We start from the raw sequence: 123,765 nt of genomic DNA, 5'->3' as shown, positions 1-123,765 counted from the left end.
ACCGGTTTTGCGGATGTTCTCAACAACTTCAAACACCCTCCTTCCCCAACGGTTCCTCTCCCAGAGCCGCAACAGTGTTCGTAAACATTGCCTTTACTCGCTGTCACTCTCGGTTTGCCCTAGTTTGCCCTTGATGATGTGATTGCATAGATAAATCTGATTAGCTAAGTCGGGTTGTGAAGTCATCACATTCAGTACGTGATCCCTGACTAGACGGTAGGATCAGCCTTGTGAATACTTTAGAAAGGAGAACTAAGCAGGTCCGAATTCCGGAAGGGGGTCGTGCCGAAGCACCACTGTAAATTGTTTTATTGAGAGGAAGGGAAGGGAGAAAGGTAAACTTGGGATAGTCTTGTGTCTCAAACTAACCTACCGCATAGGATTGTTGTAAGGCTAACGTTAGGGGCTCATTTACACCGCTCTAAACTCCTTGGAAAGGGGGCAAGGTATAAAAATCCGGAATGGCTTTTTGTTAACCACGAAGCACATAGAGACGATCAATGATTTGCTTATTCGTGCAAACCACACGTCATATGATTTGTTAGAGAGCCAGTGCGGTTACAGAGTCATGCTAGGAACTGGGAGACCCAGATTCAAATCCCCACTGTGCCAGGGAAGCATGCTAGGTGACCTTGGGCCAGTCACATACCCTCTGCCTAACCTCCTTCACAGGGTTGCCGTGAGGATAAAATGAAGGTGAGTAGAACTATGTAAGTTGCTTCGGATGCCCACTGGGGAGTCAGGTAGAGTATAAAGGAAGTAAATACATTTTCCTTTGATGATTATGTTAAATCTGGGCATTATGTGTAGGGTTGCCATCCTCCAGGTGGTGGCTGGAGATCTCCCACTATTACAACTGATCTCCAGCCGACAGAAGCCAGTCCCCCTGGAGAAAATGGCTGCTTTGGCAATTGGACTCTATGGCATTGGAGTCCCTCCCTTCCCCAAACCTCGCCCTCCTCAGGCTCCATCCCCCAAATCTCCAGATATTTCCCAACCTGGAGCTGGCGACCCTAATTATGTGGGGTGCCTCAGAGACTCTTTGTGTAAGGTCCCATAGTGACTCTGAGCTAGGGATGCCAGTCTCCAGGTGGGACCTGGGGATCCCCTGGAATTACAGCTAATCTCCATACTATGGCGATCAGTTTCCCTGGAGAAAATGGATGCTTTGGAGCAGAGGCGGATCTACTGTGAAACTAATGAAGCTTAAGCTTCAGGGCCCCTAATCCCAGAGGGGCCCCCTGAAGCAACTTTTTTTAATGAGTGAATTGCTCAACAAAATCGATGGCATTTTTTAGTGATAGAATCGTAAGCCAATGGGTTGAAGTACGTAATATTGACTTTAGAATATGCTCTAATACCCATTTCATATGGCTTCAAAATGTCCCTGTCATTGGTCACATTTCAAAAGTTTCTTGGCGGCTTGCAGCGCTCGAACCCCCAGCTGTAAGGGCTCACTGAGATCGCCAGGATCTATCCACAGCCTACATTTGGGCAGCTGGATCCTCAGATCCTTCGTTGGTGCATGGCTTAATAGTTCTGTAGTTTTCAAGGACTCCACCCCACCACCCTGTTCTCCAGTATTTTGGCCTCAAGGTCCTTGCAAGGGCAGCAAGGCCCTTTGGACCATGTTGGATGTTGCCCTATTGTTGCTGGTTGCGAAGGGGCCCCCACAACAGTCTGAGCTTCAGGGCCCCAAAAATGTAGGTCCGCCACTGCTTTGGAGAGTGGACTCTATGGTATCGTACCCTGCTGAGGTCCCTGTGTTCCCCAAGCTTTCCCCCCAAACCTCCAAGAAATTCCTAACCTGGATCTGGCAACCCTACCCCCCCCCATATCCCATGGTGGCCAGGGGGCACCTGGCAATCCTACTCTGGCCAGCCTTGGCCGGGGCAAGGAATTCCTCAGACTGCGTGTGTCCTCTCCTTCAGATGTCTATGGAGCTTATTTTCTTTCACATGATCGGCTGATGAATTATCACATGCACTCCCATGCAAATCAGACCTCAGTTTCACAACGTGATCTCTAGAAGAATGAACTGCATTTACCGCTCGCCCCCCTTTCATTTCATCTGGGGCTACCTGGTATCAGGCACCATAATCTCCTTCAGAAGCGGTTGTTGGATTAGGGGAGCTCAGGTCGTCCTCTGTCTCAACGGCTCAGCTCTCGTAACTTTTAGCAGCTGCCTGGCACACCAAAATGTAACGTTTGAAGTGTTGTTTTGGGTGTGTGTGTGTGGCATGGAAATGAATGACTGGCAAAAAGATTTACTGACTTAATTGCTGCATGTCAGGCTTGTGTTAAAAAGTACAAAAGAAAACCGAGGACCAAAGCGAAATCACATTTGTGTTGCCAATACACAAACAAATACACAATCGATGAGATGGATGTCCCCGTGTGCTGAGAATGGCCACTTAACGAGACGCCAGATAATTACTTGTCTTACATCTTCTCCCATTTGTGCGAGAAACTTCCAGGCATAAGAGCATTCCATCATAAAATGGAAGTGGCTGTGGGAAACAGCTGTATCCCTACAGAAATGCAGTGCTGTGTAGTGGTTAGAGGATCGGACAAGGATCTGGAAGACTCAGGTTCGAATCCTCTTCTGCCTTGGAAACTCACTGGGTGATCTTGGGCCAGTCGCAGAGGCTCAGCCTACCTGACAGGGTTGTTGTGAGGATAAAATTGAGATCAGGAGAACAGTGAAAGCCTTTTTGACCACAACTTGGGAGAAACGTTGGGTATAGATGAAGGAAATAAATACATAAATGGAATATGCATAAGATGACAGGGAATCCAGTGATAGGCACCTAAAGGAGGCTCATGTCTTCACAGAAGTAGGTTGGAACCCCATTTGTTTCTGGGGACCATTAATAGTGCTATAAGTCCATGTAGACACTAGGAAGAATTTTCTAACCGTTAGAGCAGTTCCTCAGTGGAACAGGCTTCCTCGGGAGGTGGTAAGCTCTCCTTCCCTGGAGGTTTTTAAAAAGAGGTTAGATGGCCATCTGTCAGGATTGCTGATTCTATGACCTTAAGCAGTTCATGAGAGGGAGGGCATCTTGGCCATCTTCTGGGCATGGATTAGGGGTCACTGGATGTGTGGGGGCGGAGGTAGTTGTGAAATTCCTGCATTGTGCAGGGGGTAGGACTAGATGACCCTGGTGGTCCCTTCCAACTCTATGATTCTATGAAGTCTCTAAATTGATTGGGGCCAGAGTACTTGAAGCGCCACATGTTCCAACCCTTCTGAGAGCCTCTTCTCAAGCCCTGCCCTCTGCGCCCCACACTTGCAGAGGTGAACTAGATGGCAACCAGCAACAGGGCTTCTTCAGTGGTGGCACCTTGCCTGTGAAATGCCCTCCCTGTGAGTCTCACCTGGAACCTACCTGTCTTTATTGGCAAAAGACCAGAAGCTTCTTTTTACCCAGGCCTTTAACTAGGGGGTGGTGATATTTCTGGCTGTTTAATAATCTACTTCTGGTTGGAGTCCATTTTAATGGCTTGTTTTGTTTTTACACGGATTAGTTATGAGGATTTTATCTGTAAGACGCCTGAACCAGTACTCAGCAGAGGTGGTATAAAAATCTCCTAAATAAGTAAACGATTGACATTCGCAGTATTCTCAACCCCAGCCTGGTGTAGTGGTTAGGAGTGGTGGACTCTAATCTGGAGAACTGGGTTGATTTCCCCACTTCTACACATGAAGCCTGCTGGGTGACCTTGGGCTAGTCACAGTTCTCTCAGAACTCTCTCAGCCCCACTTACCTCACAAGGGGTCTATTGTGGAGAGAGGAAGGGAAGGCGATTGTAAGCCGCTTGGAGACTCCTTAAAAATAGAGGAAATCGGGGTATAAAAACAACTCTTCTTCTGCTATTGCTAAGCTCAGAACTCAAGAGTTAATTTGCTTATTTCCCTCCCTGGGCAAAGCTGACTGTCTCATCTTTCAGTTGTGAATGTTTTCCCACTGCTGTGGAGGGGCTGTGGCTCAGTGGTCAAATGTACATTTTGCAAGCAGGGGGTCACAGGTTTGAGCCTTGGTGTCTCCAGTGGAAGTAAGACTATGACACAGGCACTTCAGTATCACTGGTGGTTTTATTTGATTTAGATATTTTAAACCCATTTTTCTCCTCAATGGGGACCCTACACAACTTAACAGCTGTGATTTCCCCTCCTCCGTTTTTTTCTCACAGCTCGGCGATGTTCGATTAGGCTGAGAGAGAGAATGATTTTGGCCCAAGATCACCTAGCGAACTTCTATGGCAGACACTCTGTCTCCCAGATCCTAGTCTGACACTAACTACCACACCATGCTGTCTCTTTTTTTGTTTGAGATCCTGGAGAGCTATTGCCAATCAGATAGACTTCCATAAGGAAGATAGACCAATGTTCTGACAGTACAAGCAGCTTTGTATCTTTCTCCTCAAAAAAACTAAAAGTGGGCCATTAAGCATGTGCTCTCCACTGAGTTCCCCCAATCTCCCTTTTCGGATTTTGGGGAAATGAGTTTTCCCTCGGTGTTCCTCATTTTAAAATAAACAAATAAATAAAGTGCTCCTTAGGAAATACTGTTGTTCTGGAAAGGATTAGATTTGCTGGATTTTCTTCTTCTTTTGTCAGCATGAAATCCTTTATTTTTGCACGCTAGCAAAGGTGCTTATTAAGCAGGCAATGGAATGGAGGGGGGCGGGAGGGTACCATGCAGTCAAATCCCAAACTAAGTGGTTCTGCACTTCAGGACAATAGAAGTTGTCAACGTATCTGAAGCAAATGCCCTGGGAGAAAAGAGCAGACATGCAAATGAGCTAAAATTTCAGGAGTGCTTCTCCCATAAAGCCTTCCTTTCAAAAGAGTACTTTCCAGGAAGTTGATCCATACTTGTATAATTTCAAGATGTTCAGAGTGGAAAATGAAGATGAGAAAAGGAGTTGCTTAAAGAGAGTCTTTTGATATCTTTGCCAGAACTAAGTGTCTGTTTCATTTTAAGCAGAAACCCTGTTTTAAAGCTCATGATTAAATGCTAGAATTATAGGAAACAATGAGGGGGGGAAGCCCAAACTGAACAAAACCAGTCAATATCTTAGAACATGTGCAAAAATGCCTTTTCTGGAGCAGTTGTTTGCTCCCTCCGCATGTAGCCAAGTTCACATGTACTTTCAAGCTTGTGTCTATCCACAGGTTTGAGTGAACCCAAATATGATTGCCTGGGGGGGGGGGTACAGATGGTTGGGTTGCCAGCTTCCAGGTGGTGGCTGGAGATCTCCTGCTATTACAACTGATCTCCAGGCGACAGAGATCAGTTCCCCTGGAGAAAATGGCCACTTTGGCAATTGGACTCTATGGCATTGACATCCAAACCCTGCCTTTCTCAGGCTCCGCCCCCAAAATCTCCAAGTATTTCCCAACCTAGAGATTGGGAGTCTTGTGCCACCTTAAAGAACAATACAGCCATTCCTCCACATGAGCAGCGGACTCTAATCTGGTGAACAGGGTTGGCTTCCCCACTCCTCCATATGAAGCCTGCTGGGTGACCTTGGGCTAGTCACAGCTTCTTAGAGCTCTCTCAGTCCCACCTACCTCACAAGGTGTCTGTTGTGGGGAGAGGAAGGGAAGGAGATTGTAAGCGAGTTTGATTCTCCTTAAAAGGTAGAGACAAAATCAGTGGATCTTCCATAGTCAGGGGAAGTGTACCTTGCTGTCTCACTGGAGATGCCGGGGATTGAACCTGGGACCTTCTGCATGCCAAGCAGATGCTCCGCCGCTGAGCCACAGCAAACCCCACCCTCCTCAAGCCCCACCCCCACCCCAAATCTCCAGGTATCTCCCAACCCGGAGCTGGCAACCCTAACTATTTTTTTCCCGCCTGCGCACGTATTCCGTGAGTTACGGTCGGGCCGTAACTGAGCCACAGCAAAAAAAAAAAAACCCTCCTCAAGCCCCCCCTCCCAAATCTCCAGGTATCTCCCGACCCAGAGCTGGCAACCCTAACTATTCTTTTTCCTCCTGCGCACGTATTCCACGAGTTACGGTCGGGCCGTAACTGAGCCACAGCAAACCCCACCCTCCTCAAACCCCCCCCCAAAAAAAATCTCCAGGTATCTCCCGACCCGGAGCTGGCAACCCTCACCTCTATTTTTTTCCCGCCTGCGCACATATTCCGTGAGTTACAATCGGGCCGTAACAGAGCCACAGCAAACCCCACCCTCCCCAAATCTCCAGGTATCTCCCGACCCGGAGCTGGCAACCCCAGCCTCTATTTTTCCCCCCTCCTGCGCACGTATTCCGTGGGTTACGGCGGGGCCGGCGGTAGGACCCGCGCCCCCTTCTCCTGCCGGCGGCCGCAGCCAGTGCGCAGCATCCCGGGCAGCAGCAGCAGCAGCAGCAGCAGCAGCAGCAGCAGCATCCCTGCCTCCCTCCCTGCCCGCCCGCCGGAGAGAGACGCGCATTCAACAGGAGGCAGCGGCGGCGTGCGGAAGGGAAGCGCCTCCGGTCCGCCTCTGCCGCCCAGCCCAGCGCAGCGCAGCCCAGCCCGGCCATGGCCAAGGAAGGCGCCGAGAAAGCCGACGAGACCGAGCAGATGATCGAGAAGGAGGCGGCCGAAGGCGGCGGCGGCGGCCGACCCGCGGCCGAGGACGCCAAGGAGATGCGCGCCGTGGTGCTGGCCGCCTTCGGCGGGCTGAACAAGCTGCGGGTGGCCAAGAAAGCCATGCCCGAGCCGCAGGAAGGGGAGCTCAAGATCCGAGTCAAAGCCTGGTCCAGTATCGCTCGCTCGCTTTTTTCCCCCCAACCCCCCCTCCAATTTCTCTCCCCCCCCCCAAGAGCATCTTCGTCCACCCCCTGCCTTCCTCTCCACCCTTCCTTGGGTAGCATTAGCGAGGCTTTTTTAAAAATCATGTTTAGTGTGGCTTTTTTTTTATCATGTTAGCATCTAAGTTAAGTAAGCTGCCATAGGAAGAATATTTAAGGGTGTCCAGTATCACTCGCTCCCTTTTTTTTCAACCCCCCTCCAGTTTCTCTCCCCCCAAGAGCATCTTCGTCCACCCTTCCCTGGGTAGCATTAGCGAGGCTTTTTTAAAAATCATGTTTAGTGTGGCTTTTTTTTATCATGTTAGCATCTAAGTTAAGTAAGCTGCCATAGGAAGAATATTTAAGGGTGTCCAGTATCGCTCGCTTGCTTTTTTCAACCTCCCCCACCCCTGTCCAGTTTTTCTCCCCCCACCTCCCCCAAGGGGCATCTTCTTCCACCCCCTGCCTTCCTCTCCACCCTTCCCTGGGTAGCATTAGCGTGGCTTTTTAAAATCATGTTTTATCATTAGTGTGGCTTTTTTATCATGTTAGTGTCTAAGTTAAGTTAGCTGCCATAGAAAGAATATTTTAGGGGAACTATAACGCTTAAATCGGCAATAATACATCTATACGTGACGGTCTGTAACATTTTAAAACGTTTATTCATGTAATTCTGGATGTTGTGGGTTATATATTTTGTATGGTTTTCATCTGAGCATTGTTAAGGTCTGTGACTGAAACATTAATAAAATTGACTTGAGGGCTAACATCCTTAAGCCCTTGGGAGAGGAGAGAGGCCAGAGGATGCGTGTCAGTTGCCATCCAGCCAATGGAGATGGGAGGGATCTGGTCTCCTGGTCAGTGGGGTAAGGGGAGAGAGAGAGAGAAAATTGCCCATCCAACCACTTGAGCAGAGTTAATCTTCCCATTCAACCTCCGGCAATTGGTTCAAAGTTCTTTTTTTCCCAGATCTCTTTTATTGAAAGTGGAGTTTGGGAACGGGGCATCTTGGCACCTTCGCAGTTGGCGGAGGCGGCTTCCAGATCTGGCTGGGAGACACTTTGCAAAAATTGCCCCTTTGGCAGGGATGGAAGAGAAGGGCGGCAAAAACTGGCAATTCTGCCCTCCCCCCCTTCTATCCACCTTCTCCCTTGCCAGTGACTCGGCAATTCAGGAATAACTGGCTGGTTTCCAAATCTTGCTTACCCTGGCCCTTCCCACTGGGTTTCTCTTGTAGGGGGTTAACTTTTTTTTTGCTTGCCCCTTGGAAATGGACCGGTTGGCTGTGATTGTTCTGACCCAGCTGAATCTGATCTCACTCCCCTGCCACCCCCACCCCAAGTTTCTCCCTTGGATGCTTTGATTCCTCAAGAGGAATCCCATTTCTCTAGCTAGCTTCTTCTTGCCTCTTTCCCTTGCCTTCTGCCTTTCCTCTGGCGTAAAATATACTCTCTCACTCAGGGTTACAACCTAGTTTGTAGGAGTATTTTTTATTGGTCTGTATTTGACAGAATACTCGCTTTGAAAACCTGATACCTAAAGAATACAGCTGCTTGCAATTTATAAAGGGTCCCCCTTTTTATGTTCAAATGAGAGACCAAGAAAATCTGCACTAAATGGCAGGCTAGGCTTGTGTTTTAAAACCTTTTATTTTTTCTGTAACGGGTCGTTCGCAAAAAACATTTTTAACCACGTAGCAAACTAGGAGTTCATTAACAGGTTCATAAAATCAAATGGAGGATCAGAAGCAAAACGGTGTTAAATAATAACACAATTGTGAGCCACCAAGTCACAGCTGACTCACGGGGATCCCAGGACTATGGGGTTTTCCAGGCAAGAGATTACCAGAGGTGGTTTGCCATTGCCTGCCTCCATAAAGGAACCCTTGGTGGTCTCCCATCGAAGTACAAAGCATGACTGACCCTGTTTAGCTTCCAAGCTCACATGAACACATGTGAAGCTGCCTTATACTGAATAAGACCCTTGGCCCATCAAAGTCAGTATTGTCTACTAAGACCAGTAGTGACTCCAGGATCTCAGGCAGAGGTCTTTCATATCATCTACTTGCCTATTCCCTTTAACTGGAGATGCCAGGGATTGAACCTGGGACCTTCTGCATGCCAAGCAGATGCTCTACCACTGAGCCACGGCCCCTCTTCAAGGAGGGATAAGATCAGACCCCTCCACTCCCCCCCAAAACAGTGGGAAGGCAGTATTTTCCTCTGTCAAACATTGGTTGGCTCCAGACTAAATTAGCAGTTGCTACTCCCTCCTCTTTACTTCAGCCCCCCTCCTTTTATGTGAACATATATGAAGCTGCCTTTTACTGAATCAGACCATTGGTCCGTCACAGTATTGTCTTCTCAGACTGGCAGTGGCTTTCCAGGGTCTCACACAGAGGTTTTTCACATCACCTACCACCTGATCCTTTCAACTGGAGATACCGGGGATTGAACCTGGGACCTTTTGCATGGATCTCTACCACTGAGCCATTGCCCCTCGCCCGTTGTTACTCAGGGTCCCCTGTCCCCCCAGGAATGGCATTTTATGGAGATCAGTGGGCTGCAGTAGGAAAGGGAAAGGCAGGAAATGTCCATTCCACCATTGGAAAATTTAGTCTGGATCCAACCCATCAGTACCAGGAGACTGAAGCCACTTATTCAGAGGCTGGCCTTCTGCCAGAGTTTACTGACAGGTTGTCCTTTCTTAATGAAATAAACCACTTCAGTGGGAACTTCCACCTGCCCACCCACCCCCATCCATACCCTTATGGCAGAGAATAGTGACAAGTCAATTATGGTAATTTCTATTTAGTCAATGTCCAAAATATCTGAGGGCATTCTTTGGAAGACCAGCTTCAACATGGAGCACCAGGGGCATGTTCACATTTGCATTAACAGGGATGGGCTGGTATACCGCTGAATTTCTTGAAATTTTGCACATGCGGAAAAAAATGGAAAATAGGCAGTCTCCTAACAGCTCTTTCTGGCAGCAAAAGAAGGAAGAAGGGGTGCTTTGGCTTGTGCTAGGGGATTGCGGGACGTGCGCGGATCAAAAGCCACACAGAATAGGCCCTGCCGTGAGGAGGGGGATGTGGTAAGATTGAGTGGGAAAGCTGATACGTAACTACAGAAAAGGTTGTTGTGTTTTCCGCATGTGGGTGGCTTAGCCATGAGCTGGGATACGATTGAATGTGGGTTGCCAGCCTCCAGGTGGGGCCTGGAGATCTCCCAGAATTACAACTGATCTCCAGATTATAAAGATCTGTCACCCGGGCAAAAATGGATGCCTTGGAGGGTGGATTCTATGGCATTATAACCCGCTGAGCTTCCTCCCTTCCCCAAATACCCCAAATTCCACTCCCAAATCTCCAGGAATTTCTCCATCTGGAGCTGGCAATCCTAGGTCAAATCCCAGGACTGATCTCCTAGCTGGGCACATAAGGGATGGCAAGAGGACTGACTCGCTGCATTGGGGTGATTTAATTCCTGTGATTGACAGGCATCTATCTTGTTTTTATTTATTGGTTTCTCAACCGGAGAATAAAAGAAGTGCATCGTTCTTAACTCTTGTGATTTGGAGGCAATCTTGAGATCCAGACACTTGTGCTCCTGTGAAAGTAGGATGTGTTCCAGTACTTTTATTATTATTTTTAGGATTCACCTGAGAAGGAATGAGAAGGTACTGTAGTGGCTGTCCTACAAAGTGCCTGATGAGTAGATTTGATTTGGGGTTTGTCTCATGTCGGCGGTGTGCACACAGTGTGAGGGACTGTTTCATATGTTAATCAATTATTAGTTTCATGTTTAAAAATATGAGAGCTGACTGAACTTTCCAACATATAAAAGCATTCCCTGTGCATTGGAAAAGAAGAAGAAGGAAGAGTTGGTGTCTATATGCTGACTTTATCTTTTTAAAGGAGAATCAAACCGGCTTACAATCTCCTTCCCTTCCTCTCCCCACAACAGGCACCCAGTGAGGCAGGTGGGGCTGAGAGACTTCAGAGAGAACTGTGACTAGCCCAAGGTCACCCAGCAGGCTGCATGTGGAGGCATGGGGAAACCAACCTGGGTCGCCAGATTGGAGCCCGCCGCTCATGTGGAGGAGTGGGGAATCAAACCCGGTTCTCCAGATTAGAGTCCACCACTCCTAACCATGAGACCACACTGACCCTAGTAGGTTGGAAAGAAGGCCATACTAATTTTCGATGCAGAAGAAGTATTCGTGTATGAAGAAGGATTCCACCACGTAATGTGAAGGGATGCAGCTCAGACAGACATTGGCCAGTTCAGGGCCCGGGAGACAACACTGGAACAGCCATGCTGGGAACTCCTGTACCAAAATAGTATAGGAAGTGAGGGGACCTTTTACCCTTTCCCCACTCCTCATTCCCAACCTCAGTCAGATCCTCTGACATTCTGTTTTCTCCTCCCAACGCCCTCACTTTCAATTCCTTTCTACCTTCCACTTAATAGAAATGGGCCTCTCTTTAAGGTACCAAGCTGTTTTTTCTTTGTGGTGTTCTTGGTTTCTTTGTGTGCTGGAATGAAGTCCTGCCAATTCCCATATTCCTGGCTTGGCAAAACCAGAACCGAAACAGCTCCCAACAGAAAAAGTGGGACATTGCAAAGGATTATTTATTTTTATTTACTTCATTTGCACCCCACCTTTCTCCCCAGTGGGAACCCAAAGTGGCTTACATCGTTCTCTTCGCCTCCATTTTGTCCTCACAACAACCCCGGGAGGTAGTTTGGGCTGAGTGTGTGTGACTGGCACAAGGTTGCCTAGCCGCTGCGCTTCCATGGAAGAGTGAGGATTCGAACCTGGGTTTCCCAAGTCCTAGTCAGATGCTGCAACCACTACACAACATTGGCCTTCTGTGCACACATAGACCCTTCCCAACATGTACACAGTGTCTGTGATGCTCCCAGACCCCGAATTTCAGCAGTCTGTCTGCTTTCATTGAGATAATTTTACTAGAATAATTGGGAGAGGCATGAGAATTATTTCAAAGGAGCGTGGGTGGCTTTCTCGCCTGACTGGCCGTTTCTCCCTCCCAGCCTTCACACTTGTGAGATTCTGTGGCACAATTTATCCGTGCAACGTTTTCTTTTAATAGCTACTATTATTATTTTTCCCTACTTCAAACTGATTCATGGGCCCCTGTTTGGTTTGCTTTTTTGACATGTTGAGGTCGACCCAGTGGGAGAAAGTGCTATATTTTCCCACAATATTTGTGCATGAGGAGCTGATGGTTGGAACCGATATAGTCCAAGTCTAGATTGTAATTCAAAATTCAGTTTGCGCCCTTTCTTTTCAGCTCTCACTTAAGTATGTTTTAGGATTATTGTGACTATTTCTTGTACTGCTTTCTTATAGAAACTGGAAGATAGTAGCAAACCAGCAGAATTTGGAGGGGGGGCTATTATTTCCCCCCAAATGCATAAGAAATAGTGGAAATCAAGTATACACCTATGAAAAATCTTTTGGTTAGTGTATTTTGCTCCTGGCTCTTTTGCTCTTACATTCTGCCTACAAAGATGACGAGAAACAGGGCGGAAAAGAAGAAATGGGTTGTTGTATGTATGTCAAAGCAGCCTTCTGCCCGGTCAGGGCCTAAATCAGATGTGTGCCCAAACGTGCCTTTGAGTGTGAATGCAAGAGCCAAGCAAAAAAGTTCACGGCGTATCTGCTGCCGCTTGAAATACAAGGTTTTTGTGTGTGTGTGTGATGGAAGCAAACAGTTTCAGTAAAGCCCTTTCCCATGCACCCATTTCTCCATGCCTTCTGTCTGTTTAACAATCCAGAAAGCAGTGATTTTACTCTTCTTCTGGGTGTCATTTCCCCCCCTTAACCGTAAGATACCAGAGCAAGGGCAAGAAACATTGCCCCGACTCTGTGCTGGCTTCACACACACCTTTAACTCTTCTGCTGGGTGTCATTTTATCCCCTTAACCATAAGATACCAGAGCAAGGGCAGGAAACATTGTCCCAACACTGTTCTGGCTTCACACACACCTTTTAGTCTTCTGCTGGGTGTCATTCCCCCCTTCCCCTTAACCGTAAGATACCAGAGCAAGGGCAGGAAACAGTGCCCTGACTCTGTGCTGGCTTCTCTCCTCATCACATAGCTAAATGGCTAGAAGGTGTAATCGTGAAGCTAAAACAGAACAAATGGCAACGTAGTATGTAGTGGTTGAAGTCAATCAATCAGTCGACTTTTATTGGCATATACTCAGAAACATGCCGTAAGCAGTACACAAAATTCACTAGTAGTGGTTGAAGTGTTGGACTAGGATCTGAGAGACCTAGGTTTGAATCCCCACTCTGACATGGAAGGTTGCCGGGTGACCTCGAGCCAGCCACACGCTCTCACCTTAACGTACCTCACGGTGTTATTGGCAAGATGGAGAAGAAGAGAACGATGTAAGCCACTTCAGGTCCCCATTTGTGGAAAAAGAGGAGTATGAATGATATAAGTCAATAAATTAATATATGTCAGGCTCCCATCTTGCCCAGTCCTTTCTGTGCATTCTGGCGTTTTGTGCATACGCATGATGCACAGCGTGGTGTAGTGGTTAAGAGTTCATCCTGTCTTCTGTTAGATCTGTTGTGAAAGCTCCTTTACGATGCCTCCTGAGAAATGCAGAGCTAGATTCGAGTCTATTGGTACCTTTAGAAACCAACAAGATTTCCGGGGTAGAAGCTTTGGAGAGTCAAAGTGCCTTTAATAAGATACCTGATGAAGGTATCTGTTGATCCCCGAAAGCTTATACCTTGAAAATCTCATTGGTCTCTAAAGTGCTACTGGACTCAAATCTAGCTCTTCTACTGCCGACCAACAGGGCTGCCCTCCTGAGAGAGCCAGTGTAGTGCAGTGGTTAGGAGCAGTGGACTCTAATCTGGAGAACCGGGTTTGATCCCCCACTCCTCCACATGAGTGGCGGACTCTAATCTGGTGAACCGGGTTGGTTCCCCCACTTCTCCACATGAAGCCTGTTGGTGACTTTGGGCTAGTCACAGTTCTCTTAGAGCTCTCTCACCCTCATGGGGGAGGGGCCATGGCTCAGTGGTAGAGCATTTGCTTGGCATGCAGAAGATGCCAGGTTCAATCCCCGGCATCTCCAGTTAAAGGGACTAGACAGGTAGGTGATGTGAAAGACCTCTGCCTGAGACCCTGGAGAGCCACTGCCTGTCTGATTAGACAATACTGACTTTGATGGACCAAGGATCTGATTCAGTATAAGGCAGCTTCATGTGTTCTCACCTACCTCACAAGGTGTTTGTTGTGGGGAGGGTAAGGATAGGTGACTGTAAGCCGCTTTGAGATCCCTTAAGGTAGAGAAATGTGGGATATAAAAACCAACTATTTTTCTTCTTTCAAGACAAGTGAGAAGCAGAGGTGGCTTGCCATTGCCTTCGTCTGCAGAGTCTTCCTTGGAGGTCTCCCTTCCAAGTACTGACCCTGCTTAGCTTCCAAGATCTGATGACATCGGACTATACCATGCTGCCTCCCCTCCTATGCTTTTACTCCCATGCTTTTACATCTCTTTCCTATATTGCTCAGCATTTGGATAATGACTGGACAGTTTTCTCCTTTTTGCCCAGAACTGCGTAAGAGATAAAGACCTCTGGGCATCTGTGTCTGGGAAGGAGAATTCCCTCCCAGACTTGTATTTTGTTTGTGCTGCGCAAATGTCCTGGCATTTTATGGGAACTAAATGTCAAGGTGAACGGCTGAGATGCTTATTTTAGAAAGAGTTGACATTGAGCGCAATGTTATCACAAGGAGATCGGTTTGTTTTGCCAAAGGGGTCCAGGATAGGATGGCTTCCAATGGAATTTACTTGCGTTGTCAAACAAACAAAAAAAACCCTCTTATTTTTCAGTTCTGTCTGTTTTGCAAAACTGAATCATCAATCATCAGATCCTAGATAGTGTCGCAGTAGCAATTTTATACTGCTGATGGTGATTTCCTGAGGTAGTACTATGCTAATACAGTGGCTTTGGAGAGACAGGGTGTATATTTATACTCTACATTTGTCCCAGTAGTCCTATACTAGCAGAGTGGGTGTGATTGTGGGGTTATCGCCTAAATCCCATGGTCTGATGAAGAATCTACTGTTGGTCATAGATGCTGACATTCCCTTTGCAGCAGTGGCCAAAGATGCTGGCACTTCCATTTCCTTTGTTTCTGCAGTGTCACAGTCTGGGAGAGTTGTCTAGAGCAGGAGTATCAAATATATGGCCCGCGGGCCAGATCCGGCCCCTTGAGAGCTCTCTATCCGGCCAGCTGAGGCAGCCCCCCCTTGATCTTGTCACAGTCTCTGACATCTTACAGCACATGAACTATGATATTGTGTTGTACATATGCAGAAATATTCACTATAAAACTAAAACTATACATACAAACTACAAACTAAACTGCAAACTATATAGCTGAAGTTTTAGTTACTTTTAAGAAGGAAAGAAAGCCTGGAAATATTAAACCAGAGGCTTATGTTTCTGAAATATACTGGCAAATATTTCAGGGTCAGAGCTGGCTGACTTGCTGAGCTTTTCCTATTTTTTCCTGACCTTCCCCAGCTATTTCAATGGAGAAGAGCAGAAACCCTGGTAGCCCTTTTCATATTTTTTCAGCTAAAGAGCAACATGTTCTGTCTTCCTGCCTTTCCAATGGCATCAAGAATAGAGATGCTCTCCACCCTCCACACGAGGTATGGCCGACTCGACCAAGTGATATTTATATCAAATCCAGCCCTCGTAACTAATGAGTTCGACACCCCTGGTCTAGGGGGAACTTTTTATCCGTTGTCAGTGTTGCTGATGTTTCTAGGAACCTGAAAGCATTGTACTCATCTTCCCAAACCACAGGGCGTGTCTGCGGGTGCGTGAATGCACAGAGAAGCAGCTGGTTTCATTATGGCCTGATGGAGGGCATCTTGCCCATAGAGGCACCCCCAAAACCCAGAGCCAGAATAGACTTGAATATCTACAGTCAGATAAGAACCACCGAATGACACGTTTGGTTGCCCGGTTTTGCACTCAGGTCTGTAATCACAGAAAAATTGAGAAGGGCCTTTAATCCTGAAGAGTGGCAAAGATTTTAGTTTCTGAAATGTCAATCTCTAGTATTTGCCCAGGAGAATGTCAAAGTGGTAAATTGCTGACAGATAGGTGTAGTTTTAGCTGGCATCTATTAGGACTATCCAGTGTTTATCAAGATCATTTGTCTATAAATTTTATTCTTGAACACATGAAGCTGCCTTATACCGAACCAGACCCTTGGTCCATCGATGTCAGTATTGTCTACTCAGACCCGCAGCGGCTCTCCAGGGTCTCAGGCAGAGGTCTTTTGCATCACTTACTTGCCTGGTCTCTTTAACTGGAGATGCCGCGGATTGAACCTGGGACCTTCTGCATGCCAAGCAGATGCTCTGCAAACAGTCATGTCCCCTCCCCTCAAGTCTAATTAATGTTTCCTTTATATACCTATTGGTCGTGGACTGTAACAATAAAGAATGGAACTCAACACAGAACCAGCCTTGTGCACCAGAACAGTGGCCGTAGCTTGTCCCAAAGACCTGTGGGGAATGGAGTTACCTGCAGTAGATTCACCACAAAACACAGCTTCAATGAAAAGAAACCAGAAGAAAACTCTCTGACATAAACCTGCTGCATCTTTTCTTAGACATCCTTCTGACCACTTCGGGCAGGCTGTTCCACAGTGTTGGGGCTATGATGGGAAAAGCCTGGGCTATGGGTTTGCTTGGACGTATGCAAATGTTTGGGACTTTTCACATGGAAAAACTACCCCCCCCCCCAAGACACCTGCTGTTTGTGGAAAGGGGCTGGACTGGCACTTCAGTCGATTCCGAACTCATGACTGGCTTCTGATCATCACTGATGTTCCCAGTGACCTAAATTTCCTCATGAATGCCGTCTGGTATTCATGCAGGTCCTCATTCTCTTTTTCTGGGTCAGGCCCTCTCTGTCTTGGTCGTCGCCGTTCGCTTCTGCTGTCACGCTGAAAGCAGGATGGTCACGTGACGTCGCTTTGCATGAGAGCAATCAATGGAATTACTCATGGGTCAGGCTACAGCCCCACGGAGACAACTGTGGGTTTGAAGAAGATGAGATGAGATAGAGAGATGGAAGGAAGGGAAATGTGGGTGACTGCGGTGACCAGGAGGCTCTCGGGCTTCTTAGCCACCTTGGCTTTGCATGTCAGCAGGAGTGGACTGAGGAAGGGAACACGGGCCTGGAGCGATCCAAGCGGAGCAGCCCTGCTGTGCTACAAGCCAGCTCTGCAAGGCCGCTCAGCTCAGTGGGGCCAACAATAGGAGTATGCTCACTCACTGTATCATCCCTAGGGTTGCCAACCTCCAGGTGGTGGCTGCAGATCTCCCACTGTTACATCTAGGGTTGCCAACCTCCAGGTACTAGCTGGAGATTTTCTGCTATTACAAGTGATCTCCATCCAATAGAGATCAGTTCCCCTGGAGAAAATGGTCGCTTTGGCCATTGGACTCTATGGCATTGAAGTGCCTCCCCTCCCCAAACCCCACCCTCCTCAGGCTCTGCCCGAAAAACCTCCCTCCGGTTGCAAAGAGGGACCTGGCAGCCCTAATTACATCTGATCTCCAGGTGACAGAGATCAGTTCACCTGCCGAAAACGGGTGCTTTGGAAGGTGGACTATTGCATTATATGCCATTGAAGTCCCTCCCCGGACTGGAGCAGTGCAGAAAAAGACAACTGTTGAGTTGACACCAGTCGCCATTGCTGAGGAGGGGTCTGAGCCGAGCAGCCCCTGAGGCTTGGGAAGAGTTGCTGGGGCATAGCTCTGCTTTCTCCACCACCACCAGCTCCCAGGGCTCTCTGGTCCGCCAGGAAATTTCCCCACAGGTTAATGGCCAGTCCGCCCCCACATGTCAGCCTCATTCACAGACTCAGATCTATAATACGTCTGTCTATTTCTGGTTTCCTGGCCTTCTCCGTACCCTAGCATTTTAGAACAACATTCCCTAGAACTCGAGGGCATCCATTGAAGCTGATGGCCAGTAGACTCAGGAAGGACAGAAGGAAAAAAAGGAAATACAAGAGTCCCTTGCCCTGCTCGGACACCTGTGTCAGGGCTGGGTGAGGGAAGTGATTTCATCCTAGGGTAGTCAACCTCCAGGTGGTGTCTGGAGATCTCCCACTATTACAACTGATCTCCAGGCAACAGAGATCAGTTCACCTGGAGAAAATGCCTGCTTTGGAAGGTGGGTTCTATGGCATTATACCCCACTGAAGTCCCTCCCCTCCCCAAACCCCACCCTCCTCAGGCTCCACCCCCAAAATCTTTAGGTATTTCCCAACCCGGAGCTGGCAACCCTATTTCCAGCATCAGCCAAGTTGGGCTTAGCATTTTATCATGACATTTTTCCTGTGAGTACATCTCTAGTTTGTCAGGAGAACATCAAAGCCCTTGGAGAGGTTGGTTTCTTTGGCATCTGTACAGAGAGAGAAAGCGTAAACATGTTTCTGTCTTTAAAACACTATTAATTATTTTGTGATATTCAGATGAGAGACAAAGAGAAGGAAGTCATGTGTCCCAAGGGTTTTCATACAATATTGGGAACGGGATGAAAGGCTTTCCATAGAAATATAAACGCTGCACGGGGCTGATTTTCTCTCTCGCGCAGCTTTTACACGACTGTCTACAGACATCAAGGAAAAGGTTTTTACTTCTCTCATTGTTCTTTATTTAGTACAGGGGTCCTCAACTTGGTGCCCGCCGACTAGGGTTGCCAACCTCCAGGTAATAGCTGGAGATCTCCTGCTATTACAACTGATCTCCAGCCGGTAGAGATCAGTTCCCCTGGAGAAAATGGCCGCTTTGGCAATTGGACTCTATGGCATTGATATCCCTCCCCTCCCCAAATCTTGCCCTCCTCAGGCTCCACCCTAAAAACCTCCCGCTGGTGGTGAAGAAGGACCTGGCAACCCTACCACCGACACCTTTCCTGGTGCCCACCAGGTGTTTTTAGAAAGTAGGTGGGGCCTGGTGGAGCTTTTGCCCGTCAAGGCTTCTGATTGGCCATTGGAGATTTGATTGGCTGCGCCGGTTTCTAAAAACATTGCTTTGGCAAAAGCTGCCACCACAGCACAAGGATCCTCACTGTGTGATTGAAGGTAAGCAACGGCAGCCATTTTGTGGCTGGCCCCACCTCCTGCAGCAGCCATTTTGTGGCAGCCCTTTTGTGGCTGTGCCCGCCGCCCGGTGTCACAAGGCTCAAAAAGGTCGGGGACTAGAGTTGCCAACCTCCAGGTACTGAAGAAAAAAATCAGTACAACTCACTGTATTCAACAGTTCATTAACAAAGTGCTAACAATAAGACAACCACAAAGTGCAAAAATACACACAAATTATATACAAATATAGTTATTTACAGTATAGTTATCACAAGCATAATAGCAATCTCCAATTAACCAGGCAACAGTCTATATCCAAGGCAAAAGAAGAATTCTTCAAATCCAACTGTGGACAACAATGTCAGAATAAATGGCACGAAGTCCGGAAAAAATCCCAAGGAGGAGGAAACGCTATTCCGGATATTCTGTAGCGCTTTCACCAAAGCATAGCTTCATCAACCTCAATTGTGTTAGAAGCATACGAATAGGGAGGTTTATAGTCTTTTTTTATACAAAATCAATTCCAGCAAGTAATTTCTTCATTATTATTTTAACTTTTGCAATTTTTTAATATTTTTACATCCGTTGTTTTAAGCTCCCATAAAGATTGGGCTGCTAATCCCTCTGTATCACCTCCCGCCGTTGGCAAAGAGGGATCTGGCAACCCTGTTGGGGACCCCTGATTTTCTCTTTTCACGTTCTTGAATGCCTCAACTCTTGAGATGAGATTGGTTGTCTGAAATTTGTAGTAAAGGGTAATTTGCTTGGTCAGATGAGTTCTGACTCATTCACCCGGTTTTGTTTAACAGATCCTCGAGACGAATCCACCCCGTATCAATGCGGGCATTTTAAAAGAAAACATTCTGCTAGATATGCCTTTGACTGTGACCCTTCAGTCCAGTTATAATTTCCATTCTGTCTTTGGCTCACTGTTTGGATAAAAGATGGTTTTCTGTTGGTTTTTTTCTGGTCAATAGAATCACCACAGCTGGTCTTTTCCTTGCTGGTTTTGTTTTTCCTCCTAACGGAAATTATGTTGGGCTCCTTAATGCAGAGTAGGATGTTACAAATGCAAACACTGAAAGACCAATAATTCCTGACCGGACGTGTCAAATTACTACACATATTTTACTGTGCAGTAGGTATGCTGGTACCGATGCGCCATCGGAATAACAGAAATGTGTTACTCTGTTTGAGCATGCTCAGGATGTCCAGTATAATCTGTTTTAAGAAGACATTTTAAAAATAAAATACCACACTAATGTTTTGGAACCCATTCTAAGATTATCAGTAATTAACCATTACGGAAATCCCTGAGACACGGAAAGCTGTTTCAGATACGTGTCGAAGGTGTATGAGGTAGGGTTGCCAACTTCCAGGTGGCGGCTGGAGATCTTCCGCTGTTACCACTGATCTCCAGTTGACAGAAATCAGTTCACCTGCAGAAAATGGCTGCTTTGGGAGGTGGACTCTGTGGCATCGTACACTACTGAAGTCCCTCTCCTCCCCAAGCCCTGCCCTCCACAGGCTCTGTGCCCAAAATCTCCAGGGAAACCGGGTTGGTTTCCCCACTCCTCCACATGAAGCAGCTGGGTGACCTTGGGCTAGTCACAGTTCTCTTAGCCCCACACTCTCTTAGCCACACCTACCTCACAGGGTGTCTGTGGTGGGGAGGGGAAGATTGTAAGCTGGTTTGATTCTTCCTTAAGTGGTAGAGAAAGTCGGCATATAAAAACCAACTCTTCTTCTTCTTCACTACTTCTTCACTTCTTCTTGTGGAAGAAGCTTTGGTATGTTGTGGCCCCCTTCATCAGTGAGGTTGCCTGCTCTGAATTGGGAAATACCTGGATATTTGAAGGGTGGAGCCTGAGGTGGTCAGGATTTGGGGAGGGAAGGGAGCTCAGTCAGGTATAATGCCATACAGTCCACTTTCCAAAGTGGCCATTTTCTCCAGGTGAACTGATTTCTGTCACAGGGTGATTCATTGTAATTCAGGGAGATCTCCAGGCCCCACGTGGAGTTTGGCAAGCCTGTTATCATCAGATGCATGAAGGCTGGGCTCAGCAGATGCCTGCAGGACCACCTGCAGGCACACAGAGCTATAGGGGGGTGGGAAATGTAAATAGCAAGGTCAAAAGGCCAGGAAACTCAAGACTGTGACATTTCTATGTAAAGTTCCAATGTAGACTAGATCCACCCAGTGACCAATCAGGAAGGCAGTAATAATGCCATCTTCCTGGCTTTGCAAGGTAATTTGACTCCTGTGATGGTGAAACTCACCCACTGAGTAAGTATCTTTGGAGGCAGAGGGAGCTGCCCCGGTCTAGCTATGAAAGCAGGTTTCCAGCATCTATGAGGCTGAATGTGAAATCATGGCACAAATCAGACAGGAGTTCAGAAGAAGAAGAGTTGGCTTTTATATGCCAACTTTCTCTACCACTTAAGGAAGAATCAAACCGGCTTATAATCACCTTCCCTTCCCCTCCCCACAACAAACACCCTGTGAGGTAGGTGGGGCTGAGAGAGTGTGACTAACCCAAGGTCACCCAGCTGGCTTCATGTGTAAGAGTGGGGAAACAAATCCAGTTCACAGTGATTTGCAAAGGTAATGATGATTTCAAGTTTCTCATCCCTGCCATTGCAACCCCCCAACCTATGTTTTGATTTTTCTCTTTCCTTAGATGTATCAAACCCCCTGCTTTGCCTCGTTTTCCCCTTCCTTGTTCCATGCCCCCCCAAATATATACATTTTCCAATACTTATTGCCTATTTTGTCAATAAATCAGCATTAGAGTGTATAAACTGTATACAAAACGGTACAGTGTTTATTTATTTATTATTAATTTAGTATGCATTCACATTACAAACAACTCTGGCTGAAATCCTATGAGCACTTCAATAAAATGGGATTTCGTTCAGAGTAGACCTGCTCCTTAAAAAAAAAAAAACAGCAACAAGCAGAGAATCGAAATCATTTGAAATTGACGTGTTTGATAGTTATATATTTCATTCGATTAATCATCTGGTTTAACTGAAAATTTCAGTATATCTGCATAGTTCAAAACACCGCAGTCTGCATGATTTTTAGATGATACTGACATTTCTTTTAAGTTCGATAACATTTGATTAAGCATTGTTAAAAGAAAAGGCCATCTGTTTAGGCATTTTAAACATAGAATATTTCTTTGGTAAGAAACATACCAATAATGGTCTACATTTCAGTAAGTTCACATTTCACCAGTAATGTAGAATGCCCAGATCTAATAGACATGCTGCCGTTAAGCTGTTAGGTTTTGCTAACGAAAAAACCCTCAAAAAACTACAGCAGTTTCACACTGACATGGAAAATATATGCAGGGTACAAACGGGACATTTTGGAGGGCTTTCATTCATAGGGTCGCCATGAGTCGGAAGCGACTTGACGGCACTTAACACACACACACAAACGGGAAAGAACAATCAATGTTTTTATCATGTTTGGCACAGGAACAAGGGTAGTCGGCATGTAGCTTTGGACATGATGGTGCTATCCCCTTCAGTCAAAGCTGCGTAGTGATTTATCAAAGGAGAAATTTCAATCTGTGATTAAAGCTTTACTTGATCAAACCAATTAAACAAATTGAACTCTTGGCTTTCCCTGCTGTGCGATAAAGAACAACAACAACTGGAATCCTCCTTGGTATAAAACAGCAGCTATCAGTACAGGACTAAGCATGTCTATTCAGTGGGCTTACTCTCAGGAAAGTGTTCGTAGGATCAAACCGTATGTCTTCCGAGCATGTCAGCCCATAAGGAAAATCCTGCCCTAGCACCACATATACTGCTTGACAGAAACAGGCCAATCAATCTGCTGCTGCTTCATTTCAGTCATTATAATGGCTCAAACTTTGAACTATGAAGTAACAAGGCCCTGAGTCTCCATGAACCCATAAGAACATAAGAAAAGCCCTGCTGGATCAGGCCAAGGTCCATCACACCCAGCAGCCTGTTCACATAGTGGCCAACCAGATGCCTCTAGGAAGCCCCCAAACAAGACGACTGCAGCAGCACCCTCCTGCCTGTGCCTTCAGTGTCCCTGTGCCACACCAGATGCTGTGTATCACTGGAACTAGGAATTGGTATTGGGAACTATTGGGCGGGGCTTGCATAAGCAGCCTAAATAGACACTGTGTGTCTTCTGCTGTCAAGTCACAACTGATGTATGGCGACCACGTAGGGTTTTCATGGCAAGAGACTTTTGGAGATGGTTTCCCTTTGCCTGCCTCCGCATCACGCCCCTGGAATTCCTTGGAAATCTCCCATCCAAATACTTGCCAGGGTTGAGGCTGAGAGTATGTGGCTGGCCCAAGGTCACCCGGCAAGTTTCCATGGCAGAGTGGAGATTCAAACCTGGATTTCCAAGATCCTAGTCCGATACCTTAACCACTACACCACGAAGCCTGCAGTAGTTTAAGCTTATCAGAGTTTGGAAGCTTGGCAGGGCCAGCCATGGTTAAGTACTTGAAAACCCCGTGAGCGGTTGCCATGAGTTGGTTGTGACTTGACAGCACTTAATTATTATTTAGTGGCATAACTGGCTACTCACCAGGGAAATCCAGTTCCAGGCTGGTGTGGGGCAAATCTGATTTTTAAGGAAGGGAAGAGAAGAGAGCCGATCTGGAATTAGTCTGGATGCACACACTGGGGTGTTCTTTTGGGTGAGGGACAATTCAATCATTTACTGACAGACTCTACTTAATCTTTCATCTCCCTGCTCCATCTCTGTACCAGATTCTAGAAAATTTCACTAGTCAAACAGGAACAGGATGAGACACTGGTTGATCTGTACTCTGGATTTCTTTCTCCCCTTCTCTAAAATGTATATTCTCATATAATCGTCTCTTGCTTCTTTTTACAGCGGATTAAATTTTATTGATCTGATGGTTCGGCAGGGGAATATTGACAATCCACCCAAAACCCCACTTGTGCCTGGGTTTGAATGCTCCGGAATTGTAGAAGCACTGGGTGAAAATGTGAAAGGCTATGAGGTAATGTAATGCTTAACATGCCATTTGGGAGCATGGGACACTTTCCTTGGGCTGGTATTTCTCCGTTTTAATATGGTGACATTCCAGAGACAGAAACAGGCCAATCAACCTGATGCTGCTTAATTTCAGTCATTATCATGGCTCAAACCTTGAACTATGAAGTAACAAGGCCCTGAGTCTCCATGAACCCATCTAGTTGATGGCCTTTGGTAGACCAGTATCTCTCAGCTTCAGCACTTCCCCTCTTCCCATTTGAAATATGGGCACCTAAGACCACTTTACATGATGATTTTAAAGATAGCTGAAGTAATATATACAGCACACTTTCAGTACTTCTTCCACAAGCAGAAGACTTCTGTGACTGAAAGTCTTCTCCTACGAGCGGAAGACTTCTTCAGTGAGTGGAAGGATCCTTCCATGATCAGAAGATATCTCTGAATGGATCGTTCGAGCCAACTCTGAACAACCACACCCACACCCGCAATAATATCGGAAAGCATCAATACAACTTTTTTCCCCACCCTCTTCTGGGCGTGGAGTAGGGTTCACCAGGGCTTTGCAGTGGGAGGTAGTTGTGAATTTCCTGCGCTGTGCAGGGGGTTGGACTAAATGACCCTGGTGGTCCCTTCCAACACTATGATTCTATGAACTTGCTCCATGTGCCCACAGGGGCTTTGAGCATGTGTCTCCTAAGTAGCCTTGTGGTAGACCAGAAAGGTCACCTTGCTGGTGAATGTTACCTGTCACACCAATTTCACTGAAGCACACTCCCCAATTAAAAGGTTTTTTTTTTTCAAAATGATGCCGTGATTTTACAGACCTGCCAAATTGCTTTTTTAAAAAAATCTTTAAAAGGTGAGATGTCAGCATATAATAAGGACTGGCCTAGAATTGAGCATCTTTGTACAAGAAACAATAGCAAGGCGGGGGGGGGGGGGCTGAAAACGTCCATCAGCGTTACTGATTGACTGTCCTGTGCATTGCCTATGACCATTTGTAGCTGAAACACTGATAGCTGTGTTTTCCATGAATTTGTCTTGGTTTAAGAGCTTCCTCAGGTGGTGGCTGTCAAGGAGTTCCTTTACAGTGGCCATCACATCAATGAGTTTGATAGACTAGCAAGCAAGGGACCTTCTCACCAGGGCAGAAGATCCCATCCCCTTGTTGACACCAGCTTCTTCTCCCCTTTCACCACTGCCTCTTTTTCTTCCTCCCTCACTCCCTCATTCTTCCTCCTCGCAACCCTTCCTACCAACTCCCACCACCATTGCCCCATGGATTGTTTGATCCACACTCTGGGGCTAGGTTCCGAATCAGATGCAAAGATTGCATCTTGTATGAAGCGCTATAGAGTTTCGAGAGAGAATCAATTCTTTCCATTAGTTTTATCCCTATCATTGACCATTTTTGCAAACCCCTTTCATGTACTGCTCGGTAAGCTATGAAGTCCCAGCCTTTTTAAGCCTTGCCTCAAAGGAAAGACGATTCCATATAGCCTTTGATCTTTTGTTGATCATTGAAATTGGCCATGGCTGTATTTTCTAGCTCTGTATTCTTTTTAAAATGAGGCTACTAGAACTGCATGAACAATATGACTTGAACAATGGGGTACATTTCCTGTATCAGAACCTACAGAGAACATTTCTAAATAATTTATCATTATGTTATTTTTACAGACTTCGGCATAGTATATCTGAACATGGTAAAAGGAATAATCAACTCACTTGAAAAAAACTGTTCTCTTTGCTGCATCATATTTGAGATAGTAATAGAATTTCAGCCAAAAGAGTAATGTATTTTGCATTCCTATTTTAGAACCTGTCAAAAGGAGCTGATAAAATTAGATGCAGGTCTGGAAGTACAATGATACAAAGATTGCAGTCAGAATCCAATCTCTGCAGTCTCTCAGACACATTAACACAACTTGTCAGTGTGTCTGTATCTAGTCTGCGGATTTCAAGAATTGTATTATTGCGATCGTCGAGATCTTGGGGGTGAATTGCAATGATTAAGGAAGCATCGCTATGCCTTTCTGTTGAAATAATCTATCAGGTGGTGTATTTCCAGGAAAAGAGAAATTCCAAGTTGTTGGAGTAAGCAGTCGCTTACCAATAGATAAGCAGGACTTGAACCCGGGTTTCCTTAGTCCAACACTTCAAGCAGTGCCTCTCTGTGCAGCTGCCAAGCCTGTTCAGTAGCAGCAAAATTCAGGGAAGTGCTGTCACCAGGCTGAGCAAGACTTCATCTTGCCTCCTGTTAGATCTGTTGTGAAAGCTCTTTTATGATGCAACCTGAGAAATGCAGAGCTAGATTCAAATCCAGTGGCACCTTAGAGACCAACAAGATTTTCGGGGTAGAAGCTTTGGAGAGTCAAAGTTCCTTTCATGAGATACTTGATGAAGGAATTTTTGATCCTCAAAAGCTTATACCCTGAAAATCTTGATGGTCTCTAAAGTGCCACTGGAATCGAATCTAGCTCTTCTACTGCCGACCAACAGGACTACCCTTCTGAGAGAGCCAGTGTGGTGCAGTGGTTAGGAGCAGTGGACTCTAAGCTGGAGAACCGGGTTTGATTTCCCCCTCCTCCACATGAGCGGCAGACTCTTAATCTGGTGAACCGGATTGGTTTCCCCAGTCCTACACATGAAGCCTGCTGGATGACCTTGGGCTAGTCACAGCTCTCTCTGAACTCTCTCAGCCCCACCTACCTCACAAGGTGTCTGGTGGGGAGAGGAAGGGAAGGAGATTGTGAGCTGGTTTGATTCTCTTTAAAAGATAAAGTTGGCATATTAAAACCAACTCTTCTTCTCCTCTTGAGAAATCCAGGTCACTTTATCTCATAATACAGGTAATCAGGGGGAAAAAAAGATTTCTGAGTTTGCATTGTAGGGAGTGGATATTACCATTTTGCCCTGCTTATAAATACTTTGAGTCATTTGGCTGGCCGTTCGCAGATTGGTAGGCTGGGTAGACCTTTGACCTAATGCCGCCTAGCAATATTCATATTCTTGGCTGTTTCACGCATAGTCATGCACCATTAGATCCCTCTGCCAATGACAACTAGAAGCTGGATATGTGAACTGCCTTCCCTGAAAAGCACTATGCCTTCAGAGTTTCCCAGAACTCCTGTCTGTATAGTCATATCTGTGATAGCCTTTTCATACATGCCGGTTATCCTTTGAGCCAGTGATACATGTGTGAACCAGCTCTTATTAAGACCACCCTGTAGCCATTCAGGTAGCGACTTTCTGAATTCCATAACCTGAATGTGACTCTTTCCCAATTGCTTTCAGATTGGAGACAGGGTCATGGCTTTTGTCAACTACAACGCCTGGGCGGAAGTCGTGTGCACGCCTCTCGAATTTGTGTACAAGATCCCCGAGGAGATGAGCTTTTCAGAAGCCGCCGCCTTTCCTATGAACTTTGTCACGGCCTACATGATGCTCTTTGAAGTCGCCAACTTGCGAGAAGGCATGTCGGTGCTGGTTCACTCTGCAGGAGGTGGGGTGGTAAGTTCAGCTGACTTAACTCTTAGCATATGAGGAACTGTCACTTTGGATGTGTTGGAACTTGGTACGGGGCTTTCAAATCATCACCTCGTTTTAAATGTTCCCATCTGTCATAGAGATAAGTTGATGGCACTGTCGCCTCTGTCCCTTCCAATCTTCACATGTGTAAGCATTGATGTGTATCGATTAAGCATCATTTCCCAGTCACATGAAAAGCCTGTTGATCGTCACTTTGTGCCGATCGCCACTTTGGGGTCAGGAAGCAATTTTCCTCCAGGCCAGATTGGCCAGGGATCCTAGAAGGGTTTTTTTTTTTTTTTTTTTTTTACATCTTCTGGGCATGGAGTAGGAGTCACTGAGGGTGCGGGGAGGAGAGGTAGTTGTGAATTTCTTGCATTGTCCGGGGGGCAAGGACAGGTACAGCTTTCGGCTGGCAGGGCTTCTGGTTAACTATTGGATTGGCTGTGCATCTTTTAAAAAATGCTGCTTTGGCTGCAGCTGCCACCACAGCATAAGAATCTCTGCTGTGTTACTACAGTTAAGCTCTGGCAGTCATTTTGTGGCTGGCTCCACCTCCTGTGGCAGCCATTTTGTGGCTGGCTCCACCTCCTGTGGCAGCCATTTTGTTGCTGCGCCCACCATGCCATGTCAGCTTTCCAAATGCGCTTGCAGGCTGAAAAGGGTTGGGGACCCCTGATCTAGAGATTCTTCCTGCTCTACGGTAGGGAAAAAGCAGGAGAGAAGTATGGGAGAAGGCTGGGGACAGAGGGAGAAAAACCAGGGAAGCTGACATTTCACCAATCCAAAAGCAGAGTACCATGAGGATTTCTTAAAGAAAATCCACAAAGCTAGGTGCTCGGAAAAGGCTTGTATCTTCTGTACTTGGCAAGTTTCAGGGGCCCTTTCCCTCCCTGTCTGCCCAAAATCCTAAGTATGCATGCAGGCTACAACTGGCGAAACAAGGGAAAAAGTTATCTCAGCAGAAAATCTCTTTAGCCCGAGATAATTGTGCTTAAGACGAAAGACCCCTCCCAGGCCATTGCCGCAAAGCGCTGGAATGTATAATCTTATTACAGCTTGGTACAGTACAGAGGAGGTCTGTTTTATTCTTGTTGAATATTAAAAGAAAATCTGATGGGTGGAATTTGGAAAGGATAGAGAGCTGGGGAGGGGGAGTAAGATTGCTCAGGAACGACAGAAGTAAACTGGGATTCGGTCAGTGCCCTTTGAAGCTGGACTTTACTGTGAGAAATGACAAGACGCACTTGCAAACAGTTGTTAAAGTGCATTGAAAGTGGATTGAAAGTGCATTATTCGGCATGTGTGAAAGTGCCGACTCGACAGGAATTTTGCTATTGCTGCTGTTGCTATAAGTATAACAACTTTAAGTTATAAATATAACATATGGCGCTTGGTGACGTGTATGGCGCTTTACAAATTAACACAAGCAAAAATGGCAGAACTTTACTTTCCTCTAAGGAGCTTACAGTCTCCCCTTTGGCAGTGGGGTAGGCAGACAATTGGGAGACAAAAGGGAATGGTAAGCACCTGCGGTCTAGGTCCTGGGAATCTGAGGGAGCTCCTTCTCAAATATAACCCCCCCCCACCCCAAACTGTATGTCTCTGTGCTCACATTTGGGAGTACACTGTAAACACAGGAAGCTGCCATATACTAGCCCTGTACAAGTAAACCCTTGCACTGACAATGTACAGATAGGGAGAAAAGGCCCAGAGATCAACTGGAATTTCAACTTATCTACAGATGACAGAGATCAGTTTCCCTGGAGACAATGGCTGCTTCGGAGGGTGGACTCTATGGCATTATACCTCACTGAAGTCGCTCCCCGAACCCTGCCCTCCCCAGGCTGTACCTGAAAATCTCCAGAAATTTCCTAACCTGGAGTTGGCCAGCGTGGCGTAGTGGTTAAGAGCGGTGGACTCTAATCTGGAGAACCGGATTTGACTCCCCACTCCTCCGCATGAGCAGCGGACTCTTATCTGGTGAACCAGGTTTGTTTCCCCATTCCTACATATGAAGCCTGCAGGGTGACCTTGGTCTGGCCACAGTTCTCTCTGAACTCTCTCAGCCCCACCTACCACACAAGGTGTCTGTTATGGGGAAGGGAAGGAGGTTGTAAGCCGGTTTGATTCTCCTTAAAAGGTAGAGAAAGTCGGCACATAAAAACCAACTCTTCTTCTTAATTATAGCTGGTTCATGAGCACGGTGTTGATGTGTGGAGGAAGTATCCGCTCTAATGCTCCCTTCCCACGATCAGCAGTGTTTAGAAAGCAGAGTCCCCGGTCATGAAGAGGGAGTGTATGTTCAGAGATTTGCTCCTGCATTCACACTGGGCAGGTGACTGGCAAATGCAGTCTTGGGCTGCATCAACAGAAGTATAGTGTCCAGATCATGCGAAGTGATGGTATCACTTTACTCCGCTCTCGTTAGACCTCAACTAGAGTACTGTGTTCAGTTTTGGGCACCACAATTTAAGAAAGGTGTAAACAAGCTGGAACGTGTCCTGAGAAGGGCGACAAAGGTGGTGAGGGGTCTGGAGACCAAGTCCTATGAGGAAAGGTTGAAGGAACTGGGTATGTTTAGCCTGAAGAGGAGAAGACTGAGAGGGGATATGATAACCATGTTCAAGTACTTGAAGGGCTGTCATATAGAGGAAGGTGCCGAGTTGTTTTCTGTTGCTCAAGAAGGTCGGACCAGAACCAACTGGTCGAAATTAAATCAAAAGAGTTTCCATCTAGACATTAGGAAGAATTTTCTAACAGTTAGAGCAGTTCCTCAGTGGAATAGGCTTACTCGGGAGGTGGTAAGCTCTCCTTCCCTGGAGGTTTTTAAGAAGAGCCATCTGTCAGCAATGCTGATTCTGTGACCTTAGGCAGATGATGAAAGGGAGGGCATCTGGGCCATCTTCTGGTCACTAGGGGTGTGGAGAGGGGAGGTAGTTGTGAATTTCCTGCATTGTGCAGGTGGTTGGACGATGACCCTGGTGGTCCCTTCCAACTCTATGATTCTATGATTCTGTGACCGTGTAGAGGTGGGGAGAGCAGTGTGTTTGTGCCTGCAGTCCCGCCCTGCTGGGTCAAACAATGTGCGAAGGGGTCATGTGCGCAGGGACCACTAAGTCAGAACATTGGTCTGTCAAGGTCAGTATTGTCTCCAGAGACTCAGGGTGAGGTTTTTTACATCACTTACTATCTGTTCTTTTTTAACCGGAAATGCCGGGAGTGAACTTGGGACCTTCTGCATACAAAGCACTCATACTACCAGTAAGCCAAGACCTTACCTCAGTTTTACCTGGGAAATGCTGAAACACCTGGAAAATATTACTTCTTTACGGGGAAATGTAATTTGACGTATTGGTCTGACAAATCATCGATACATATCTGAGCATTTCCCCTGGGAACAGTTTGGAGAGGGATTTCATCACGCAGATCACATTGTGGTATCTGTGAAACCACACCCCTGTCTTTGATGGACAGGAAGCCACAGAGATGGCCCTGCTCTTTCAGAAGAACTCAATCGGTCAGTAGACAGATGATACATATTTGTATTGGCAAGTAAAACATCCATGCACCCAGGCAAAGCTTGCAAAAAGGTTTCCCATGCGACCATTTGCACTGGCAGCGGCGCGGCTATTTGTCGTTATCTGGCTCAGAATACACATTTGTCCAGCTTGTAACGTTTGGCTGCGTTACAAGCCAGACATCCTTTTCTGAGAAGTTCATCTCCACTGAGAACTGAGCCGGTTCCAAATCCAGCCTGACGCTGCTTTGCATTCTGTGATAAGTACACCAATACAAAAGATCACCTGTCCCATCAGCGTGAAGGATGCGAGCATGGTTATGCGGCTAATTGCTTTAAAAATACATTATTATTTTTAAAATGCATAAACAGGAACTCCGTTGCAAGAGAAGCTGCTCAATCCTGTTCACTGCAATTAAAAATAAGTGATTTTAAAAATATAGATAAAAAATAATGTTATCAAAATCCAACAGGGCAAACGTATTCAAAAATAGAAGCAACCAACACAGTCAAGTTTAGGTCATAATCATTACCCTGTGAATAAAAAAGCTAAAGAAATAATAATTGGGAAATCATGGTCTTCCACTTCCATTTGAGGTGCATGTCTGAGAGGGGATTTGAACCCGAGATTCTCCTGTCCCAGTACAAGGTCCTTGACCTTGTTAAGCCTGTGGAGACCTTTGGAATTTTGAGAACAGGTAGTGGGAGACACAATAAAATAGCTGCCATGGGGGAATAACCATAAAACGGCAGCAAGAGACTAGGTCCCATCACAAAACATCAGATGGTTCCACAAAATTTTAGGAAATCCTAAGTCAAGCATCCACCTATCATGAAGGTTGTTGTTTCCAAAGAGTGTACTTCCTTCAGACACAAAGGTGATGCTTCTTGGACTCGTGAAACACCTCCTATTCCAGTGTGGTCGAGGTATGCCAGGATTGGTTCTTTGCTTTAGGAAGGAGATGCTTTAGGGAGAAGCAAGTGTGTACCAACAACTACATTGTTAGGCAACACATTGTGGATCAGTGCTGTGTACAATTCTCTCTCTCTCTCTCTCTCTCTCTCTCTCTCTCTCTCTCTCTCTCTCTCTCTCTCTCTCTCTCTCTCTCTCTCTCTCTCTCTCTCTCTCGTTCAGCATTGTGTGTTCTGACAGGCAGCATCTCTCCAGCATATCCTGGGATTTAGTAACAACCATATGTACATTTAGACTTGAAGATCTCCTGATAGTCCTCTATGTGTTAAACCACTGTAAAACTTAGTGGCATGAACCATACCAATTATAATTCATGAGAAACTTATTCATAATTCATGGAAATGGGCATTGCAAATGGTTCCAGAAGAGATGCTTGTCTACTCTTATGATAATAGATTCCAGGGCCATTGCCATCCCAAAAGGAACAGGCCTAGTTTGTTCCTAAATGTCATGCACATTCCTGAATTAGTCAATGAAACAATTGTGGCCCTGTGACACTAGATTGTTACACTTGTTTTATTCTCATCAATGCAAACTTCATTGTTTGGAGTATTTCAGTCATTTAAGGGCACATTTTAGAGCCCCGTGGTGCAGAGTGGTAAGCTGCAGTACTGCAGTCCAAGCTTTGCTCACGACCTGAGTTCGATCCCAAAGGTTTCAGGTAGCCAGCTCAAGGTTGACTCAGCCTTCCATCCTTCCGAGGTTGGTAAAATGAGTACCCAGCTCACTGGGGGTAAAGGGAAGATGACTGGGTAAGGCACTGGCAAACCACCCTGTAAATAAACTCTGTCTTGTAAACGTCGGGATGTGACATCACTCCATGGGTCAGGTATGACCCAGTGATTGCACAGGGCACCTTTACCTTAAGGGCACATTTGTGTTCCTCAAAACCAGGAGTGTAGGAAACTTTAACCAGGATATATTTTGGGTTTTGCTGGGTGCCAAAGATCAAGACTCCAGTTCTACCCTTCCAGTACCTGTGTTGCACATGATGGGAAGCGAGGGAAAGAAGTTCTACTGTGTCCAGAGTTAAAAAGACATCTCCCTGCTATTCTGAGTAGCAGTAGAAGAAGTTTTGGTTTTTCTATGCCAACTTTCTCTCCCTATTAAGAAGAATCAAACCAGTTTGCAATCTCCTTCCTTTCCCCACAACAGATACCTTGTGAAGTAGGTGGGGCTGAGAGAGTTCAAAGAGAACTGTGACTTTCCCAAGGTCACCCAGCTGCCTTCATGTGTAGGAGTGGGGAAACCAACCCGGTTCACCAGATTAGAATCCACCGCTCCTAACCACTACACAACACTGGTGATACTCCTCTTATCTCGGAGCGGTCATAGCCTAGATCCTGGAACCAACCACACTTTATTTAAATAAATAAGCATATTATGAACATACATGGGCACTGTAGATTGGGTCATGGCTGTAGCAGATACCATTCTAGAATTTCAGACTTCTGAGGATAGATCAGCTAGCAAGGAAGGAAGGGCTGGCCCTTATTGCATTCCGAAACCAGTAACTGCATCACATGATCTGAGCGTCACACCCTGTGGTCCATTACTGTGCCACAAAAGATGCAGGGATGCACCTCTCAGGTTGCGTGCTGTTCCATTGTTACTAATTTGGCATCCGGGTTACTTGTGTAGCATTGCGTAGTGGTTAAGAGCAGCAGAATCTAATCAGGAGAACCGAGTCTGATTCCTCACTCCTCCACATGAAGCCTGCTGAGTGACCTTGGACTAGTCACAGTTCTCTCCAAACTGGCTCAGCCCCACCTACCTCACAAGGTCTTTATTGTGGGGAGAGGAAGGCAATTGTAAGCCACTTTGAGACTCCTTAAAGGTAGAGAAAAACGGGGTATAAAAACCAACTCTTCTTCTTCAGTCCAGTTTGCCCACAAGGTTCCAAATTATTTCAGATTTCTCACTGTGCTGTTTTGGCCCCCCAAATTTCCTTTTCTATTTTGCTTCTCTCTCAGGCAAATGGAACTCGTAATTATTTTTGTGCTCGTTTCCTTTTGCCAAAATCTTTTCTTGTAAAACGTGTGCTTTCCCCAAGATTATTGGTTGTCCACAAATCAGCCCAAGACATTATAGCATATTAAGATGTAAATGATGACGTTTGTACAGCTAAGTACCATGTAAATGGCATATAAAAACTGACCAATATACACATCCAACACAAATTAATATAAAAATTATGCATGGGTAAAAAGAAAATGAAGGAACATTGGCTCATGATGTGAATGGACTGAAGAGGGAGGTTACTGTTGGTTTGGAGGTGCCAGGAATTGAGGCAAGTGGCCAGTCAGGCAGGATTGAAGGGTTTCTTTGACATCAAGCCAAGGATCAGGTAACCAGGGCCTAAGGGCAAGCAACAAGTCCATACGGCCAGGTCAGGCCAGAATTCCAGAACCCACAAATTAGAGGCAAGAGAGAAGTCAAACATCAAGACCATACCCAGCCTGCCCGCCAGCTCCAGAGTTGCTCAGACTGAAGAGCCCAACTTGGAGGCAGATCTTTTATACCTCCAGGTTAGACCTTATTGGATGTGCAGTACAAACTGAAATGGAGTTACACCCTTCTAAGGGAGCCAGCGTGGTGTAGTGGTTAAGAGCGGTGGTTTGGAGCGGTGGACTCTGATCTGGAGAACCGAGTTTGATTCCCTGCTCCTCCACATGAGCGCTGGAGGCTAATCTGGTGAACTGGATTTGTTTCCCCACCCCTACACATGAAGCCAGCTGGGTGACCTTGGGCTAGTCACACTCTCAGCCCCACCTAACCTCATGGGGTGTCTGTTGTGGGGAGGGGAAGGGAAGGTGATTGTAAGCTGGTTTGATTCTTCCTTAAGTGATAGAGAAAGTTGGCATATAAAAACCTCTTCTTCTAACTTCTTCTTCTTCTGTCAATAGGATTATAAGGGTATAACTCTGGTTAGGATGGCACTGTTGGCCAGCTGGTATTTCCTGGAGGCAGGCAGTTTAGACAGCCTGCAGAGTAAGGATCTAGACCTTCTGGTCCCAACTTTTGGGTTTTTTGAAGCACCTGACATGGAAACAGGAGGAAAAGGGTGGGCATAATGTAAGTAAAGTGTGTGAGCTTTCCAGCTTCTGCTCTCAAGAACATAAGAGCCATGCTGGATCAGACCAAGGCCCATCAAGTCCAGCAGTCTGTTCACACAGTGGCCAACCAGGTATTTCTAGGAAGCCCACAAACAAGACAACTGGAGCATTCTCCTTCCTGTGTTCCACGGCACCTAATATAATAGTCATGCTCCTCTGATACTGGAGAGAATAGGTATGCATCATGACTAGTATTCATTTTGACTAGTAGCCATGGAAAGCTCTATCCTCCATGGACATGTCCCCTCTTAAAGCCTGGGGCAGGGAGTTCCACAATTTAACTATGCATTGTGTGAAGAAATACTTCCTTTTATCTGTTTTAAATCTCTCAGGGATTAGGGATCTACTTCAGCAAGCTTCCTGAACTGGGAAGACCATTGAAGTTGTACTCTTTTCCTGATTCGTTTGTGGGTATTTCTGATAGGGGAAGATCAGCATGCGCCACGAAGCTTGCAGTGCCGGGCCTCTGAAAAGCTTTTCTGACTCCGTTGGGACTTTGACTGGCACACCACTTAATGGAGCTTCTACCCATCATCCAGAATGCACGTTAACCTTCAGCCCTCTCCCCCACTGCTCCCTCTTATGCTGGATAACGCTGAGGAATTATGCAGTGGTTTCCTGGGGAGTTCATGGCTGAGGCAACCTTCAAACCAGGGCCTTCCTGTTCCATAACTCAAAGAGACTTTACAACTGCTCTACTCCAGCTCACTATGCAGGATGGATGCTAATTGATCTTTGCCCACAGATGTGCTGCTCTGCCTCTCTGGCTGAAGCTTAAATTGCTGCTCATCCACAATTAGGGTTGCCAATCTCCAGGTACTAGCTGGAGATCTCCTGCTATTACAACTGATCTCCAACCGATAGAGATCAGTTCATCTGGAGAAAAGGGCTGCTTTGGCAATTGGACTCTATGGCATTGAAGTCCCTCCCCTCCCCAAACCCCCCCTCCTCAGGCTCCGCCCTCAAAACCTCCCACTGGTGGCGAAGAAGGACCTGGAAACCCTAGGTCCACCTTCCTATGACAGCTATTTTGTTGTGGTGTCATCTCAGCATTCCAAGTGTCCACAGGTTGACCAAGGTTAGGGACTCCTCGTGTTCATAGAGCTGGATGTGTATAGCCAGTGCAAGTGCAATTCGGAGGCATAGTTTTATTTAGACTTTCAAAAGGCTATAGCATGTTACGGATACCGTGGATGGCCAAAAAAACAAATCAGTGGGTTATAGATCAAATCAAACCTGAACTGACTGTAGAAGCTAAAATAACTAAACTGAGGCGATCATGTTTTGGTCACATTATGAGAAGACAAGAGTCACTAGAAAAGACAATTATGCTAGGAAAAGTTAAAGGCAGCAGAAAAAGAGGAAGACCCAATAAGAAATGGATTGACTCAATAAAGAAAGCCACAGCCCTCAGTTTGCAAGATCTGAGCAAGCCTGTCAAAGATAGGACATTTTGCAGGACATTGACTCATAGGGTCACCATGAGTCGGAAGCGACTTGACGGCACGTAATACACACACATGGCATGTATATGCATAGAGGGACTTGGGTTTGCACTCACTGGCTCTGTTCTTAGTGGTCCATACATGCAGCACAATATCTGCATTGAGTCCTTCACGTAAGCTCTATACTCATATCGGGATCGCTACAGATGTGTGGTTGTACATACAGATGTTTGGGGTCTGGGATAGCAGGGGGGATCCCATTACTCCCCAGAAACTCTGGTACTTATGAATTTATATCAGTTTTATACCAGTTTGGCTGTCGTGGCTTTACCCCCAAAAATCCTGGGAATGCTGAAAATTGTCTTGTAGTGATCTCTAGCCCATGTGTTTGTAGAACTACAATTCTCAGTGGAAGTGACAGATTAATTTGTTGAGCCATTGTAAATACTTCTTCCATGCATGGCAACTAGCTAATTATTGTAGGTGGCCACATGCATTTAATGCTTCATCATGACAGGCATGCATGCAAGTTGCAACAGGATTTTTTTGAAAACCAACTTTATAAAGTTGTCAGCCTGATGACCTTATCATACGACTGCTATAAAGGTGCAATAGGTGATAAGGATATTCATAATCTTTACCCAGTCATATAAACATAGACTTGATGTATCGTTTTGCCTGTAAGACTTATTGCCCCCTTTCCAGAGTGTATGGTTGAGCGTGATGACAAATTGTTAGATTAGAGATATGTTGCCAGAGTTCCATTTGTCATGCTCTGCCATGATGAGCACTGAGCATGGAATTAGAGGAATAAAAATGATTTCACACAGGCTGAAAAGATTGTGAGATCGTAGAGTTTTTACCACCATGTAAAAAATAGCAGGAGATTGGAACACACATGCACGCACCCTCATTCCTCTAAACCTCCAATTGATAGATAGATATTTATTGGTACAGTCTGTTTGACCTGCCAAAGGTTAATACATAAAATTATCTGATTTAATAAAACTGCAAAACTGTAAAATTAATATAAATTACAAAATTAGATAAAAGACTAATGATATTAAAATGTAATACATTAAAACAAATCACATGAATCAACTTGATATTTTTCCATTCTATTTTTGCGAATTTTAATTGTGATGGCACAAAATTTGGCAGTTGGGAGTGAAAAGTGTGGAGTTTCACCCATCAGGAGCCTCTTAGTCAGGAATTCTACTGGCTTATCGGGAAATTCACTGATCAGGGGAGCAATAAATTTAATACTGGCCTCATGATAGAATGAACAAACTACATGTTCAGTGGTTTCGATGTTTCCTGACCTCCATGTTCGGTGGTTTCGATGTCTCCTGACCTGCCTTTCTGATCTTGGAATCTTCTTGTACTTTCCTTCTAGAACAGCCAAAGGCAGGGCATGACATCTGGCTAGAGTGTAGGCCTTCCTATAGTTGATAAATTCCAAATGGGGGAAATATGCTGCAGGAGTAACTAGGTATCTAGATTTTTCTGGAGCCAAGAAGAAGGGTGATTTCCCCAGGTCTGCCTAACGTTCAGTATCTTCAACCAAACCTCCAGTAGACAAATGCTCTGCATGTCTTGTGTTAATTGATGGATAGTTCCAAAGGAGAGGAGCAGTATGCAGGCACCAGCCATGTCCCTAGGCTTGCCAACTCCAGGCTGGGAAATTCCTGGAAACTGAGGAGGTGGAACCTGAGGAGGCGGGTTTGGGGCGGGAAGAGACCTCAACAGGGAATAATGCCATGCAGTCCACCCTCCAACAAGAGCCATTTTCTCCAGGGGGACTGATCCCTACAGTCTGGAGATCAGTTGTAATTCTGGGAAATCTCCAGGCCCCACCTGGAAGTTGGCAACAGTACGTGGTCCATCCCAAAAACAAGTGCAGAGGAATGGAGGGGGGAATAACTTTCTCTGAACACAAAAGCATCCCACAGTAATTGTTTCAGTGGTACAAAGTCTGGATGTGGGGGCGAGGGAGGAGAATTTGATGGGGGCTGCCCAACTTCGAGGGGTTCCAGCCGAGGTGTTCCTTCCCCTCATAACTGCCTCCTCGGGGCAACTGAGGTACCAATCTGTCATCATGGGCTACGTAAGGACCATCTTCCTTTGAGGGAAAGGGAGGGGAGGGAACAGTCTGTTACTAGACGACCTGACTGGAAGCCGTAGCATGAAAAGAGCAAGTGAGGACATTTTTTCCCCCAGACATCAATTAGCATGTGATGAACATTGAAGGATTCTACCCCAGAGCTTTTGAACCAGGGTTTAAAATATACGTACTACCGCTGCTGCTGCCACTGTACACTGCCTCAGGCGCTATTTTTTAGCGGAACCACAATTTATTAATTAAATATTCTTTCTCCTCCGGAACAGTTAGGGAGATAGGGATGGAATTGGCCTTTCTCTGAGTCATATTTCTCTTTCAGTCCTTTTTTTGGAGGGGTGGGGGAGCACTGAAAGGATTGTAGGAGTTATGTATATACAATTGTGTGGGGGCCATTTTTTCCCAGGCCCCAGCGACTGAACTGGTTTCAGCCTGAGAACTGATTTGAGTAAATCGCCGTCGACACATTCTGAATTGTAACGTATTCTTCCAGGGGTTAACAGGTGTGGGCTCAGAAGCATTAGCTGCCCCCCTGCAGTTAAGATATGACCTCCAGTTTTTTCAAGTTTAGCATCAGAGGACACTCGAACAACTTGAGTACACTACAAATGAAATGCTTTCTGTTTGAACTGAGAACTATAAAAACGTGTGGCAACTGGGTCAGGGTGAAGACAGACTTTTCTCTCCTTTTTTCAGAACATTTGTGAATGCAGTTGTCTTCCCTGCGTGCCTTGCAAGGATCCCCTCCCAATGCAAACTCGCTGAGTCCAGTAACTGGATGCGTTGATCCTAAAAGCGCTTATGCACGTGCTTTGGTGTGCATTCTCAACACATCTAATTGAGAATGGCTTTCTTAATCAACTTTAGTCTTCAAACAGGAGGGTCACAGAGATTATTTTATCTTGCTTCTCCCATGGCTAGTCTTAGGAGCCTTTTCCTCCATCTTGCAGGGGTTCCTTTTTAAGCCAGGCATCTCGGTTTGCTAGTGGGCTCTCTGCTGGCCCATGTCTTTCAGCAGATGCCTCTAAGTTCTGGCTAGGGTTGCCAGCTCTGGGTTGGGAAATACCTGGAGGTTTTGGGGGTGGGGCCTGGGGAGAGTGGGGTTTGGAGAGGGGAGGGACCTCAGCAGGGTATAATGCCATAGAATCCATCATCCCAAGAAGCTGTTTTCTCCAAGAGAACTGATCTTGGTTCTCTGGAGATCAACCTAGGTTGGAAGCCCTCTCAATAACTGCTCTCAGAGGATACTGCTCCTCTGTTTGCAGAGGAACACCTACTGCTACTCAAATAGCAGCTTCAGGGGAAGATTTAAATTGAGGAAAGAGCAAAAGGGGAAAACACTGAATTCCTGTCCTAATGCTATAACTCAGCTGAGTAGGTCCTCACCAGCTTTATTGAATTGAGACACACACACATAAAGGAGATCTTGAACACAGATCAGGAAATAATGTAGTGGAAATGATTAGGAATACATGAACTAACTTCCAATTGGCAGGGCCCTAGAGTCCCAATGTTCTGCTGAACTAATCCACTGCCTGAATTGATTTGCAGGCCTCTAATGGACATAGGAGATACAAACCTAATTATTCTAGAGAACTACCTGAGCGAATTTAAGCAGATCTGTTTATCTGTGGTTCCATAATGTACTTTCTCTCCCATGCTCCTTTTCATAACTGTGCTTACCAATGGAGGAGAACAAGATAATGGGAAAACTCTGATGGTCATCTTGAGAGGCATCATCAATCTTTATTTTATGCTGGGTTTACACAAAGATTGGTAGTGTAGTGGGTGAGAGCGGCGGACTCTAATCTGGAGAACCAGGTTTGATTCCCCATTCCTCCACATGAGCGGTGGACGCTAATCTGGTGAACTGGGTTGGTTTCCCCACTCTTCCACATGAAGCCAGCTGGGTGATCTTGGACTAGTCACAGTTCTCTTAGAGTTCTCTCAGCCCCACCTACCTCACAGGGTGTCTGTTGTGGGGAGAGGAAGGGAAGGAGATTGTAAGACAGTTTATCCTTAAAAGGTAGAAAAAAATTGGCATATAAAAGCCAAGTCTTCTTGTTCTTCCACTAAATGCTAAGGAATGGGTAGCTTTGTCTACCTGAATGAGCCAGAAAACTACCTGTTGGGGGTGAGTCAGAAACTAGCACATTCCTTAATAAGAGACTTCTCTTGACAAGAGCATGAACTCCTTGGAGCAAAAGTATTTCTATGGTACAGTTCTAAGTTTTAATAATGTCTCTGGAGAGGGAGCCGATTTGAGCTCCAAAGAGAGGTCTGGGGAGTGAAGTTGGGAAGTTCGGGGGGGAAATACTTTGCGCTTTATTTCTGTGAACTGAGCGTAGAATTGGATTTAGATCTGAGGGTCCTACGTTCTGTTTTACCCACACTTAAACTGCAAAGTTCTTTTTATCTCTTGTTGACTTGTTTTCTGATCCATAAAATGGTAATAACAGAGAGATGTTGCACAAAAATTGAGTGCAAATTATTGTAATATATGTATTTATATTTAAAATGTTCTTTTATATTACTGTTAATAATGGTGATACATTTTGGTATCTGCAACAAAATCTGGAGTTCAAAACACAGTTTAACCCATTTCTCTATATACTGATTTGAACAGTCAAATCAGTGAAGTTATGTAGGCATTGGTAGGAGTTAGGCATTATGAGAGACCAGCAGCTGCCAATAAAATGGCAGCCCTGCGTCACTCTGTTTAGAAATGAAAGTGCATGGGGTGATGTCATCGTACTTTCACTTTCTCCATCCTCACAAGCGTCAACCATTGAAGTGGACCAGAGGAGGGGGAAATCAAAGAATGCGGACAATAAATCATCCATTTTTACGTACCAGACATAAATGGGGAAGCAGGAAAGATTCAGAGCCATGGTTTCAAGCAATAACCATAGGTCTAGTTTCATCACTCATCTCATAAAGGGTCAGTTCATATCATCAAATGAGGCTGTCATTCAATAATGCGTTTCCCTGCTAACAGTAGCCAACCCCAACAGCAATAGCCTAGATTCTGAAGAAGGAAGAATTGACAGATCTGTCCAAAATATTTATTTCCTACATTTTAGAGCCATTTAGTGTGACTTCGCTGGACTCTGTTCAGTGTTTTCTGATGACTCCAGTTCATGCAAAATGCATATTTAGGATTTCCTTGGCACACCGTTTGGGTGTTATGGTCAATGCAGGGCAACACTCAGCACTAACAATACTCTCTTTCTCTAGCCATTTGCTGTCTCGCCTGCTTAGGTTATAATCTGTTCAGTGTTGCCGTTTCTTACTGCGCAGTGACACACTGCTGTTTTTGCTTAAACTCTCTCCGGTGTGCTCATAATAAAAGCAGTAATAGAACAGCGTCCAATTGTGAGGCTGGCATAGAGGCCGCCCTCTGAAAACTACATTTCATTTTCTCATCATTATGGAGGACAGTGTATGGAGTTAAGCGGGCCACACTCAGCCATCTCTGATGTCTGCATTAAAACAACCAGAATTTCTAGTTGGACCACCTCATGTCAACCAATTTTCTCTCATGGTGTACACATAAGTTAAATCTCAGGTTGTCGCAATGGCCTGCTAAAGTCTTGTATGCCTGCTGTAGGAATAATGGTCCATCCTGGCATTGGACAATATTGCAGACATACAGGAGTGGAGGAATGATATAATCTCATGTATGAAATCATAATCATATTATCATGTGCTTGCTTGCTTTCTCTCTCTGTGTGTGTGCCTTTCTTTCTTTGAACAGACATGGCAGATCTTTCTACAAACCTGAGAAAAAAGCCCATGTTTGCAGGAAAAAAAACCCTAAAATCTAAAAATAAATATACTGGGAGGGCTAACTCCCCCCAAAATGATTGCAGCTGCACCTGTAGCTTTAAGAAACAAGTGCCCTGTCAGTGGCTGTTGTGGGAATTGCTAGGCAACCACAACAGTATTGCCAGACTTCAAGCCTGGTCTTCTGTCATTAAAAGTCAGGAGGACGGGGCAGGGCCCTTTCCAGGGCTGTTTTGGCCACAGAAGGAGAACTCATCAGAGCCAGGCCTGCCAGCAACCACCTGGCAGCTTGCTCCTACCCAGCTTCCATGAATCACCCAGTCCAGGGTGTTCAACATCAACCACCTCATGAAAGCCAATGTGGTTTAGTGATTAGAGTTTCACCCTAGGATCTAGGAGAACCGGATTCAAATCTCCACTCTCATGTTGAAGCTCACTGGCTGACCTTGGGCCAGTCACACACTCTTATCCTAACCTACTTCAGAGGGTTGCTGTGAGATTAAAATGGAGAGGAGTTTGGTGTAAGCTGTTTTGGGTCCCCATTGTGGAGAAAGGTGGGGTATAAATGAAGTTTAAAATGATAAATATAGGTGAAGACAGGGGGCAGATGAAAGATAGAATGGTGGGTGGGTGGGAAAGAAAAAGGAAACATGAAAGGTGAGGATATTAGGTCCGCCAGGAGAATGAAAATGAGAAATAGTGTGGGGAGGGGGGGTATAGGGGAAAGTGAGGTAACCCCCAAAGTTTTTTCCATGTTCCCCATTGCACAATTGGGCCTGGCAACTGGTACTGCACAAAGGGGCCTGGCCCAGCCCAGTGGCTGGAACCATGCAGAGTTTTGCCATGGTGAAGCTGGGAAATCTTAAGACAAAGGGGCACATAAAGGCAGGTTGGGTGCTGGGCAAGAAGGAAAGAAGGAAGCAGGAAAAGGGGAGAGGCTACAGAGCTTTCAGGGAAGAGAAAGAAGAAATAGCAGGGGAGGGGAACATGAGATACCCTCCACAAGTTGTGGGTCCCACACTTTTGTGTTTGTGTATGGGGGGAGAGCATCATAATATGATAGTTTGATTTACTACTTCTATATACTACATTTCTCTCCAGTGGGGACCCAAAGCAGCTTACGTTACTCTTTCCTCCCTTTTATCCTCACAACAACCATGTGAGGTAGATTAGGTTGAGAGGGAATGACTGGCCCAAGGTCACCCAGCAAGTTTCCATTACAGAGTGAGGATTTGAACCTGGGTCTCCCAGATTCTTATCTGATACTTAACCGCCATACTACAGTGGCTATTTATTGCAAGTGGGTTTTTGTGTGTGTGTTTTGAGCAACTAACTCTGAGCACACACTCAAAAATTAAGGGCAAAAAAAGACACCAGCCTAAACCTTCTTCCTCCAGAAAGGCTCACTATATCCCACCCACACTTCATTTGTAAGTCTACAAATTCCAGGTCAGCACCACAGTCTAACAGTGTTGATCTAGAGAAATAATTGGACAACACTTACTTGTTTTGAATAACGAACCTATGTCTTTACTTCATTTTGCCACTCACAACATCAATAGGCCTTTTCTCGTTTCCTAAGATAAGAGTGAACAGGTAGGGGCGGAATAAAAAAAATAACTGGAGTAGTAATATTAGATGATATATTTAATGGATATATGATATAGCTCATATGGAATGGTAAATAGAGAATAATAGCTGATTGAAGATTAAGTGAATAAGTAGAATTGACAAATACTACTGGTATAGTTAAGATTAAGCAGCATGTTATAAGGGAATTGAATAGGCCGTTGTTCCCTTCAGTTTTTATGATTATTATTTCTGTAAGTTTGTAATGATAAAGTTAAAATGCTGCCCCTGGAAGGTGGATCATATTGTATGTATGGGATTGATTGAGTTTGTTATATGTGGTTTTGTTTTTTAAATTTTTTAATAACATTATTTTTTTAAAAAAGAGTGAACAGGTAGATCTGAAAACCTGGTGATAGACTCAGGTTGGCTCGTTTGACTGACTGATGCAGATTATGCCTTTCGCAGGGCCAAGCTGTGGCACAGCTCTGCTCGACTGTCCCCAACGTTACCGTCTTTGGCACAGCTTCTTCCTTCAAGCATGAGGCAATCAAAGATTCGGTGACTCACCTCTTTGACCGGAACGCAGACTACGTCCAAGAAGTCAAAAAGTAAGTGGGTTTTTTTGTCTCATGATGCTTGCTGAGAACGATCGTAAAGTTAGCAAGGTTCTAACGGGAAGCGGAGGAATGCGTTTTAGGCCTGCCTTTCAATTTGAGTCCAATAAAAGCATATTTCTTGATTTGCTTACTTTGTAGTCTGCCTTTCTTCCTGATACTCAAGGCAGGTTATAAAAATGTTAAAAATACAACAAAGCAGTATAGTAAATGCAATAAAGGATACAGTACAGTAAATAATAATAACAATTAAGTAACGTCAAGTCACAAATGAATCATGGCAACCCCACATGGGGTTTTCAAGGGAAATGATGAACAGGGGTGGTTTGCCATTGCCTGCTTCTAGTATAGCAACTCTGATCTTCCTTGGTGGTCTCCTATCCAAATACTAACCATGGCTGACCCTTCTTAGCTTCCAAACTCTGATGAGCTCCTGCTGGTCTGACCTATTCAGGCTGCTACAGTATAATAATGCAGGGTTTTTTCCCCACATGGATAGAAATGACAACTTTGCTACTTTTATTAAAATACCTTCCTCAGCAGTTCCATTTTGTGGTTGTTATGTTCTGTCAGGTCATTTCCGACTTATGGCAACCCTTGGAATTAATGATCTCCAAAACATCCTATCACTGACAGCCTTGCTCAGGTCTTGCAAACTGAAGGCCTTGGCATCTTTTATTGAGTCCATCCATCTCATGTTGGTCTTCCTCTTTTCCTACAGCCTTCACCTTTTCCTGGCATTATTGTCTTCTCATAATGTGACTAAATAAAATAGCCTCAGTTTAGTTATTTTAGCTTCTAGGGGAAATTCAGGCTTGATTTGATCTCAAATCCACTTATTTGTGTTTTTGGCAGTCCATGGTATCCATAAAACTCTCCACATAGGGTTGCCAGGTCTCCCCTTGTTACCGGCGGGAACTTCGGTGTGTGTGTGGGGGAGGAGTGATTTGCACTTGTACAGCGTGCGCACAATGGTATCCCTTCCAGAGTAAACCCAGAAGTGACCGGGACGCTCTATGGAACGCTGTATGGAAACCATTGAGTTTTTTGGAGGAATGTGCTAGAGCATCCCTGTCAGACCCGGAAGTGATGGGGACACTCTCAGTCAATCAACCAAGTTTTATTTCGATACAGTATCAGTTCTGAATAAAGGGGACACTCTAGCATATTCCTCCAAAAACTCTATGGTTTCTATAGAGGGTTTTTTTTAGGGGCATGCTAGAGTGTCCCTGTCACTTCTGGGCTTATCCCAGAAGGGACATTATTATGCCACATGCTGCTGCACATGCATGCCAATTGTCCGTCCTCCCCACTTTAGCTGGTCTGCTTACACTGGTCGGCCAGCTGAGGGGCAGCAGGCAGGCCTGTTAATTGGCGGGCAATTGCCCACCATTAACAGGTATCTAGAAACTAGCTCCACACCATGAATCAGTTTTCTTCCAGTCAGTTTTCTTTACTGTCTAACTTTCGCATCCATACATAGTAATCAGGATTACCATAATATGATTTATCATGATCTTGGTCTCCATTTTACTACAAACCTATGTCTGCTCAGGAGTCACATACCATGCAAGTTACTTGAGAAAACTTCATAAGCAGAGAGTAGGCCCTTAGTTTTCTCACCTGAGCATGAGTGCTATTTTGATGGGCAAAAAATACATCGTGTGAACTGACTCAAAAAAGGAGGATGTCGGCAACACTATTATTATTATTATTTTTGCTTTGATCGCATTCTGAAAGAAGTGAGTCATTTTGCTTTTCCAGCACAAAGCTCATCAAAAGAGGATATTACAATAGTGTGCTCCATGGCAATTGCTTGGGGCAGTTCTGCACAAGCAAAAAAAAAAAAAGGATTATGTCTTTTAATGAAGTCGTCTCAACTGAGCAAGATGAAAAGGGTTGGGAAATACAATTGACACCTGTTATAATGCAAGCAAACACCTTTCTTTGAGTTAAGCGCGCATACGCTCAAGTTTCTCCCTCTGGTTTTGTCAGGATAAAACCTCAAAAATTGGGTATTTGTGACAGGCAGACACATCAGGAGTAGGGAGAAGGCTCGAGGGCACAGCAAGGACCACTCCACAGGGGTTAAACCCATTGCTAGAAGGTCATAGGCTGGGAAGAGGTTGACTAATAGGGTCAGCAGCAGCCCTCATAAAGGAAGGCACCCATTGGGTTGGAGGGGACGCCAGTTGCGGAAAAGGTCATGATTCCTTCCTAATTCCTGGGTCAAAGGCATCTTTTGGGCCAGGACTTAAGGGTAGTCGTGGAGAGGAGCTGGGAGAACACAGGGTAGGCAAGGCCTCAAAGGCACACAGAAGGTGAGGGTACCAGGCAGCCAGAGCAGGAAGTGGCACAACTCTCCTGTTTAAGAGGAATGGGTGTATTCGCTTTCCAATAAAACACATGAGTTAAAATTACCTCAGCACTCTGGTGGTCCTTGAAAAGATTCATGGAGGAGCGGCCCCTTTCCAACCTCCTATGTAGTCCTACCCTTCCTCCTTCACCCCGGGTGGGGTCCAAGAAGGACTCAGCAACAATAGTATTATTCTAAAAGAAATAAATGAGATCTCCAGATTTAAAATTAAAGCCCAGTCCTCATCTTGGTCAGAATTCGGTGTTGCAAAATGGGCGAGAGTATAGTAAGGTCACTGGCTCCATTCGGACATATTATGAAACCATGGTTAGTTTGTGAAACCAGGGCTTGGCTTCCAGACAGGTTTGTCTTCAAAAATGTGGTTGCATCACCTTCACTCTTTTCTCCAACTCCCTCACAGAAAGTTGGCTGGTATCCCCACCCTCACGGCGGCGAGAACAGCGCTTGGGGAAAAATGAGGACTAAGTTTATACTTTGCACAAAACCATAGTTAAGACTAACTGTGGTTGATAAAACATCTTCAAATGGTGGATTCAGATCCTGGCTTGATGTACCTTAACTAGCCATAGATGTCACCTGACATTTGGACTACTGTGGTAACCATTGCTAGGTTGCTTCATGATTTCACATGATGTCTGTCTGAACTAAGCCATTACCTAGCCAAAATTTTGATGAATGCCATAAAGATCCAGCAGAAAACATCAATGGTGTTTTTATTAAGAGCATAAAAATGAACACCAGACTTTCTGTGTTTTCATCTAGAAAACAGCTAGTCTTGCTTGCTTTAATGCTTTAATTAAACAGCTAATCTTGCTCGCTTTAATGCCAAAATTAGCTTTAAGTTAAGAGGTATTTCGTTACTAAATCAAATGAAGGCCATGCGATCCGTCATTGTGTTTCCAACATCAACCATCCAGATGCCTCTGTGTGCTCACAAGCGTACCTTGACGGTGAACCCAGGAGTAGCAGATTCAGCAGTGCTGCATATTCCATCTCTGCAACCAAAATTGTAATGGTGATATAAGCATCCCTACCAGTGGGTGGTGCTGTTGCACATCTCAGTGTTTGGGTTGGTTCTGTATTGTTTCTCATTGTTATTCTGTGTTCTGGGGCAGTTGACTGTGTAACTGTTCTAAGATCTGTGCAGGAGGCTGTGCTGGAGACCACCAATTTTATTAGAGTTGGTTCCTTAAATGAGTGTGTTAAAATATCTCTGAGCTGGAGAAACTACAGAAAATGGCAACATCTTAATATCAGTTGGGTTTATAAGGTGATATCACCACAAAAAATGACAAGGAAAAGTGACCTCCTGGTGACTTTATGACATTAATTCAAAATTGACCGTAAAGATCTGGCCTCAAGGAGGCTGCGTTGAAGACTACTCAAGTATACTTATTGGAAAGTGAGACCCCACTGGACTGAGTTTTACTACTATACTTTTGCAATCAAGTACACACTAGCAAAGTCTGTAGCAGTTAAAGCAAATCAACAGTTACCCATTAATAAACGATCACTTCTGGTGGTAGAAAGTGCTGTCAAGTTTCAGCTGACTTTTGGTGTCCCCATAAGGTTTGCCATTGGCTGCCTCCACATAGGAACCCTGGACTTCCTTGGTGGTCTCCCATCCAAGTACTAACCAGGGCCGAAGCTACTTAGCTTCTGAGATCTGACAAGATCAGGCTAGCCTGGCTCAACTTGAGTCAAGGTTATCACTTCTACACTGACTTAATCATACCAGTTGTACGAGTTAGCTTACTTCTGAGTAATAAGGTTGAAAATGCCTATTCAAGTATAAGGAAACCATAAGAACATAAGAAAAGCCATGCTGGATCAGACCAAGGCCCATCAAGTCCAGCAGTCTGTTCACACAGTAGCCAACCAGGTGCCTTTAGGAAGCCCCTAAACAAGACAACTGCAGCAGAACCATCCTGCCTGTGTTCCACAGCACCTAATATATTTGGCATGCTCCTCTGATCCTGGAGAGAATAGGTATGCATCATGACTAGTATTTATTTTAACTAGTAGCCATGAATACCCCTCTCCTCCATGAACATGTCCACTCCCCTCTTAGGGGAAAGTCTTCCATGTTTTTATGTCTTTCTTTCTTATCCGAGATCTGTTTTTGTGGTTTCTGGAAAAGAAAAAAATGCATAATTCAAGCCACAAAATTTAACCTTGATTGTGACTATCACCACTATTAGCCAATTTTAGACAGTTTTCACTGTCATAAGATCAATGCCCCCTGTGAGGATTAGACTGTGTCTGGTATACCTTATGCTGTTCACATTGCCTGGGGTATAATTATCTACATTAAACCACACTGAGGGTTTTCATAACTGTTTAATTAAAGCGAGTTACTTTTAAAAAAATGTTAACTGCTGTAGCCATTGATGTGGTTGCATTGTATAATTGCAGAGTGCAAACCAGTTCAGCCTCTTCTGGTTTGTATAAAGCCTGACAAAAAGCAGGACTTGCCATTTCAGATGAGAAAGGAGAATCAAATATTCTCATTTACTGTGGGCTGAATCCAGTGGCAAAGTTCCACTAATGGAAAGAGAGACTGTTTTTGATCAATATCCTCTCCCTTTGCAAGAGCCAGCATTGTATAGCAGTAGGGTTGTGCATATCGAAAAACCCGAACTGAAAATAAACCCAAAAAAGGACTTTTTGGCTTCTTTTGGGTTTAATTAAAGCCAAATATTAAAACTGGGAATAAAGCTAAAGCTGGATAGCCAATCTCCAAATCAGCTGAATAGGTATTCGGCTTTTTTCGGCTTCGGCTTTCCCTAGGCTTTTCCCTAAGGGAATTTTTTTAATGAGCTCTGGAGGAGGCATTTTTGGAGGTACAGTTCCCAAATTTTCAGGGTAGCTTCAAGGAACTCGCCTTGCATGAACCCCAGAGTTTGGTGAAGATTGGGCCAGGGGGTCCAATCTTATGGGGCACCAAAGGGGTTTCCCCCCTTCTCCACAGAGAAGCATTAAAAAGTTTGAAATAATAAATAAATAAATAAAGTACACAAGAAGGTGGCTTATGTATGTACATAAGCGCCATCAAGACACACTTGTCTTCCGTCCAAGTCTGACCGTGCTTAGCTTCCGAGATCTGACAGGATCAGGCTAGTCTGGGCCATTCAGGTCATGTTGTAAATTAAGCGCCATCAAATCACAACTGACTTATAGTGACACAAGCCAGGGGCTTTCAAACCAAGTGAGAAGCAAAGGTGGTTTTGCCATTGCCTTTCTGTGCAGAGTCTTCCTTGTACTGACCCTGCCTAGCTTCTGAGAGCAACAAGCTTGGGCTATCCCATGTCACCTTCCTTCCCAGAAGGTGACTTATACTGAATCAAACTGTTAGTCCATCTAGCTCTGAACTGTCGACTTTGACTGGTAGCAGCTCATTTAGGCTGGAAGCAGACTTCTGCTACCTGAGGTCAATTAACTGGAGATGTCAGAACAGGAGAATGAATACAGAAAGTTGTCAAGTCAGACCATTGGTCCACCTCCCTTAGTATTTTTTGCAGAGATGGGGGCAGCTCTCCGGGGTCTCAAGCAACCAAAGATTTTTCCTAGCATCTGCCACCTGAAATCTTTAACTGCAGATACTTGATAATTGAGCCACAGTCTTCCCCATAAAGATCATCTACAAAGATCCATAAATATGATAGTTACATCGTGGCTTCTACTGTGTGTGCCGCTATATTCCAAATCACTGTACCAGCCACTGCATGTATGGTTCAAGGTCCAGGTTTTAGCTTTCTTTGTTTTAATTCCACTTATCGTGATGAGAATCCTCTGGGGTTAAGGTATGAGAGCCTTGGGTTGCAAAATGTCTCTCTCTTATTTTCCAGAATCTCTGCAGATGGCGTAGACATTGTTCTGGATTGCCTTTGTGGGGAAAACACAGGGAAAGGCCTTGGTCTTCTCAAACCCCTTGGGACTTATATTTTATATGGTGAGTGACAATCGCCTAGTCAATAAATTCTAAACTGTTCAGGTCATTTATCCACCATCACCCCCATACTCCATAGTCCCAGCAGGTGTTAAGTAGCATTAACCTGTGGGAACTCCCCAAATGAAAACAGCAGTTCAGTAGTACCCCCCTCCAACACTGATAGACACAAACACACAAAGTTTTAAGATCTTCCTGTACATCCCCAGGCCTGCCAAACCTCTAGAGTTGCAAGCGTGATGATGTCATTTCTAAGGAAAACCTGGAATCAACAGTAGTAGCTCTAGGAATCGCCGGAAACTCTATGGTAGAGCTACCACCATTGCTTCTGGGTTTCCCCTAGAAGGGATATCATTGTGCTCACAATGCTATCCCCACCATGTCCCTGCCCCCAACCCTCCTGCTGAACCTTCTTCAGCTCTATATGACCCAGTTCTAGGTTCCACCTTGTTGGGTTGCAAGTTTCCCTCAATTCCCCTGCACATGGGGCCCAATTTAAATTGGGATCATGGCATATGTGGAGAAAGGGCTTCACACACACATTTTCAGGACTTGAGGTGGTCCTGGGAGAGGATCTGGGAACACGTGGGTTTCCACAATGGGCCAAATAGTGTTGGGAAGGCAGTACGGGGAGGGGGCAAGGCTGAAGCCCCTTCTCCGTGAGCCCTGAACTGAATCAAACTCCATAAACACATTCTTCAACTGGCATTATGCAGAGTAGGGACCCTAAATTCAACCTGCATATATAATGTGTGATTTGACCTCACAGGGCAGGGAGCTGGAACACCAGAGCCAGAGGTGTGATCATATTCTGACTAGGGGCCAGATCCTACTTAGTAAACACTAGGTCCAGTGGCAGGAATCAGGGTCATAATAAGGCGAAGAGTCAGTTCTGCAGCAGAAAGTCCAAAGAATCTGGTACAGCAGAGTTCACCCTCTAGAGTCCTCTAGATTGGAGGAGCCAACTCAAACCTTATATAGTCCCAGCGATGTTCTGATTGGCTCCCCCAATCACATGCCTCCTCTAGGCTAGTCCAGGCTGCAGTTCCATGAGTGGCCACTTTTCAGGATGGTTTTGTGGATTGTTTGAAGCCTAAATTGGTTGGCTTGATTGGCAGCTGCAGTAATGCAGGTAGATCCCCAGGGTTGTGTATTTGAGACCCCTCGGTCATACTCCCTGCAGGTGTAAAGCTGATGTGACACACAGAATGATCCTAGTGGCACAATTCTAACCCAACATATTGAGCTTTTCGCTGGGAGATTAATGTCAGGATGTTTGTCATCAGCAATCCCTTTTGTGTCCACCTAATTAGTGGAAATCCATCTAAAGGCTGCATGTTTGTATCCATTTAAAGACAGTGATCATCAGGGGCTGAAGGAGTTTGTGTAACAGAAGAGGAGCTGTTCCACCTGAATCATGTTTTGGGAAGATTTTATGGAAAGGGGAAGAATGATATGTTTGGATTTTTACTCAGGTTGCCAAAAGTGTTAGGTCCATGCCTCACAGCACACAATGCACTGTGCCTGCACTCATGAATTTTCTTTCTCCTTCCCCTTTTATTTTTCAGGTTCATCAAACATGGTTACTGGGGAAACCAAAAGTTTCTTCAGCTTTGCAAAATCAGTAAGTACAAGCTTCGTGGCTCTCCTAAATGGTGGTTATGCATCTGTGTTCCTGCTATTTCCTGCGTCCCCTGAATTCTTTTTTTTCACAGCTCGATTAAGATTTTGCAACCGGAGTAGCAAACTAGACAAAAGATGCATGAAGAAGCATCCATTTTTTAAAAAAATGAAAAACAGCTAAGGGAGAATACCAGCTTGAGCAGAGAAATAGCCAGAAGGGCACTGCTTAAACACATTCCCATTTGGATACAAGAGGCCATTTCTTTTCCTTCCCATGAATAGGCAAGCAGCTTAGGAGATGTGATTCTGTGCACACACAAAAAAAGCCTCCTAAAGAAAAGGGATAAATCTGCATACACCCTGCCAGTGTTTCTGTGTTCAGACTCACAATGCAATCCTACGTAGAGTTGCACCCTTCTGAGACCAGTGACCTAAATGGACATAGATGAGTATCACTCTGCTTAGGAGGGCACTGTCATGCCCCTCTTCATTTCCTACCCTTGTAACATCTAGTTTTGCTCTCATTTGTCTCCATTAACTCACCCCCCATGCCCATAGATAACATCACGTCTTATTGGGAATGAAAGGCACAAGACGTCTTATTGGGAATGAAAGGCACAAGACATTATTAAGTCTGCCTTGTTTTTCTTGCAGAGTTGCAGCCAAAAGGGGTAAGGGACTCTCTTTTTTTGTGACAGCTTGCAATTGTGTGACAGATATTACCTAGATCCGGAGCTGTCAAGATGTGAGACGCATCAGCCATTAGAAGGGAAGATGTTGGCCACTCAGGGCCTAAAGCCAGACTTCGATGAAATATTAAACTAGAGGAAAGATCAATCAGGATCTGAAAGAGCAGAAGGTTTAGGCTGTAGAAATAGCAAGAGATCTGACAGAGTCCTTAGTGATGGCTTTTTATTATTTAACATTTATTTATCATCAAGAAAGAGCAAAGGACACATTGATTTTAAACCCTTAAAGTTTCAGCCAACCCCTGCTGTGAAAAAGATATTGCGCTTAAAAACACACATACACACAGCATCCACCAGGAACAGAGCAAGCCATTAAGGAAACAGATTAATAAAAAAGTTTAAAAGTGCATTGAATTGTTCATAAAAACTTAAATTGCTTTTTATCCTAATCTAATTAAAACTATTAAAAATCAAGTTATCAAATATGCCTGCTTTTCAATTAAAAAGAATTAGGCCCTCTTGGCAAACCCTGGCTGCTTCTCTCGCAAAGACACCTTTGGGCTAAAGTAGACAGACTTAATTGCGCTGGGAATGATAAAAGAATTAGTGACAGTCCAGAGCGTAGTATCAGTGTGAATGCAGCTGGAGACCCTTTCAAAAAGCGATCCACACGACTGGCCAGCCAGGTTTTCTTTACAAGATAACAAAATGAGGCTTCCTGCGTTGAAACCAACTGGATGAGCCTCTCAGACAAATTCTGATGGCTCATTTGGCAGAAGGAGGGAATGTTTTGGAGACGAGGCAGAAGGGAATGCCTGGTATTTCCAAATGAGTGTGGTTTACTGGCTAGAGGGTAGGGTTTAGACAAGAGAGATCCAGGAAGAAATCCCTGTTCAGAAGGCACCTTCCTGGGTGATTCTGGGCCTGTCATGTTTTCTCTCGCAGGTTCATTGCTAAGGTTGCCAGCTCCAGGTTGGGAAATACCTGGAGATTTTGGGGGTGGAGTCTGAGGAGGGCGGGATTTGGAGAGGGGAGGGACTTCCATGCCATAGAGTCCAATTGCCAAAGCGGCCATTTTTTCCAGGGCAACCCTATTCATTGCAGAGGTAAAATGGGGGACTGCGTCTATGCTGATCTGAACTCCAGTGAGGAATGGCAAGTTAAAAACGTAATCAGTACAACAAAGGGACCCAGAAGAACCATTTTAAAAGGTGTTTGTCACGAGTTTGTTGCCCATCAGTTTCATTTGGAGAGTTCACATTCCAGTATTTTGAGAAAGGAACGGGGAACTATAAAATTATGGTCTATAAAATTATGCATGGTTTGGAGAGAGTGGACAAGGAGAAGTTTTTCTCCCTCTCCCATAATACTAGAACGCGGGGTCATCTGCTGAAGCTGGAGGGTGAGAGATTCAAAACAGATAAAAGGAAGTATTTCTTCAACCAACTCATAGTTAAATTGTGGAACTCCCTGCCTCAGGATGTGGTGATGGCTGCCAACTTGGAAGGCTTTAAGAGGGGAGTGGACATGTTCATGGAGGAGAGGGGTATTCATGGCTACTAGTTAAAATGGACACTAGTCATGATGCATACCTATTCTCTCCAGGATCAGAGGAGCATGCCTATTATCTTAGGTGCTGTGGAACACAGGCAGGATGGTGCTGCTGCAGTTGTCTTGTTTGGGGGCTTCCTAGAGGTACCTGGTTGGCCACTGTGTGAACAGACTGCTGGACTTGATGGGCCTTCGTCTGATCCAACAGGGCTTTTCTTATGTTCTTATGTTCTTAACTTCTCTGTATCTAGTTTGTCCACGCCAGCAGACATCATTTTATAAATCATGATGACGTTTCCCTTTAGTAATTATTTTTTTCATAACAAAAATGCCCCAAGCAATGTAGTCTTTGCCCTACAATTGTAGGACACACATGAACACACACGAAGCTGCTTTATATTGAATCAGTCCATCAAGGTCAGCATTGTCTACTCAGACTGGCAGCAGCTCTTCAGGGTTTGAGGCAGAGGTTTTTCACATCACCTACTGGAGATGCCAGGGATTGAACTTGGGACCTTCTGCATGCAAAGCAGAGGCTCTTCCACTAAGCCACAGCCCCTCCACCTTTTGTAACTCTATGATGCCATTTTTGTGATAGGGCAACCAAAACTGTATGCAATATACAGCTATACCATAGACAAAGGCATTATGCTACTAGCTGTTCTTTTTCCTTCCCTTTATAATTATCTGTAACATGAAATCTGCCTTTGTCATTGTTGCCACACACCAGCTTGTCTTTGTTGAGCTAACCCACCATGACTCCATGGCCTCTTTCCTGTTTAGTTACTGCAAGATCAAAGCCCAGCAGGAGACAGACAGACAGACATAGCACCATTATTCTACAAGTATTTGAAGGACTGTCACCTAAAGGAGGGCAGGGAGTTGTTCCTGTTGGCAGCAGAAGATAGGACTCGCAATAATGGGTTTAAATTGCAGGCGGAAAGGTATCAGTTGGATATTGGGGGGGGGGAATTACAGTAAGAGTTGTTCGCCAGTGGAACCAGCTACCTAGGGAGGTGGTGAGCTCCCCCTCACTGCCAGTCTTTTAGCAGAGGCCGGACAAACACTTGTCAGGGATGCTCTAGGCTGATCCTGCATTAAGCAGGGGGTTTGACTAGATGGCCTATATGGCTCCTTCCAACTCTGTGATTCTATTCCTTTACCCCAGTTTATCCCTTTACATTGACTAACACTGGACATTACTTTATGCTTATTTACCTTGTTACCTTGGTCTTGTTGCCATTTGTCTCTAGTGGTGGCAAGTGGAGAAAGTCAACCCCATCAAGCTATACGAAGAGAACAAAGTCATGGCTGGATTTTCTCTCTTAAACCTGCTTTTCAAACAAGGCCGAAGCGGCCTGATTAACAATGTAATGGACAAACTCATAACACTGTACAACGAGAAGAAGATCAAGCCGCGGGTTGATTCGTTATGGGCGCTGGAAGAGGTAAGATGGTCATCTTTTCTCCTTCTCACCATGCATGGGTGTATTTTGTAAAGGATATCTGAATCAAGACTTGTAACGATTCCTCCAAATGACGTAATCCAATAACTGATATTTATATATTTGCAATTGTTGTAAATAATGTTGATGACCGGACATGTATGACACCTGGAGGGATTCTGCTTTGAGGTTCTCTTACCTGGTGGTGAGCTGTGAATTTACATATAAAAGGTTGTGGACTGTTTGAATTTTAATAGACTCCAGTTGTGTGTCATTTTATTCAGGGTTATCATATTCTTACCGAAGGGCCTTGGACATTGCATTTGCGTGTGCTTTGCTCTCAGTTGCATCACGTTTTAGTTGGTTTTTTGGCAACACACACATGTACTTGGTCTCGTGCACGTGTGTGTCTCTTGACAGAAGGAGGGGGGTTTGGTGTGAAAGACTTAAAATACTGTGCAACTGCAGATGGTTTTGGGCAAAAAGTGAGACGCACAATGAGAATACAGATGTTGTACATAGCGCGAGAATATGTATTGCATGAGGTTGATGCATTACAAGAAATTATTTGTATTATTACCCTAAGACATTTCCAGAAACGTGCACAGAGTAACATAAGGGGGGAAATAATCAGCCTCTGCCTTAGTGAGTTTCCAGTCTAAACTTTGGCATTCTAGACAACAGATGGAAAAGAGGCGAGGATCCTAGGAAAGGTAATGATAATAAGGGGTGAATATTAAAAAAGAATGAAGTTGCACGTTTTTAAGTTTCTTTCCGTTAGAATTCACTGCTGAAAAATATAGGGATGGCCAGTAGTTTAGACAGCTTCCCAAAAAGGGATTAGAGAAATTCATGGAAGATACAGCTGTCAGCGGCTATTAGCTGTCATGGCTTAGTGGGACCTGCATGTTTAGAGGCACTGTACCTTTCTATATCACTTGCTGGAAGGACAACAGCGGGGATAGATTTCGGCTTCTGTGCCTTGCTTCTGGTAATATCTTGTTGTATCTGTTAGTATCTTGTTGGCCACTATGGGAAACAGGTAGGGAAGTGCACCTGAAAAAATTGTTGTTGTTTTTTATTTCAGGAAGACATGAATACTGGAATTCAGGGGTATTGAGGTTCAGGGGTATTGAGGGAAGTGCACCTGAAAAAATTGTATTTTTTGGATTTCAGGAGGACATGAATACTGGAATTCAGGGGTATTGAGGCCCCCTGATACCATTTAAGGATCTGGGTTTGGGAATTGTCTCAGGATACCAGAATTATCCAGGTTCCATTATTCCTTATGGGGGACTCTTCTCGGGTGGCTAGATGAACTGTTTTTCAACCAAATGATACTGAAATTGTGGGGGATCTAGTGCTCTCTGTCCATTAAAGAACCCCCAAATTTCAAGTGAATTAGAATATGAAGTCAAATTCTACAGAATTTTAACAATAAAGAATGGACAGAGACCTGGCCATCCATGTAAGCAAGAGTAGCACAGGGGTTTATTCAAGAGCATGACACATTTCAGAATGACTGCTAGGATTTTCAAACTGAATTTAGAAGTGACAGACATGTAACCCTAGACATGAACTCATGGAGAGCCAACGTGGTGTAATGGTTAAGAGCGGTGGACTCTAATCTGGTGAACCGGGTTGGTTTCCCACTCCTACACATGAAGCCAGCTGGGTGATCTTGGGCTAGTCACAGTTCTCTTAGAGCTCTCTCAGCCCCACCTACCTCACAAGGTGTCTGTTGGGAGAGGAAGGGAATGAGATTGTAAGCTGGTTTGATTCTCCTTAAAAGGTAGAGAAAATCGGCATATAAAAACCAACACTTCTTGAACACATGAAGCTGCCTTATACTGAATCAGAACCTTGGTCCAACAAAGTTAGTATTGTCTACTCAGACCGGCAGCGGCTCTCCAAAGTCTCAGGCAGAGGTCTTTCACATTACCTACTTGCCTGGTTCCTTTACCTGGAGATACCAGGGATTGAACCTGGGACCTTCTGTATATCAAGCAGATGCTCTACCACTGAGCCACAGCTCCTCCTCCTCTTCTTCTTCTTCTTCTGCTTTTTCTTGCAACAAGAACCTCCAGTTAGTTTTAGATAGAAGTGTTGTGTATCACATTTAGCAGGCCATCCTTCCAACAAACTGGAGCATGGAAAGTCCATTGTTCCTGCATTCACCATCCCTTCAAGTAGCATTCCCATGGCCATTATCCCACATATGTTCTATCGCCCTTCCTGGTCCTGTCTTTATATTCCATAGCCCTGGTTCTACAGTGGCATATTCTACAAGACATTTAAAATGTTGCGCCTTTGGCAGTAAGCAAGCAACTTATTGCTGTCCAGTTGAGAATGGGAGGGCAGGGCCAAAATCTCCATTTTTGAAATGTGTCAAGCCATGTTGGGAGTCCTAAAGCAATATCCTTTCTTTTGTTTGGTAACATTTCATTTAACATTTGGCAGCATTTGGCTGTCATCCTGACATTACTGTGACAAGTATGCAAACACAAGCTGTTCAGGACTCTAGCTTTCCTCGTTCAACAAGCCTACTTGCTATTCGTGGTTTAGTAGGAAATTTGCAAAGCATACTACCTCTCAGAGCCAACAAGAATATGAGGCTCCTGCAGTTTTGGGATGGATTTGTGGAGTGTCCTTTGTACTTAATTCCCATTTTCATGTTTGCTTGCTTTGAATTGTGGCTAGAAAAACACTAGGCTCTTAGGAATACAATGGACGGATGGATTGACATTATTTGCACTATGCCTTTCCAATAATTTAGCCCAGGTGGTATAGAAAAGCCAACTGTACAATGTTGACTCAAAACACAGTGTCAATAAAATCAGTATTTAAAACAGGAAATAGAAAGATATAAAAATAACACATGAAGCTGTCTTACCGTATATACTCGCGTATAAGCTGAGATTTTCAGCCCAAAAAAAGGGCTGAAAAAAGCCAACTCGGCTATACGCGGGTCAATACGGTAGGGGAGGGGGGAGGGGGAACTTACCGCCGCTGCCGCCGCCATCCCGCACGCCTTCTCTGCGGCCTGGGAGAGGCCAGCGGGGCCTGCCTGCGCTCAGGCAGGGCCCCGCTGCCGCCTCCGGCCTGCGTGCCTTCCCTGCCGCCACCTCCAGCTGATCAGCGGGCCTCGTCCTCCCGGTGAGTAAGGGATTCAGGGGCTCTTCTCCCTCCCCCCTAGGGTCAGGGTGGGTGTGGAGGGCCCAGGAGGGGGTGGCACTGGGGTCGGGGTGGGTCTGGAGGGCCCGGGAGGCCGGGTGGGAGGGCGACCTGGGGCAGGGGCATTGTGTAAGCCGACCCTCGGCTTATACACGGGTGCCTAATTTTTCCCCATTTTGGGGGTAAAATTAGGCACCTCGGCTTATACGCGGGTCGGCTTATACATGAGTATATACGGTATACGTAATCAGATCGTTGGTCCATCAAAGTCAGTCTTGTCTACTCAGACGGGCAGCTCTCCAGAATCTGAGGTTTGGGACTTTCCTCAGCGTTTTAACGGGAGATGACAGGGACTGAACCCTCTACATGCAAAGCAGGTGCTCTCCCATTGAGCCATGGTCCCTTCCAACAGTGAATCAATGTGAAAATTAAAAGATGAACGCTTCGGTGACCAGAAAGTTCTGAAAAGGGCAAGGAGTAAAGAATCCTGGCCTGCTTTCTAGGGGAGACCATTCCAGGAAGCCAGCATGGTGCTGTGGATAAGAGTGGTGGTTTGGAGCAGTGGACTCTGATCTGGAGAACTGGGTTTGATTCCCCACTCCTCCACATGAGCGGCGGACACTAATCTGGTGAACAGGATTTGTTTCCCCACTCCTACACATGAAGCCAGCTGGGTGACTTTGGGCTAGTCACAGCTATCTTAGAGCTCTCTCAGCCCCACCTACTCACAGGGTATCTGTTGTGGGGAGGGGAAGGGAAGGTGATTGTAAGCCAGTTTGATTCTTCCTTAAGTGGTAGAGAAAGTCGGCATATAAAAACAAACCCTTCTTCTTCTTCTTCAGCCATTATGGTACTAACACAACTTGTTTCAAAAATGGATGGGCGGAGGCTAATCTGGTGAACAGGGTTGATCTCCACACTCCTGCATATGAAGCCAGCTGGGTTACCTTGGGCCAGTCACAGTTCTCTCTAAACTCTCTCAGCCCCACCTTCTTCTTCTGCTTCTACTTCAACTACTATATGATTCCTCATAGAACAGATCCAGCTGTATGTGTTTTGCGCTTTAATTTGATATCTCCTTCACGTCACTGTAACCATAGTGAATGCTTGACGGTATTATCCAAACTGGTTTGCAAACTGATGTAGTGATTATGCTGTGACTCTAATGCAAGGAGTCTGGTTTATCAGGCAGTGATAAAATGCAACATGGCTTGCAATGTGGAGGCTTTAAAACCTACTGAAAGATACGGTGTTAAATCCCCTCTGAATCCTGTGCAGCGAGGTGCTTTATGCCTCAGGCACAGCAGCTATGGCTTGCTTCAAATCATGGCCCCAACCAAGACATGTGCGGTATGAGCGATGTCCCAGCTAAACCGGAAGACGAGACCAGAATACCAATGCATCTGTTACTTTGTGAGTAATAATAGCTGTCTCCAGGTCACTGCTAATTGTTTTCTGTCTTTGATTTTTTTTTGATTCGTCTCCACTTTCCCTCTCTGTTCATCAGTTTGCAATAATGGTTTAGTATGCCATTCAGCCTTCCGAAGACCTTTAAGAAGATGAATCGAGGACTCCAGATTAACAGATGGGACAAATGACAAAAACTGACAAGGATGATGTAAACAGCATCTTTCATGTTGTGGCCGATTTGCTGTGTCCAAAACATCCCATTGGGATGGGATGTCTGAGAACAGTGTTTCCAAAACCTCTGTCACTACATATTTTACAAACAACCTAGATGTGCCTTCAGAAGACATCCCAAAGCTGTTAAGCAGGGCATGAATATAGCTATAACTATACATAACTATATATAACTATTATAAATAAATAAATAAATAAAGCTATACACACACACACACACACACACACAAAATATTTTTCCCTAAATTTTGATCTTAGTGTAACAATGTTCAGGGCCGAATTGGCCATATGAACAGTATCATTAAAGTAAGTTAAAGACAGTTCCCGGATGCTAACTCAACAAGACATGTCAAGATATATGTTCCTTATCCCTTTGTCCCTTTCCTTTCTGTATTACCCAAAAAATCTAATAAAATATTTTTTAAAAAATAAAATAAGTAAAGACAGGGAAGGTGCTCTAACCACTGAGTTTGATTGCTCTTTCTTATACCTTTCTCAGCCTCTATTGGATATTGTTCAAGGCACGGAACTGTGCAGAGTTATTTCACAGCTCTCCTCCCTTTGTTAGAACAATGTTGGAACCTCTGCAGTCCTTCGCTGCCCCCACCTGTAGCCCCACATTTTTTGCGGTGACCTTCCTTTAGTCCCTGTCACCTTCCATTCCTCACTTCACTGGCCAAGAACAGAAGCAGAACCGTTTTCCATACATGACCTGAATGCGAGAGATGTATGGATGTCAATGAACATGACAATCCAAATTGATCCTAGGGCTGGCCTTTGGCTGGTCATAGGACCAGCACAGGAAATATAAGCAGGGTTGTCTTATGGAACTGGTTTTGTTTAAATATTTTCCAGCCATCCACTTTTCTCTCTGGAGGATCTCAAAGAAAAAGTTTCCAAAACCAAATAGACAAGCAAATTTGGTCTGGGCCTGCCAACAGGACTCTCGTAGGTCTCCAGGGGGTGGGCTAAGGTCCAAGAAAGAGCTGTCTCACCCAATTCTGGCCCTGCCCAAACTGAATACCTGCAGGAAGAAGAGAGAAGTCTACCTAGATAGACCTAGTAAAAATAGATACTGGTCATGATGCATACCTATTCACTCCAGGATCAGAGGAGCATGCCTATTATTTTAGGTGCTTTGGAACATAGGCAGGACAATGCTGCTGCAGTCGTCTTGCTTGTGGGCTTCCTAGGGACACCTGGTTGGCCACTGTGTGAACAGACTGATGGACTTGATGGACCTTGGTCTGATCCAGCACGGCCTTTCTTATGTTCAGTTAAAACGAGCTAACATTACACTGTCTGCATGTGATCTTGGAAAGTATCTGTCAATTGAGGTACAAAATACTAGGATAGGTGAGGTGATATGGGGGGACCCTGTCTAGCAGCTGGACATCCCACTGTTGGATTTTTTCCTTCCTTCCTTCCTTCCTTCCTTCCTTCCTTCCTTCCTTCCTTCCTTCCTTCCTTCCTTCCTTCCTTCCTTCCTTCCTTCCTCACTTTTCTCCTCAAAGACATCCAAGGTGGCTGTCAACATTAACAAATACAATGGAAAAACATGATTTAAACAAAACAATAAGAAAATAACCACCTATAACCTGGGCCGATGTTGAAACTGAAGGGCAGAAGCCACAGGCTAAAGGGCCAAGAGCCCTCTGGCTCTTGCCCTTCAGTTCACGCCCAGGTCTCATGCCTCTAGCCCCACCCAAGTTTATACCTGCAAACAGAAGAGCAGGGGGAAAAGCACAGATTAAGTGTTGCAGCTGGGAGCAGTGATATTCCTCCCACTAAAGCCTCCCTTCTCCCAGCTGTCAACTGGGACTAATTTTTGCAATCCTAGACGTAATGCATTGCTTAGTGTGTCGTACTAGTTGATTGCACTGATTTACACTGTATAATATGCCTTGGGAGCCAGCAAGGTGTAGTGGTTAAGAGCAGTGGACTGATCTGGAGAACCGGGTTTGATTCCCCACTCCTCCACATGAGCGGCAGAGGCTAATCTGGTAAACTGGATTTGTTTCCCCACTCCTACACATGAAGCCAGCTGGGTGACCTTGGGCAAGTTGCTCTGTTAGAGCTCTCTCAGCCCCACCTACCTCACAGGGTGTCTGTTGTGGGGAGGGGAAGGGAAGGTGGTTGTAAACCGGTTTGAGTCTCCCTTAAGTGGTAGGGAAAGTCGGCATATAAAAACCAATTCTTCTTCTAATTCCTTGAGTATCCGTGAGAAAGACAGACTATTAATAAAATTCAAAATAAAAACAGAAACAACACATCTGGAAAATGGATGGAAATCAACCTTTCCGTTGACCAGAAGACTAAGAATTATGCCCATTGGTGACAGCTGGGCTAGAGTTTATCTGAACCCAGTATTGGTTGCTTCATCACGATAAAGTTCCTATTTCAAAGCGAATGTTAAATATAGAAAAGTAATTAATTGGAACATTTCTTTTCAAAGGTGAACCCGCTCCTCCTGCCACTGAACTAATGAAATGTGCTCTTCTGTCACCCCAGTGATTCCCATGACAACGTTAACTTTTGTCAAGCAAATTAGTGTCTTGGTGGGGAGGAAAAGCCAGAGATTGGCATTCCGTGCTGATATTTGTCTCCCCAAACCTAACATTCTGTTTGTTTTGATGCCTCTATTAAGTCAACGGCAGATGATCAAAGTTCACTAATATGTTTAGATGATAGATCAGTGTCGTCATTCTCTCGGTCCCCCTTACACAGATTTGCCTCTTGTAACAATGTCAGCCTGATGCGGGGAGGCGGGGAATCTAAGCTAACAGAAGGTTGGAAGTGCAACAGGCCTATCAATTTGGCGTGTTTCAGCAGAGCCTTGGCGGGGAGATAATAGAAGGGCTAAATCAAGAAGATGTCGAGCCTGTAAACAAGCCAGCCAGAAGTCATCGACATAGATGAATTATCTTAGCATTTCCGTGCGGGGCAAATTGTCCTTTAGATACCGACAGAGTTGGAAGCAGCTCCGGCGCGTTCTGCTCAGAGCTTCAGCTGCAATTAGCAATAATGAGCTTCAATTCTAAATAAATGAAAACAGAATTAGCGGGAGAAGGTCCAATCTAAACAGCCTGGCAAAGGATGCTTTTCCCAAAGACACAGAGCCAAACGGTCGTGAACTTGGTTTATCAGCAAAGGATTGCCCTAACGAAAGAAGGGGAGGCAGGGGGAGGTCCAAGCATCTGTTGCTCCCCCCACCCCATGGCCTGTTGCCAAGTCTCATTCGCAATGGTTGCTGCTTATCCACAGTTAGGGCTGCCAACCTCCAGGTACTAGCTGGAGATCTCCTGCTATTACAACTGATCTCCAGCCGATAGAGATCAGTTCACCTGGAGAAAATGGCCACTTTGGCCATTGGACTCTATGGCATTGAAGTCCCTCCCCAAACCCTGCCCTCCTCAGGCTCCACCTCAAAAACCTCCCACTGGTGGTGAAGAGGGACCTGGCAACCCTGCTCAGGTTTCCCTCTATTTCTGCACCCAAACTGTGAGCTGAGTCTAGGACTGCCAACCTCCAGGTACTAGCTGGAGATCTGCTATTACAACTGATCTCCAACCGATGGAGATCAGTTCACCTGGAGAAAATGGCTGCTTTGGCAATTGGACTCTATGGCATTGAAGTCCCTTCCCTCCTCAAACCCCGCCCTCCTCAGGCTCTTCCACAAAAACCTCCTGCTGGTGGTGAAGAGGGACCTGGCAACCCTACCCATTGGGTCTCCCTCCCGCCAGACTATCACCTAAGCTATTGCTCTGCCTGGGGTCATTGGGCAAAAGAGGATGAAAGGCACAAAGGAGCTGCATGTTGATGACATTTGCAGGTCAAACAACAGCACAATTAGGCAGTGTAGTGTAGTGGAAAGAGTCTCAGACTAGATTCTGGGAGACCGAGGTTGGAATCCCTACTCTGCCATGAAAGCTTGCTGGGTGACCTGGGGCCAGTCTCACAATCTCATCCTAATCAACCTCATAAGGGGGGTAGAGGGGAGAACCAGGAAGAGAAGAGAACCAGGTTACAAGCTGCATTCGGTCCCCATTTGGGAGATATTTCTCAATAGATAAATAATAGACCCTGTTCTTCTATTCAAGTCAGTGGGCAGTGAATGTAACGTTGGGGGAAACCAGAGTATTGAAATGACTTCTGATCCTGAGCTTACATTTGCACTGACCAGAAGTTAGCTGCCTTGGCCCCTGCTGTTAAATCTTTTTTTAGCAGGTTTATGGCCTGCTTCTGACCTGAAGACTGCATTATCGATATCGTTTTAGGCTGCTCAATGCTTTGCAATGCTGTTTTGATTCCCTGGCTTGTTTTAATTGACTGTGGCTTGTTTTAGTCATAAGCCCCATTGAGCGCATCTCCGGAGTTGCAGCATACACATTTTCAAAATGAATAAGTCAAATAAATAAATGGCATTGCCCCAACGCAAGCAGTTAAATGATGTGATTCTGATACAACCGGCCACGCTAGAAAAAGCAGATAATTCACTACAAATGTATGACAATGGAAGCCAACGCCAAACAGAAATGAGGTGACCTGGAATCACAGGCTCTGATGCAGTCTCATTAGATGCATACAAGCTCCAAAACATCCAGACTAATTGATTGTGACAGGTTCTGCATGTACAGATGTCATTATTCACCTGACAAGGGCAAAAGCAGTTGCAAATCGCTGCTGGCAATATTTATTGGAACTCTGTTGGAAAATGGAGCAAAGAGCTAATGGAAAACCTACTAATGCTGACTGAAATATTCAGTGCTAAACAGCAAATGTATAAAAGGGTTTTAGCACAGCAGTTCTCATACTGGGGTCTGAGGACTTTTGGGGATCCACAGGGGAATCCAGGGGGACCCCTAGCGCCTTTGAAAAGTCAGAGGATAAACTTTTCGTAAGCCATCTGGTTGATGTGAAACCAGAGCCCTCTCCCTTTAATTTAATTTTTTTAAACTCACCGGCATCATGAGTGGGATGATGTCACTTCCAGGGAAAACTCAAAAGGTACAACAGCAGCTCTAGAAATAATTGGAAACCCTATGGTGAAAACCATAGCGTTTGCGATGATTCCTAGAACTACCACCTTCACGTCCGGGTTTTCCCTGGAAGTGATGTCGTCACATCACAACACCACCATCCCACCATGTCCCCTCCCCACCTCCTCCCTAGGCTGAGACCCTTTACCTCAGAAGAAGAGTGGTTCCTCAGTGGAACAGGCTTCCTCGGGAGGTGTTAAGCTCTCCTTCCCTGGAGGTTATTAAGAAGAGGTTAGATGGCCATCTGTCAGCAATGCTGATTCTGTGACCTTAGGCAGATGATGAGAGGGAGGGCATCTTGGCCATCTTCTGGTCACTAGGTGTGTGGAGGGGAGGTAGTTGTGAATTTCCTGCATTGTGCAGGGGGTTGGACTTGATGATCCTGGTGGTCCCTTCCAACTCTATGATTCTAAGAGGATTAAATTGGTTTCCTCTTTCAAGAGGTGGGATCTAACAGATCTGCCAGTTCCCACAGATCCACAGATGCCACTGCCTGAGATCTGTTAAGGGCAATAGCCACAAAACAAATACAAAGCATCACAGGGGAACAATAGCTAAAAACTCTGAGTGGCAACCAATCCAAACAAAGGCATCATATCTATTTTCAGTATATAAAAAAAAAATGAACCTGTTTTCACTCCCTTTTCAAATACACCGCTATACAAACATAGACGGTAATAGCCAACAGCAGTTTTCAACCGAACGCCTTCCTACCCCTATTCAGCCAACCTCTTATCTTGGAAATTATTAACCCCAAAGAAGTATTTGCTGTCTCCAGCACATAGTCCTTTCCAATAGAGGGATGAGACTGGTTAGAACTGGGGTCAGGGCCTTTTGAGTGGAGGCCCTAGAGAATCAGCTACCCTGTAGGACAAGACCATGTACAGACTACATACCCATTTCACTTAAACTTGCCTTTAAAGAGTAGCTGAAAGAATCTCACCGTATGGTTTGGGGTACATGGGAAGATGGAGATATCCACGAGGCCTAGGTGACTTTGCCAATGAAAGGGGGATTTATAGAATGCTTTATGGTGCCTCTGTACTCTAATGTGCATAGAGCAGTTGATGCGTTCTTCGACATTGTGGCTTAATTTTGCTTGGGCCGCCGTGTATTTTGCAGTGCGCACGGTGTTTGTGAAACTGTGCGGTAACTGTTGATTTTCTTTTGGCTCCTCACGCCAGCCAAAATAGCAGCAGGAGAGAAACTCAATAACAGGGTATCATCAAATTTAACAATAAGTAGGGATAAACTTGGGGGGGGGGTGCTTATTTTGTTCATCGAAGGCATCTGGAGGTAACTTCAGTGCACAGTGAACTTATTCACATAATGCTGGCTAAAATTGCTGCTCACTTCATCCATGAAACTAGAAACTTGCTCTTTCAGAAATGAAATTTTAAATTCTCGGGTTATGGCTGCACCCGCTGCGTTCCACTCAGGGGGGCATATTCTATACACAGTAACGCAGCTGTAGCCATACCGCTATCCAAAGCCCAGGATTCCAGTTTTGCAAACAGAAAGCAGCTTCTGTTGATCTACAACGAGAAGATGTTGTCTTCCACCTGCTCCTGCTGAATTATAATTAGATACCACCATCATAATACTGAGTAGGGGAGATTAAGGCCTTTTTTAGATTTCTGATTAGAGCACCCAGCATTGGCAGGTCTTCTCAGATGTGGTTTTCCCCAAATGTGTCTGCAGTGGCCAAGGCAGGAGTATGCTGCCGTCTGCACAAGCAACAATGAATTGCTGCCTGGGTGCAGCAAATCACAACCAGGGACTGGTGTGTCAGGTTGTAGAGATTGCTGAATGGATGCCTCCAAAGCAGCAAGGCTGAATTATTCCTTTGATTGCTGCACTTTTCAAGCTGGCTCAGTGATGCAAATCTAGTTACTCTGAATGCAGGAGGATTTAGATTGGAAAAGCAGACACAGTTTACGAGCAGCTTTCAGGGTTTGTGTGTGTGTGTGTGTGTGTGTGTGTGTGTGTGTGTGTTCGGTTTTTTAAATCAGTGAACTGAAACTTATAAATGGCCATGGTCACAGTTGTGGAAGTATCAGCTCACACGAGACCTGGCTTAGTCATAGACAGAATGCTGTGGACAACACCAAATCCATGGTCTTGACCAGGGGTGTCAAACTCAATTGTTACGAGGGCCGGATATGACATAAATGTCACGTGAAGAAGAAGAAGAGTTGGTTTTTATATGCTGACTTTCTCCACCTCTTAAGGAAGACTCAAACCGGCTTACAAGCACCTTCCCTTCCACTCCCCACAACAGACACCCTGTGAGGTTGGTGGGGCTGAAAGAGCTGTGACTAGCCCAAGGTCACCCAGCTGGCTTTGTCTGTAGGAGTGGGGAAACAAATCCAGTTTACCAGATTAGCGTCTGCCACTCATGTGGAGGAGTGGGGACTCAAACCCGGTTCTCCAGATCAGACTCCACCACTCCAAACCACCACTCTTAACCATGCCTTGCCAGCCCAGATCAGGACTGGAGGGGGTGGCTGCTTCAGCTGGCTCGTTGGCTGGATAAGAGCTCTCAAGGGGCCGGATCTGGCCCATGGGCCTTATAATTGACACCCCTGGTCTTGACTGTAATACAGTGGCAAGAGTACATATTTTGCTTACAAATAGTCCCCGGTTCGATTCTCTGCATTCCCAGTGGGACATCATAATGATTCCGAAGAGAGCTGTGGCCAAGCATAACTGTGAAACCGTTTTATACTTCTGCGACATTTCACTTTGTCAACCAAAATTAGCTGTTTAACCTTTCTACAGAACAGATGATAAACTAATTGTTGTGTAGTTAAAAGAAGGGATCTATGTGAGTCAAATAAAAAGGGGGAGGGGCAAAGTAAAAAACCATCCCCTGAAACCTGGGTTGCCATCCACAGGTCCACACAGTAACTTCAGTGAGTTTGCCAGCATTCTTAATGTCTGTGTTTAGAAGAAGAGTTGGTTTTTATACCCTGCTTTTCTCTACCTTTAAGGAGTCTCAAAGTGGCTTACACTCACCTTCCTTTCCCCTCCCCGCAACAGACACCTTGTGAGGTAGGTGGGGCCGAGAGAGTTCGGAAAGAACTATGACGAGTCCAAAGTCACCCAGCAGACTTCATGTGGAGGAGTGGGCAATTAAACGGGTTGACAGATAAAAGTCCACTGCTCTGAACCACTACACCATGCTGGCTCTCTTTATTTAGCTTTATTGACCACTTGCCAACTCACATTGATTGTACACTACCCTCTGCTGGCCATCCATTGAGGGTTGTGATGGGTGGAGCGATTGATAGAGAAGTCTGCCTGTCACACGGGGTTGCTGTCTGGAAGCTTAGCTTGGATCAGCAGAGGAGCTGTCCAAGGAAGCTGGAAGGCAGTCAGGTTAGCAGTGGAGCTGTCCAGGCAGAGATCTCAAGAAAGACCTAGCCTCTTCGACCAGCAAATGCTAGGCTTCTACCGAGGATTCAAAATAGTGCCTGGTTGCCTCGCCAATCTTGCTGAGGAGCGGGCCCCGGTCCTGAAGAAGCTCAGAGCTCACTTCCCACCTTCATCCTGTACAATGGGGTCCCACAGGTGGCTGGGCATGCACTCCGTCTTCTGACCCGGGGTTCTGCTTGATGTTTTGGTCTTCTCCAGTCTTGGGATCCAGAAGAGATTGTAGGGGTTCCAGAAGCAGACAGGTGCACAGAATGCTCCTGGTTCTCTGCCTTCATCTCCCTAGATAGAGCTTCTTACTGGGCGGTCAGCTTGAGGCTTTCCTCTGTAAGTCCCAGCTCCCCCGGTCTTTGGTTACAGCAGGGGCTCTGGGGGAAACCTCCTCTAAAGAGCAAGCTTTGTCCTACTCTAGTGCTGGTTCTGGACAGATCCTTTTTTTGCAACACAATTTATTTGACAGGCATATTAATGAACTATTCGTAGCAATTTTGACTTTTAGAGGGAGGATGTACATAACTGAGAATTTCTGTACAAAATATTGACAATGGAAAGAGAGTAACTTCCAGTGTTATCCCACCTACATCCTCCTAGAAACCATCTTTTTGTGCATCAGCTACAGAAATATACAAACTGTGGAATTAATGGGGAAATATCATTGGGGTTTATATTAATTTACCCATTGAAAAGTCTGGTTATGTTTACATGGGCTAACATATGGACTATTTTTATCCTCTTAATAATCCTGTCCGTAGGTTAACCTTTAACACAGCGACTGGTCCAGCGAGCTTCATGTCTGGGAGGGTGTGTGAATATGTGTCTCCTCGGTCCTTGTCCAACAGTGTTATCTGCTACACAGTGTTGACTCTAAGATATGGTATCTAGGGGTGTGCGTTCGGCAAAGCCAAACCAGAAAAAACCCCAAAAAACATTATCGACATTTTGAGAGGATTTCCTCCTGAAAAAAATGGTGGCAATTTAAAGGGATAAAAGCAATGTGAAAATGAAATAAACAATATCAGAAAGTCAGAGAATGCTGACAGTTACCAGTAATTCTTATGTTTGCCAAAGGCCAGTGAGAAACATTAGAAAACCTTGTTTACCAGTAAATCTGAAGGCCAACTGTGTAACAAATATGCATGATAGTGTTCTGTCCTAATTGATTTTCAGAAACACCTCTTCAGGGCAAATGTCTCCCATGTCTTGGAAGAAGGCATATGCTCTGTTTCATTATGTAGTAAAATAAATTCCCCTGATGAGCATAGCTTTATACAGAGAACATTTCAGTAAAGTACACCTTTTGGCAGATTTGCCATTATCTTTAATTATAATCCGGGGCAGCCCTCTGACCTTTTCCTATCTCCTGCAAAGCTTTTAAGGCCACATCAAAAGAATTCCTTATCTCGTTGTGACAGCAGAAGCCGCAGGGCTTTAACCAGGATACCTGATATCTCCTCCAAATTCCTTATCTCCAAAATAAAGGAGGCTCCTACCTCAGCCTCTCGATCATACTTCAATCCACCACCATCCTGCCTTGGCTTGTGAATCTGTTCTACTGCTAAGGTATCTACATTTCCATAAGTCGGATGTTTTTGTCCTCTCATCAGTCATCTTCACTGGCTGCTATCCTAAAGGCACTTTCCTGGAAGTAAAGACCATTGTGTAACATGGGTCTTAACTTTTGACCTGCTTAGGGTTGCCTTTGTCACTCATACAGTTTTCATCTTGACCTCTGTATCTGTCTTGCGTCTATTGGCTTAGCTGCTCTTTGAAGGGAAAGGCCATGGCTTAGTGGTAGAGCATCTGCTTGGCATGCAGAAGGTCCCAGGCTTAATCCCTGGCATCTCCAGTTAAAGGGACTTGGCAAGTAGGTGATGTGAAAAACGTCTGCCTGAGACCCTGGAGAGCCGCTGCTGGTCTGAGTAGACAATACTGACTTCGATGGACCAAGGGTCTGATTGAGTATAAGGCATCTTCATGTGTGTCCATGTGTTGATGTCACAGAGGGCTTGGACATCTTTGGTCTAAGTAGCTGAGCACTCAGTGCACTGACCCATCTTAAATTATCCTGACCTTTCTCTGGGGAACTCAGAGCTGCAAGCAACAGTCTCATTTCTTCCATTTTATGCTCAGAACAATCTTATGAGACGGGCTCAGTTGAGGGAGAGTATGTCTGGCTGGTGTTCACCAAGCAAGCCTTCATGGCAAAGTCAGGATTCAAACCTAGGTTTCCCAGATCCTAGTCCAACACTAAATACCGTCATTGACCACCAGCATAACAATAAAAAATTATAAAGCAGCAATCACAGTTGTACACAGTCATACAATAGTACAATTAGCAAGCAGTTTCACATAGCAACAACGATCTCCATATTTTGGTAGCAATAAAACTTTGCCACTGTATGTGTGATAGTGGGATTCTTATCTTCAAGTAAAAAATTCACCGTGAAGACACTATCATGACTAGAGAGGCTAGTGTATCCAGGAAACCTGGACAGCAGAGGCAAGATTAGGCCATTTCTGACATCCCTATAAAATTCACAGTTTAGTAAAATATGAGCAATTAACTCAATCATGTTGGCACTGCAGGGGCATAACCGTGCCTCCATAGGCCAGAGTTGGAATCTTCCACTAAGCAGGGCTGATGGAACGGCACTAAACTGAGCTCTAGAGAAAGTCCATCAGTGTTTAGAGAAGGCGATAGCTGTTAAATATGGTGCAGCAGAGATTCCCACCCATGACTTTAGAGGCCTGTAAAAGTTTGGAAGGAGAGCTGTCTTGTTCTGCTACTCAATGTCAGTAAGGTGTTGATAAACTAGGGGTTTTGCCTTCCTAAATCCTAGCTCCAGTAGTTGTTCAGGGTGTAAGCCTATCATGAACAGGTTTTTTTTTTTAATTATCCCCTCGCTCCAGGAAGCTAGACCAACCAACGCTATCATTGCTGCACCAAGCTTGGGTTTCTGACATATGGTGGACATATTGTAAAATGTCTCTTCCCCACCATCCCTACTGAAACTTTCTCTTCCCCAGCACCATTTTTGTATGTTTCCTTACCTAGAAAACGTTTACCTTGCCTATTGAAAGCAACACTCTGGGTGGGTAGAATTGTCAGGCAGTTCCTGGCAAACTGAGGGAGGGTTGCAGGCAGGGTCATGAAGGGTGCACAACACCAGCTGCAGTTCTATGTCACTTCTGGTAAAAATCCAGAAGTGATGTGGGGTAGCTCTAGGAATTGGTGGAAACTCTGTGGTAAAACCATAGAGGGTGTTGTTTTTTTCGCCTGTGGGCAAGAGGAGTGGGGGATCCCTATGGGAATGAGAACCCTGGAGTGGGGGAGCCTTATGGGAATGAGAACAATTCAAAACACAGTATAACTAAAACACAGTTCCTAAAAACAAATCTGAACAACACACTAAAATGTTGCCGTTAAATATTAAAACAGCAGCCTAAAGCAGATGAACCATAGGGTAAAAACGGCAGCTGGCTTGGATCTAAAATGTAGCTAAAATAAGTAATGCAGAAATCAAGCCGTTAAAGGGATACCACTTGAGCAACATACAATTTTAAATAATTAAGAAGGCAGAACAGTAATAGTCTGCAGTAAAGTCAATTAATCAACAAAACGGGTCCAAGAATCATGTTTTATTTAGAAGCAGACATCTTACTATCTTTTGCCTGGAAACGGATTCAGTTTTCACTTGGGAAAAAGAGCATTCTACCTGTGTCTATTTGACTGTACCATTCCCTGATTGGTTTCCAGTTTATCTCCAGCTGCAGTTCTGCCGAGGCAGTAATGCCATTTTCTACCTTCCCTGGCCATCAATCATCCGTTTTCCCCCCCCCTTGCTTTAAAAAAAAGAAAAGATTGTCTCGTAGGTCAGACAGCTGGTGCTTGCGTCCTCTTCAGATGCACTTGCTTCATTATTTCCTCATTTAAAAAATTATGAGGACAAATCTCAGCGCATCTGAGCCGAAGGATTAATTCAAAGTGATCAAAACAACAGTGTAAACGGGCTTGTTTCCCAGCCCTAGCATTTTGGGATTCAGAGGAATTAAAATCCTCATTAGGACAGTTTACTCACACCTACTTGATCCAATTCTGCTTTGTTAAGTCTCCGGATACTTACTTGGGTAACGTAACATGAAATGTGGGAAATGTGTAGGCCTTACCACTTAGAAACGTGTTTTCTTTTTCTTATGCGAGAAAACCTCTGCACCATAAAACGTCTTTGGACAAGCCATTCTCTTGCATATGTATTTACCAAGGTTACGAGATATGGGGAAGTTGGTTGGGGGAGACCCTCATCTAGCTGATGGTTCTTGGCACAGAAATGAAGTTAAGGAGGCAGAAAGTAGGGCTGCTACATGCTCCGCATGGAGATCTCCTAGAATGACAACTGATCTTCAGACAATACAGATCAGTTTTCTTGGAGGAAAAGGCTACTTTGAAGGGTGGACTCTGTGGCACTATACTCCACTGAGGTCCGTCGCCTCCTCAAACCCCACTCTCTTCAGTCTCCGTCCCCAAATTACAGGGGTTGGCAACCCTCGGAAGGTGGCAGTGGGCAAAGGAGAAAGATGGTCTGCTTCTCGTCTCAGAGAAGGGGAAGTAAAATGCACTCACTGCAATCACTAGGGTTGCCAACTTCCAGGTACTAGCTGGAGTAAAGGATAAGGGAATATATTAAATATTTGGGCCATTGTTCTTTAGTGTGGTCCTGCTTAAGACCTATTGGTCATTCGAGCAGAATCATTAAAGCAACGTATCTAGTTGGTGTCTGGCTCTGGCAACCAGAAGTGTACTGCCTCTGGATGTGGAGACTGCTTTTAGTCTAGTAGCCATCGATGGACCTCTCCTCCATGAATCTATCTCATCAGCTTTTACAGCCATCTGTACTTGTGACCATCACTTCATCCACTGGTAAAAGGTAAAGGTCCCCTGTGCAAGCACTGGGTCATTCCTGACCCATGGGGTGACGTCACATCCCGACGTTTTCTAGGCAGACTTTGTTTATGGGGTGGTTTGCCAGTGTCTTCCCCAGTCATCTTCCCTTTACCCCCAGCAAGCAGGGTACTCATTTTACCGACCTCGGTAGGATGGAAGGCTGAGTTAACCTTGAGCCGGCTACCTGAAACCAACTTTTGTTGGGATCGAACTCAGGTCGTGAGCGGAGCTTGGACTTCAGTACTGCAGCTTACCACTCTGCTCCATGGGGCTCCTCATCCACTGGTAGTGAGTACTTATTGAGCGAAGTATTTTTGTTCATTCCAAAAAGAATATAAGACAGAGCCAGGAAATTCACTCGTCCCTGGTTAGGAAGCACTTCTATATGTATTGGGTGATGGATAACCTTTTGGCCTTCTGGGGGATTCTTTAGTTTATTTTTAAAAGCTAGAATTCTATATAGGGCGAAAACGCATGGTCACTTTAGCCTCCTTTATTCCCTGTTTCAGCCAGGATCGAACACATGCGTTTTGCCGAACGTACGTTCGATCCTGGCTGAATCCTGGCTGAAACAGGGAATAAAGGAGGCTAAAGCGACCATGCGTTTTCACCCATTCATTTACTTACTAGATTTATCCCCTGCTTTTCACTCAGAGGGTCTACCCAATAGGATTAAAGTTGTGATCATTGCCAATATATAATTGAAATCGCAGCAACACTTGTTGCCAAGGAAGCAAGCAGCAGAATGCTCATCTGATAGCATAGCAGAGTTTTGCTCTTAGGTTGGAGAGAATCATTGCCCGACTGTTGTTTTTCAGTGGTTGATGCATTAGAAGTGGGGCACAGATGATTCAAAGAAATCATCATGGTCTTCATTCCGAGCCTCAAGGGTTTAATTGTAGCCCCATCTCCAAGCCTCCTGCTGACCAGAATACTGAATCCACCACTGTTGTTCTTTCTTCATGCTCCATCCCAGATAAAATTGAGTGTGGAGAGTCCACATTTACCTTTCAATAGCACTTTTCCCCTTCACGGGGGCTTGTTTTTAGTTTTGGTGCTATGGCAACGCTGTACTCAGTGTAAAAGACATTCATCTGCATTGAAAGAAGCAGATTCTCCTCATTTGTTCATAGAGGAAGGAGATGTTTTCTGTGGCAAAACATAAACAAGGGAGAAATAAAATGCGAGTTTGCAAAGAAAGAAAAAACACATTGTGAATGCCTAATGCTCCATAGCTGCTTAGATTTAATTCCTCCTGGACCTCAAGGGGTGGATTTTGTTGTGTGTTTGCAAAACTTCTTTGTCTGGGTGACAAGTCCTAGCATAGATTTCTCCGTGCCCTGTCTTGGTGTTACGGCTGTTTACCATTGATAAACTTTCTGCTGTTTTTAATTATTAGTATTGTATTTTAGTTTGTGAGCCGCCTCAGGCTGGTGGGATATACATTTTCTAAATAAATATATGCCTACAATGTCTGGGTGTGTTCTTTGTTTGGGATGACACTGAGGGGGTATTAATGCCCCGCAGGGTCTTGCCTTACATCCCGCTGAGGGAGGTGGCCAGTATTGCCTCCTGGCCCCATAGGGTTGCCAGGTCCCTCTTCGCCACTGGTGGGAGGTTTTGGGGGTGGAGCCTGAGGAGGGTGGGATTTGTGGAGGGGAGGGGCTTCAATGCCATAGAGTCCAGTGGCCAAAGCGGCCATTTTCTCCAGGGGAACTGATCTCTATTGGCTGGAGATGAGTTGTAATAGCAGGAGATGTCCAGCTATTACCTGGCGGTTGGCAACTCTAGGCCCAAGCCAAGTTGGTGGTGGCATGTGGAAAGAAGTTATGGGCATGTCTTCCTTCGCACAACATAATCTGTAAGATCCTAAAAGGAGTTACACCCCTTTAAGCCCATTGACTTCATTAGCCTTCAATTTGCAAGATCTGAGCAAGGCTGTCAAAGATAGGACATTCTGGAGGACTTTGATTCATAGGGTCGCCATGAGTCGAAAGCGACTTGATGGCACTTAACACACACACACACAGCTCTGCTTAGGACTGTGATGAATATATTGAGCCAGACTTGCGTCTAGCCATATCGGGCCAGTGCAGTTTTGTTCATCATCTGACCAACAGCCACATCCTGTCTGGCTATTTAACTTCTTTGGTATTTTCTCATTAAGAAACCTCCAAAGTATCAGGAGCTTAGTTAACCTGAGCCATAGCAGGCGGTGTCTCAAATATATTTTAAGAGGTCTTTTCCAGGTGGAGCCTGGGGAGGTTAGGGTTTGGGGAAGGGAGAGACCTCAGCACAGTATAATTCCATAAAGTCCACCTTTCAACATTGCCATTTTCTCCAAGGGAGGTGATCTCTGTTGTCTGTAGATCAGTTGTAATTCCAGGAGATCTCCCTGCCCCACCTAGAGGTTGGCAACCCCAGGTGGCTTGCTATTTTTTTTTTTAATGTTTCTTAATTCTTCTGTGCAACCCTTATCTCTGTGCTATTGGTATTAAAGCAACTGCGGTTTCAACCATGAGAACTAGCATGAGAACTGACAACGTGGTGTCTGGTATTGGTTACCAAAACGTTACTAGCAGGCTCTTGAACAGATTTGTCCTTTCATAAATCTGGAGAAGATCTGGAACATTCACCTGTGTCGCTTGTGTTGCCAAAGTAACCTTGACGCTGAAAGCTTGTGTTTGTGTGTCACATGGCCCGTAACCATGGATATCTTACCCATGTAATTTGTAGCTAAGCGATTTAGCGCCTGGCTCCTTAGCAGCGGTATGGTAAGGACCGACAGAGAGAGGAATTAGCGAGAGGCAGAGAATATATATTTTCTAGGCAGAGCATCCGGCGTTGACTTTAGAGGCTTAGGTTTGTCCTTCAGGGATGCCCGGTTTGTATTACCAGAGAGGCCAGCAACAATCCATCAGGGTTAGCAGAACATGTTTCCCATTGTATGTATCAATATTTGGCACTGGGAGTCCAGCGGGGTATTGCTGACAGCTGCGTGGTATGCGCACAATGTCTGAAAAAGCACACCACTCCAACCAAGGAATATGCGCAAATGCCGCGGAAAAATGTCATCAGTCATAAAGCAACTTATGACTTCACTTGAAATGCCCCTGCTTCTTTGCCCAAGTAAAATGTTTTTGTCTCAAAACCATGCACACCCCATAATTTCACTAGCTTTACCGAGCCAGCATGGTGCAGTGGTTAAGAGCGGTGGTTTGGAGCGGTGGATCTGGAGAACCGGGTTTGATTCCCCACTCCTCCACATGAGCGGCGGAGGCTAATCTGGTGAACTGGATTTGTTTCCCCACTCCTGCACACGAAGCCAGCTGGGTGACCTTGGGCAAGTTACAGCTTTGTTAGAGCTCTCTCAGCCTCACCTACTGCACAGGTTGTCTGTTGTGGGGAGGGGAAGGGAAGGGAATTGTAAGCCGGTTTGATTCTTAAGTGGTAGAGAAAGTTGGCATATAAAAATATCTTCTTCTTCTTCTTCTTCTTCTTTCTCCTCCTCCTCCTCCTCCTCATCCATCCATCCCTCCTTCCCTCCCTCCCTCCCTCCATCCATCCACATTGATCATTTATCTAGATAGCATGGGTTTAAAACTTTCCTATTGAAATCCATGGAACCCTCAAGAGGTAGTGCTCTAAAGGTTGCAAACGTTGGCTGTATTGGTGTAGGCATTTTTATTCTTGCTTTATCGTGGTATTTTCTACTGCTGTTGCTAAGATCATTGTGTGTGTTAAGTGCCGTCAAGTCGCTTCCGACTCATGGCGACCCTATGAATGAAAGTCCTCCAAAATGTCCTAACTTTGACAGCCTTGCTCAGATCTTGCAAATTGAAGGCTGTGGCTTCCTTTATTGAGTCAATCCACCTCTTGTTGGGTCTTCCTCTTTTCCTGCTGCCCTCAACTTTTCCTAGCATGACTGTCTTTTCCAGTGACTCTTGTCATCTCATGACGTGACCAAAATACGATAGCCTCAGTTTAGTCATTTTAGCTTCTAGGGTCAGTTCAGGCTTGATTTAATCTATAACCCATTGATTTGTATTTTTGGCAGTCCACAGATTCCGTAACACTCTCCTCCAACACCACATTTCAAAGGAATCTATTTTCTTCCTATCAGCTTTCTTCACTGTCCAGCTTTCACACCCATACATAGTAATAGGGAATATGATGGCATGAATTAATCTAGTTTTGGTGGCCAGTGACATATCCTTACACTTCAAAATCTTTTCTAGCTCCTTCATGGCTGCCCTTCCCAGTCTCAATCTCCTTCTGATTTCTTGGCTGCAGTCTCCCTTTTGGTTGATGGTGGAGCCAAGGAATAGAAAGTCTTGAACAATTTCAATTTCTTCATTGTCAACCTTAAAGTTGTGTAATTCTCCTGTAGTCATTACTTTTGTTTTCTTGATGTTCAGCTGTAGTCCTGCTTTGGCACTTTCTCTTTTAACTTTCAGCAGTAGTCGTTTCAAATCTTCACTATTTTCTGCTAAGGTCATTACCTTGTTAAAAAACGAATTAAGCCAACGCTGTAAGCAATCAGCATTGTTTTATTAGCAATCTAACGTGCCCTTCTGAAACCAGAAGGTGTAAATTTAGGATGGACAATTGGTGCACTGAAGTTCAGATTAAGTCTCCTGTCGATACCAAGTGGACTTCCAACCCAGCAGTAATGTAAAGGGCTGGGCTTGGACATTCTGGTTTTTACAGTGCAGTCTGAAGCAGTGTTAACACTGTTCTAAATCCAATGAAATTGGTGGGCTTAGAAGGGTTGTAAGGATTGCGGCATTGACCTCTGTTGTCATGTTCTTTGGGTGCTTCCTAGAGTCAGTTGACTCATCAGTGAGGCGATGTTTTTGCTCTTTTCTGAGGCTACTTATATGAAACCTCTGCAAAGGCGTCTCTCTGTAGTATTCTGAGGTGATGTGTTTTGCTGCCTCCTTGGCTTCTTTAGTATTTCCTACTTATTTTGGCTCTTACCTTATATTTGCTCTCAACTTCTTAGTTGAACTCAAAGAATAGGATGGGTTGGTAATATGTGGTAGAATGACAGAATAGTCAGTGTATGGGGGTGTTTCTGAGGTAACACAAATAAAAGTTGTTTTCACTTCAACATAAATAGAGTTTAATTTAAGTGAGCCTTAATTTTTATCCACAAATAAAAATTGGGGGGGGGAAACATAAATAGAGTTTATTCAGAAGTAAAACAGCATAATAGTTCCTGTGTGGTTTATAAGCAAAACGGTTTCAGATAGGTACAAAAGTATAATGGTTTCAAGTAGGTTAAGTTCTCCTTTCTCTAAAGTTCCTTAAATAGACCTAGGCACAAAGGCTTATTATCTCCCTGTGACAAAGGTTAAATGGACATAAGTCTGACATCAGAAAACACAAAATTCAAAAACCAGTGTGTGGGGGGCATTTTAACCTTGCAGGACATTCAGTTGCTGACTTAAGAGTGGCAGTTCTCTTACAAAGGGATTTCAAAGGGCGATTAGAAAGAGAGATTGCTGAATCACAATTAATACTGAAGCTTAAGACAACGTATTATCCTGGATTGAATAGAGACCTGGGATTCCTGCCTCATTACCAATGCTGATTTCTCCACGCCTACTGCCCCTCTGCATATCACACCTAATCCAATCACACCTGCTAATATCATTGACCTGCTGTTGACATTTACATGCTATTACCATTGGGTGTCTGAATTCACTCTTCTCTACTTAAGGACAGATGGACTCACATTCTAGCTGTATCTGAAGAAGTGAGCTGTTACTCATAAAAGCTCATACCCTGCCAGAAATTTTACTAGCCTTTAAAGTGCTACCAGACTCTTGCTCTTTTTCTTCTGGCCTGGAGAGGGTTGGGGCTTGAGGCGCCTCTTCAGCCTCAGACCAGTCCGAGGGAGAATCTGAGCTTTCCTCTCCCTCGGAGGCTACCCGGGTGGCTCTATGCTCAGCCAGCCTGGGTCACAGCCTGCTTCCTCCCGGGCTACTCTTCAGGCCAGAGAAGCTCCGCCCCTTCCACCCTCTGCCCTCCCCCCAGAAGTCCATAAAAGGAGCTCTCCTTCCCCGTCACGTCACTTCCCTTCCTAGCCAGCAGCGCGGCTCGCACCTGCCCCGCCTTTGCTCACCCGCGGCTCAGCTGTTTGTCGGGGCTGGGAGCTTGAACAAAAGGAGGTTAGTAGCGGACTAGTCGTGTGATTACACGCACGCCGGCGTTCTGGTAATGTAGTGAAATTTAAAAAAAAGTAGCGGTTTAGCACCGAAAAGATGGCTAGAAACCAGGGATTGCTTAACCCGTTTTTTTTGTTTGTTTGTTTTTTTTGCTTAAATTGCGCCTAAGGTGGGTCCAATGCGCTGCCCTCGGACGGTCATGCATTTAGACCATAGGATTTCGCTACTTTTAAGGCACAAAGGCGAGACAAATTGGCCATGAATTAAACCCCCAAGCTTCTCTGAGCAAACCAGTCCACTCCCCTAGGGTACAGCTACCATCCGATCATAACACGCTTCAGTCCCCCAGCCTCCCTCCCTCTTGCTTATGCTAAAGGCCTACATTTTAACTCACAGTAGCACAAGGGTTGCCAGGTCCCTCTTTGCCACTGGCCGGAGATTTTTGGGGCATAGCCTGAGGAGGGCAGGGTTTGAGGAGGGGAGGGGCTTCAATGCCATAGAGTCCAATTGCCAAAGCGGCCATTTTCTCCAGGGAAACTGATCTCTATCGGCTGGAGATCAGTTGTAATAGCAGGAGATCTCCAGCTAGTACCCGGAGGTTGGCAACCCTAAATATCACACATAAAACTCTTGTTTTGTTGGGGGATTTTGTCATCAAGTGACAGCTGGTGGGGTTTTCAAGGCAAGAGATGTTCATAGGTGGTTTGCCATTGCCTGCCTCCGTGTCATGCCCCTGGTATTCCTTGGAGGTCTCCCATCCAAATACTTGCCAGGGTCGAGGCTGAGAGTGTGTGACTAGCCCCACATTAAAACCCAGAAATAAATCACACACTACCACATATTTACATAGCAAAACATTGCACCTTCTTTGTCCTCTGAAACTAAAATTGCACTCCCAATAAGACCGTATGGTGTTGTGAAGTCATAACTTTTTCTTGAGAGTGTGCTTGTTTTTTTTGTTTTTTTTTAAATCCCTTAGAACTAATTAATTCTGAGGGTATACTTTACATGTTATGTGTTCTCAGAAATATGAGGTTTCTCAATCAATAATGCTTATCAATTATACAGCACTTCTTGGTATTAAATGCACGGTAGGCAGGGTGAGGGAACAGATTTTGTAGCATCAGTAAAAGTAGGGAATGCGAGGTAGTGGTCGGAGCGTTGAGCTCTGAGAACGGAGAGCCAAATCGGCCCCAGAGATGGTTTGGTGACCCCCCTCACTCTGTTTTTGCCTGGCCTACAATTTCTGCATTAAGATACATGCATGCCAGTGGCAAGGTCTGGCTTTCGTTTCAGATCTGACTGTAATGATGCACACCTGGGTTTACTACATAGCTGCTAGCTAGTTTCTAATTCTCTAATGCTGCATTATGTGAAGTACCTTTTGGACGTCTTATGGTAACCTGATTTATACTTACCCTGTGTGGGATATGAAAATGATTGTGTATGACTATACACTCTTTAGAAGCAATTCTCTGTAAGTATGTTTTATTCATTTAACTTTGTATCTTGAATAGCTGTAATCTAGAGTATATGACTATGTACTGCCATTTTAAAATACAGGAAGGACTGAAGAAGGATTCTACATTATTGTGAATTTGAAACGGCTGTATCCTATTGAAGATTGTGGCTTCTCATTCATCTTGAATATTGAACTTGAACTCTTTACTTACTTGGTACTCTGCTGAGACCTTTGAAAGACTTTTTGCCCTTTGATTGTATATTTTGTACATACTGTGTTTGGTTATAGTGTGGTTACTTGTGTTTGTACATTGTATGTATATAGGTATCTCAGTAGCTTATATAAATTGCACCTTGTTTGTAAATATTCTTCGCTCCTATACCATTTTCCCAACCTTTGGTATTAGTATAGAGGTGCCTGTTTCTCCCCCGCAACCTGGAGGTTGGCAACCCTAATGGAAGACCACTAAGGAAGTCCAGGGTTGCTACCAGAGGCAGGCAATGGGAAACCACCTCTGAAGACTCTTGCCTTGAAAACCCTATGGGGTTGCCATAGGTCAGCTGTGACTTGATGGCACTTTCCACAACATCTGCTTTTCTTTCTCTCAAATTATAGGTCTATAAAATTATGCGTGGTGTGGGGAGAGTGGACAGGGGGAAGTTTTTCTCCCTCTATCATAATACTAGAACGTGGGGCCATCTGCTGAAGCTGGAGGGTGAGAGATTCAAAACTGATAAAAGGAGATGTTTCTTCATGCAACGCATAGTTAAATGGTGGAACTCCCTGCCCCAGGATGTGGTGATGGTTACCAACTTGGAAGGCTTTAAGAGGGGAGTGGACATGTTCATGGAGGAGAGGGGTATTCATGGATACTAGTTAAAATGGATACTAGTCATGATGCATACCTATTCTATCCAGGATCAGAGGACCACGCCTATTATCTTAAGTGCTGTGGAACACATGCAGGATGGTGATGCTGCAGTTGTCTTGTTTGGGGGCTTCCTAGAGGCACCTGGTTGGCCACTGTGTGAACAGACTGCTGGACTTGATGGGCCTTGGTCTGATCCAGCAGTGCTTTTCTTATGTTCTTATGTTCTGTCTCCCTGCTCAAGACAGAAACAGTCTCAACAGTGCAGAAGTGAAGTAGTTAACATGAAGTTCTAATTTTAGTTACAGCCATTCAAACACAGCCAGGACTCAATTGGAATGGGGCCTTGTGGCCAGATGCGAAGCTATAAGCGAGACAAAAGCATGAACATGGATAGAGTGCTTCATTCTTCCTGCCAGTCTGTTACTTTGCCATAACAATTCATTCAGTGTTCCGGTTGTGCTTTCTGCTACATTTGGATTTAAGTCTCTTTCTATATTCCTCTAGGAGTGGGGGTGGAAGGAGGGGATTATTAAGGACATATGAAGCTGGTTTCTACCAAGCAAGCCCGGGGGCCTACAGAGATGCCTCTTTCATTGTTTTTGTATGTTTGTCACCGTGAATGTTTTCATTTCACACATATTCATTGTTGGTATTCTTTGTTTGTATCTTCGTAAGTAATTTGTATGCCATTTATATGCAATCAATGCAAGAATTAGCATTCAAAACTGCATGCATTTTAATGTGAAAAATACAGCGGGAGGAAACAAAATTGCATGGAAATAAAGATGCGGAGGTTTGTGGTGCATCAAGGAAACAATGAATTTTCAAGTAAAAGGTTGGGGAGACTTTGCAAAATTCAGTAACATACTTGAGCAGGTCTGGGTACAATCAGTGTCTCCATGGAAAATTGTCTGGGAACTGGTATATGCCACCTTGAGTTCCCTGGAGACAAGGCAAAGTCTAAATCTAAATAAATAATAACATGGGATATGAACCGGTCCTAAGAGAGCTGTTCCAAACTGAGAAATGATACACAAGTCAGTTAGTGTTCTTGTTTCCCCATATGGATAAGAGCTCGTTAAACATTTACTATCTGCATATAGAACTGGAAAATTGCTTCGGTTAAACACGAGCGATTCTGTGCCTTTAGAGAAATTCCAAATGAAACAGAATATTAGAAATTACCAATGGGAGCCTCCGCTGTCTCCATTCAACTGAACCGTGGAACTGGCACAGTACACTGGGGAAAAGGAAAGAGAAAGACTCCAGGTCGTTCATCAAGTAGGGTTGCCAGGTCCCTCTTCACAACCGACAGGAGGTTTTGGGGGCGGAGCCTGAGGAGGGTGGGGTTTGGGGAGCGGAGGGACTTCAATGCCATAGAGACCAATTGCCAAAGGCAGCCATTTTCTCCAGGGGAACTGATCTCTGTCAGCTGGAGATTAGTTGTAATAGTAGGAGATCTCCTGCTACTACCTGGAGGTTGTGTGTAAGAACAAAACAGGGTAGGCTCAAAGTATCAAAGTAACAAAAGCTATATTCAAAGTTAACAAGTGCAAAGCTCAAACAAGTGTGACAAACAATTGTACAACAATATTCAACAAGATACAACAGCTGTTCGAGGTAACAGCAATTACGGCAAGAGCCCAATGGCTGTCTCCAAAGGTGGATGAGAAACAAGTCCAACAAATGGAAGATGGTCAGATGTAAAGTCCAAAGGGGAAAACCACAGTCTTGCCGCTGCCAGGAACCAAGCAAAGTGGCACAACGAGGAGGAAACGCTTTCCCGGGTAGTTGAGGCGCTTTCACCTAATAAAGCTTCATCAGCCTAAAAATCAAATAACATCTTATCTACGAGTTCTAATTAAATATATATATATATAAATTTAAAGGCTTGCGGATAAAAAAGCAACTTGCTTACCTCAAGAAGAGGGAATGTTCACAATTTGCCTGAGAGGATCATAATAGTCATTTTTCAACAAATACATTTGACTGAACGTCTTCAGTTCTGTTTTACTGTTTTTATTTTATTTTCTTAATAAAGTTTTATGCTCCCAAGAAAGATGGGCTGCAAATCTATGTTTAAGCTGTTGAGTGTAAGGGCGTATAAAATATATAGTGTTTTTTTATAGTGGTCTTTGGTTATCCCCTTCTAAATCGAAATGGACATGTCCCCTTTAAAAAAAATTTGCGATCCATGCACATATCATCACGTGACTGGAAACAGGAAATATATTTTATACGCCCTTACAGGTCATTGATGAACAGGTTGAAAAGCACCGGTCCCAACACAGATCCCTGAGGCACCCCACTGCTCACATCCCACCATTGGGAGAACTGACCATTGATTCCTACTCTCTGCTTCCTATTTTTCAGCCAGCTCTCAATCCATAAGAGGACTTGTCCTCTTATCCCGTGACTATGACGTTTGCTTAGCAGTCTTTGGTGGGGGACTTTGTCAAAAGCTTTTTGGAAATCCATATACACAATATCCACAGGCTCATTCCTGTCCACATGCTTATTGATGCTTTCAAAAAACTCTAATAGGTTAGTGAGACAGGACCTACCCTTACAGAAGCCATGTTGGGTTTTGCCCAGCAGACCTTGCCCTTCTATATGCTTGACAATTCTATCTTTAATAATGCTTTCCACTAATTTACCCGGAACAGACGTTAAGCTAACTGGCCTGTAATTTCCTGGGTCCTCCCTGGAACCTTTTTTATAAATGGGTGTTACATTGGCCATTCTCCAGTCCTCTGGTACAGAGACTGATCGAGGGGACATATTACATATCTTTGTTAGAAGTTCAGCAATTTCCCATTTGAGTTCTTGAAGAACTCTAGGATGAATACCGTCTGGTCCCTGTGACTTGTTAGTTTGCAATTTGTCTAGACGTTCTAGGACTTCCTGCCTTGTTACCACTATTTGCCTCAGTTCCTCATTTTCCCCTCTCCAAAATCTCTGTTCAGGAGAAGGAATCTGCTCTGTATCTTCAACAGTGACGACAGATGAGAAGAATTCATTTAGTTTTTCAGCAATCGCTTTATCCTCCCTTAGAGTTCCTTTATCTCCCGCTATTACAACTGATCTCCAGCGGATAGAGATCAGTTCCCCTGGAGAAAATGGCTGCTTTGGCAATTGGACTCTATGGCATTGAAGTCCCTCCCCAAACCCCGCCCCCTTCAGGCTCCACTCCCAAAATCTCCCACTATTTCCCAGCCTGGAGCTGGCAACCCTAAATAGGATGGTGGTGTTGTTTTTAAAAGAAATAAATTATCATGTTTTCTTTCACAACATTTTGGAGCTAGCTGTGGGGAGCAGCAGGGAACGTATCTGGCTTGAATCTTTCCCCAAAGCATTAAACCAGATACTGCGTAAGAGAGAAAAATGCAAGGGCAGCTTATTTTCCCTCGGCAAGCGTGAGATATGGCATGCTGCATTTAGTGTAATCTCTCTCTTTCTCTCTGGCTGCAAGCCCATAACCACTTTAATAAGAGTAGACCCATGACTCCCCCCACCCCCTTTTTTTTGCAAGGAAATGGTTCCAGGATTTTGGTGATAATTTTCAGCCAGCAGTCTAATATATTTGCTGATTCTTTCAATTCTGCACTCTTAGTGAGTTATTTATAGTGGCTAAGAAACTAAATGGTTAGATCTGCTGTCAAAAGCTTTGCAAATAAGTTATTGCTTCCCCCCCCCCTCCGTGAGTCCCTTGCTGAATTAATTCTGTAAGAGGGCAATGCGAAAAAATCAACTTATCCGCCGTTTCTGAATTATGGGGGTACTTGAAAGGGAAACTGCTTTTATTTGCAACGTCATTGTACATGTAGTTACAGTGCCAGTGCATACTTACTTGGGAGTAAGCGCCATGGCATACAGTGGGACTTGCTTTGAAATAAAATTGCATAAGATTGCACTGTTAATGTATCCTGACACACCCCAAAAGGCCAAATTGAGGGGTCCATACTTGAAAACTGGCCCATGCGGGCTCAGTTTTGTTCAGATCTGTGTTGTTGGGGTGGGAGGTGGGGGTTAACTTCCCACCCACACTATTTTCCAGTTAAAAATCAAACCCAATGAGCAGCTACTGCCTTGGGAGGGAAAAACGATAAGGTACAATAAAGCTATCTGTTAGGGCTAATAGCAGCTAGGGTTGCCAACCTCCAGGTGGTGGCTGCAGGTCGCTCGCTATTACAGCTGATCTCCAGGTGACGGAGATCGCCTGGGGAGAGGTGTTCTTACTGGTGAAGCTATGGTTGCCAGGTCTCTCTTCACAACCGGCAGGAGGTTTTTGGGGCGGAGCCTGAGGAAGGAGGGGTTTGGGGAGGGGAGAGACTTCAGTGACATAGAGTCCAATTGCCAAAGGCAATCATTTTCTCCAGGGGAACTGATCTCTATGAGCTGGAGATCAGTCGTAATAGCAGGACATCTCCAGCTATTACCTGGAGGTTGGCAACCCTAGTCAGCGGAAGGTGGACTCTATGGCATTATACCTAGGGTTGCCAGCTCTGGGTTGGGAAATACCTAGAAATTTTGGAGGTGGAGCCTGAGGAGGGCAGGGTTTGGAGAGGGGAGGGACTTCAGTGCCATAGAGTCCCATTGCCAAAGCATCCATTTTCTCCAGGGGAACTGATCTCTGTTACCTGACAGTCAGTTGTAATAGCGGGAGATCTCCAGCCACCACCTGGAGGTTAGCAACCTTAATTATACCCCCTTGAAGTCCCTCCCCAAACCCTGCCCTCCTCAGGCTCCACCCCCAAAATCTCCAGGTATTTCCCTAAGCTGGAGGGAAGCGTTCTGTCAAAGAAAAAACATTGAAGAACAAGTCAGAACACCATCAGCACAAACCCTGCTCCAAATGTGTCCCATTCCCGTTGACACAGAATTCTCCATCTTACTGGTGAACCAGGCCTGGCATTCAATACTGTTCTGAAAAGGGAGAGGAGAAGCTGAACTTCTGCCCAGCTCTAGGCTCCAACTCTTAGGCTGAGAGTTGATGGACAAGAGCCCTTTGGCTTGGCTTGTGCCTCTGGGCACACCCAGGCCTTAAAGACCTGTGTGTGGAGAGGAGAGTGAACTCAGCGAGATGTTACTCAGTGGCTGGTAACTAACAGGACCTTCTCCAGTTCCTCCCCCGCCAGAGTTTGTACCGTTTAAAAGCAGCATATTGGACTTGGAGATCGTTTTGAACAATGCACGTACTTTCCCTGCTGTGTCATTTTCCCTTTTCATATTTCTCGTTTTCTTTTTTTATTGCACCTTCTCGAGTCTATAAAAAGTGCAGAAATGTCAGTCGAGTCAAGATAATGACATTTCTAATTCGTCTGCAGTGGGTTTTATTGCAAATTGCAATGGCTTTATAATCCAAGTCCATTCACTTTAGAAAATATATTTCTATAGTCTGGAAACAGATAGGAAGTTCCAGTTTTAAATAACCCGCATCCTTCTCGGCCAGCTTTTAGCCGTCAGTTCATCCGCATTTTCCCAGATCGCACTTCTTGCGTATCTCCAGCACAAAGCATTCTCCTATGCAAATGTGAATTGCCATTTTTGCATTTCAGTGAAAATTCAACATAAGTGTGTGTTATCTTACAGGTGAAGGAAGCAATGCAAAGAATCCATGACAGAGGCAATATAGGAAAATTAATTCTGGATGTGGAGAAGACACCCACTCCATTGGTGAGTAGCGGGGGGGGGCACTGTTGGAGTACAAAGAGTCATTTGAGCAATTTGGGGCTTTAATTAGGGTTGCCAACCTCCAGGTGGGGCCTGGAGATCTCTCAAAATTACAACTTTTCCCCAGATGATCGAGATTAGTTCCCCTGGAGAAAATAGTTTCAGGAGCACCTTAGAGACCAACAAGATTTTCAAGGTATAAAGCATTCAGGAATCAAAGCTTCCTTTGTCAGTTACCTTAGTGAGATACCTGGAGAAAATGGCTGCTTTGGAGGGCGACTTTATGACATCGTGCCTGCCGAGTTCCCTGTCCTCTCTAAACCTTGCCCTCTTCAGCCTCCTCCCCCAAATCTCCAGGAAGTTCCCAACTTGGAGCTGGCAAGCCTAGCTTTAATGAATCCGAGATTTTCCAAATGGATAAAAATAAAAAATAAAAAAATAAATCAGATTCCTATCTTTAAAAGCAGTCAAGACACCATACAGTGAGTTCACAAGTAAATAAATTCCAAAAGTGAAAACGGAAATGTGGCTTCGTTCATCAAATTCAGATTTACTGGACCCCAAATCCTACCCATGTTCATCCAGAAGTCCTGCTGATTTCAATTATTTCTGCTCGCTGCTTTGGATTTAGCCCTGGTCTGTGCATGCTCTACTAAATGGTTGCTGTAGGGTGCTGAGGTGGTGGAATAGCACCTTGTTGGGGACCCCTACCTGAGACTATTTGAAAGAGCAAGACTCAGATCTCTGCTCAGTCATGAACGTACGTATGGGCAGCCTTCTGTCCAAGTCAGTTGATTTATTTAAGCAATTTATTATCCTCAGGTTTCTCCCCAATGAAGACCCGAAATGGCTGGCAAAACACCTAAATATAAATTTAATAAACAACAATTTTAACAAACAATACAATTTTAAAGAAGTGGGGAAACCCACAATGCTACATCCTGAGCAGGTTTAGATCTGGTGGCTCACAACAGTGGACAGAACTTTAAATGTAGTAAATAAAATACATGATTTTTTTTTAAATCTTTGTTCGTAGGCTGATAGAACAGTGAAATTGATAGCAAACCAGTGGAGTACGTTTTCAGTATGATCTCTCCCATCAGACATCATTCTTCACATTGCCTATCTGTGGAAGTGTTATATTGAGCCTTCTGCTATCTCTGTACAACCCCTAAAAGAGCAATTTGATTTTGGCGTGCGCCTCTTGGAGACTTTCCGGAACCCTTTCTGGAACGCCAAAACGCACAACTGCAATTTGCAGTCCTGGGATGCTCCTCAGTTTGATAATTCTCTAATCCTCCTGGCCATAGTCTTTGGAGGCAACGGGCAAAACCAGATGCGCTGTGACATGCAGCCACCGCAATCCAGTGACCGGCACTGCTTTGCTTAGACAGTTACTGCAAAATGCAAAGGGCTTCTTGGTGAGAATCCCAAGCAGAAATCTCTTTGGTATTCTCTTTTATGCATGGATTTACTTTTTTGTCAAGGCTCAGTTTGAGTGCTGGTCCTGAAGGCAGGTTTCCAAGACTAATTTGGGTCAGAAATTAAAACCGGGGGCTACAAAAATATCTAAGATGCATTTTTAATTTTGATTTCTTTATTGATTTTTTTTAAAAAAAAAACTATTACCAATTGGCTGCACTATTTCTGTGAAGTCTTTGGCTCAAACCCTCAAGTATTTTATTAGGATTGCCAGGTCCCTCTTCGCCACTGGCAGGAGGTTTTTGGGGCAGAGCCTGAGGAGGGCAGGTTTTGGGGAAGGGAGGGGAGGGATTTCAATGCCATAGAGTCTAATGGCCAAGGTGGCCATTTTCTCCAAGTGAACTGATCTCTATCGACTGGAGACCAGTTGTAATAGTAGGAGATCTCCAGCTAGTACCTGGAGGTTGGCAACCCTAGTGATGTGGGATGTTGGCCCTCCACCATCCCATCTTCAAAAGAGCCCTCCTGTTACTGAATGGGGTGTTCCCATGCAGAAATGTCTTACGCACCTGCTAAAACGTTTTGAGGTAGGAAGACAGTCAAACAAAGCCTGTGTCCTCATTGGCAGCACAGATGTCAGGCTCCACGGCACAGCTGCTCTACGTAACCTTTGCATAGTAAATAATTCATCGCACTTCCCTAGCTGCTTTCACACTTGCCTCTTAGGAGCTACGCTGTTCACATATATGCTGTGTAATCCACAGTTCCAGTTTTTAATTGGAAAGACATTGAGAGTCAGGAGTACATTAGGAATTATTCCATGATCTCTTAAAGCAGCTGTGTCCAGAATCACTATCGATTTGTAATGTGGACGTAATTGTGACCTACATCTCAGGGAGACGGTAAGAATAGCCACAGTTACTAAGGCATTTTCCCAACCAAATCTAGGTGGGGATGATTTTTTTTTCCTGCAGTCATCATTACCTTTGACACGCGCACTCCTGTTTTGGTCTTCTAATGCTCTCTGGTCACACACCCCCTCCCCCCAAAAAAACCATGCAGATCTGTACAGGAAAAAAATGAATGTCTATCTCAGGGGTCCCCAACGTGGTACTCATGGTCTCCACGGCACCCGCCAACAGCTTTGGTGCCCGCCAAGTGTTTTTAGAAAGTGGGTGGGGCCAGATGAGGCTTTTCCCCATTGAAGAACTGATTGGCTGTGCAGATTTTTTAAAAACTTTGTTTTGGCAGCAGCTGCCACCACAGCACGAGGATCTTCTCTGTGTGACTGAAGGTAAGATGCAGCAGCCATTTTGTAGTTGGCTCCGCCTCCTGCAGCCGCCATTTTTGGGGAAGCCATTTTATGGCTGTGTCCCCCACATTGTGTCAGAATTCCGAAGGCACCCATGGACTCAAAAAGGTTGGGGACCCCTGGTCTATACCATTTAGGCCGTAAAGGCTGTAAGGTTGGGCCTTCAAGTGTCTTTGAAACAGTAGTACATATATCACAGAAGTTCAGAGTGCTTTAAGAAAAAACAAATCAAGTGCCTTTCTTTAGATACCTTGAAAACGAGCTGGAACGACTTATCCCAGAACATTAGAGCAGCAACCGTAAAGCAAAGGTCTCCCGTTTGCTCTGTCCGAACATGCCTCTTGTCTTTCCAATGCAGATGGCCAACGACAGCACAGAAACCAGTGAAGCCGGCGAAGAAGAAGAAGACCACGAGGGGGACAATGAGAATAAAGAGCGTATACCGTTCATCCAGCAATAGTTACGACGGGTGGGAATGAAAGCCAGGAGGAGGAGGAAAAAATGGATCGAGCAGAAGAAGGGAAGACGACTGCGAAATCCATTTTTGTGTACCAGTGAACAAATGCTCTAGTACAGTGTGTGTTGTTTATTTGTCTGCAGTCAGCTGAGCTATAAGCTGTTGGTCATTGATGTTTTGAACTCAAGTGCCATTCCCACCCAGTACAGTATTAACATTCCATCACGTGGCACCACGTCGGCCAGTCAGAATTCCCTCTCTAAAGCCTTATTAATATACTCACTCGTTTCGAGACCAGAAGCTTTTCTCATGCAGCTTCCAAAACCCAATTTTCAAACCCGTTGAGAAGGGTTTATTCCCCCCCCTACCCCAATGCAGCTGACCCATTGGCTAGGAAAGTGAAATTGTTATGAAAGGATGGTTTCCAATGAATGAGAGCCCAGGATCCCTGTTTGTTTCAGTGGCCTGGTTGGCCTGTTCCACCAGCCAAGGGTCCTCGTTCCATGCTAGAAGGAGCATGTCACGTATTAGACATTGTGTGAGCTGGGAACTTCGTGCATCAGCCCAAGCACACATTTTCCCTCGTGAACAGGGGAAATGTAAAGAGGGTTTGCGTGCAAAAAGGCACATCTGGCTCACATAATGCCTTGTATCCCTGCACCTACTTTCTCCACCACAAAAATGACTACCCTCTAGGGGGGATTGTGTGAATCATCCCAAGAGTCAGTGACAGGTCTGTGCATGCAACTAACTGGGGTACTCCCGTGTTAGGGTTGCCAGGTTCCCCCTCGCCACCGGCGGGAGCTTTGTTGTGGTGGGGCTGGGGGGTGACCAGCGCAATACCATCACTTCCAGGTCTACCCCAGAAGTGATGGGGGTGATCTAGCACATTCCTCCAAAAACTCTACGGAAACTATAGAGTTTTTTGGAGGAATGTGCTAGAGCTTCCCCATCACTTCCGGGATAAACCCAGAAGTGACATTAATCGGGGGGGCCTTCAGCTGGCCTGCTTCCACCTGCCCGCCAGCTGAGGGGCGGCGGGCAGCCCCCTTAATTGGCAGGCGATTGCCCACCATTACTATCCCTTGTATGGGGACCCATTCCTATAGGTGTCAGGAAAATTTTCTGCTGAACCTCAAAGCCAGGTATCCTAGCCATTTCATTTCCAAATTATATTTTGTCTTCTAAAGAAAATTCTTAATTTCTCGAGGATGTAGAATACCTTAGTTATAAATTCAAGATACTATGTTGCTTGGTGTAAAAGGAAAGAGGCCAGAAGAGAGTGACAAACATTAACTGGTATAGGAGTACATATGGTAATGATCAAGACCACTTGTCTAACTGAAAATTAAATCATTTGTGGCGCCAAAAGATATGTTGGCCCCTCAAACTTTTATTGCCTTACATAGAAAAATCTCCAGCTTTTTCTGGTCCTAAAAAATCTTTGACCACAAAGAAATACAGGAGATCTTTTTTTTTGTTTTGAAAGCAAAAAATGTATTCTTAAAAATAAGGGTAACGATTGCTGTTCAGCACATTGGGAGAAATGCTAGTGTATCGATCTTACACCCATGCCTCAAAATTGTGCTAATGTACTTAACCTTAGCCCTAAGTAACTTTTCTCTCAGCACGAAGCTCTTTCCTTCACACTGATTCAGTAAGGGTTGTGTTGTAGCCTAACGGTGTAATCCTAAATAGAGTTAAATCTTTCTAAATCCACCAAAGTCAATGTGTTTAAAAGGATATAACTGTAGTCCAAACTACATTTTATGTTTTACACAGGTTCCTAGCAAGGATTGGCAGTCATATTGGAGTTGCGAGTGCCCCAGTGACAACTCCATGTAAAAGTGTCGCGGGAGCCTGATTTGTATTGTAACTGCAGTGAGTAGGGAGGGGGGGCTTCTGCCTTCCCCCCATATGGGCTTGCCAGCTCCAGGTTGGGAAATATCTGGAGATTTTGGGGGCGGAGCCTGAGGAGGATGGGGTTTGGAGAGGGGAGGGACTTCAATGTCATAGAGTCCAATTGCCAAAGCAGCCATTTTCTCCAGCGGAACTGTTTTCTATTGCCTGGAGATCAATTGTAAAAGCAGGAGATCGCCCGCCACCACCTGGAGATTGGCAACCGTACCCCCATGCTATTTTTCTGAGCCAAAATGGCCCGGGTGGAGCTGTTTGCCCCATGGGGAGGGGTGCATGCAAGCATTTAGTGTACCTGCAGCCCTCCCCCATGGAGCATGTAACACCACCACCCCTGGGCCATTTCAGCTCCAGAAAACAATGAAGTTACGCAGGAACCCCTTTCCCCTTGGTGTCACAGTCCAAATCTGAATGAGACCCCTGTGACACTTTTCCATGGAGTTGCCACCGGGGACTCATGGCGGCAATATGGTTGCAAGTCCCTGTGGCAAACATGGATAAAATGTAACATCTGGTTTGGCCTTATATATAGGATTACACTGGAAGGGAAAGGACCGTAGATTTCAACACCCAGGCCTTCCTCTTGTTGGCACAGTGCATTCATGCCTATTTAATTCTAGCATTATACGTAATTCTAGCTGAAAGAAAGTACCATTCCTAAGTATTTTAATAAAACCATTAACACTTATCAGCATTTTTCAAGGAAAGGAAAAGAAACAGTTACTACCATTATCCTGTATGTGCCAAGAACGAGTGAGTTTGGATTAGTGTGGTATGTCATTTTAAAGTATTTCTCTTGTTTTCTGTCTCTAATTTTCCCATATAGTATTCAGTGTATAAATGTCGTCTTCTCCATAGTTATGAAATTTAGGCTCCGATGATAAATCACAGTTTAGTGCCTACTAGGGGTTAGCTTGATTCTGAATCGACAAAGCTACAGATATGAACCACTTAGGTTAGGGTGGAAAAAAAATGCCAAAAAAAGAAGCATTTGTCATTGAAGTGTTAGAACCAGTAATCAGATTTGTGTTCACAGTTGAACATAACTCCATCCTTTCTCTTCATCCTTGTGCGAGTCACAGTGCCATATTAGGCCACAATTTGCAGTCAAAATGAATTCACTAGGAATTTCACAGCCATGAGGACTGCAGTTGAGGTCTTTAAAAAGATACAGCCATTCCGTTTTGGTCAAGAAGCAAGCTAGGCCTATATATATATATATATTTTAAAAATGTGGTTTTCTTTGATATTTACTGTGGTATCTTCCTGCCATATTATATAAAATGTGGCTACCAGCTGATTTAAATTGGCATAGATGAGGTTAAGTTTACCTGAGCTGGATTGGGGCCTGTGAATTTAAAAAATCTGAGGGCTGTACAGAATCACCACCCCCTTCCCCCCCCCCCCAGTCTTGCAAAACTCTTTTTGGCTTCCCTCAAATCTCCTCACATAAGTCTCCTCAAGAAAAATGTGCAAACTTGTTTTAAGTGTCACTTCAGGCAAAAAACAAACAAACCCAATTTACTGACAACCTATGGAACGCCGCTCTGCCCAATTGCTAATGGATTTTTTTCCCTAAAAAAAGCCTTGAACTTTGGTTCAGATTTCACTTTAGGGAAAATTTGGTGGCAGCTTTAATAAGAAACTATGGTGAGTGCTCTCCAAGCAAAGAATCCCTCCACCATGCCAGATGTATCATCGTTCTGAGCCTGCAGATGATACAGATGCAATTAAAACAATTACGATTTTTAACTGTATTTTCTGCATCCTGAAAGTTAGCCCCATGAGTTACCAAGGGAACGGACAGCATTGTTGTATATGATTACCCCTCAATGCTTTTTTCTTAAGGTTCCACAGGCTAAACATAGAGTTCAGAGCCTCGAGGCCCACACATTTTAAGTTTTAAATGAGATTAACTCTGTACTAGGTTGTGGCTCGTGTATAAATTCTTTTTATGTCAAAACCGTGGGACACTTCATGCAACCGCTTTTTTAACATGCCAAAACAAATCTTGCTCATCGATTTTGCATAGCAAGCCAGTCTTGTGAATGCTTCAAAATCTCCCCATCTCGTGGCAGTTTCTGAGAAGGTTCCTCAAACTGAGCTGGACTCACAAAAGGGTAGAAGCCCTGAAGTTCCCACAAGAGCATCAGGGGGTGTTTTTTTTTTAACCAAGTGTTGTTTTAATCTGGCTGGGCGACCCAGTTTAAAAAATGTTCTTGTTAAAGTAAATTGTAAGGTATGACCGGAGTGAGACATAAGTTGCAAAAAGTAATTGTTGCCCGTCCCTCAGTCAATTCAGACTGAAAGGTGAGTTGAACAAAGGTGGACCGAGGAATCCTGAACCGTCATGAGCATTAGAAATGGGTCGTCCAATCCACCATCCTGTTTCCAGCAATGATCAGGCAGACACTTCTGAGAACCCCACAAGCAGGGCATGAAGCCACTCTTGTTGGGCCTACCCTCTAGAGATTCATCCAGTCCCCCTTTAAAGATCTCACTTCATCCATGAACATATTGGTCTCTCACTGAATTGTAGCATTTGTTCACAACTACACTGCCATGCCTACATTAGAAATCCAGTCGGCCAACGATAAAGAACATTTGTTCATCTCGCACACATCATGCTGTCCTTTGCAATGCTACTCTAAGCGGAGTTACACCCTTCTAAGTCCACTGAAGTCAATGGCCTTAGATGGGTGTAACTCTGCCGTGGGCTACACTGTTGTGCTCTTTCCATATCCCATTATTATTATTTTTAGTAATGTCAACCAGCAAATTCCAGAAAGTATGTATGGAATTTTGATGGGGAGGGAATTCCAATGTGTTTAGGCTATGCCCCTTCTCAAGAGGAAACATATTGTAAAAAAATAATGCTAAAATCCCAAAAGAATGTATTAGACGTGTGTCGTTTTCAAACCAGTGCTGAATGTTTGAACAGAATGGCAGCAGCCCTGGGATCTAACCAGCTTTTCTGCTGGTGAAAAGGGGCAAAACGGGGTCCACTGTGACCACCCCAAAAGGCTGTGCTAAGGATCATGGAACATCCACTGACGAAAGCCTTGTGAGACAGGGGGCTATAGTAAGGAGGAGAATTGGATGAGATTAATTGAAAAAAGCTGGAAGGATCCAGTCCCTGGAGAAGTCTCTGAACAATGGCGCTTTACCATATAAATTTATCATTTTGCCGAGCTGCATCTGACTTGTAGATAGAGGCATTCGTGATGATGTGCTTAGCATGTCAGCCTGCACTGAACATCTTGGGATAATTGGCCACGAAGTGATCCAGGGATGATTTAACATTGTACACCACCTCCATTTTAACCTGCTGCTTACCTTCCTTCTCTTTATGGAAAGGAATTAACTCCCACCTTTCCCAGTGCAAATTTCCACTTCCTTTTGAAGATTCTCAGGTGTAGCATGCATACCCCAAAGAACATGTGCATGGGCTCATGTATGTTTGCTAGAATAAGCAAAGTACAAAATGTGTTATTTCTTTGGTGTGATTTCTCCTCAGAGTATTTCCAACAGTAGAGAATGAAGACTGAAAGGAAACACTTTCCTAGGTGTAAGTTGAGGAGGCGGGTCCCCCCGCCCAAAAAAACAACAACAGTTGAGCACCTCATCAGCATTGTTGTTTTTGTTTCTACTGATGTCTTGAAAGGATTAGAATTACAAAATGCAACATGCCCGTGTGTCAATTGTTTATGAAGGTCTACCACATCACCAGCCATCTTCAATTGACCTTTCTCATCCTTTTGTAGCTAATGGGGAGCTTGTGTGGGAAATCCAGATGTAGAGAAGTGCCCAGAGTAAACCCCTACAAGCAGATGCACATGCAACCATTACGTGCACATGAGTCACACAGATGGTTTGTTCTCACTCTTAATTCTGGTTTCACAATATCCAGGATTTCTTCTGTATTCATGAGTATACTAATGGGATGCAACCACAAGAATATGTTTTCCTGTGTCTAGCTTAAAATTCCCAGAAAAAAAATCACTCTTCTGCGTCAGCATTGCCCTTTGGCTCTGGTGGAAAGTGTATGCTGCATTATGATTCCCCTTCTGATGCAGAGATAGATGAGAGATCAGTAAGCACAGATTGTGTCTTGATTGTGTGGGTCACCCCCTTCAACCTCCTCCCTAAACTCACTTATCTTGTTAAATGTTCAGGAAAGCATACGGTGGTCTTCCTGAGACTGTGGCATTTCGGGATACATGTAGGGTAGTTGTACATTCACCCCCAGGATCAGAAATGTCTTGCTCCTAGCAAGCAGGGCACAGCTGTAGCCTAGCCCTTTCTCCATGCACTAGCTTTCCATGTGCAGGGCATGTTCAGGATACAGGTGAATTCAAACACGTGATTCCCCACTTGCTTTCCTTGGAGTGGCACAGTCCTTGCTTTCCAAGGACCGTGCCACACACTTTTTCTGAACGTGTAGATTGGCTCTTAAGCATGGGTTTCACACAGATGAGTATTCCCATTGAGTTTGATAGAGCTGCTCTTTAAGACATGCTGCCAATGGAAGCTAAGTTTGTGAAGCTTTGCAAGACCGAGACGTGAGATAAAAAAATTAGCTTGTATCCCCAAGGGCAAAGGATGGAATAATCTCTTTTCAGCGTGGTAGGAAGGGTTCCATAGAAAATGGGTTTTCTCAGTATTATTACTTGGGGGAGGGGGGAATGCCAGTGCCATCCTATATAGAGCTATACCATTCTAAGTTCATTGAGATCTGTGGGCTTAGAAGGATGTAACTCTGCTTCGGATGCCACTGTGAATTATTCTCTGTCCACTGCAGTTGGACCTTTTTTCCATTTATCTAATTAATTGGTTATTTTCTCCAAGCCAAAGCAAATTGTTTCTCAATCAGTGTTACAGAACTGTGAAGGCCTCTCTTGAACATCCGCCCAAAATGAAGTGAACTGAAACATTGGTTTTAATTGTTATTTGTTGCTTTAGAGCTTTTGTTATTATTGTGCCTACCAAGCAAATGATGTTTACATTTAAAAAATATAAATAAAATATGAAGCATAGCATTAACTTTGGCTGGTGGTGCTCAGTCCGGTACATTGCTCCTCACGAGGGATTAATAGCTCAGAGGGAGAACACAGGAGGCAGTATGAGTCCGATAATATGAGTAAGAGAGACAGTATGGTGTAGTGGTTAGAGCGCTGGGCTAAGATCTGGCCGATCCAGGTTTGAATGCCCACTCTGCTATGGAAGCTTGCTGCCTTGGGCCAGTCACGTGGTGGTGGTGGTGGTGGGAAGTGCCATCAAGTCGAAGATGACTTAAGGCAACTCCGTAGGGTTTTCAAGGAAAGAGACATTCAGAGGTGGTTTGCCATTGCCTGCCTGTGCCTCACGACCCTGGACTTCTTTGGTAGTCTCCCATCCAAATGCTAACCAGGGCCAACCCTGCTTATCTTCCAAGATCTGATGAGATCGGGCTAGCCTGGGTTATCCAGGTCAAGGACCAGTCACATACTCTCAGCCTAACCTACCTCACAGGGTTGTTGTGAGAATAAAATGGAGGAGAGGAGAATGACGCGAGCTGCTCTAGGTCCCCACTGGGGAGAAAGGCAGAGGATAAATGGTGATGTGAGTGAGATGAGACTGAGAGGTGGGGGGAGGCAGGGGTAGGGTTGCCGGGTCCCTCTTTGTCACCAGCGGGAGGTTTTTGGGGCGGAGCCTGAGGAGGGCGGGAGCTTGGGAAGGGGAGGGACTTCAATGCCATAGAGTCCAATTGCCAAAGTGGCCATTTTCTCCAGGTGAACTGATCTTTATCGGCTGAAGATCAGTTGTAATAGCAGGAGATCTCCGGCTAATACCTGGAGGTTGGCATCCCTAGGCAAGGGTGTTATGAGGCTTGGTTGAAATCTTCTCAGTTTATTGTTAAGTTTGAGGAGAAAGTGAAGGGCAGGCATTTACAGAAGCATTGGCTTTGTAAGGAAGAGAAGACACTCCTGGTTGCTATAGGAACAGAGCACAGGCTGTTAGTTCTTGCAGGATGAGTCATTTGGGTACCAAAGTGCTTAGCCCCTGTGTCAATCAAGAAATCAACTAAACCTGGCCACCTACAGACTAGAGCCAGTGTGGTGTAGTGATTAAGAGTGGTGAATTAGGAAAACCCGGTTTGATTCCCCACTCCTACATAATTGCTGGGTGACCCTGGGCTACTCACAATTCTCTCAGAACTTCTGAGCCCCACCTACCTCACAAGGTGTCTGTTGTGTGGAGAGGAAGGGAAGACATTTGTAAGCCGCTCTGAGAATCCTTCAAGGTAGAGAAGAGCAGGGTATAAAAACCAACTCTTCCTCTTCTTCTTTATATACTCTGGGAACGTCTCAGGTAAGCAGTAAAGTATGACCATGCAAATTAAGCAGAAGGATATAAACAACTTGAAAGGGACTGAATATGCTTCACGTTCAGGAATGCTGAGCAGCTGAGAGTCAGTTAAAGGGCAAAGGGGGAGAATAGGCCAGATCAAACTGCTGGGGGCTCACAGCATCCTGGTAGGCCCTTCAGAAGCATTTCCAAATTGTTTCCCTCTCTCATTATGATTCCTTGTGGGTCTCCAGCTTCTAAACTACATTAGTTGTGGGAGACCTGTAAGGTCCTATTGAAAGGCTTCAGTAAGGCCTTTTATGCAGGGACATTTCCCCAATGTCACCTCTGCTGACAGCTTCAGGGCTTCCTCTTAATTATGAGGGTTGCCAACCTCCAGGTACTAGCTGGAGATCTGCTATTACAACTGATCTCCAGCCGATAGAGATCAGTTCAGCTGGAGAAAAATGGCCACTTTGGCCATTGGACTCTATGGCATTGAAGTCCCTCCCCTCACCAAACCCTGCCCTCCTCAGGTTCCATCCCCAAAACCTCCCGCTGGTGTTAAAGAGGGACCTAGCAACCCTATTGATTATGCATGCCTTATCGGCCCATCAGAGGTCACCTCGCTTTCCCTGCGTGTTTTGCCTGCATTTTCCAGATTCTGGCTAAAACAGCATCTGGAAAATTTGGGCAAAACACACGGGGACAAAGGGGGACCTCTGACAGGCGGAAAAGGCATGCATAATCAAAAGGAAGCCCCAAAGCAGTCAGCGGGGGTAACCATGGGGAAACGTCCCTGCATTAAAGGCCTAAGCAATGTTGGGAAAAATAAGAGCTTAGATTAAGACCCCGGAGACTTGACCCCAGAGAGACAGTGCCGTCCTTAGTAGAGCTATGTCTATTAAAGTTAATGGGCTTAGAAGGGTGTAACTCTGGTTAGGATAGCACTGAGCCTCCAAGACTGGGTTGGCTCTTGAACATTTCATACGTTGCTTTTCAGTAATTAAAATGACACACAACACAAAGTTAAAACACTTCAATAACAAATAGTTTAAGACTGTACGAATTTCAAACCAGCAGCCAGCAAAAGAAGAAAGGTGTTCATAAAAGCTATGGGGTGGGGGGGGGTGGGGGGAGCAGCACAGCAAAATCATTAAAACAACAACCAGTGTCAAGGTCAACTGGACAATCCACAGATTAAAATATCAGCATCAAACAGGATCTGACAAACACATGAGGAAGGGGCGTGATCAGATTTCTCAACGTTTGCTTAACGTTAAAACTGCCGTGGCGGAAGGAGGGTTCCGGTCATGTTTGGAGCAGTGGTGCTGGCAGAATCGGTGTCATCTGCACCTGAGAGAGGGTATTCCCCCCTATCACGGATCAGGGGAGGAGTGGCCGCAGGCGGCCAGGGGGACATATAAGCAGGGCACGTTCAGTGTGAAAGTTAGTTCTGTGCTGAAATCAAATAAAAGCTGTGTTGTTGAACTCTGTCTCTGATCTCGTGAATCCTTCCCACGCGGACTTAACAGTGGCGACAAAGACCGGGGAGCGGCCCGACTGACCTGCTGACTCACTCTCGTTCCGCCGTTCACAGTGACCGGTAGGCAGCCCGGTCCGCAATGCTGCACATCCCGACGTTTACTAGGCAGACTTTGTTTACGGGGTGGTTTGCCAGTGCCTTCCCCAGTTGTCTTTTCTTTACCCCCAGCAAGCTGGGTACTCATTTGACTGACCTCGGAAGGATGGAAGGCTGAGTCAACCTTGAGGCGGCTACCTGAAACCAACTTCCATCGGGATCGAACTCAGGTCGTAAGGAGAGCTTGGACTGCAGTACTGCAGCTTACCACACTGTGCTATGGGGCTCTTATAATAATAAGGGTTGGATCCAAACCATGAGGTGAAATCCAAAGGTATCCTCCTTCTCATGGAAGGAATAGTTTTACTCACAGGTAGTATCCTTCTGGGCTGTCCTGGTGAGGTTGGCAAGGATGTGCTCTTGTGTAATTCATCTCCAAAAGAACCATGTTAAAAATATTTCAGAAGGTCTCAGTGGAAAGAAATGGAATAGCGAGATGAGCTGGGACCACCTGTCGTTTATGAATATGTTGGAATGATCTCTGAATTGTACCCCAAAGTGTTACTGCCTAGCCAGTTATTTCCCCACATTCATACACTACCGGGTCTGGCTTCCTTCCTGCACCCAGAAGATTCCTGCTAGCAGTGACTTTGCATAGGAGGGGGCATTAAATACACTTAAGTCAGATCCTGGAGCCTCTGCTCAGGAAATAAGCCAGAAGACACATACATACTCAGATCGATGGAAAAAGCAGACATCTTTTCATCATTCCCTTCAAAGATCATGATAATCCATGAGACAAGGCAGAGGCAGCCTAAGGACAACACAGCTTCTTTTGTCTTTAGACCATCTAAAGTGCATAGCAATGAAAATATAGACCATTCATTCTCCATCACCTGATTCTATTTGAGAGTCAGGGTTGTGCAAAAAAAAAAAATCAGTAAATTTCAGGTTCGGGTTTATTGGGGCTGATTTTTTTCCGGTAAACCCGGAACAAGCACAATACCCATACTGGTAAAGGGGTATTTTGGCTTTATTTCCGGGTTTACCCAAACAAAAATCGAGTCTGTTATAGTATATGGGGATTTTTTCAAAGCTCCTGTGGGGGCATTTTTGGAGGTAGAGTTCCCAAATTATTAGGGTAGCTTCAAGGGACTCTCCTTGCATGAACCCCAAAGTTTGGTGAAGATTGGGTCGGGTGTCCGATTATATGAGGTCCCAAAGGGGTCAACCCCCTCCTCCATAGAGAAGCAAAGCTCAGCTAGGGTTGCCAGGTCCCTCTTCGCCACCGGCGGGAGGGTTTGGGGGCAGAGCCTCAGGAGGGTGGGGTTTGGGGAGGGGAGGGACTTCAATGCCATGGAGTCCAATGGCCAACACACCCATTTTCTCCAGGTGAACTGATCTCCATCTGTTGGAGATCAGTTGTAATAGCAGGAGATCTCCAGCTAGTACCTGGAGGTTGGCAACCCTAGACTCAGCTCACAGTCTGGGTGCAGAAACAGAGGGAAACATTTGGAAATTAACTGCAAGCTGAAAGACAAAGGAGAGCATGACTCTGAGCCTGTGTCAAGATTTTAGTAAAGGGGAGACACATTCCCATTCCTTCCCCCCCCCCCGGCCCGGTTTGCTGAGTGAACCAGACATTAAACAACCATCCACCAACAACAGAGAGCTGCATTCCCATTCATCAAACTCGAGCTTAGTCATTTTGTGCTAAATACCCATCATGGTATCGGGAGCAAATATTTTTCTGACAAGGGAGCCCATTCGATTAGAAACTCGAGGGTGACAGCTCGTCCTTGACCCTCAACCTTTCCGGCTGGAGACAGACAGTAGTTTCCCTGAGAACCGAAGAGGTGTCAAGTAGCTCTCAACATCAGGTAGTGGACACAATCGTTGCTCCTGTCCCACTGTCATGTCTGGTCAAGCAGCTTTTGTTGGGTTTTGACACACTGCAAATATTTGCACAACCGGTTGACCAGATGTGGATGTCGTATGAATGTGTGCACTGTGGGCATGAATGCCTATGTTGAAGTGGTTTGACCTCTCTGGGAAAGAAAATCTATTGTCTCCCTCCAGACGCTCATGGATCACTCCAGTGTTAGAGGCTAAGCATCATCAATTATGTTTGCCGCTTATGCTCATTGTGGAGAACTCAGGCTTGAGGTGTTTAGGATTGAAGGTTGATCTACTTAATGGATAATGTTCCGTCGAATTGCAATTGACTTATGGCAACCCCTCGTGGGGTGTTCAAGGCAAGAGAAGATGGGCTATTACTAATATGAATAATAAGAGCATAAGAAAAGCCCTGCTGGATCAGACCAAGGTCCATCAAGTCCAGCAGTCTGTTCACACAGTGGCTACCAGGTGCCTCTAGGAAGCCCACAAACAAGACAACTGCAGCAGCATTGTCCTGCCTTGTGTTCCAAAGCAACTAATATAATAGGCATGCTCATCTGATCCTGGAGAGAATAGGTATGCATCATGACTAGTATCCATTTTGACTAGTAGCCATTAATAGCCCCCTCCACCATGAACATGTCCACTCCCTTCTTCAAGCCTTCCAAGTTGGCAGCCATCACTACATCCTGGGGCCGGAAGTTCCACAATTTAACTGTGCTTAGTGGATTGGCCACTCTGTACTGGAAGACTGGAAAGTGACCAATTTTACACTGATTTTTTTTTTTAAATCAGAGGGGAGATTCAGGAAATTACAGGCCAGGTAGCCTACAACCTGTCACAGGTAGATTACTAGGAATTATTAAAGATAGCATTATTAAACACATAGAAAAAGAAGAAGAGTTGGCTTTTATATGCCGATGTTCTCTACCATTTTAAAGGAGAATCAAACCAGCTTCAATTGCCTTCCCTTCCTCTCCCCACAACAGACACATTGGGAGGTAGGTGGGGCTGAGAGAGTTCTGAGAGAACTGCAACTAGCCCAAGGTCACCCAGCTGACTTCATGTGGAGGAGTGGGGAATCTAACTCGGTTCTCCAGATTAGAGTCAGTCGCTCTTAACTGCTACACCATGCTGGCTCTCTGAGGGGAAATCAACTTTTTTTGTCTTTTCGAGTTCTTTGAGAACGTTAACAAGCATGTGGTAAAAGGTGATCCAGTAGATATTATGTACCTTCTCCAGAGCAAACCTGCTGCAGAATAAAAATCCATATATTCCTTCCCCTTTTATTCGACAGGGCTTATTCCCAGGAGCGATCCTAAACAGGTCAACTGAGAAGTAAGCCCCCCTTTTATTCAGTAGGGCTGCTTCCCAGGAAAGTGTTCTTAGGATTGTAACCCTAGTAGGATAACCAGCATAAGCCAGCAAAGTACCTTGCTTCTAAAGGTTACATGTGTGGAATGGGACCCAATCAGAAAAATAAAAATAGCAAGTGTAAGAATTATGAAATCTTCCTCCTGACTTTGCCTGCTCATCACTTCTGTGGGCAGTTCCCTGTTCTAACAACTCTCAGCCTTTTCTCATTTCCAGGGGTCACACTTGGCTGCGCTCAATCAGCCCTGTACCTCCTACAGTCCTTTGAGAAACAGTTTTGCCAGTGTTAGGAAATGCATCATGTCTTTTTCTCTCTTTTTGCCACTCTCGGTGTCATATAATATCCTTGCTGAATGGCCCATGTAATCCAGATTCTTGCTTTCCACACCAAGGATGGACTCCAGAGTTTGAACACATGAATACCCGAAGCTGCCTTATACCGAATCAGACCCTTGGTCCATCAAAGTCAGTATTGTCTACTCAGACCAGCAGCGGCTCTGCAGGGTCTCAGGCAGGGGTCTTTCACAGCACCTAGACCCTTTAACTGGAGATGCCAGGGATTGAACCTGGAACCTTCTGCGTGCCAAGCAGAGGCTCTACCACTGAGCCACGGCCCCTCCCCAAGTCCCAGGAGCAAGCTGAGCTGTGCCATGCCAACCTTGGTCAGGATCCATGCTGCCTCACCTTTGACTTCCTTCCAGGCCTCCAGCAGTTGTTGGAAGGGAGGTGGAGGAGACACTAGGTGAGTAAACATCAACCGTCATTGTCACTGAATGGATACAAGCCAAGCAGCCCCTGCAGAGCTAGCAGAGATGCTGGGGCTCAGCCTGCTCCCAGCTGCCATATCTTACCCATCTACATACATACTATGTAAGGGTTATCACTGTAACCAACTAATGGTGACCCCACAAGGGGCTTTGAAGGCAAATGAGAAGCAGAGGTGGGCTGCCTTTGGCTTCCCCTGCAGAGCCTTCCTTGGTGGTCTCCCATCCAAGTACCGATCCTGCTAAGAAGAAGGAGTTGATATTTATACCCCAATTTTCTCTACCTTTAAGGAGACTCAAACCTGCTTACAATTGCCTTATCTTCCTCTCCCCACAAAAGACACCTTGTGAGGTTGGTGGGGCTGAGAGAGTTCAGTGAGAACTGGGACTAGCCCAAGGTCACCTAGCAGGCTTCATGTGGAATCAAACCCAGTTCTCCGGATTAGAGTCCCCCACTCTTAACCACACTGGCTTCCAAAATCTGATGAGATTGGGCTATACCACACCATTCTGCATCCCCTCTATCCATCTGCAACTGCTGAAAGAACCAGCTCTTTGGAAAGATCTGGTTGGTATCTACAGAGGCCTGGGCTTTGTCAAGCATTGTTCCTCCACTGTGGAATGTTTTGTACATTGGTCTACATGGAATCCTACTCAGGTCTCTTCAATGAGCCTAACTCCCAGGAAAGTGTTTCTAAGGACTGCACGGTTGATTGACTAGATTCAGTCATTAACAGGGACAGGTAGGTAGAGCAGGAATGGAAACAGAGGGGTGGCCCTTCTTAAAAACTGTAACAGCTGCCTGTTCCTCTTTCTATTAATTATTGAATCTGGCCAATCAACGGTACAATCCTAAGAAACACTTTCCTGGGAGTAAGGCCCACTGACTAGACCTGACTAGGATTCCATGTAGGTTTGTGAAATGGCTAACTTGACAAGCTATATCAACAAAGGAACAAGTAAGGAGCTTCAAGATAAATGGAAACTATATTATTCATACTGTTCTCAAAACGAGGTCTGAGGGTCTGTTCACAGTTAACATTTTTATGCATATTACTTGGAAATGCATACTTTGGAAGTAATTCTCTAAAGTCTAGTAAAAAAAATCAACATCATATTTAAAGTAATTATTGAGTTTATAAAGAAACTAATGGTATGCAGAGATGAACAGATATAACTATAGATATAACAGAGATAACTAAACGAGGTTATATATTTCATCTCTCAGTTGAACTGTCTTCTATATGTCATACCTATTAGATAAGCTATTCTAGAATTTTATAATTCTTTTGAAGTACAGAGAGGTTCTCTATTATATATTATAAGCTTGCTCCTGTTATTGTTGGTTAATTATGTCCTTGGCATGAACTTGTTAAATATTGCTATGCATAGTGGTAATCCCAGTTGCTATCTGTATTATCTGCTGTAACTATTTTTCTAATCTTCACTCTATGTATTTTTAATATGCAAAATTAATAAATATAAATGTTAAAAAAAGAATTGCTCTGTCAATCTACTTATGTTGGGTTTTCTTTTTCCACCCAGGCAAAAATCATGCTATATTCTTGTAGCAAACAAGATAGTGCTTTTAAATTCTGTAGTTCAAACTATTTTGTGTGTAGTGTTGTTTTGAAATGTCATCTTGTTAGCTGCTGCGAGCCTTTGAGAGGGCAGGATAAAAATATCCTTAATCATTAAAAGGGTATAGCTATGAAGTGCTTTCCGTGTCTGTATCATGTCCAGCCTTGAAACTCCATAAAGCATATGAAAAGGTAAAAACACACCATATCGATTCAATACTTGCTCAGATTGATATGTACCTTGTTTTGTTTTCTGGAATTGGTGAAGCCATTTGCAAAGGAAATGATGTATGAAATGGAAAACTCCTACACAGAAAACCAAGCAGGTGTTGTCTCACAGCCCTTGACCATACCAATTTTCTTCTCAGGATCTCTTTTTTAGGATGTGTGTGTAAAGTGTCATCAAGTCACAGCCGACTTATGGTGACCCCCATATGGAGTTTTCAAGGCAAGAGACTAACATATGGTTTGCCAGTGCATTCATCTGCATATAGGGTTGCCAACCTCCAGGTACTAGCCGGAGATCTCCTGCTGTTACAACTGACCTCCAGCCGATAGAGATCAGTTCACTTGGAGGAAATGGCCACTTTGGCAATTGGACTCTATGGCATTGAAGTCCCTCCCCGCCCCAAACCTTACTCTCCTTAGGCTAAGCCCCAAAAACCTCCTGCCAGTGGCGAAGAGAGACCTGGCAAACCTACTTCTATGGCATTGAAGTCCCTCCCCTTCCCAAACCCCGCCCTCCTCAGGCTCTGCCCCCCAAAATCTCCAGGTATTTCCCAACCCAAAGCTGGCAACCCTATCTGCACAGCAACCCTGGTCTTCCTTGGTAGTCTCTTATCCAAATACTAACCAGGGCTGACCCTGCTTAGCTCCCAAGATCTGATGACATCGGGCTATACCATGCTGCCTTCCCTCCCCTGTTCCAGGATACACCTCACCAAATGCCACAAAAACTACATTAAATAATATGAAAAAGCTGTACAAATAGAGCCAGGGAATGTAGTCTTCTATGATAGATTCCAAATTCAGGATGTGCAAGAAAAGTCAAGTCGGGGTTCATAGAAGAAACATAGACAACACTAATAAATTCCAACAGAAACAGAACAGGTAACTAAACAGTAACTATTATTTTTTCAAATGCTGCCATCTCGTGGAACATCAGGGTTACAACCTGATTAGCCAGGCCTCACTAATGTATTCCTGAGCATGAAGCTGTCTTCTCCAGAGGCAGGCCGAGTCAGATCTATCAAGGTCAATATTGTCTACTCTGATGGACAGGGGCTCTCCAGGGACTCAGTGTCCTCAGTGTCATTACCAACTATCTTAACTGGAGTTTCTGGGGAAAGAAGAAGAAGAAGAAGAGGAAGAAGAAGAAGAAGAAGAGTTAGTTTTTATACCCCACTTTTCTCTACCTTTAACGAGTCTCAAACCTGCTTACAGGTTCCTTCCTCTCCTCACAATAGACACCTTGTGAGGTATCTGAGAGAACTGTGACTAGCACAAGGTCACCCAGCAGGCTTCGTGTGTAGGAGTAGGGAAACCAACCCGGTTCAGCAGATTAGAGCCCTCTGCTCATGTGGAGGACTGGGGAATCAAACCTGGTTCTCCAGATCAGAGTCCACTGCTCCTAGCCACTATACCATGCTGGCTCCTCAGATCTTCTGAGATTGGGCTATACCATGCTGCCTTCCCTCCCATAGAATGTGTTACATGACCCTTATTCACTTGTGTGTACCATGCTCCTTTTCTTGCCCATCTTAAAATAGGTTCCAGTTTTGACGCAATTTCCACCGGTTGGCTCAAAATGTACAAGAGATTTCAGAGGCAGGCAGTGGGCTGCATCCTTTTGTTGACCAAAGCTGCAGCATTTGGTTGAAGGAAGAAATTCTTCTTACCGCTCCACTCATTCTCTAATTTCAGCTCTGGCCACTGATGTTGTGAGGATCGTAGGCGTGGAACGAGGAAAACCATCAGAGGTCATAGAAGAGGAAGAGGAAGAGGAAGAAGAAGAGTTGGTTTTTATATGCCAACTTTCTCTACCACTTAAGGAAGAATCAAACCGGCTTACAATCACCTTCCCCTCCCCTCCCCACAACAGACACCCTGTGAGGTAGGTGGGGCTGAGAGAGCTCTAAGAGAGCTGTGACTAGCCCAAGGTCACCCAGCTGGCTTCGTGTGTAGGAGTGGGGAAACAAATCCAGGCCAACAGATTAGCCTCCACTGCTCATGTGGAGGAGTGGGGAATCAAACCCGGTTCTCCAGATCAAAGTCCACCACTCCAAACCACCACACTTAACCACTACACCACGTTAGGTATTGATGACTGTTCAATTTCTGTATTGAGTTGTCTCAGTTGTCATCATTTTTGGCAGCTTCCCCCCCCCCTTCATTCTGGATGGATGGAAAGAGGCTAATGGCCATGATGAGTTGTTACAAATGGAGGGGCAGAACTATTTGACTTTGCTTTATTGTCAAGCAGCCTGAATAGCCCAGACTAGCCTGAGCTTGCCAGAGCTCAGAAGCTAAGCAAGGTCTGACATAGTTAGTGTTTTGATGGGAAACTGCCCAGGATGACTGGGGATGCTATGCAGAGGAAGGCAATGGCAAACCACCTCTGCTCCTCTCTTCTTTGAAAACCCTATGAAGAATCAACATAAGTTAGTTGCCCCTTGACAGCACTTCACTCAATTTTATTAATGTTTTAGTCACAGACCGTTACAATATTCAAATTAAAACCATACAAAATGTATAACCCCCAACACCCAGAATTACATGAATAAAATTTTTAAAATGTTACAGTCACGTATATACATATTATTGCTGGTTTAAACATTATAGCCCCCATAAAATATTCTTTCTATGGCAACTTCAGAGCCTAATTTTCAACAAATGTCTTCCTTAACTTAGACACTAACATGGTAAAAAAAAAGCCACGCTAAGTGTGATCTTAGAATTAACATCTGCCATTAAAAATCTAACTCGACCCTCGACCGTATCTAATACATCTGGGATATGGGTTAATTTAAAACGAATGGAGCAATGGAGTCATAAAATGGGCAACTAAAAAGCACTTAACTTTTTAAAATTTACTGTCAAACTTTGAACGAAGACTGGTGACAATCAGCAGTTTGTTCAGAGCTGAAGGCGCTTAGAGATAGCCAGGGCGGTTGGAGGTGCATCAGAGTATTGCTTCTGATTGAGTTGTGTTTTGTGTAAGTGTGTGTGTTTGCTGTCAAGTCACAGCTGACTTATGGGGACCCTCCATAGGGTTTTCAAGGCGAGAGACGTTCAGAGGTGATTTGCCTGCTTCCTCATGGGCCGAGAGAGTTCTGAGAGAACTGTGACTAGCCCACGTTACTCGGCAGGCTTCATGTGGAGGAGTGGGGAATCGAACCCAGTTCTCCAGATCAGAGTCCCCTGTTCTTAACCACTATACCACGCTGGCTGTCATGAGTGTTGTCGTTCTTGCAAACCCCACAGAACAGTCTGGTTAGAAAAGGCGACTAGATACAGGATCTTTGGGATGAAATGGTACTGGAGAATTAAGTTGTCTTGATGAAGACTCCCTGAATGTGGAAAGGTAGAGTGTAAGGAAACTAGGATTTATTCACTAGAGAACTGTCCTTTGAGCATGGAATTGGTCAGTCCCCGGACATCTTCTTTTAGGTGCCATTTAATAGCATTTGAAAAGCACTCTGGTCCTGTTCTCAGAGTCAGCATTATTGCTGTGTTTTCCAGCATGCTGTTTTAACCATCCTCTGACGGCTTCTCACAACGAGAGCTTTGTGGCCTAGGCTTCTGGAGCGATGTCCTCGCAGCAGATGCAGTGATCCGTGCTGTTTACTTCTTTTGGAATGAAATAATCAAAACAAAGGTTTCTTTTTGCACTGCAAACTTGGCTGAACTGTCCATCTTAGATGTGAAATGGCAGCCAGATCTGCGATGGCTCATTCACACCCATAAGTCATCAAGTGATAAAAAGGGATGGGTTGGATCCAGCCATCTTTTTTCCTCGATCTCACCTAATCCCCCTCCTTATGAGCCAGTATGATGTTGTGGAGCGGTGGACTCTAATCTGGACAACCCTACACATTGGGTTGGATCCAACCAGCTTTCCTGTTTGTGACAAAGAAGGGAAGGGTCCCCTTGACCACCAAAAATTGCCATACTGGGGACTGCATGAACAAAAGCCCGAGCTGTAATCATAATAATAATAAGAAGGAGAGTTGGTTTTTATGTGCCAACTTTCTTTACCACTTAAAGAAGAATCAAACTGGCTTACAATCACCTTCCCTTCCCCTCCCCTCAACAGACACCCTGTGAGGTAGGTGGGGCTGAGAGAGCTCTAAGAGAGCTGTGACTAGCTCAAGGTCACTCAGCTAGTTTCATGCATAGGAGTGGGGAAACCAACCCGGTTCTCCAGATCAGAGTCCACCGCTCCAAACCACCGCTCTTAACCACTACACCACGCTGGCAATATCTAGGAAACAATATCTAGGGAATAGTTGTTCTCCCCCACCACTTTACTTGCCCCTTCTCCTTCCATATTAGGATGTCCATCAGCAGTAGGTAGTGAAGGATGAACTCTCCTCAGGCCAAATGGAAATCATCTCGACACTGATGACTTTTCTTGGTGAGCATTTGCCAAGGAAGGCCCTAGGATTCCAAGAGTTCTCCCCCCCAATAATTGCTAATGAGACCGTGAACATGTACCGTATTGCATCACCCCTTGGGAATGATCATTCCCTGTTGCATCCGTAATGGAAGGATGCTTAGAAATTCAACTCTGCCACACATATGCAAAGACACACCAAGTTGCATATAGAACACTTGCAAGAAACAAGCGAGAATCAGCCCCAAACAGAGAAGACGCAAACAAAAATTAGATGGCCTGGTCACGTCATTCACAGTGATTGATGAGATCTTCACTGAGAACAGAGCTTAACTTTAAAGTAGTCTTGTTCACATATTAGCCGAGCAGCCTGCATATTTACCAAGAAGGTACAGAATCTCATTTTACATTCTGAGCTGCAGAAGAGAAGAACATCCAGGATAATTTTATTCATTTGAAATATTCATAAAGTTGCCTTTCTCCTAATAACTGAGACCCAAAGTAGGCATCAGAGTTAAGTATCCATTACATGTGCAAGAAACAAGGTACGATAACAAAACGGGGGGGGGGGAGAAATTCATTTAACATATAAGCCAAGGGTGTCAAACCTATTTGTTACGAGGGCCGGATATGATATTAATGTCATTTGGTCGGGCCGGGCCATGTCTTGCCAGCCCAGATTGGGAGTGCAGGGGTGGGGTGGCTGCCTTGGTTGGCTCATGGGCCAGATAAGAGCTCTCAAGGGGCCAAATCCGGGCCCCGAGCCATATGTTTGACACCCCTGCTGCAATGTTAGCTGCCCTGAGGCCAGTTTTGCTGGAGGAGGGTGGAGTACAAATAACATTTCTATTCTGTTCTTTTCTATTAATAACTTAGAAATCCTCAATCATGATAACAGAGTCTGGTTTGGATAACCACTGCCCCACAGCTTGCTTTCAATGCAGACACTTAATGCTAGAAAATGACATTAACTGATGGAAAACCCAAAGACTGGACTTTAGACAGAGCCAATGTGGTGTAGTAGATAAGAGCAGTGGTTTGGAGCGGTGGACTCTGATCTGGAGAACCGGGTTGGTTTCCCCACTCCTACGCATGAAGCCAGCTGGGTGACCTTGGGCTAGTCACAGCTCTCTGAGAGCTCTCTCAGCCCCACCTACCTCACAGGGTGTCTGTTGTGGGGAGGGGAATGTAAGGTGATTGTAGGCCGGTTTGATTCTTCCTTAAGTGGTAGAGAAAGTTGGCATATAAAAACCAACTCTTCTTCTTCTTCCCAGGTTGCTATTCTGCTTTACCCCAGACCCCAATCCCAGCTGCAGCAGATCTGGTGAGCAGTAATCCTTAACAGCCCATTAAAGCGACTTGGCCTCCTTCAACTCAGTGGGGACTTCTTCTGAGTCAACAAGCTGAGGATTGGGCTACAAGACATATAATTGGTCAGAACTGACAGGAAAGAGAAGTCTGGGAGGAGGACTGAGAACAAGAAGGCACCTTATGTGGAAGCCAGCTGAAGGCCTGAGCTCATTCGGTAAACAAGGGGCCGAGCCAGGTCTCGCGCTCGACTTTTTATAAAGCTGAACCCAGCCAGCTCTTCTGGGATGTGGCTTTCGGAGCAGTGAAGGGGGCCACTCAGGACGGTACCTCACAGTCAGACACAGCCATGGCGCAAACAGGATTTCTGATTTTCCTTCTGGTTGCTGCCCTCCTTTTGCTGGATCATGCGACTGGACAGTCTTCCCAATCAAAGGCCCGGAAGCACAGCAAGCGGAGGGTGAAAGGTAAGCAATGGGAAGCGGGTGCATGAAAACAATGCTTAATAAACTCTTTGGGGGGGTTCATTTTTTTAATTTTAGGGGTTTTTTGTTGTTGTTTTTTGCCACTGCACCACACTGGCTCTTCATGTGAAGGACTCATCAACTGGTTAGTTATGACAAACAATGGAATCTGCCTCTTAGGTGCCGCTGCGCTTTGTGACCATGATCCAAAATGCTTGGGCTTTCTATGGTCAACATGACTAGGAGACAGTCATCCTTTCAGTGGTACCATGTGTACAACGACTCTGGGGGTGGGAGACATCTGAGCCCTGAAGAGAATGCAACTTATGTTTGCACAGAGCTTGATAGACACATGGTCCCTTATTTAGACAAAAAAAACCACATAGTCCTGCTTAAACCCCATTTAAGATCACCGGGAAAGTGACTTCTAATGGCATCCTATTGCTTTCAGCTGCCCAAATAGCCTGAGCTTGGAAGCTCTTGTTAGTACTTGGATGGGAAACCACCAAGGAATGAAGACTGATGTTGCTAAGCAGAGGAAGGAAATGCCAAACCACCTCTGCTCATCCCATGCCTTAAAAACCCCAAGGGGGTTCACCATAAATTGATTGTGATGACGGCACAGTTATTATATTGCTTTCAACAAACTTTGTCTGGGTTGGTGTCATCTGAGCTTCAGGAAGCACACCAGAGATATTAATTGGGATGCTTCTGTGGAAATGAGTCTTAAGATTGCGAGAGCTTTCGGTTGTTGTTTGGTATTCTCAATGTGCAAAGAGAAATGTCCTCCATTCGGCCAGCTTCCCAGGTGTATGTGAAAACAGAACTGGCACATATCAAGCAAGGGAAGGAGGACAAAATAGGATGAACATCTGGTCCAAGGAACTTGAGAACAAGCTAAACCATCTGCCATGAGTTGTAATGAGGATTTATCATTCAGGTCCTGAGTTCTGCAACGTTCAGCTGAGATATCTGGCATTTACACTATTCAATACATCTATCTGATGTTAAAGTGTGATGGATGAAGACATATTGCATCTGGTTTGCGTGCTGAACTCCTCCAAGTGCTTTGCCAGGATTTTTTTTTTTGTAATTTAGTGATGTTCTTTGAGGATAGTCATATGAGGAAGAGGTAGAGTTCAACACGCAAACCAGGAAGATGTCATTATTATTGGAAGTTTCCCCCCATCATTTTGTGTATTGCTGATAAAATTTACAAATCTCTCTTGCTTCTGCATGAAGTATAATGGAACCCAGTGGAGAATCTCTCTCTTCTGCCTTTGCACATGTGTAGCGGCTCATGCATATGGCAGCATGCCACCCTGCAACAAAAGACGGGCTTGCTTGAAGAAGAGTTGGTTTTTACATGCCAACTTTCTCTACTACTTAAGGAAGAATCAAACTGGCTTACAATCACCTTCCCTTCCCCTCCCCACAACAGACACTCTGTGAGGTAGGTAGGCCTGAGAGAGCTGTAAGAGAGCTGTGACTAGCCCAAGGTCACCCTGCTGGCTTCATGTGTAGGAGTGGGGCTTGGCCAGATTAGCCTCCGTCATTCATGTGGAAGAGTGAGGAATCAAACCTGGTTCTCCAGATTAGAGACTACCGCTCCAAACTACCACTCTTAACCACTACACCATGCTGGCTTGATGTTCCACCATCCATCGCTCCCTTCCCAACCCAGAGCCCAGCCTGGAATTTACTTGGATCTTAGAGCATCAAAGAAATCCTGGCCAGAGCCTTCAGTAGGATTACCGACCACCTGGAGAAAAAGTGTCCTCTCCCTTTAATAGAAGTTTAAGGGGATGCTGACTACCAGATGATGTCATTGACCTCCATGCCATGAAAGGCTCCACCTACCTATGTCCACATCTTTAAGCCTCTATTAAAGAGACAGGACATTATTTGTTCAGGCTTTGGCAATGCTAGCCTTGGCAAGCAGGAGAGGGCTAGGTGGGGAAAGAGTATGACAGCATCGCATTCTTGGTAACAACCAGCCCAAAAAAATCTGGGAATTTGCAATTGAATTAAAGTGCGGTGAGTTCTATTAGAGATTACCAGCCCCAAGCACTTCATACAGTGACAGTTTCCAGAGTTTCTGAAACCTGTCCCTTTAAATTTGGAATGTGGAAACCTTCTCACACTGGTTCTTGTAGGTTATCCAGGCTGTGTGACCGTGGTCTTGGTATTTTCTTTCCTGACGTGTCGCCAGCAGCTGTGGCAGGCATCTTCAGAGGAGTAACACTGAAGGACAGTGGGGGTTACTGCACTTGTATTCCCAGCGATGTATTAAGAGTTTGAAAATGTTATAAAAAATACTGTTCGCACTTTGTTTGGCCCTTTTAGCTGTGAAGACGTTTTCCAACCATTTATAAGCCGTGGTATCCAAAAACCCTTTTAAAGCGATGTTTTTTACATTTTCAAACTCTTAATACATCGCTGGGAATACAAAGTGCAGTAACCCCCACTCAGTCATTGCTTTCCACAACTAAGAGAGCAGTCTTAAGCAAGTCTCCTCTGAACCCTACTCAGGTCTACTCAATGTGGCTTACTCCCTCCCAGGAAAGTGGGGTTAGGATGGCACTGAAAATGTACATATTTTATTGTATGCAGATGTGTTGATTCTTTTCTATCCACTTGTTGCAGAGAAAGCTGATGACCTGAAGAGTCAAATTGACAAGCTTTGGCAAGAGGTCAACTCCCTGAAAGAAATGCAAGCGCTTCAGACAGGTACCACTGGTTTCTCTTCTCTTTTGGAAGCGACGTCCGTGACACCGGACTCCTTCCCAACCAAGAGCATGTCACTAGCCCTATTCACAAGTTACAGTGAATGTGCATGCATCTTGCATGTATGTGTGTACATCTGTTTGTAAGAAGGAGCCATTCACCTTACCAATCGAACCAGGGACCAATACCCAGATAAATGTGGGGTTTATATCACATGTGCAGCTATAGATGTGTTGAATGTAATAATGAGAGTTACTCAGCGTAAGTATGCAGAAAAACCTAGCGGACCCTGTTTATCAGTTACAGTGAATGCACATTTAATCTGTGTATGAGGGGAAGGGGAAGGTATTCCCTTTCACATATCACCACCACTGCTCTGAACTAACTGGACAATCACATACAGATCTTCTCACATACAGAGCTAGCGTGGTGTAGTGTTTAGGAGCGGTGGATTCTAATCTGCAGAACCGGGTTTGATTCCCCACTCCTCCACATGAACAGCCATCTCTAATCTGGTGATCTGGATTTATTTCCCCACTCCTGCACATGAAGGCTGCTGGGGGACCTTGGACTAGTCACAGTTCTCTCTGAACTCTCTCAGCCCCACCTACCTCACAAGGTGTCTGTTGTGGGGAGAGGAAGGGAAGGAGATTGTAAACTGGTTTGATTCTCTTTAAAAGGTAGAGAAAGTCAGCATGTAAAAACCAACTCTTCTTCTTCTGTGTGACATGTATTTTGGTCAAACATCCCTAGCAATTTAATGGAAAAGTCATAGCACATTGGTGGGGGAAAGTGCTGTCAAATCACAGCCAACTTATGGCAACCCTGATGGGGTTTTCAAGGCCAGAGATGTTCAGAGGTGGTTTGCCATTGCCTGCCTCTGCGTAGCTACCCTAGACTTGGTGGTCTTCCATCCAAGTACTAACCAAGGCTGACCCTGCTAGCCAGGACCCTCCAGGTCAGGGCCAAAGCACATTAGCCTTGTTAAAATCCTCTAGGATTTCAAAGATTTTAATTCTGGATGGTTTATACCTGTAATAATTAAGGTCTCACCCCGTGGCATAGAATGGTAAGCTGCAGTACTGCAGTCCAAGCTCTGCTCACGACCTGAGTTCGATCCCGATGGAAGTTGGTTTCAGGTAGCCGGCTCAAGGTTGACTCAGCCTTCCATCCTTGCGAGGTCGGTAAAATGAGTACCCCGCTTGCTGGGGGTAAAGGGAAGATGACTGGGGGAAGGTACTGGCAAACCACCCCATAAACAGTCTGCCTAGTAAACATTGGGATGTGATGTCACCCCATGGGTCAGGAATGACCATGTGTTGCACAGGGGACCTTTACCTTTTACACCTCTTAAAACTAAAAATCTATCAAATCACTTGGGATTACTTTGGGGGAAGGGAAATAGATGGGATGATCCCTTTTTGTTTCCCTACTACTGGCATCGTGTTTATGTCAGTTAGATTCGAGTCCAGTAGCACCTTAGTTTTTATCAGTTGTTCAAGGAAACAAATACACTGACACTCAATTATGTTCCAAATGGGGTTTTCCTGTAAATAGCATTTCAGATACTTTGTCCTGCATTTATTTGCTAAGTGCTGGACTTACCTCATGAACCGTTAACTTTATTTTGGCATTTTCTAGTCATAAGTAATGAAAAGGCCTTCAGATCCCTGCCTTTGGTGCCAGGCCAAGTATACACCTATTTCCTGATATTTTGCTCTACTCTGATGTCAATACAAATATCCATTTTTCCTCACAGTACGCCATGAAACCAGTGTGGTGAGGCAGAGGGGAACTGTTTTTGGACATAAATAGTATAAATTACAGTCCCAGGGCAATTTTAGCTTCCCTGCTCCCCACTCCACCTCCCACACAAAAATAGCTGAAAGAATTACGGACAAAATTGAGTATCTGATTGAGTTCCAATTACATTAACCGACACCACAGGCATTTTGTGTGTTTGTGTGTGTGTAAGAGAGAAACTATATCTCATTGCAGCTGGAATGAGTTCCAGCCATTTGCACAGGCAACCGGATCGTGATTATGAATCGTAAAAAACAAAAACATTCATGATCTAAAAATGGAAGATACCTCTGTAAAGGAGGATGTCTCTTGAACTGAATACTCTACCAGCCAACTGCTAGTGTGTTATTCATAGTAAAACCACAATGTCTTGCCAAAGAAGAGAGCTGCTGTCCTGTTCTCCACCGTGCTTTGGTACCTCCAGCTGGTGGAGTGGAGGACTAGCTTCATTGTTAGTCTGCCTTTTTTGCTGGGACTCCAGTGGGATTACAAACATGATAAGAACTCTTCAGTCAACCAGCAAGAAAATGATAAAGTGATTCAAAACACATTTGACTCTAACAGCAAAATATCTGGTAAAACAGAATAATGGGCTGCACGGATTACATGTATGGAGAGCCAACATGGTGTAGTGGTTAAGAGCGGTGGTTTGGAGTGGTGGACTCTAACCTGGAGAACTGGGTTTGATTCCCCACTCCTCCACATAAGCGGCAGACGCTAATCTGGTGAACCGAGCTGGTTTCCCCAACACATGAAACCAGCTGGGTGACCTTGGGCTAGTCACAGCTCTCTTAGAGCTCTCTCTGCCCCACCTACCTCACAGGGTGTCTGTTGTGGGGAGGGAAAGGTAAGGTGATTGTAAGCCGGTTTGATTCTTCCTTAAGCGGTAGAGAAAGTCGGCATATAAAAACCAACTCTTCTTCTATGAGCAAAACTGCTCAGTCAATCAATGCAAAACAGGATAAAAAAATTCAGTCTCACTGTAAAGATTCTTAATAAAACAAGATATCACAACAGGACTGGGATTGAAGCATTGGAAAAGCCACACTACCATACAAAAGACTAAGGCAATGCCACTCTCATGGAGGCAAAGTTTATCATATCAAACAATTCCATCTAACAGCAAAGATTCTTAATCAAACAAAATAATGCAATGGAGGTGGGAGGGAAGAATCATTGTCTAAACGATTGAAACAATCAGAATAGGAAAAAGTGTACCCCTTACAGAAGTCACAATCTGAGCTGAGCCATTATACTGTAATTCTGCTGCTATTATAAGAAAGCCCTCCTGAACAATTGTGTTCTGCACCTTCTGCAACATGAAAGAATTGTGGGGCCTTCCTGGTAGCCTTGGGTGGGCCATTCCATAGTGTGGGAGCCACCATAAAGAATGTGCATGAGTGGGCAGCTGCCAGTTTTACCCATTTGCAGCATGGCACCTTCAGAAGGATTTGTTCTGAGGAGTGAATCTGTCACAGCAGAACATAGCAGGAGAGGCAGTCCTGTGGGTACGTGGATCCAGTGCCATTAGGTGATAGTTACAACCTTGAATTGAGTCTAGTCCCTGATCAGTAACCAATAGAGTGTCTGCAGAGATGATGATGAGCCGAATCCACTTAGCACCCAATAGCAGCCAGGCCGTGACATTACGTACCAATTGGAGTTTCTGGGGTTGTCTTTAAGTGCAGACCCATGTAAAGTTCATTACAGTAGTCTAGCCTCATGGTAACCATAGCTAGGATCCATATGGCCAGGTCAGCCCAGTCAAGAGAGGGGACCATCCTCCAAGTTAAGTGGAGTTGGTAGAACACCAGCGTAGATGAGCCAAGACTGGAGTGATATGGTCTTGATAACACTCTCCAGTCGATATCCTGGTGGCAGCATTTTATACCAACTGAAGTTCCATGTTTCTCAGGCATGCTTGTGTCCAATTTGATCAGGACTGTAGTACATGGGGGGGGGGTTCCTGCACCATTTTCTGACCTGAAATGGCCCCATAGGGGCACAGTTTGCCCTGCTGGGAGCTGCACATACCCTGATGTGCTACATTCTCTTCCTTTCGCAGTCTGTCTTCGTGGAACAAAAGTCCATAAGAAATGCTACTTGGCCTCTGACGGCGCCAAACACTTCCATGAAGCAAACGAAGACTGTATAGCCAAGGGAGGCACTCTTGCTATCCCCAGAGATGGCGACGAAACCAACGCGCTCCGAGACTACGGCAAAAAGAGCATGCCAGGTGTGGCCGATTTTTGGCTGGGTGTTACCGATATGGTCAACGAGGGGAAGTTTGTTGACGTCAACGGAATGGTTCTGAACTACTTCAACTGGGACCGCTCGCAACCCAGAGGAGGGAAACGTGAAAATTGTGTCTCGCTTTCTCAGTCGGCTCAAGGAAAGTGGTCGGACGAAGTCTGCCGTACCCTTAAACGATACATTTGCGAGTTCCTCATCCCTTAATTGCATTTGCAGCCGGGGCTGCCTCCAACATTGCTTTGAAATGACGCAGACGCTAGGCTTGCAACCATCCACGTTCACAGCAAACCAATTAAAATGCTGCTCATAGGCAATGACTCAATTCACCCGTGCATGTTCTCTTAAGCTTCCTAGACAACCAATGGCTGGGCATATTAGGCTAATCAATCACAAGGGAATTTGAATCAGGAGCCAGGCTGGAGTTCTGCTGCTTGAGATACTGTAATGACTTAAGAAAATGTTTGGCCTTGGAGTCCCCAGTAGCTTCATTGGGTCGTGGGTCTTGCTTCACAACTGGGCACTGTTAAGTGGCCACTGCCCTTTCTTGTTGCATCATAACAGGCTTGAACAGCTTGGGTGCCTATTTGTTGTGGTTGCCAGGTATGTGACCGCCTTCTCAGGAAGGTGCCCAACCAAGATTTGACAAGCGCCAAAATAGGCCACCATACATGGCTGGACCCAAGGTATGCAGGACTTCTAATTCTGCAGCAAAACTCCTCCCACGCTTTGCTCCCAGCACCCCCCCCATCTTCATTCTGTCCCTGCCTGCTCCCATTTTGCTTTCTGCATCTGAAAACTTTCCTTGGCTCCACCTGTTTTTCCTGCCTGTGCCCTTCTTGTCCTGTACAAACTGCCTTTTGAGAACTTACTTCAACTGGCCGGTTCTACCAGCCATTTGTCATTAAAACACCCTCATCTCTGATAACTAAAACATCTCTAACCTATCAGAGGTCTAGATTTCCTTTCTGTTCCCCCAAGAGCCTGCACAGGGTCCCTATAAAACTATGTGGGAGAAGGAGATATTTCAGTTACCAGAGAGTAGCCAGGGAACTTCAGCCCTTCTGGGGCTTCTATACTGGCTGGATGATATGTAGCCTGATCGTCTACAAGCTTACTTAGAAGTAAGTCCTAAGTAAGAGAACAAAGGACTGCAGCCTGAGTTCTGCTTTTGGATGCCCGTTCTGGTCTTAATGGTTGATACTACTTCTTTCTGAAACAAACACACATTACCCTTAACCAGGGTGATGTTAGTGGTTAAGAGCGGTGGTTTGGAGCAGTGGAGTCTGAGCTGGAGAACCGGGTTTGATTCCCCACTCCTTCACATGAGCGATGGAGGCTAATCTGGTGAACTGGATTTGTTTCTTCACTCCTACACATGAAGCCAGCTGGGTGACCTTGGGCCAGTCACACTCTCTCAGCCCCACCTACCTCTCAGGGTGTTTGTTGAGGGGAGGGAAAGGGAAGGTGATTGTAAGCTGGTTTGATTCTGCCTTAAGTGGTGGAGAAAGTCAGCATATAAAAACCAAATCTTCTTCTTCTCATACATAAGAATGCATTAGTCCAACCCTTCAGATCCCTGTCTTTTGGCAGTAGCTTTTAGTCACAATGGAATACTCTGTGTTGTTGATATTCTGACCTGTCTACTAAAACTCACAGCTCTCCCAATGCAAATCCACCTCTTCCCTAAAGCAGGCAGTTGTTTCCCATGAAGCTGTTGAGGCTGCTGTGATAAGAGCTATGTGCTGCGAGAACAATCAATGTTCTGTTTTGAAAGCTGCTAAAGTAATTGACAGCACTAATGTTATTGGAATCCATATTCATGTTTGTTATGCATCTGTTCTTTCGCCCTAAGAATAATTAATTAAATTGTAGTCCCAGCCCAGGATTTACACTAAAATGCAAAAAAGAGGGCAGAGTTAGGGTACAACTAGACCTATGGAACCCAAGATGTTAAGGGAACAATCTTCACTATGTTTACTAGGAAGCCAATCCCATTTACTAGGGATAACTAGGATTCTAGGAAAGTGCCCTTAGTATTGCAACCTAAATTATACAGCCTGCTTAGTTTCCTAGGCATCAAGTGTTTAATGTTTAAGGCTTTCAGGACATTGGGGCTGATCAGCCATCAGTAAGGTCCCTGTAATCCTGCCATTATGATTGGATGGTTTGTTCATTGATTAAAGAGAAACTGAATTAAGCATTAAATTGATTTTTAAAATTTTGCTGCTACAGACTAATATGGCCACCCACAGATAAATAGAAAATTGTTCATCATAACCTTAAAAACTTTGCTCAGTCGCGAACCAGTGTCTCATTAGCTATAGATAAACCAAGGAGGAGTTTTTAGTGGATGGGTGTGACTAAATTTGTATAACTAAATACCAGCAACAACTTGCTCTAGTTATGCAGAATTCAATGTTTGCCTGCTATCTGCATAAATATAAGATAGCAAGAATCCTCTATCTGGAAAGTAGCTTCCAGCTCTGCTGTTCTGTCTCCATGTTGGATACCTCCTTTTTTTTCCATTTGCAGTCTTTTAATTTGAATAAACTTCTTTTTTTCCGGAAAAGCACAAGAGTATGGCCTTTACCCTCTTGATCTTGTGTTGCCTGCTGTGTTTCACTACAAGGTTTGGTGTGAACTGGGGGTTCATGTAGCCCAGTCCCAGTTGCACCTTTACTGGGAGGTGAATGTCATTGAGTTCTAGGGAATGTGGGATTCAGCCAGAAGTCAAGGGACAACCTTCCAACCTTCCTGGGGATTAAAGTCAAGAATGTCACCCCTACAAGGTAGATCACTTGCAAAGTGAGTTTCACAAGAAAACAGTTAACTTGGTAGGTGCACAGGACCAGGCCTAGGTACTGAAATTAGATTGAAGCCTCCTGAAAATGAAATACCACAAGATTATAATTAAAGTGATTTATTAATGTTGTGCAAGGATATCACTAAAAGAACAGTGGGGAATACAATAACAAAGTGAAATCAAAAGACTAACTACACAGTAATACCATTGTTCAGATTACAAGCTGTTACCATTCCGCTAAAGTCCTTCAGCTTTCAAAGTCCACTCTTGTCCAAGAGCAAGCATGGATGATAGACAGCAAGTCTCACCCACAAGACAGGTGCAAAATCAAAGGTCCAAGGTTGGGTCAAGGAACAATGAGCAAGGTACCAAGAACAAAACAAGAATGAAAGTTCTGAACTATGTAGGCAAGGGTCTGAGTTGGCCAGATCTCAGTTGACCATAAGAAAA

The 123,765-nt window shown here is 44.9% G+C and overlaps 2 protein-coding genes and 1 non-coding gene across 3 annotated transcripts; 2 read left to right on the top strand and 1 right to left on the bottom strand.

Moving 5' to 3' along the window:
• Window positions 1-6,536: 6,536 nt before the first annotated feature.
• VAT1L (vesicle amine transport 1 like) lies at window positions 6,537-91,933 on the top strand. Its single transcript, XM_056862675.1, has 9 exons — window positions 6,537-6,754; window positions 23,863-23,992; window positions 27,286-27,501; window positions 44,516-44,658; window positions 50,890-50,993; window positions 52,559-52,614; window positions 56,107-56,301; window positions 88,628-88,711; window positions 91,801-91,933. Exons 1-9 carry the CDS (start codon window positions 6,537-6,539, stop codon window positions 91,900-91,902), a joined length of 1,248 nt encoding a protein of 415 aa, XP_056718653.1. The 3' UTR covers window positions 91,903-91,933.
• Window positions 58,263-58,334, bottom strand: TRNAI-GAU (transfer RNA isoleucine (anticodon GAU)). The gene has a single exon. It is a non-coding gene; the product is annotated as a tRNA-Ile (tRNA).
• A 21,681-nt stretch (window positions 91,934-113,614) lies between the features above and the next one.
• CLEC3A (C-type lectin domain family 3 member A) lies at window positions 113,615-120,716 on the top strand. The gene is made up of 3 exons (XM_056862790.1): window positions 113,615-113,732; window positions 116,376-116,459; window positions 120,325-120,716. The coding sequence occupies exons 1-3, from the start codon at window positions 113,615-113,617 to the stop codon at window positions 120,714-120,716; spliced, it is 594 nt and encodes a 197-aa protein (XP_056718768.1).
• Window positions 120,717-123,765: the final 3,049 nt, after the last annotated feature.

This window comes from Euleptes europaea, chromosome 17, assembly GCF_029931775.1.
Source record: "Euleptes europaea isolate rEulEur1 chromosome 17, rEulEur1.hap1, whole genome shotgun sequence".
Classification (NCBI taxonomy): Eukaryota; Metazoa; Chordata; class Lepidosauria; order Squamata; family Sphaerodactylidae; genus Euleptes; species Euleptes europaea.
Note: the sequence above shows the minus strand (reverse complement) of the source record. Positions and strands in the feature narration are given on the sequence as shown.

Coding starts and splice junctions, on each gene's coding strand:
- VAT1L (XM_056862675.1), top strand. CDS start 6,537: ATGGCCAAGGAAGGCGCCGAGAAAGCCGACGAGACCGAGCAGATGATC. Junction 50,994..52,558: donor TGGGACTTATATTTTATATG/GTGAGTGACAAT, acceptor TTTATTTTTCAG/GTTCATCAAACATGGTTACT. Junction 52,615..56,106: donor TCTTCAGCTTTGCAAAATCA/GTAAGTACAAGC, acceptor ATTTGTCTCTAG/TGGTGGCAAGTGGAGAAAGT.
- CLEC3A (XM_056862790.1), top strand. CDS start 113,615: ATGGCGCAAACAGGATTTCTGATTTTCCTTCTGGTTGCTGCCCTCCTT. Junction 113,733..116,375: donor CAGCAAGCGGAGGGTGAAAG/GTAAGCAATGGG, acceptor CACTTGTTGCAG/AGAAAGCTGATGACCTGAAG. Junction 116,460..120,324: donor AATGCAAGCGCTTCAGACAG/GTACCACTGGTT, acceptor TTCCTTTCGCAG/TCTGTCTTCGTGGAACAAAA.